Source organism: Eubalaena glacialis, chromosome 13 (genome assembly GCF_028564815.1).
Source record: "Eubalaena glacialis isolate mEubGla1 chromosome 13, mEubGla1.1.hap2.+ XY, whole genome shotgun sequence".
NCBI lineage: Eukaryota > Metazoa > Chordata > Mammalia > Artiodactyla > Balaenidae > Eubalaena > Eubalaena glacialis.
Window position 1 is genome coordinate 91012760 of NC_083728.1, and position 139082 is coordinate 91151841.

The following is a 139082-nucleotide window of genomic DNA, read 5'->3' on the forward strand; positions in this document are numbered from 1 at the left end:
CCCCATGTGGGACCAGCAGGTCTGTGTGGCCCAGCCTGAGGGAGGGTCTGGGCTGTGACAGGACACGTGTGGCTGCAGGGCCACAGAAGAGCTGGGGTCCAGGGCTGGGCTGTGACAGCGGCCCGGGGGAGGGGTGATGGGGCCCAGGTGAGGGGTGACAGCTGCCCAGGTGAGGGGTGCTGGGGTCCAGGTGAGGGGTGACAGCTGCTCAGGAGAAGGTGACAGGGGTGACAGGGTGAGGACGTAGAAGAGGCTATGGAGTGAAGTGGGCAAAGGCCAGAGCTACCGAGGAGGGGCGACCCAGAGGAGCTGGGGGAGGTGGGAGGACCCCCCAGCTTCTGGGGGGTCCAAGTGTGGTGGGAGGGGTCACTGTGCCTGAGAGGAAACCCAGAAGCCTGGGGGGAGATGATGATTCCATTGCGGGTCCCAGTTAAGGGCCTGGGTGCAGACACCTTGAGCTCTGGGGAGCATGAGGCGAGAGAGGTAGGAGTGGGGGGGGTGGGCAGGGGGCACAGCATTTAATGGGAGGAATGGGAGCCATCCCTGGGAGAGGAAGGCCGCTGCTGGGGGGCCACTCGGGCTTCCACAGCCTCCACCATGCGGCTGGGCAGCCGCCACCCATCCGCCCCTTGCTGGGGGGCTGGGAAGCACAGCTGGGGTTGCTATGGTGATGGGATAAGTGGCCAGCAGGTGTCAGCAGAGCCTGTAGAATCGGGAGAAGCAGGTGTGGGTGGGTGGTGGGGCACCCATGGCCTCTCCCAGGGGCCTCCTCTGACTGCGCCAGGAGGGACCCCTCCGGGCCCTGCCAGGCCCAGAGGGGCCCTCAGAGCCACCTCTGCGTGAGCTTGGGACAGCCGTCCTGCCACCACCACGGGGTTGCACAGCTGGGGACAGCAGGAAGCTGGGGTGGGGCGCTGAGGGGGCCCTGGGAGAAGTTTCTCCCCTCCACAGGCTGGTGGGCACCGAGGCTCCATCACAGTGGGATCCTGGGCAGGGCACCGCGCTCCAGTTTCCCCATCTGTAAAACTGCACCAAGGAGGGCGGTCGAGGGTTTGCCCGGGTCGAGGGCCCAGTAAGAGGGGCTGCCCTCGCTGCCCCTCGGGGCGTGGAGGCCCGTCTGGGTCAGAAGCCGCTTTGCCCCAGGAAGCGAGGTGCACGTGGTGCACACACAGGGCACACACCTGGCACACACCCTGTGCACACACGTGCGGACGGCCACGTGGGCATGGTCTGCAGTTCACTTGCAAGGTTCCCTGTTGTGCAGCAGCGTCACTGAGGGGGGCCGGGGAGGCGGGGGGCGGGGGGGCCGGCGGCCTGGCTTTGCTTCCGCCTGCTGCGCCCCTTTCTGAGCCACGGTTGGGTCTCTGGCCCCAGGGCTCTGTGGGAGGCCCCCCAGAAACCCCTTCGCGCCTTCCCCCAGCCGGGCCACAGGACCAAGGCCATGTGACTGCTCGATGGGGAAACTGAGGCCGGCGAGTGGCGGAGGGAGCAGCCATTCCACGCTTCCCGCTGTAATTGGACGGATCCGCGGGGCTCAGCCCACTCCCGCTCCTCTCTCTCCCCTCCCCCAGCCCTCCCAGGAACGCTGCCAACGCCCGGGAAGGGCTGAGGCCGCCTCTGTCCCAGACAAAGTCTCCGCTGCCTGCCTCCATTCGCTTACTTTCTGCAGAAGCGAGTTAAAGAGGCTGCGGAGGGAGTTGGGTGGGTGAGGGCTGCTCCCCCCAGTCCCTGCCCCTCCGGGGGTGGTGCGTCTGGCCTGCGGGCCTCTGTGTTCCCTGGGGCCCATCTGGGACCCATCTGGGGTGGGAGGCCCGGCTCTTGGCCGTGTGGACCAGCCTCTAGATCCCCAGCCAGAGTCCCGGAGGATGTCCTCCCCTCCCCGGCCACGGAGGAGGGCTGACCGCCTGGGGGGTCCCAGGCCTCCCGCTGTCACCTGCCTGGAGCACCATCCCCTACCCACCCACCCTGCGCGTGCCCCTCCAGGTCCTGCTTTCTTCCCAAGGCCTCCCGGCCCGGGCCGAGCCCTACCCTGCTCTGCGCCCAGACACAACACCCGCAGAGCTGTGAGCCGGTCACTCGGCCTGTGGGCCTCTCCAGGGCGCTGACCTCGTCTCCAAGACTGTATTTTTCTGATTATAACAGCGACTGCTTTCACTATAGAAATGTTGGAAAACACAGAAACATGTAAATAGGAAAGTGGACGCGGCTGGGTCCACCCCTGCCCCCGCTTAGGTGCTGCTTGCTGGGCTTGTGCTGTGAAGCCTGGGTGAGGGGGGAGGGCAGCCAGAGGCTTCCGGTGGGGTCTGCTCCCCGCTTTCCTGACTCCTTCAGCTGCCTGAGGCCCCTGCAGAGCACGTTGGAAGCAGCAGGGAGAAGGTTTCCCTTCCCCCTACCCTCAGCAGATTGAAACACATGGCGTTTGGAGGGAGGCCTCCCTGTAAAACTCCAGATCACGGCAGACGTGTCCCAGACAGGCTGCAAGGGAGACGGAAGACTCAGGGGGGCTCTCAGCCATCTCCTGCCAGCGAGGGGGCTCTGAGGTGGGTTTCTTAGGGCTCTATGGCTCCACCCACCTCTCTCTCCATCCCCCATCCACTCACCCACCCCTCTACCCATCCACCCACCCATCCACCCATTCACCATTCATCTTCCTCCCTCCCTTCCTTCCTTCCTCCCTTCCCTCTTTCCTTTCACCCATTCGCCCATCCAAGGTTGACTTCTACTGTTTTAGATCAGAGCCCAAGACAGGGAATTTTGTGCAAGGGCTCTAGCGAGGGAGGGCTCTCAGGGAAAGCCTTTAAGGCAATGCGGGAGACAGGAAAGGGCAGGGGGAGATGCCCAGCAAGAATGTCCGTCTTCGCTGGGGAGCTGTGGACCTTGAACGGCCTCATGCTCAGAGTTGTCACCACCTTGAGGCTGGAAGTCAGCCGTTTGAAACCCCATATTAGTCCATAATTGGCTGTAGGAGTTTCCTGGGGCTGCTGTAACAAGGGACCACAAGCCGGGTGACTTAAAACAACAGAAACTGGTCTCGCAGTTCTGGAGCTATAAGTCTGAAATCAAGGTGTTGGCAGCCCACGCTCCCTTTGTAACCTGTAGGGGAGAATTGTTCCTGCCTCTCCCAGCTTCCGGGGGTGGCCGGCCATCCTCAGCACTCCTTGGCTTGTGGACGCATCACCCCGGCTACTGTCTCCGTCACCACCTGTCCTTCTTCTTCGTATAAGGACACCAGTCATATGGCATTAGGCCACCCCAAAGACCTCATCATCATGTTCTGCAAAGACCCCCTAGTTCCAAATAAGGTCACATTCGCAGGTACTGGGGGTTGGTTCAACATATCTTTTTTTTGTGGGGAGACACAAGTAATCCCACAACATTGGCTACAGGCTGCCTCAGCTCGGGCCGGGGGGTGAGCAGGGCTGTGTAACTTCTCAGGAAAGCCAGGGCTCCTTGCTGGGCAGGCAGTGCAGGGCTGGTGCTCTTGAAAGGTGTTTTGGAGACTGCCAGGGAAATGGGGCTCCTGTGACCCATTCCCAGAGCACCTTCTGGGGGGGTGAGGGGTGCCTAGGGCAGCCCTGCATGCCCCGTCCGGCCAGGCCCTGCGAGGGGAGGCCCCGGGGAAACTGCCACCTTCCTTCTGTGCCCCCTGCCCCATCCCCCCATCTCAGAGCCCCCTGGGGGGCAGGAACCCACTTTCAGAGGCCGTCACCCCCATATTTATTAGAGGAAAATCAGAAAGGACAGATAATGCCAGAAAAAAGGGGAAAAACCTTCAACAGACCACAGAACATTCCTCCTCCCCTGACATGCTGCAACCTGAGCGTCTGGGCATTCTCTTCCCGACTCCTTCCTTGGGTGAGAAAAATGAAATTGAGTTCAAAAAACTGTTTATGGGAAACAGATTCTGTGCCCAGAGCTGGCTGAGCAGTGGGGAGCCCAGCCCCCAGGAAACCTCGGGCTGGGGTGGGAGGTGGCATTGAGACCTCTGCCCCCCACCCCCTGTGGGGTCAGCCTGGGCAGGCGGGGCACACGGGGCCCCTGGAGTTTCCTGGAGCTGTTGTAACACGTGACCACAAAGCGGGTGGCTTAAAACCACAAAAATGTGTTCTCTTGCACCGTGGAGGCCCAAAGTCCAAGATCCAGGTGTCGGCAGGGTCTGTTCCTTCTAGAGGCTCAAGGGAGAATCTGATCCAGGCCTCTTCCCAGCTTTGGTGGTGGCCGGCAGCCCTTGGCGTTCCTTGGCCTGTGGATGTATCAGTCCAGTCTCTGCCTCTGTCTTCACACACCCTGTGTGTGTGTGTGTGTGTGTGTGTACGTGTGTGTGTGTGTCTTTTCTGTCTTTTGTAAAGACACTTGTCGTTGAATTTATTTCATTTTTTAAATTAATTTTTATTGGAGTGTAGTTGATTTACAATGCTGTGTTAGTTTCTGCTGTATTGTCATTGAATTTAAAGCCAACCCTAAGCCAGGACAATCTCATCCTGGTATCCTCATCTTAATTATATCTGCAAAGACCCTCTTTCCAAATAAGGTCACATTCTGAGGTTCCAGGTGGGCATATCTTTTGGGGGGACACCACTCAACCTGCTATACTGCTTGGCTGTGGGCGGCAGGGTGACCGAGTGGCCCAGGATGAGAGGTTGCCTGGATGCAAGATGTTCAGAGATAAAAGTGGGGTATTCTTGGCAGACTGGACGGGTAGATCCCACTGGCCTTGAGTGGCGGCTGGGTCTTGGATTGGATATAATCAGTGGTGGCCAACGCTTCAGGTATAAAGGGCTGGGCTCTGGGTGGGAGGAGGGGCCCCCTGCGTGTCCAGCAGCCCCTCCAGGAGGGAAGCATTGTGGGTGCTCACCTGCTGGGGTCCAGGGCACCCCACGCCCTGCCTGTAGAACAGGCAGCCAGTGGGGACGTCGGGGATCAGAGATGGGGGACGGGAGCCCCAGGCACAGGACAGGCACAGTCCGTCGTTCCTGTGGGCACCACGGGAGATACCGGGACTTTTGGGAGCCTCCCCCTTGGGGCTTTAAATGGTCCCAATTAAAATGGGAAGCTGGCATCGCCTTAGGCCAGGAGCTGGCCTCTTCCTTGGCGAGTTGGATGCTTTTAAAGCCCCAGGAGAGATTAGGTCTCCAGGGACAACCTGGTTCCAGGGGGAAAAGAACCAAATTAAACTCCCCACACTGCCCTTTCCAGGCAGTCGGATTCCCGCAGGAGCTAAACCTGCCCCCTACATCTTAGCCCTGTGAGGCCAGACCAGGGGTGAGGGTCAGTCTGTGCTCCGGGGGCTCCTGGGGACAGAGACAGGGTGGTGGGGGCACAGCCGGCTTTATCTCCATCCCCTGGAGGCTGCCACAGTGCAGACATCGATGGGGTTGAGTGTGTTCAGGCCGCCAGCCATGGGTGCTGATGAGACTTTGCGTGGGGTAGGTATTATGGGATGCTGGTGGGGTGTGGGGAGGTAGCATCATTGAGGCCATCAGACAAAGTGCCCGTTGTGGACGTTGTCAGTGCCCACCCAGACTCTCCCCGCCTTTTTAAAATAATTAATTAATTAATTAATTAATTTTTGGCTGTGTTGGGTCTTCGTTGCGGTGCGCGGGCTTCTCATTGCGGTGGCTTCTCTTGTTGCGGAGCACGGGCTCTAGGCGCTCAGGCTTCAGTAGTTGTGGCACGTGGGCTCAGTAGTTGTGGCGCACGGGCCCAGTTGCTCCGCGACATGTGGGATCTTCCCTGACCAGGGCTCGGAACCGTGTCCCCTGCATTGGCAGGCGGATTCTTAACCACTGTGCCACCAGGGAAGTCCCTCTCCCTGCCTTTTTTTACATTTTAAAAAAACTGTGGGACTTCGCTGGTGGTCCAGTGGTTAAGACTCTGCGCTTCCACTGCAGGGGGCCCTGGTTTGATCCCTGGTAAGGGAAGTTCCACAAGCCGCGTGGTACGGCCAAAAAATAAATAAAAGTCGTAAAATATATGTAACATAAAACTTACCATTTTAACTATCATAAAGTGTCCAGTTCAGGGGCATGAAGCACATTCCCACCGTGGTGCAGCCATCACCACCATCACTTCCAGAACTTTCATCTTCCCAAACTGAAACTCTGTCCCCATTAAACCACAACTTCCCTTCTTCTCCCCGAAGCCCCAGGTGACCTCCATCCTACTTTCTGTCTCTGAGTTTAACCTGAGATCCCTATGACACCTGCATTTTTCTCGCAGGCCTGCCCTGGATTACTGCAGCTGCTTTGCCCATGGGCAGAGCCGGGTCCCTGAAAAGGTCCCCCCACCTCCGGGGCAGCCTGAGCCAATGACGGGCTGGGCTGGGACAGGGGGCGGCCCTCCCTGAGGGCGCAGACAAGGCAGGCTTTTGCCTGCAGCCTTGCCCTGGCTTGTCTTCTCCCTCTGTCCAGTGACTGGCCGGTGAGCCGAGGGCACCTGAGTGTACACAGGTCAGGGACTAGGGCTGCACGCCTGCCGGGTGGCCTCGCATGCACGGGCCTCTTTTGGGGAAAGGCCGGTTGGTCTGGACACTCTACGTCTCAGGGCCTTGACCGGTGCCTCCCTCTCATCAAGCTGGGCCTGCTCACTTCCTGGGCAGTGGTGGCCTCCTCGAGGCCTGGGGGTGGTGGTGGGGTGGTCAGGCCTCTGCAGACACACCTGCCCCGTGACCATTAGTGTCCCGTGGCTCTTCCCTGCCAACCACGGTCCCTTGGGCGAGGGATGTTGGGGTCCTGCTCACTGCTGTGCACCCCCTCCCCGTCAGAATAGGAGCTGGACACACATTTGCTGAGGACCGGACTGACTGTGGGATTTCCTTTACTCCTGGGTGCTCCCACTTTACAGACGGGTACACTGAGGCCCAGAGATGTGGGGTGACCTGCAGGCGAATCAGTGAACCAGAGCTGTGCAGCCCTGGCCTGGGCACCACAAGCTCTGCAGGCAGCCAGAGCTTTAGGCCCCAGGGTGGAGCTGAGGTGGAATTTCAGGCACAGGGGCGGAAGCTGGAAGGCATTTTTAGAGGGGGAGGTGGAGGGGGAGGAGGAGAAGGGGAGGGGGAGGAGAGGGAGGAGGAGGAGAAGGGGAGGGGAAGGAGGGGGAGGAGGGGGAGGAGGGGGAGGAGGGGGAGGAGGGGGAGGAGGTACTGTGGTGCCCCCAAGGCAGCTGGACCCCCTACCTGCCCCAGCCCTGTCATCAGGCCTCTGGGACCCCTGTAACTTCAGCACAGCGCCCGGCTCCCCCTCCCTTGCCCTCTGCTCAGCAGGAGGCCTGTCTCCCAGGCTGAGGAAGGCCTTTGAATTCCCTGGTTTCAGATCTGGGAGGCTGTGTTTTAAGTCACAGGATTCTGGCCCTTTAATGAGCATGTTGGGGTCCCTGTCTCTGCTCCTGGGTGGAGGGGGAGCAGGGCTGAGGCCACACAGACCTGGGTCTGGCCCAGCCAAGCAAGGCGCTCCCCTCTGCCCGTCAGCCTCTGTCCCTCGTCTTAAAACTGACTGGCCTCTGGGCCTGGGGGGGCCTGGGGGGCCTTGGTAGGGGGAATCTGATGCGCTCCAAGGGCACACGCCCCGCCTGCCGGAGCCTGCATGCAGGAGGTGCTCAGTGCACGGCCGGCTCCTCCCTGGCTCCTGCCACCCTCTTAAATCCTCACTGCCCCCCAGTAAGCTCTCAGACAGGAGAGTGGGCAGGCGGGAGGGAAGAAAGACAGAAGCAACAAAGTTGTTACAAGCATGCATTTCATTCATTAATTCCAGCTGTTGCAGCCTCAGCTGACACCAGAGCGGAGGAGCGGACTGCAGGGGGCTGAGAGGGAAGGGAGGGCCAGCAGTGCCCCACTCCCCTGAATCCCCTTGTTTCAGCATCGTGTCCTGCACTCCAGGTACCGGACATCACCTCTGAAAGGTGGTATATTCAGCCCCATTTTACAGATGAGGAAACCTGGCCCCCGGGAAGCGGAGGCCCAGGGCTCCCTCCCTCCGCAGCCTGGCTGGCCTTCGCAGGGACAGCTTGGCAGATTGAATTGTCCGAAGGCAGCCGCCGCAATTCTTCAGGCCAGGGGCTGAGCCCCGACTGGATGGAGACGGTCATGAAATTCACCTGCTCTGACCAGCTGACCAGCGAGCCATGTAAGTGTAGTCACGTGACCCCCTTCTGGCAAATGGGACGTGAGGCAAAGTTGAGCAGGGGCGAGGGGGAGGTTTTCCTGCCCTGGTAAAAAGAGGGAGAAGCAGTGGAAGTAGTTTTGCTCCTTCCTTCCTGTCTTAGGACATTGTCTTAGCTTGGGTTCCCCAGAGGCAGACCCTGAGACAAGGGTTTGAGGGCAAGTGAGGGAACCCCTGTCGGGAAGTGGGAGGTGAAGCAGGAATAAAGAAGGGCCAATAAAAGGAGTGTTAGGGAGCAGGTGATCGCCGTGGGCAACCAGTGCCCAAGCCCCCTGGGAGACAGCGAAGAGTACACACCTCCGAGCCCTGCCACCCAGGGGCGAGGGAGCAGGACATTCATCTGATCTACTAACTCCCGTCCATCAAGGTGTTCATCCCCACCCAGTCAAGCTGTGGGTGCTGAGAAAGCCCTCAGATGTGCTGATGCTGGCAGTTGGAAGTTCAACTGGACCAACGTACACCGAAATGGTAAGGATAACGAGACGTGGGATAGAATGTCTGGAACTTCAGCAACCATCTTTTGATTGTGAGGCAGTGGCCAGAAGAATAGCATTGAAGTCGGAGGTGAATAAGCTGCTGATCTAACCTACCTCTGTTCCCCTGACCCAAGCTTCTTGTTTTGTGAGAGCATCAGTGCCTTTTTTGCTTAAGTTGTTGTTGTTGTTTTTTTTTTAAGTAACGTAGACTTTATTTATTTATTTAATTTTTTTTAACATCTCTATTGGAGTATAATTGCTTTACAATGGTGTGGTAGGCTTAAGTTGTTGTTAGTCGAGTTTTCTGTTACTTGTAGCTGAAAGCATCCCAAAGGATAAAGAGAGGCTCCGGAAGGGTAGAGGCCTGCCAGGAAGGTTCTCTTGCCCCAGATCTCGCGTAACCTTCTCACCCCTGGGGGCCCTTGGAGGACTTCCTTTCGTTGCCCAAATCTGATTCCCCACCATGGTCACCCCACAGGGGCTGGGGGCATGGAAGATGCCTTCCAGATGAGGACAAGCTTCTTTGGTCTCTGTGGCTTCCTTGTTTTCCTTAGCCGGCTGCCTACAGCTGCTCAGCATGGACATGACCTCCATGGGGTCACACCTGTGAGGCACCTGCCACGGGCCCCGAATGCCTGTTCTCACGCACACCCTGTTTTGACACAGGCTTGGGCCGCATCCTGAGGACCACTCCTCCCTGGCTGAGCCCAGCCCCCAGCTTGGGGCTGGCTTGTCTGGGTGAGGATCAGGGTGACATTCACAGTACTTACAGCCGGCAGAAGTCAGTCAGAGGAGACAGAGCCTGGGCTGGTGCCCCCGGGGCCCGTGCGGGGCCAGGTGTCCGTCCTTCAGCTACTGGGGAGTCCGGAGGTCCCGGGGAGGGCCAAGGTACTGGCAGGTCGAAGGGGCTCGGGCAGCAGCTCTCCACAACCTGGCTCGGGAGTATTTTAAAAATTTAACCATTGGTTTGCTTGGACCCCATGAGCTGCCTGTGGTTGAGGGCAGAGGCTGGGGTCATCTTGGGCAGGAGCAAGCTTGGTCCTTCCTGCGTGTGGCAGGTGCACCCACCTGTGTGCCTGAGAGCCTCCCCCTCCCCCCACAGGAGAACTTCTGGGTACCATGTGGCACCTGGAGGCCGAGCGGAATATGGCCATTCCTGCCCCAAGACACCCACAGTCGTCAGGCAGGGGACACAGGGGTCCAGGCTGGGACGGGGCAGTGAGGGGCCCTGGGAGGCCAGAGGAGGCACCCACAGAGGAGGGGGAGCCTGAACTCAGAACCATCCAAAGAATGCTTTTGTGGGTTGAATTATGTCTCCCCCAAAAAAGGTATGTTGAAGTCCTAATCCCCCCACCCCTGTTACCGGTGAGTGTGACCTTATTTGGGAGTAAGGTCTTTGCAGAGACCATGGAGTTAAGATGAGGTCATTAGGGTGGGCCCTGATTCAGTGTGACTGGTGTCCTTGGAGGAAGAGGAAGAGGCAGAAACACGGGAAGACCATGTGATGGGAGAGGCCGAGGTTGGAGTGATGCAGGCGTAAGCCCAGGAGCACCAAGGGGTGTCGGGCATGCCCAGAAGTGGGGAGAGAGGCAGGAAAGGGCCCCCTGCAGGTTTCAGAGGGAGCAGGACCTGCTGACGCCTTGATTTCGGACTCCTGGCCTCCAGGCTGTGAGCGAGCGCACTTCTGTGGCTGGAAGCCCCCCAGCGCGTGGGACTAAGTTACGGCAGCCCCTGGACGCTGGCCCAGATGTGCAGGGCGGGCTGGGCAGAGGTGGGGGCTGCTCTGGAGTGACCTCCACTGGCTTCTCTGGGGAGCAGGTGTGTGAGCATGCACGTATGTGCACGTGGGTCTCGTGGGTCTCGGCTGTGCTCTGGGAAGGCTCAGGTTCTCCGCGTGATGTCTAAATACCAACATCAAAGCAGCCTGAGAGGAGCCAGGCAGTCAGGGCTGCAGACAAAATAAAGGCCTCGTGGCTGCTATTGAAGCCAGGCCCCTGGCCGACCTGTCCTGGCCCCAGCGCCCTGCGTGTGAGACGCTGTGGGCTGGGCAGGTCGTGGTGGGCGTGGCCATGGAGAGAGCCGCAGGTGGGGGCGTGTATCTGCCAGGAGCGCAGCCACTGGGGCCGGTGAGAGACCCCCGACCCCGAAGGTGTCAGCCTTATGGCTGGCTTTCTCTCCAGGATGCTGGCACATCAGACTGGCGTGCATTCGCCCAGCCAGGGAGTGGGTGGAAGGCACTTGGCCTGTCCTGGCCACCCTCCACCGATGTTCAGCATTAGCCCACACTGGGCCCAGTGGCTGTTCTGGTTACGATGGCTATGCTACCAATTGGTACAAGACATAGCAGCTCAGTACTGTTTTTTTTTTTTTTTTAATTTATTTTTTAAATTTTTGGCTGTGTTGGGTCTTCGTTGCCATGCGCGGGCTTCTCACTGCGCTGGCTTCTCTTGTTGTGGAGCACGGGCTCTAGGCGCGCAGGCTCAGTAGTTGCGGCTCATGGGCTCTAGGTACGCAGGCTCAGTAGTTGTGGCGCACGGGCTTAGTTGCTCCGCGGCATGTGGGATCTTCCCAGACCAGGGCTCGAACCCGTGTCCCCTACATTGGCAGGTGGATTCTTAACTATTGCGCCACCACGGAAGTCCCTCAGCACTGTCTTTATTTAGCTCAGGATTTTGCGAGTCAGGAAATCAGGAAGATGCTCAGCTGGGCAGCTCCTGGCCTGGGGTCTCTTGTGCGGTCACGAGGTGTGGGTCATCTCAGAGCTTGGCAGGCCTGGATCCAGGAAGCCCTGTGGTGCTGGCAGGTAATGCTGGTGGAGGCCTGTGACTGCTTTTGGTCAAAGCAGTCACAGGCCTGTCTTGGTTCAGAGTGGGGACTCACATTCCACCTTTTGATGGGGTCGTGTTTTAAAACTGACACTGGCCACAAAGAACTTCCCCACGTGGGGACGGCCGTTTGCATTGGCCCGCATTCTTGGGTTGGCTGGGTCCCTGCCTACCTTCCCGGCCACACTCCAAGCTCCTCTGGGTGTAGAGTCCGGTGAATGTGAGCTGGGAAGAGCAGGTTTCAGGAGGCTGGTCCAGCTGGAATTGTGCTGGACCAGTTTCCTGTGGCTGCCCGAACAAGTTATCACAAAGTGAGTGGCTTAAAACAGGAGACATTTATCCTCTCACAATCCTAGAGGCCAGAAGTCCTAAATCAAGAAGTCTGCAGGGGGACTTCCCTGGTGGTGCAGTGGATAAGAATCCGTGCTCCCAATGCAGGGAGCCGGGGTTCGATCCCTGGTCGGGGAACTAGATCCCACATGCATGTTGTAACCAAGAGTTCGCATGCCACAACTAAGGAGTCCGTGTGCCGCAACAAAGGAGCCTGCCTGCTGCAACTAAGACCCAGTGCAACCAAATAAATAAATAAATAAATAAACAAATAAATATTTTTAAAAAAAGAAGTCAGCAGGGCTGTGCTCCCTCTGAAGGTTCTCCCAGCTTCTGGTGGTGGCCGGAGCCCCTTGGCTGGTAGGTGCATCACAGTGGGGGGATGCCCCAGCAGGCGAATTCTTAACCACTGCGCCACCAGGGAAGTCCCATGGAGATCTTTCTTGTTCTTTCAGGTATTTGAGGTCTTCTGCTAGTGTTTAGTAGGTGTTCTGTGAGAATTGTTCCATTTGTAGATGTATTTTTTATTTATTTATTTATTTTTGGCTGCATTGGGTGTTCGTTGCTGCACGCAGGCTTTCTCTAGTTGCAGCGAGCGGGGGCTATTCTTCATTGTGGTGCGCGGGCTTCTCATTGCAGTGGCTTCTCTTGTTGCAGAGCATGGGTTCTAGGCACATGGGCTTCAGTAGTTGTGGCGCGTGGGCTCAGTAGTTGTGGCACACGGACTTAGTTGCTCCATGGCATGTGGGATCTTCCCGGACCAGGGCTCGAACCCGTGTCCCCTGCATTGGCAGGAGGATTCTTAAGCACTGCACCACCAGGGAAGTCCCTCCCATGACTTTAGGTATCTGTTTTCCCCTTCATGCCTGGGTGGGTTGAGTGGTATTTATTCAAACTCTCATTTTATTGGTGCTGTGTTGAAGGCATAGGAATCCTTCACGGAGAGTTTCAGAGCTCTTCTGGCAACAACTGCATCTTCATACACAAGGTACAAATTACGTGTCAGCTCAGTTCATCGTCAGTCGGGAGCTGCCCCCAAGCATCAAGCAATGGAGGCCCGGAATGTTCTGGAAGCCAAGTCTGGCTGGAGTCAGTGGAAGCCTGAAGGGTCATGGTCCCCAAAGGCACTGGGGACAGGGGACGTGGATGGGGTACAAAGGGGGGTGACGGGGGAACAAATCCCACCTCTGTGATCTTGGTCCGGATCAGTCTTCTCATCTGTAAAATGGACTCTGATGTGAGTGTTTGGCCCTGGGAACCATCCATATCGCTATCCACGGGTGTCGTCGCCCACTGCCTGGCTGAGCCTGGCATGCTGGGGGCCCTCTGTAGAGCTCCAAGGAAGGAGGCAGCAGTGCCAAAGGAAATGAGAAATGACAACGGAAGGGCCAGCCTCAGCTCCTCTGGCCTCCTGGGGGGTGGCGATGTGAGAACGTGGCCCTAAGATCCTTTGACACTCCTATTGGAAGGTGGGGTTCCCGTCTCCTCCCCTTGATGCTGTGGCCTCCTTGACTGCTTGACAGAATGCGACAGAATGGGCAGTGTTCCGGGTCTGGGCCAGGGCTTCAAAAGTTGGCAGCTTCCGTTCTTTGCGTCTTGGGGTGACACTCTTGGAACTCAGCCACCACCCTGTGAGGAAGCCCAAGCAGTCCCGAGGAGTGCCCATGTGGAAGGCGACCTCCGATCACCAGCCTGCATCCACATGAGCCACCTTGGAGGTGGGTGTCCAGCCCCAGTACATGTCCCAGCAGACACCACGTAGGGCAGGGGTGAGCTGACCCTGCCGAGAGCTGCCAAACTACAGATTCACAAGCGAAATAAATGATTGTCATTGTATTAAGCCACTAGTATTGGGATGGATTTTTACGTGGCAACAGATAACTAAAACGTGGGGTTCAAGCTGAAAAGAGTTTCTGAGGCTATGCTTCATAAACCCACAGGAGGCTTATACCCCAGGCCACCCACCTCCCAGACTCGCCCCGTGGGTACCACTGCAGTGGCTGGTAAGTGCTGGTAAATGTTCAGTGGTGGACGGTTCTCAGGGGTGGACAGGAGGGAAGCCCTGATCTGTAGCGTCTGCCAATCTCCGTGGTGTAAATACTCCCAACTCTGAGCTGCCACTGAACGCAGAAGTTGGGCAGAGATGAGCAGCGAGCCACGTTTATGTGGTGTATTTACAGATCCAGTAAATGGAAACAGCCTCAAAAGAGTAGAGAAGAGTAAACTGTGGGAAAATAATTAGGAAGTGATGAGTTTTGAGGCCTCACCATCTTTGTTTTCCATATAGTTTATTTAGTTGTAAGTTTTTATCACCTAACTTTTAGTCGTAGCTGTGTTTAACTACCAGTTTACAAGATTCCTACAAACTTCAGTGAGCCCTCCCAAGCTGGTAAGAGCCAGCTCAGGCAGAGGCCCGGAGGTGGGAGGGGTGCGGGAAGGGTGCTCAGCCACACGCAGGACAGACACAGCCCCCATCTTCTGAGGTCACAGCTTAGTGAGGCATCATGAGTTTCACTAAACTCATCTTGCCCTAGACAGAGGGTGGAGAGTGGCAGATGAAACTTGCCCTTGGTTCCATCCTCCCTGCCCCAGGCCCCCACTCTGTTCTAGGAAAGCCCCTTCCCCAAGGGCAGCCCCAAGGACCAGGCCTCCACAGCCCGCTGCACAGTGAGTTCAGTGGAGACCCAGTGGAACAGGAAAAGAGGAACCAGGAGGCTCCATCATGTCTGAAGTTTAGTTACTAAGAGCTGCGAGCTGGAATAACTGGAGGCCAGGGGGCTGGAACCATCTGAAGGTAGATGCTGACCATCAGCTGGGACCTCAGCCAGAGCTGTGGGCGGGAACACCTACGCAGCCTCTCCAGGTGGTGGGAGCTTCCCCACAACATGGAGGTCTCAGGAGTTCTGCCATGGTGGCTCAAGTTTCCAAAAGCAAGCGTCTCAGAGAACAAAGGTGTGTCACCTTTTCTGACAACCTAGCCTTGTGTTATGGGCTGAGTTCTGTCCTCAAAAATTCATATGTGGGCTTCCCTGGTGGCGCAGTGGTTGAGAATCTGCCTGCCAACGCAGGGGACACGGGTTCGAGCCCTGGTCTGGGAAGATCCCACATGCCGCGGAGCAACTAGGCCCGTGAGCCACAACTACTGAGCCTGCGCTCTAGAGCCTGCGAGCCACAACTACTGAGTCCCTGCACCCTAGAGCCCGTGCTCTGCAACTACTGAAGCCCGCGTGCTCTGGGGCCCGCGTACTGCAACTGCTGAAGCTTGCGCACTTAGAGCCTGTGCTCAGCAACAAGAGCAGCCACTGCAATGAGAAGCTCGTGCACCACAATGAAGAGTAGCCCCCGCTCGCTGCAACTAGAGAAAGCCCGCGTGCAGCAATGAAGACCCAATGCAGCCAAAAATAAATTAAAAAAATAAATAAAAGTAAAAACTAAAAAAATAAAATATTAAAAAGAAATTTTTAAAAAACCCCAAAATTTAAAAAAAAAAAGTCTTAAAAAATAAATAAATAAAATAAAATCATTGGAGCTGGGCTCCTGTGGGCCAAGGTGATAGGGCCCTGCTCCTCGTGGACAAGCCCAGCTCATGGGCAGGAGGTCAGCAGGGCCACAATGTGCATCCCAGGGCCACTGTCATCTGTGCTGACCCAGGACAGCCAGTTGCCTGGGATGGGAGGCCTTGCCTGACTCTCTCCCCTCCCACAGGCCCAGCATGCTATCTGTGAGCCAGGCAGACCCTGCTGGGGGCCCTCTAAACCTTAGCAAGGCTGTTCTTCCAGCTTGGAGTGCCTGTCTCTGCTTTCCCTGCCTAGTAAACTTCTATTCATCCTTGAAAACCCTACCAAAATGATGTCATTCCACTCATTCATTGAGTGGACATTGACTGAGGTCTACTGGGCTGGGCATGGGGGAGAGAGTGATAATAAAGCAAAGGACCCCTGGCATGGGCTGTATTATGGACTGAATGTCTGTGCCCCCAAAATTCATATGTTGAGCTCCTAACCCCCAAAAGTGATAGTATTAGGAGGTGGGGGCTTTAGGGAGGGGATTAAGTTATGATGGTGGAGCCCTCATGAATGGGGTTAGTGGTCTTGTAAGAGAGACCCCGGAGAGCCCTCTGTCCTTTCTCTCGTGTGGACACAGTGAAAAACAGCCATCTGTGAACCAGGAAGCGGGTCCTCACCAGACACCAAATCTGCTAGTGCCTTGATCTTGGACTTCCCAGCCTCCAGAACTGTGAGAAATAAATTTCTGTTGTTTAAGTCACCCAATCTATGGTATTTTTGTTACAGCAGCCCAAATGGACTAAGACAGGCTGAATTTTTCCCCCCATAATTCATATGTTGAAGTCCTAGCCCTGGTACCTCAGAATGTATTTGGAGAAGGGACCTTTAAAGAGGTAATTAAGTTAAAATGAGGACATTAGGGTGGGCCCTAATCCTATAGGACTGGTGTCCTTATGAGAACAGGAGATCAGGACACAAGCATGCACAGAGGGATGACCATGTGGGGACACAGGGAGAAGACGGCCGTCTACAAGCCAAGGAGAGAGGCCTCAGAGGAAACCAACCCTGCTGACACCTTGATCTTGGACGGCCAGCCTCCAGAACTGTGAGAAATATATTTTTGTGGTTTAAGCTGCCCTGTCTTTGTTGTGGCGGTGCAAGTGGGCTGATACAGCCTCAGGCTTGTAGGGATGACAAACACGTAGGAGATGATTGTAAGAGGGGTGATGGGGGCCTTTGGGAGGGAACAAGATGGTCAGAGATCTGTTTTTCACCTCCCTCCCAGGGGCACTGGTCCCATCCCGTTTCCTCTTTTTTTTTTTTTTCCCTTTCATCCTACCCAGTTATGTGGAGATCTTTCTTAATTTATTTATTTTTGGCTGCACTGGGTCTTCATTGCTGTGTGCGGGCTTTCTCTAGTTGTGGCGAGCAGGGGCTACTCCTTGTTGCGGTGTGCGGGCTTCTCATTGCGGTGGCTTCTCTTGTTGCGGAGCACGGGCTCTAGGTGCGTGGGCTTCAGTAGTTGTGGCACGTGGGCTCAGCAGTTGTGGCTCGCAGGCTCTAGAGCGCAGGCTCAGTAGTTGTGGCACACGGGCTTAGTTGCTCCGCGGCACGTGGGATCTTCCTGGACCAGGGCTCAAACCAGTGTCCCCTGCATTGGCAGGTGGATTCTTAACCACTGCGCCACCAGGGAAGTCCCGTGGAGATCTTTCTTGTCCTTTCAGGTATTTGAGGTCTTCTGCTAGTGTTTAGTAGGTGTTCTGTGAGAATTGTTCCATTTGAAGATGTATTTTTAAAAAAATTTATTTATTTTATTTATTCATTTTTGGCTGCGTTGGGTCTTCATTGCTGTGCACGGGTTTTCTCTAGTTGCGGCGAGTGGGGGCTACTCTTCGTTGCGGTACGTGGGCTTCTCATTGCAGTGGCTTCTCTTGTTGCGGAGCACGGGCTCTAGGCACGCGGGCTTCAGTAGTTGTGGCACGTGGGCTCAGCAGTTGTGGCTCACGGGCTCTAGAGCACAGGCTCAGTAGTTGTGGCGCATGGGCTTAGCTGCTCCACGGCATGTGGGATCTTCCCAGACCATGGCTCGAACCCGTGTCCCCTGCATTGGCAGGCGGATTCTTAACCACTGTGCCACCAGGGAAGCTCCTGTAGATGTATTTTTGATGCATTTGTGGGAGGAGGTGAGTTCCACGTCCTCCTACTCCACCATCTTGACAGGAGCTCCCGAGAGATCTGGGTTCAAATCCCTTCTCCATCACCATTCAGCCCAGTGACCTTGGCCGAGTCCCTTCCCCCACCTGGGCCTCTGCTGCCACATCGTAACAAGATCCCAAGACATAGCAGTGCTGTTGCCCACACCACACCTGAGCAGACCAGCAAAGGCTGTGCAGGAGGACCTCTGGGCCTGCCAGCTGCAGCCTGGGTGACCCAGGCAGAGGTGGCCTTTTCTGAGCCCCTGTTGGCCTCTCGGGGGTTGAGATGAGGTGGCTGGAGCAGGGTCAGCAGGAGGTGGCTGTAGGAGGGGCCCCTCAGAGGCAGATCCCTGCCATCACGATGTAAGTGCAGGTAGTTTACTTGGGGTGGGGGGGCAGCCCAAGGAAGGCAGGGGAGTGACATAGGCAAGGAAACGCAGCCAGAACAGGGTGTGTTATTGGGGTTTTTTTAAATCATTTTTTACAAATTGAAGTATAGTTGATTTACAATGTTGTGCCCATCTCTGCTGTACAGCAAAGTGACTCGGTTATACACATATAGACATTCTGATTTTAATATTCTCTTCCATTATGGTTTATCCCAGGAAATTGGATATAGTTCCCTGTGCTATATAGTAGGACCTTGTTGTTTACCCATTCTAAATGTAACAGTTTGCATCTATGAACCCCAAACTCCCAGTCTGTCCCTCTCTCTCCCCCTTCTCAGGGTGTGTTATTGGGCTCAGCCTGCCAGGGACCCCAGAGATGGTGTAGAACCCAGCAGGGGAAGTGGATGACCTCACTCTAGGGTCTGTCAAGGGTTGCTGGGTGGGCAGCTTCGCTTCCCGCTCCTCCCAGCCTGCCCTGCGTCTGACCAGGGGAAGCCCCCCAAGTCACTCAGGTTCTGATTGCAGGCCCTCCGATTAGGGAATGTGGGGACTGCCCCTACACCCCGAGACATCAGTCTCCCCTTCTGCATCATGGCTGGCTGGAGGACCCCAGTCCTTCTGCAGGAGGGGCTTTGAGTTGTGTCCTGGAGCTGGGATAAGGCAGAGGGGCAAGGGCCCAAGGTCAGTGTTGTAGGTGGAATTGTGTGTTGCACAAAGATAGGGTAAAGTCCTACCCTCTGGAACCTCAGTATGTGGCCTTATTTAGAAATAGGGTCATTGCTGATGTAATTAGTTAAGATGGGGTCACACCGGAGTAGGGTGGACACTTAATCCAATATGACTGGTGTCCTCACAAGAAGAGGAGAAGAAGCACAGAGACAGACCCACACAGAGAGGAGACGCCACATGAAGACACACACAGAGGGAAGACAGCCTTGTGACAACGGAGGCAGAGATTGGAGTGATGCAGCTTTAAGCCAAGAAATGCTAAGGATGCTGGCCGCCACCAGAAGCTGGGAGCGAGGCCTGGAGCAGACTCTCCATCACAGCCCCCGAGAAGGAACCAACTCTGCTGACACCTTGATTTTGAACTTCTGGTCTAAACTGTGAGAGAATACATTTCTGTTGTCTACAGCCACCTAGTTTATGGCCATTGTCATGGTGGCTCCAGACAAGCAATAGCGTTGGCTCCAGTCCTGTCCTGGTCAAGAAGTGCTAGGGCAGTGGCCTGGGGACAGGGCTGACCACAGTGCATGCAGTGCACTGGGAAACCATGCACTGGTTGGGAAACCATCCTTTCTTGAGCACCTGCTCGGTACCCAGCCCTCACTAGCAGGGGGAGTGAGGCGCTGGTCACCTGGGGCACGGGGCTTCCAGGCCCCCTTGGCTACCTGAGCGCCTGCTAGTGTTCAGAATGAACATGTCGGGGCCATCTGCATGGTCATTGTAGGCACACACACTCTCACTTGATCCCAGGAAAGGAGGTTCATTCAGCTCCACTTTACAGACAGGTAAACTGAGGCTCAGAGGGGAAATGGCTTGTGAATGTCACATACCAAGTGAATGGCAGAATCAGGACTTGAACCCAGGTGGGCTGACTCCTCAGTTCCCTCCTGTTTCCTCCCGTGGTCATTCAGTCACCACCCCCCAGCAAGGGCAGCCCGGCCAGGGACGGACAGAACTGAGTTCAAAGCCCAGCTTGGAAGGGGCAACATTGCGTCTCCTTTTCTGACCTTGCTTTGGAAGTCACAGTGTCACTTCATGTGTCTGGTTAGAGACACAAGGTTCTACCTCCACTGAGAGGAATGTCAAGGTCGCAGAGTAGAAGGGACACATTGTGTGGCCATCCTCATAGATACAGTGTGTCATGACAGCCACTTGGGAAGCCAGGCCCCATGCCCCACAGTGTGGCATTTAATCATCTGGAACTGGAATTGTGACCTGATGTGCCGGTGTGGGCAGGGTGTTGAGAGAGACAGAGAGACAACAAGAGAGAAGGAGGAGAAAGAGGAGGAGGGGGAGCGGAAGGTGGAGGGGCGATTGGAGAGGCTGCAAAGTTTGTGGTCAGTACAATCCCCTTGGTGAAATTCTGCCTCTCGGACAAGGCTGTGTGATAAATCTCATTCATCAGTCATTCCTCAGGTCTGATTAGATCTTGCCCTTAGAGAAGAGTGTGATGGGTAGACAGCTCATCTGCAGTCTGTTTTCTGTCCAGCATTACCATCTCTCCCGATAAACTCCTGGGGCATTGCCTCTTTCTTGCTGCAGATGTGAGGTTGGCCATATCCTACCACATAGAGAAAATGGATGTTTGTAGGAGAGAATGGGTCCAATGGAAAGGGAATTAAAATTGAGAGGGAGGGGGCAGTGTATGTCCTTGATCCATCCATACCTGAAGGTGTTATACTTCTGGGCTTCCTAGTTGTGGGACCCACTGAAAACATCTCTTTCTTGCTTTAGGTTGAGGCCCTGCATGGTCTGGCTCTTCCCACTGCTCCTGGCCCTTCTCCTTGGCAGTGCTCACCACCCTTAAGAGTTCTTTGTTAACCAACTGTCCCTCTCACTGGACTGTAAGCTCCATGAAGACAGGACTCTGGTCCACTGTGTTTACCAGTTTATCGTCAGGGCCTAGCACAGAGCCTGACCAGTATTTGTTAAACATAAGTGGATAAATATAAGGAATGATAAATGCTCTGGCAGTGAAAGTCCTTTGTGCAATGATCCTCTCTTCCCTGTGATGGCCTCACACGGAGGTGGTCAACTCAGGAAATTTAAGTGGCCTGGGGTGCTGAGTCACCACATGGAGTTCAGCTGCCCTGGAGGGTTGCCCAGGCTCAGAGCAGACAATGTGTCAGGGAGAATACATTGTATGTGTTGTGATAAGCCATTGAGATGGGGATTTTTGTCACTGCAGCATAACCTAGCGCATTCTGACTGATGCACCAGCTTCCCACGAACAACAGCAGATCTAGCCCCCTGGGGACTACCGTCTGGGATATGACCAGTAATCCCCTCTGGATGCTGTCCCACTTCTGCTTATCTGCGTTTCCTGCCTGACTCTTGTGGGCACCTAAATCTGGGATGGTATGGGAATTCCCTGGCAGTCCAGTGGCTAGGACTCTGTGCTTTCACTGCCGAGGGCGTGGGTTCGATCCCTGGTTGGGGAACCAAGATCCTGCAAGCCATGTGGCTCGGCCGAAAAAAGAAAAAAAAAAAAATTAGGACGGTGTATTAGTTTGCTAAGGCTGGTATAACAAAAGGTCACAGAATGGGTGGCTTAAACAACAGAAATGTATTCTCTCTCAGCTCTGCAGGTTGGAAGCCCACGATCAAGGTGTGGGCAGTGCTGGTTCCTTCTGAGGGCTGTGAGGGAGGATGTGCTCCAGGCCTCTGCCTCTGTCTGTCTCCTGTTTTTATAAGGACACAAGTCATATTGGATTGGGGCCCACCCTATTCCAGTATGACCTCATCACAACTACAGTTACAGAGACCCTATTTCCAAATAATATTACACTTTGAGGTACTGGGGGTCAGGACTTGAACATCTGAATTTTGGGGGGTATTCAACACACAACAGATGGCCTCCCAGAGGAAGGTCCGGGGAGCTGGGCCAGGTGAGCCGGGCTGGACAGGGGAGGGTGGGGGAGAACCCACATATTTCCAGCAGAAGGAACCATGTAAGCAGGCCTTTCTGGCAGGGTGGCTCTAGAAGGTTCTTAAGAGACTCCCTGTGGGCACAGAAAGTATGCGAGTGCATGTGTGCGCGTATAGTGGGGGGCCCACCTCCCGCTCCTTTCCAGGGTGGAGACAGCCGGAGACATGCAGAGAAAGTGGAGGGGCGCGGGAAGGGGGGCCTGTCGGGTTTGATCTTTTTGGGTTTGTTTTTGACTTTCTGCTGACTCTGGAAATGGACTGACATGGGGGTGGGGGTGAGGGAGAGAGGCAGGAAGGCAAGGGAAGCTTTCAAAGCTGCAGCCATGGGAAATAATTTTATTTTCTGTTTGAAAGAAAATGCCAAAGAAGGATTAAAAAAAAAAAAAAAAAGGAGGGAGGGGGGTGAAGAGATTAGCACGCGTGTCTGTGTGTGTGTGTCTGTGTGTATGTGTGAGAGAGAGAGAGAGAGAGAGAGAGAAATCCTGGGAGACTGTGGGGATGGGAGACTCCGGGGATGGGAGACTCCTGGGAGACCTGGGAAGAAGGGTTAGGCCCTGCTGCCCTGCTGTCCCCTCCCTGGAGATGCCACCACGGGCCACGGAGCACTGGCAGGGAGCACCGGAGGTGCAGAGCTGGGCTGAAACCTGGCTGGCTTGCTTGTTGCCACCCGGGCTCGGTGACTTTGGGAAGTCACCCCACTTCTGTGGCTCACATGGACCCTTTTGACGAGGGTGTCTCTAACAGGGGCACAGATGTGTGGGACAGAACGCATATGCAGGGAGCAGACACCCAGAGGAATGCCCAGAGACTGGGGGGGGGGGTGTGTGTGTGTGTGTCAGAAACCAGGAGACCCAGAGGGGGAGGGGAGATGGGATTCTCTGGGGGTGTGTCCTGAGCCCGAGCTCCGCCAGAACTGGGAGCCCTGGCCCCCTGAACTCCCGACCGCAGCCCCCTCCCAGATGGGAGTGCGGGCCAGGCTCCCTGGGTCAGCCTGACCTCGCCCTGCCCTTACTAGGCCCAGGCCAAATGGGCTCCCATTAACCTCTGACCTCTGTTGCCTCCCCCACAGGCGAGGGCAGGAGAGAGGCCCCAGGAGAAGGTGGAGAGGATGGACGGGGGAGGAAAGGGGATGGCAGGCTGGGTTAGTGTAGCTGGCCGTTTACCTTCTCTAAGCTAGTCTTGGTCAGGATGGGGGCTCCCAGGGATGCAGGGGCTCCACATCGTATCCCCAGCGCCCTGCCTGGCTTAGCTGAGGACGCCCGCCACATCTTAGCTGTGTGGGCCTGTTGCTTCTCTTTCTGAACCTCTGGTTTCTGGTCTGTTAAATGGGCGTGACAATACCCATGTCAGAGGGCTGTCCAAGCCTGCACGAAGCAGGGGTTTGCATCAGAAGGAATTTTCAGACCGAAAGAGAGGAAGCTGGAGGGTTCTGCTATGGAAGGGGGTGGGACGGGCTGGATTTGCAGGGGCCACGTGGGTCAGGCCAGTGGGAAGGGATGGAGGCGCCTCTGGGGGCCAGGCTGGCGGAGGAATTTGCTGCAGAGTCTCAGCATGCACGGGCCTGCCAAGCAGGGGTTCAGAGGCCCAAACAAAGCTGCGAACCAGCAGCAGGAGACGGGGACCTCGAGGAGGGGACCGGGTAGCCCCCTCCTCCCCCCCCAGGTACAGCGACGCCCCCCCGCCCCCCGGCAGGCACACCCCTCCCCAAACACACGTGCTGCCGGGCCCTCCATTAGTCACCCTGGTGCTGACATACATAAATCCCATTAGTCACACCCGCACAGACTGGCTGGGAACACACCCAGGCACACCCGGACAAAGAAGGCCCCCAAAGAGGCCTTTTCTGTCTCTCATGTCTCTTTCCCAGCGCCTAGAACAGGGCGGGGACCCTGGGCGCTCAGTGAACACGCGGTCAGCGTCCCCCAAAGCGACCATCTCCCACAATAACATCCCCACAAGCCGGCACTGCCGCCCCGTCCCCTCCGGGCACACCAGTACCACCTAAACCCCCATGAATGCCCTTGGCCAGTGCCTCTTCCGCTTCTCTCTGGAGGGGGCACGGCTGGCATGGTGTCCCTCTCCCCATGCCCGTCCTCTGACGGGTCTAGCAGGAAATCCATTCCCCAAGGTCAGCAGAGCTCCTCAGCAGGCGGCCCCAGTGCTGATTTATTGGTGGTTTATTTGGAGAAACACAATCGCTCTTGGATTCTGGGGGAAAAATGCTCACGGTGGACTTTAACCTTGGGCTGAAACCGCAGAGCTTTGTTTTCGGAGGCGCTTCCTGGGGCGCCGCGGGGCTGGGGCCCAGGGGGGAGGCGCGGCTGGAATGTGGCTCAGCCGCCTCTCCACTCCCAGGCTGCGTTCCACCGCCGCCGAGGCGAGTGCTCAAATTCTCCTGGGCTCGGCCACAGGGCCTCGGTCCCTCCAAATGTGCTTTTAGAAATTCTAGGAAGGAGCTCCCTGGGTGAGTGTTTCCCAGCAAGGTTTCCAAACCCTCCGCCTCCGGCATCTGCCACGTGCCAGTTTGCCGTCGTGTCACTGGCACAGTGAGGCTCTCGGGAGGCACCCAGGAGGGGTGAATGCCTCCCCCTTCCGCGGTTGTCCCCACCCGAAGTCCCGAGCAAGAGGTGGCTGTTCGGAGGTGGTTGTCCCCATCAATAGAGCAAACCGCCTGATGCAGGTCGCCAGCGCCAAGGCCTGTTCCCCGCCCCTCTGGTAAAGAGACAGACAAAGCTAGTGACATTAAGCGTTATTATTGCAAATACACCCTGTCTGGATCTGCACCCCTGTATCCCCCCCACCCCCTTCCCCCCACCCGGGGTAGAAAGACTGCCGCCCCTACCAGGCTGCTACCAGCGCTGGACCAATTCCTGCTTTCCCGATGGTTTGCCTATTTGTGCCAAAGCGGGTGGCCGACCAGGGTGCCGAACTGGGGCCAGACGGGGAAAAGCCGGAGGTATCCCCGGCAAGGAGGAGAAGATGGGCTGGCACCGGGTGGGGAACCAGATGAGCCCCTACCTACAGGCACAGCGCCTGCAGACACCCTGCTTGGTCCTCGATGCACACAGAAAAAGTCCCCCTCCCCGCATGGTGCGCCCTCAGAGGGCTCCAAGGGCAGAACAACGGCCCAGGATTAAAGCACGGTCTGCAGAGAGGGGTGGCAGGCTGAGTTCTGAGAAGCCACTGTGACCCTGATGTCGCCCCTCGATGGCACAGGTAGAGCCGGCGTTGGGCTCAGGTGGGTAGTCGCGCACCCATCCCAGCCTCACCTAGCCTTCCTAGGAGTAAGCAACCCGCCCGGGCGCCCCTACCCTAGGCAGCGATGCGGTGAGGCCCAGGCCACCTCAGGGTCCGGTGACCGCGGGGATGGAAGATGGTGGCACCAAGTGGACAGGGCCGTTCCCTCTCTCTGGTGAAAGGGGAAGCTTCTGGCTTGACTCCCTGCGCAGTCTCGGGGCCCCCAGGCCCTGACCTGGAGAGCAGGGCATCTGGTGCGGTAGGGACGCGGGGTCGACGACCGGGAGTACCCGTGCGTGCAGCGGGAAGGAGGGCCCCGCGCCGAGATTTATGGCTGCAGCCAGCCCCCTGCGCACGGAGAGTGTCTCCCTTAGAGCCAAACAGTAGAGTGGAAGACCCGACCCGGCCGGGGGAAGAGGCCAGGGCCGGAGGCGGAGCCGAGAGCCGCCGGGATCTGCCAGGGCCGGGCCTGGCTCTTCGGTCCAGGCTCTGCCCGCCGTGCCCCCTGGTCCCTGCGGCTTTCGTGGCTCTGGCGCCGCGTCCTTGGTCTTCCTGGCGGGTCGGGACCCATCTCGGCTGCGCTGGCCGAACCTCGGCTCGGCGCCGAGTCGTGACTGGGCCAGTCCCAGCAAGGGGATGGCGAGCCTAGCTTTCCCGGGCGGGGCCTCTCCGGGTTTTAGCGGCACCCGGGCCAGGAGCTCCCTGGTTGTCGGACCTGGAAACTGGCGCTTAAAAGACAGCGTCACGGCTTCCCGAGCGGGCAGCAGAGGCCGGCGAATGCCCGGGGCTCCCTTCACCGAGAGGCTGGTGGAGGCGCGGGGATTTCGGTCCCCACCGCGAAGGGCCGTTCGGGGCGACGGGTGGAGGTGGCTCGGGTGTCCTCGCCTAGGAAAGGATGCGGGTTTCTTTTCTGGGTAAGGGGGTGGGGGAGAACGCGTCCAAGCGGTCGGCCACACCAGGATTCCGGGGAGCGCCGTGTTCGGCCCTGAATAGGACAGGATTGACCGAGGCGCTGGGGACTGCGCCCGCTAGTGACAAAGGCGTAGCCAGGGAGAGCTGAATCCAAGGTTGGCCTGTCCTTGGGTTTTAAAACAAAGCGAAATAATTTTGTCAGTCAGGCCGCGTCCACGGAGCTGGAGGCCTAGGAATATACAAAAGGCCTCGTTTCTGGCGGCCCACGATGGCCGCGGACAAAAGTGCTGGCTTGGGCGGGTTCTCTGGGAACTGAGGTTTGGGGTTGCGAGGAGGTTCCCCCCTTCAGCCGATTTTCCGCCCAGCTAGTACAAAATACACACACACACACACACACACTGCGTCAACACACTTTTTGGCTACGGATCTTGCCGAGTAAACACATACGTGGGGGGAGGGAGTGGAAGATGGCGGCGGGACCCGGGAGGACTGCGGGCTGCGTGTTGTTACCCGCTCCGCGCAGGGCGCCCCGGCCTGGTTTTTACGTTTCTGTGGCCACCAAAGCGGGGAGGGTGTTTCTTTCCCCAGACCCTGAAGACCGGCCAGGGGTGTCCCCCATGCCCCCTACGAATGGCGAGGGTCTTGGAGGGAGCCTGGGCTGCGCCCACCACTCGGCTTGGGATCCGTCCCCCACCCTAAAGATGGCTCCCGGCCGCTGCTTACCCAGCGACTGCGGGCACCCGGGCAGCGGGGCGCGGGGCGCAGGCCGGGAGGGGGCAAAAATCGGGGCGCGCGTAGGTCGTCCGAGGCGGGTGGCTCCTCGGCGTGGCCGGCTCGCGCCCCCACTCGAGCTGCAGCTCAGAGAACCGGCACTGCCGGGCAGGGTCTGTCCGGGGAGCCCCGCTGCGCGGCCGGGAACCGGGAGCCGCCGCCGCCACCTACGCGTTTCCAGGCCCTGCACCCGGGCGAGCTCTGGCGGGAGGGCCGCGCAGCGGCTCGCGCGGGTGCGGGTATATGCAGGGAGGGGAGCGCAAGGGGGCTGCAGCCCACAAAGACCCGGGGTGTGGGTGGGGGAGGGGGCCTCGCCTGCCCCGAACCTCGGCCCTAATGAAATGCAGGCTTGGTTCGCCACTCCATCCAGGTGCACACTTGGAAAATGCAAACGCCATTGGCAAATCCAGGGCAAACAGGCAGAATTTTTATTAGCAACTAAATGATTTATGGCACACATACCCCGCCGTCAAAATTACGGCGTCTTGAGCATCCAGGAGTGAAAACATTAAACATTTATAAAAATAGGCTTTTGTTTTTTTCCACCCTGCAAGTCCTTTGTATTCCCCACCCCAACGCTCTCAACATACATATTTTTTCTTGAGCTATATTAAAACAAAGAAAAACATTCCAGATCCCGGGCGGGGGATAATGGAATGGAGGTTCAGTGTTTGGGGTCTGAATACTGAGCGATGGGGGCTCGGGAGTGGGAGGGTTTACTAGGAACCCACAGAGGCCTCTGGATAAGACTGGAGGACACTCGGCGCCCACCCGGGCTGCGACCCCACGCACGGCCCCTTCCCCTGTCTTGGCTTTCAGCAGCCTCGTGCAGCTCAACTGCATTTACTTTATTTTCTGCACCACCCCCCTCCCCCAAGGCACACAGACACAATACCTCCTTTCTCTAACCCCCCTCTCCTCTCCGTCTTTGCTCTGGCCGTCCCGGGGCTGCACCGGGAGCCTCCCGCCGCCCCGGCCGCCACTGAGACCTGCGTGCCCTGCTCCGCCGCTCGTTCCCCTCGGCTCCGGCTATTTTCGTGGCTTTCTTTCCTTCTCACTCCTCCCTCCCCCCCCCCCCCCCACGCAGAGCTTCAGCTTCCAAAAGAGGGCAGCCTAGAAACCAGCGCAGGAGGCTCCAGGAAGGGCAACTTGAAACTGCCCTCAAGAGGCTGAACTTTTTTCCTCAAATTTATACTGGAATTAAATTAGACACCCCCAGTTCGCTCTCCAAGCCTACCCCCCTTCTTTTTCTAAAAGTGGAGAAAAGAAAATAGAACGAATGGGCGCTAACTAGCTCATTCCCCCCCCCTCCAGAAAAGTTGCCTTAAAAATGGATTGGAAAAAAAAAAAAGAACAAACGATGCGAAAACGCTGAGTCCGCAGCGCAGGGCGAAAGAGCGGGCTTCTCTAGTTTTAATTAAAATCTAATCACCGCGGTTGCTCTCTGAGGCAGGATCGGCAAGGATTTCTGCCCCTCCAAGCTTCCTTTTGAGGGTACGTAATGCCTAGCCGGGCACGGGTCCCCGCGGGGCTGCGGAGGGTGCGGGCCCCTAGGACTGCCCCTCCGACCGCGTCCGCACTCCTCGTGTCCGCAGCCAAGTAGGTTGCCGCGGGCAGCTCCCGGCTACTCAACCCAGAAAGGATTTTGCTGAAAGCGCAAAATAAAAGTACAAAGTCTGGGGGATTGGGGCTCCCCTCCCCCTCCGGCTGCCGCGGCCAGCCAAGCACTTTTTGGGCTTGGCTGCTGCTTCCTCTGAGCTCAACAGATTTTTTTTCCCCCGGTCTCGCCCTCCCTGGAGGGGGCACGGCGGATGGAAGGCGAGAGAGGCCCCCAGCCAAGAGGTTTTTAATATTACACTTTAATAGGTTTCAGAAGGCCCCGTGGAGAAATGCTAATAGGCTGAGATGTCAGAATCGAGAGGGAGTCAGTTCGCGCTCAACCGATCTAATCCTTTTTTCTGCTCTGATTTTTTTTTGGGGGGGGAGAAAGGGAGGGGAGCGCCCACGCAAAGAGAGCCTTCGGGGAGGGGCGCGGTGCAAAGCGCCGCAGCCCCGGCCGGGGCCGAGCGGGGGGCGCGCCCTGGCCCGCGTTTCTATAGGAACCCCTTTTAGGAGATTAGAGACTCACCCGCTGCCCGCCGCCGCGGCCTCTCCAAAATATTAATCAGTAACCATCTGACACCGCGTTTCAGGGAGGAACCCGCAGACCGGGGCTAGGAAAACCGCCTTCTCGCCTGCCCATCCCACCCAACCGCGCAGTTCGGGGAGGGAATGAATCGCTGCTTTGTTTTAAAGTGGGGTGGGGGGAGGAGGGAAAAAGCAGCCCTTGTCCGTTTTGGCGTCTCCACCGCGCGTTGTAGAAGGCGCGCCCCAGGGGAGGTGGGGAGCCGGGGGCCCGGGCCCGGGGTGCAGCCCGCCGGGCCTCTGGCTCTTCCCGGCTCGCTCGGCTTGTCACCTCCTCCTGCGAGCAGGAAGCTGACAGGCGGCCCATTAAACCGCGCCTTGCAAAGCCCTGGATTGCGGCGACAACCATCTTCCTCTATTTTGATCACTCAGCCCAGACGCTGGGGGAGGGGGGAGGAAAAAGGAGGAGGAGGAAGGGGGGGTCCGAGCTGGTGGAGGGGGAGGGCTGCCTAGAAACGGCCCGGAAAAATTCTCACCACCAGTTTTGATCATTCAGCCCCACCGAGGGGAGCCTGGAAACTGCTGGAGCCCCTTCGTCCGTAATTGGTTTTATAGGGATGGCTGAGGGCCAAGGTGTTTACATGCGCGTGATTGGCGGCGCGCGCGGCCAATGGGTGGCGGCCGAGGGCAGGTCTGGGGGGAGGCGGGCACCCGGGAACAATGCGTGTTTCTTCGCCGGAGAGTGTTCCCCTCCCCCAGCCTCCCCTTTCCCGCCCCCCCGCGGGTTTTTTTTTTTTTTTTTTTTTTTAGATCCAGCGAGAGGAACTTGAAAGGGGGGTTGTGTAATGTACCTTTTCCAATCCCGGGCTGTATATGGAGATTTGGGATTCTTTAAACCGGCGCTACCTGGATTTTATTAAAAAGCGGGGAGCTCGGCGGGAGGAAAGCTGGCTTTTCCGGGGGCTGCGGGAGCCCGGCCGCGGGAGGGCGGAGGAGTTGGCGCGCCGAGCGCTCGGCCCGGGGAGCGGTTTTCTACCAAAAAAAGGAAAGGCGGGCAAAAAGTGTGAGGCGGCTGCGGGTGGCGAAGGGGAGCAGCGGCCGCGGGATGGCGGGCAGCACGGGCGCCTAGCCGCGCCGGGAGCCGGGGCCGCCACCGGAGTCGCCGTCGCCTGGAGCCGGGAGCCCTGCCGCGCCAGGTACGCCGCCGGGCCACCCGCCTGCCCCTGGCCGGGCGCGATGGTCTCCAAACTTCTCCAGATGGCCCCCCACCCCGCCTCCCCCCTCAGGGTGCGCCGGGGATACCCGCAGCTCTCCAGCTCCCGAGGACAGAATCGGGGGACCAGGGCCGGCGTGGTGGGGTGCCCCGGGAGGGGTGGGGACAAGTCCCTGCGCCCCGGGCGCCCACCTGAGCCCCCAGCCCTGCTCTAGCCCGCCCAAACGGGCCGAGGGGCGTCGGTTCCCTTCTCGGTTCCCGGCAGGCGGTGGGGGAGCCAGGGACGCCTAGACGTTTTCGATTATAGGCTGTTTTTAATTAAAAGCCGGAATTCAGCCATTTTAACTGCATTTAAGAGGGGGAGAAAAGTAGGGAGAACGCAGCAGAGCCCGCAGATGGCCGAGCCAGCTTCTCTACCAGAGCAAGGGTGTTCCGGGGGGCTTCACCCCGACTTCCCCAAAGTGGGGCGCTGGGGCATGACCCGAAGCGCTGGCTTTTAAAAGAAAGCTACACAAAGAATTTTTTTTTTTTTTAAATCACGGAAAGCTCATCGCCTGACATGTATCTTCGGATGTGGCGATCTTAGATTTTTCTAAAGTAAACGCGGATCTGGTAACCAGAGCCTGATGGGAAGCAGCGAGGGAGGGAGGGGGTGTTTGTAACCAAAACCGGGTTAAAATAAGCATCCTTAGCAAAGTTGGGGAGGGAGGCTGGAGGACGCCGGGGGGTTGCGGCTGAGAGGATCTGCAGCTCCGGGGCCTGGCCGCCGGTCGCGGGGCGCAGGGCGGGCACCCGGGAGCCGGTGGCTTTGGCTTGATCGGTGGCTCTAGGAGCGCCCGGGCCTCTTGGAATCAGGAATCCGAGCTGCTGAGGGCAGACGGAGAGCGAGGGCAGGGTTGGTTCCCAGACCCCCTCCCGCCCCCACGGGAATCGGCAAATCTTTTAAATAAACAGCTTTAAACTGGAACTACAGGGGGATTTGCCCAACGCTCGGGGAGGCGCCCCTCGGTCGGCCCGCGACGCGAAGGTTTTCTTTGTAGGTTATTTTTGGGGTTGGGGGCAAGCTAGGGTAGGAGCGACACCCTTGAGTCCCTCCCTTCCCCTCTGACGCCCCCCAAATCCCCCGCGCCAGGCCACGTCCTCGGGCCGCAGGATTCCCAGGCCAGGGCGTTGGAAAATGAAACCAAAGCTTGTTTTGAAGGATTCTTTCCAGTCCTCAGGCGAGAATGCCACGTCTCGGCTCTTCGGACTTAGGCTCTGCGACTCACAGTGGCCCGAGCGGGGTGGAGAGAGGGGGCGATGAGTCTCTTTAAAAATAATAAACCCGCTTAGCACCCTCTTTCATGAAAAAACTACTAATCTGCGGCTCGGGGCGAGCTCAGGGGAACCAAACTCAGAAAAGGGAGACAAGGGCTCCCAAAGGTTAAGTATTAAACTTTCCAGATCAGATAGTTACGTAGTGTTTAGGGAGACATTTCGAACTGCTCATGGAAAGGTTTCACTGTTTGAAACCCCGGAGCATGTGACGCCCAGGAATCCAACACACTTCGGAGGTTTGTATTGACGCGCTCGGGGCGCGGCCGAGGGGTCTTCTCCAGTTTCGGGAGCACCCGTGAGCTGCCGAGGCAGAGTCTGGGCTGGGGCGCAGCGCGCCACCGGCCACCTTTTGAGCCGTTGACCGTGAGCCCGGTGCCGCCGAAGGAAGGAGCATGGAATTTAACTTTTTATGGAAAAGGGGCTACTCCCGATTTCATTTCTGGCCACCACATCGGCAGCCCCCGACCCCGAACGGCAAGACGACTTTCTGAACCTGTTTCTTTTTTCCCCTTCTTTTTCTTTTTCCCCTTTCTGTTTCTTCTGCGGCCCGTCTCCTCTCCCCGCCAAGACGCCTTGTGCGCCGCCTCGCGCAGCTCCGCCTGGACGCCCGGAAGGGCCCCAACACCGGCCGTCTGTGCGCCTCGGGCCGCAGGCCCGCCGCCGAGCGCAAGCCCCGCTGGCCGCCGCCGCCATGCACGCCGCGGAGCCCCCGCCGCCCGAGGACTCTGGGACTACGTCGAGGCCGAACTTTTAGGTCCCACTGAACTAGGCCCGCGGGCCGGGTGGGGGGCTGGCCGCGGCACTCCCGCGGAGGATGGATGGCCGAGACTTCGGGCCCCCGCGGTCTGTGCACGGCCCCCCGCCGCCGCTGCTGTCCGGCCTGGCCATGGACAGTCACCGCGTGGGCGCCGCCACGGCCGGACGCCTGCCCGCTTCAGGCTTGCCCGGCGCGCTGCCGCCCGGGAAGTACATGGCCGGCCTCAACCTCCACCCGCACCCGGGTAAGTGCCTTGCGCGGTGCCCGCCCCCTGTTGTGTCCTCGGGATCCTGGGAGGGAGGCCCGGGGAAAGTGCTAGGTCCGTTCCCCCGGCGTTCGCAACGGGGGTTCGGCCCCTCCTTCTCCCTCGGCCGGTCCACTGGGTGCCCACGGGTTGCGGGCAGGCTCAGCTCCTGGGCCGGGGAGACCCCTGGGCCCGGGGCAGAGGCCAGTCTGGAGGCGCCGGTGGAGAGCGGCGCGCGACTCAGCTGCCTTCCCCGGCGCGTCGGGCCCTCCCAAGGCGCTCGAGTCTGCCGAAATCGGAGCCACCAGGGGCGATTCCAAACCCCGGACTCCTGCAGCTCGAGCCTGGGCTGGAGGTCTCAAAATCTGGGCGAGAAAAGAACAGACCAGCTCCATACCCTTTGAGACATCTGCTCCCAGAGCCAGAATAGTTTTCGTGGCAAATGTTCTTTCAGGCGCCGTGGGCCCGGGTTCGGTCCTTAGCTTCTCGACTCTCGTGCGGGGTCTCCAGCCAGCCCCGGCGCCTGAGGGTGCGAACGGATGAAGACCCCAGCCCTGGGAACGCAGCCTCCGGCGGGCGGGCGGCTGGCGGCTCTTGGGAGACCCCTCATCCCACCCCCACCCCACACCCCCGGGAGGAGGGCAGCAACCCCGGCCCCGGGGACCCCTTGTTCTCCTGCGGGAAGGCAGGGATGCAGACCCTGGGCAGTCGCCATCCCGAAGGTAGGGGAAGGAAGTGGCGCTGGAACGGATCCGCGGGGCACGATCGGCGGAGGGAACACCATGGGTCTGACATGGAAGCGCGGGAGGAGGTGGCCGAGAAGGCCCGGTGGCTTCTGCCATTTCCAGAGAGGGGCTGCCCAGGCTCGGTGGGGACCACACTGGAGAGGAAGAAGCTTGCCCCACGCGGGCCTCGGCCGCTCCAGTCCGGCGGGGTGGGAAGGGAGACGCGGGGACCTCCAGACTTGCCTTCGGCCGCCGCAGAAAACCCGGTTCCTCTTCCCCCGGCTGCCTCCAGCTTTGTGCCTGGCGTCCCACGCTTCAACTTTTAAAAAATCCACCTCTCCCACAACAAAGCGTAGTCTAGGATTCCTGTGATTTTTCGGGGAGCTCCCGACGCTCCCTTGGCTTTGGGGTCTTGGAGGGGACACCTCTGGGCCGCAGCAGCCGCCTTGGCCCTGCCGCACCGACCCAGCCCGCTCGGCAGCACTCGCTGTTTTTGCCTGTCTCTTTGATTTTTCTCTTGGAACTTTTCAGGAACCAGAGTCCCAGGGCTCGGCGGGACAAAGGGCCTTTGTGAGGCGCCAGGCGGGGGAGGGGCACGCACGGGGGGCGGGGGGGCCGGGAGCGCGAAGATCCCCGCCTGCGGGGGGGCCGAGGACCGGGTCGTGGCCTTGGGGTGCGCGTGTCCCCCAGGAGCTCTGCCCGGCCGGCCACGCTGAGGGCTAGGGTTTTCTCCCAAGTGGTGCGCTTCCGGTGAGGGAGGGGTGCCGGAGACCCTAGAGGAAGGGCTGGGGGGCGGCCCTGGGGTACAAAGGGCCGCTCGGGCTGTTCCCTTTTGCGCGCGCCCAGAGGCCGCGGTAATTTTTGTGTTTGCGCTCTTAAGGTCGCTTGGCCCGGCCCGGGGAGGTGGCAGGGTTCTGTGGCCTAGAAGTGAGACCCCAGTCATTCTGGCTGGCAGGGCCTTCACTCGCCTTCCGAGAGTCTGGGAGAGGGCGCCGCGGACTCCCGGTCTCCAGTCTGGCTGGGGCCTGGCCGCGGCCAAGTGTTCTAATGAGAAGCCGGGAAAACAGCCACCACTCAAGGGGGCCAGGGCCGCGCCGAGCCCAACCGCAGCAACCAGGCCACCTAATGCCCATTAGGTGGATGGGGAGGCTGAGGCACGGGGGGAAGGGACTCGGTGGAGGGGCAGGCAGGACGAGGAAGTCCAGCGGGAGGTGGCCGCAGAGGCCTGTGCCGGCACTTTGTGAGTTAGGACCTGCCTGAGTTCTGCGTGCTCGGCGGCTGAGGTCATGGAGGAAAGAGCAGCCGGGCGCGGGAAGCGCCGCCACTCAGGCCGGTGCTCGCTCACCCAGCAGGGAAGGGTGGGGGGCTGGCGCTGCCTCTTGCTCCCCGCCGGTCGAGTGGCCGCAGTGAGACCTGGGGACCCCCAGACCCTGGGCCAACGCCCAGACCAAGGCCGGTGCTAATCCCATTAGCCAGGCGGTGGGGAACTGCTCCCCTCACTGCTTGGGGCGGGGCGGGATTACAAATTTCTCAACGCAGCACCCGTCCCCGCCTTTCTTGCGGGGTGCAGGTGCTAAATTTTCCGCTTCCAACGCGCATCACCTTCTTGGCTGTCAGCTCCCTAAGTCTCGCCAACGTTATCAGCCGCCTCTTTATTTGTTTATGTTTGTACTGGGAAGCCTGGAGAAGCTGAGCTATTTGCCTCAGGTCACACAACCAGAGAGGCCGAGTTACCTCTGGACTCCAGCGTGGGCGGGAACTCCGGGCGAATCCAGCTTTCCAGGGCAGAGGGAGCTGCCCCGGGAGGGCTCACAGCTGGAAGGGACCCTGGCTGGGGTGTGGTGGCTGGGACCCTATTCAAGCAGGTATTGACAGGGGGGTTGGGAGACAGCTTTCTGCATCGTGGATCTGGGTGGAGAGGGATGGTTCCTTCCTCTGCAGAAGACGAGGTGAAATCAAGAATAAATGGGGTTTGGGATAGAGGGTCCCGGTTCCCTTTCCAGTAATCTTGAGTATTGATAGGTATGTGAGCCCTAAAATGTTCACAGCAGTCGGTGAAATGGGCAAGTAAGTGACAAACACCTGGTCGACCTGCTCCTCTGCTCTGGGGTTGGGAGGCCTGGACTCAGTTGTCCTCACCATTGCAATTAAAGAGCTATTAGCAGGATTTTGTGCTTGGATGTTTATTCTCCCTGACCCCACACCCTGGGCTGGCCCCTGGAGGATATGTGAATGGGGGGTGGGAACCCAGGATCAGGATGGGGAGGCCGCGCACTTTGGACCGGCCAGTGGACAATAGCGGGCTGTGGGCCTTCTCCAGGGTCTGATCAGCTCTATCTCTGGAATCCAGTCAGCCTACTGAGATTGATTTAAGAAGATGAATCAGTGGGACTGGCTGGTGGAGGGATGTGATCCCCAAGATAAGGGAGATTTGCTGGGTGCATCCTTGTCTGGGCAGAGGCATAGGGGAGGCCTGGGGAATGTTCTAGAATCTGGAAGGGCCTCCACAGCCCCCTGGCTCTCTGAGCCTCCTGGTTCTTTAGCTCTCAGCCTCAGCGCTGTCTTCTTTCCTCACTTATTCATTTACTCAGCAAAGGATTTCCAAGTGCCTCCTGTGTGCCAGGCACTGCTCCGGCCCTGGGAATCGGCGGCGACCAAACACAGAAATCTTTGCCGTCATTGGAGCTCCCATCTTAGTGTGTGGGGGCCAGGCAGTAAACATAAGTCAGCGAAGGAAGTCATTTTAAAGAGAGAGATAGACTGTGAAAGAAAGAAAATACCGAGGGACTTTTTTGGCCGGAGTGGTGAGGGGCTGTGAGCCCTGAGAATGGCCAGAGCTGGGGGGAGGGGGGTAGGGGTGTGGGGGGGGGAGTGTGGGACCCTGCAGGTCCCTGAAGGCCAGTAATGAGGTCTTGGAATTTCAAACTCTGAGGAATGAGAAGTCAGGGTTTTAAATGGAGGGAGTGACTCAAATTGAGGGACATTTTACAGAACTAGTCTGGACTCTTAAAAAATGTCAAAGGCATGCAAGACGAAGGCTGAGAACTGTTCCTGGTTGAAGGAGACGAAAAAACGGACAGCAAAAGGCCATATATAGCCCTCGATTGGATCTTGGATCAGGAAAGAAATTGCTCTAAAGAACATCACTGGGGCAATTGACAGAATTGGAATATGGACTGTAGATTAGCCGATAGCATCAAGTGAATATCAGGTTTCACGAAGTTGATCACTGTACTGTGATGATGTAGGAGACGGTCCTTGCTCTTCGGAAGTAAGAACACTGAAATGTTTAGGGGCAGGGGACTTGATGAACGCAACTACTCAGGAATGGCTCAGGAAAAGAAAAAACAATATCTAAAATTTTTAGACGTGGGAGACAACGATAAATCAAATGACTTCAAATAAATCAACTTCTCACCCTTTCACACGTAGGGTGAGAAAGCAGTTCACAATTGCCAAACCTGGGGAAGGTCATATGGCAGTTGGACTATTTGCTAGTTGTACTGTTTCAGACTTTGAGTTTGAAATGATTTCCAAATGGGCATTTAACAAAATTAGTCTGGATTGCTGGAGATCGGTAGACGGGAGAGAAGAAGGGAACTTGTCCGTGGTGAGGAGGCTGTCAGGGAGGTAATAGTGACCAGGGAGGGAGGCTGGAGGTGGCCAGGGTTTCGTGTCCTGTGGAGGTGGGGCTGCTGAGATCGACGTGGAGGGGCAGATGAGGAGGACAGCAAATGGATTCTTGGTCAGTGCTACTCCTGGAGGAATGGGGAGGAAGAGGTTTGAAGAGAAGGTGGTGACTGAGCATTCTTGATTTGGATGTGGCCAGGTCGGGGTGCTCTTGGCTCCTGGCGTGGACCAGTCTGCAGTCTGATCTCACGTAACTGCCACCAGGTCACTTGGAGCCCTGTCTTTGGTCATGTGGGGTCCTGTCTTTCACCCAGAATCTACCCCCATCATGAACCTCACCTGTCCTTTACTTCCCAGCCCAGCTTTTGAGGGCACCTGTGGGAGCTGCTCAGGACAGGTCTTGGGCCTCCCCAGGGGCAGTGGGGACCCCTGGCCAGTGGCCAGTCTTGGCCCCCAGGGCTAGGGTCCTTGCCACACCAGCTGCCCCTCGAGGCCTGGCATCTGACTTTGGAGGAAGTCAAGGCCATTTGATCAGAATCACAAAAACAAACCATCTTTGCAGGCCGTGAATGCATTCGCCATCTGCATCCCAGGTTCTTTGATGAGCTAATGAAAGTGATGGACCCTCAGCCCAGAATAAAACCTGCTTCACACACTCTCAGTAATAATTTTGCATGATCTGGACCTTAGGCACCAGCTTAGGTTCATCTTGCAATCTCCAGATAACTGCTGGGGGCAGGAGGGCCTCGGGGCTGAGGTCGGATTTCTGGAGTTTAGATCTTGCTCCTGCACTTACTGGGTGATGACTCTAAGCCTAGATTTTCTTATCTATGAAATGGGTCCATTAGTGGTACTGAAGTGCCTAGCACACGAATAGCCCTGTGCAAAAGTTACAGTAAAAGTGATTGCTGTAATTAAAATTGTCCGTAACCAGTGACTCACGAATCCCTGGCTCTAGTCTGGTCCTCTCTGAGGACCTCTGAAATTGTGTACGTAGCCCCTTTGTATGGTCCACAGGCTCCCTAGACTCCAGGGTGCCAACTGGAACCCATTATTTTTATTATTCTCCTTTTTTGGTGTAATGGATACTCTGTAAAACGCTTCAATCTTGAGTGGTCAGTACTTGCAGTTTTACAAAATGAACACACTGATGTCACCACCAGCCAGCTCAAGATCAGGACATTTCCCGCATCCAGAAGCTTCCCTCTGCTCTCTGCTGGTCACTATCCACCCCACACCCAACTTCATTCTTATTTCTGTTACCTTAGATTAGTTTTGCCTGTATTTGAACTTTCTGTAAATGGAATCATGCAGCATGTCCTTTTTGATTTTTAGCTGTTTTCACTCACACCAGTGTGTAAGATTCATCCGTATCTGAGGTGTGAAGCAGTTACTGATTTCTGGTTGCTGTATGGTATTCCACCCCGTGAATACAGCGCAGTTCACATCACTCTTGTCTGTTGATGGACATTTAGGTTGTTTCCAGTGTTTGCTATGAATAGTGTTGGTAGGATCATGCCCTTTTGGTGCACATAGGTACACATTTCTTTGGCCGTGTATATAGTATCTAGGACTGGAATTGGTGGGTCACAGAGTATGTGTAGATTCAGCTTTTGTAGCTGTGAGCTTTCCAATGGTTGCACCATTGTGCAATCCGTTCCCTGTCTTCCCAGCACGTGATATTGTCAGTTGCTTTAAATTCTATTCATTCTGGTGAGTAAGTAGTAGTACCTAGTACCTAATTGAGCGTGCATCCCCCGCCCCCCGCTCCGCAACGAGCGGCATACGGGATCTTAGTTCCCCAACCAGGGATTGAACCCGTGCCCCCTGCACTGGAAGCTCAGATTCTTAACCACTGGACTGCCAGGGAAGTCCCTGTGCCTGCATCTTAAACACTTTTTTCCCCTCATTTTTTTAAGCTTTATTGAGGAATACTTTGCATCCTGTAAAATTCACCTAGTGAAAGTATACACTTCTGTTTTATGCGGAGTATAAACTTTAAAGTTAGGTGTCGTTTAAAAAGTCAGATGGTGTTAGAAGGATTATAAAGAGAACCAGCAATCCCTTGCCTCCTGTCTCCCCATTCCTGATGCCCCCTTTAAATTCTCTTGGCTGTTTTTCTTTTTTGGCCTTTTCATCTGTATTTTTCTGTAATCCCCTGCTTCTACTGCTAGTTATTTTTTAGATTTTGAGATTCTTTATTGACTTCTATAGAAGTTGAGGATTTTGCATAGACTGTCCAAGTCTCTATCCTGACTCTCCCATTTATTAGTGTGAGACCGTAGGCAAGTTTCTTTACCTCTCCTACCTTGGTTTTCTCATCTGTAAAATGGGGATAATAATAGTATCTACTTCATGAGATTGTTATGAGGATTAAATCATTAATACATGTAAAGCATTTAGAACAGTATCTGGAAAATGATAAGCACTTAGTAAATGTTGATTGTCATTGTGGCCTCACGCCCTCCCCCGCCCCCATTCCTCCTTCCTCTCTCCTCCCAATATTTGTGAAATACAATTTTGTTTTGTTGTTGTTTTTGTTTTGTTTTTTGTTTTGGCTGTGCCACGCAGCCTGTGGGATCCTAGTTCCCCCACCAGGGATTGAACCTGGGCCCTCCTGGACCCTCGGCAGTGAAAGCACAGAGTCCCAGCCACTGGACCGCCAGGGAATTCCCGAAATACAATTTTGTTTAAATCAGTTTTATTATTATGGCTTTGGATTTGTAAATGTTTGTATTTGAGCCAAGTGATATAATAACATTCATTTCTTTATTTCCTTGAGTTATTAATTGCCTCTTTTTCCCCCCCCATTTGCAGGGATTTCTTAGAGTCTCTGTCTTCTTTTTTTTTTTTTTTTAAACGCATTGTTTACTTTGTTTTATTTATTTATTTATTTATTTTTGGCTGTGTTGGGTCTTCGTGTCTGTGCGAGGGCTTTCTCTAGTTGCGGCAAGCGGGGGCCACTCTTCGTCGTGGTGCGCGGGCCTCTCACTGTCGCGGCCTCTCTTGTTGCGGAGCACAGGCTCCAGACGCGCAGGCTCAGTAATTGTGGCTCACGGGCCCAGTTGCTCTGCGGCATGTGGGATCTTCCCAGACCAGGGCTCGAACCCGTGTACCCTGCATTGGCAGGCAGATTCTCAACCATTGCGCCACCAGGGAAGCCCAGAGTCTCTGTCTTCTCATCTCTTGGTATAGTTTTCATTTGGTTAAATCTGTTGGATGAGCTGCCTCTTTCTTTCCTTGGAGATGTCCTTCCTGCAGTTTTTCTTCTTCCTGCTCTAGTCTGGTTTGCCTGGTGCCTGGGCCTGTTCAGACTCACTGCCCCTCTGTGCTGTGTTGCATCTCCTGTTTCCTGATTCTCATTCCTTCCTCTTTCCTGCTTTCCTTGTTTTGGTGGAGCATATCTTGCAGTAGCATTCTGTGAAAAGATACACAGAAGGCAATTTTTTTGAGGCCTAGTATACCTGAAGATGCCTTTATTCTACCTTCACGCTTGTTGGGCATCTTGGAAATAATTTGAGGGAACTGCAACATCACCTTCTAAATTCCAGTGCAGCTTTTGAGGGTGTGATGTTATTTTGATTCTTGATCTTTGTACGTGAACTTTTTGTCTTCCCTTTTACAAACGCCTAAAATCTTTTAGAACCACGTAATAGTTATAGAGCATTGGCTCTGAAATTCTTACACGTGCTCTTCCACTTGCCACATGGCCTTGGACATGTTACCTAACTCTGTAAGCTTCAGTTTTTTCTTTTGTAAAACGAGCAATAGTGCTTACCTTTTACATTTTAAATGAAGACTTTTTGAATTACTATTGATTTTATTGGTATTTTATGATTTGCTTCTCACCATTTTTGCTATTCTTTCTAGTGCCTCTATTAGGTAGTGGAGCTCCTAGACTGATCACCTACTTTCTTCTACTTTCTTTGCTATTTTCCATCTCTTTGTTTTTTCTGCTTTCTAGATGGTCTCAATTGTGTCTTCTAACTGTGCAGTTTGATTTTTTAATTAAGTTGTCATTTTTAATGTCTAGGAGCTCGGTCTTATAATCTGGATGCTCCTCTTTTTTTTTTTTAATATTTGTTTATTTTTATTTTTGGCTGCATTGGGTCTTTGTTGCTGCCCGTGGGCTTTCTCTAGTTGTGGCGAGCGGGGCTACTCTTTGTTGCGGTGTGCAGGCTTCTTATTGCAGTGGCTTCTCTTGTTGCGGAGCACGGGCTCTAGGCACGCAGGCTTCAGTAGTTGTGGCTCGTGGGCTCTAGAGCACAGGCTCAGTAGTTGTGGCGCATGGGCTTAGTTGCACCGTGGCATGTGGGATCTTCCCGGACTAGGACCAGGGATTGGACCCGTGTTCCCTGCATTGGCAGGTGGATTATTAACCACTGTGCCACTAGGAAAGTCCTTTTATTTTTTCAATCGCATCCTGTTCTTGTTTCATGGATACATTAGTTCTCATCACTTGCAGGATAGTAATTATATTTTTTTCTGGAGTTTTCTTCTCTCAGGCATGGTCTCTGTTCCTCTGGGTCTTTTTTGTTCATTTGTCTTTCACATTGGAGACTCTGCAAGTGTCTGGTGGCTGGTTCTCTGGTGTCTCTTCATATTTAAGAAAGAGGCGCTAACAAGCTGACAGGACTGGGATCCAAGGGGGGGGCTTGTTGACCATTGTGGAAGTTTCTGACAGTGTCTGTAGGTCTTCCTTTCTGTCTTCCTCAGTCTCCCAGGCTGGAGTCCTGTTACAGCCTCCAGGGAGTTTAAACTTGGCCGCCCCTCTTCCAAGAGCTGAGTGTACCTTTTAAGAATGAGGATTTGTAGTACTCAGATCCCATTTTCACTTTGGTCCCCACACCAGCCCTGAGAATCCAGCCCAAGACCCTCAAGGGTTCCATTCATGCGCAGTAATGTTTCCTTTTAAAACCGTGTTACTGCCATTTTTGGGAGTGTTCTGGCATCTGGGGAAGGATTTTTTTTCTTTTCTTTCTTTTTTTGGCATGAGGGATCTTAGTTCCCCAACCAGGGATCGAACCAGTGCCCCCTGCAGTGGATGCGTGGAGTCTAAACCATTGGACCGCCAGGGAAGTCCTCTGGGAAAGGATTTGTCATGCTAGATCTCAGTGCCCTGGGATCCGGCCGCCTCTCCTCCCCTGGCCCGTGTGCCAGAGACACCTGGTTCCTCTCTGTCTCCGCCTTCCCCACTAGGACGCTGCCCTGTTTTTGGCCGATAGTTCCTAGAAGGCCCTCCCTCCATCCCTACCTCTACTTCCTCTAGGCCAGTACCTCCTTCAGGGGGAAGAGAAATCAATGGGGAAATCCTCTGTAATTGCTTTAGAATTGAGAAAGTCTGGAGCCCTGGGGCGAGGCCGGGGTGGATGCATTTGCATATCATTGGCAAGGCTGAGGCCTTGACCGCTCTGGGCTGCCTTGGGATCCCCTTTATTTAGATTTGAGCACCTACTCTGTGGGCTGGGTGTCTGGTGGGAGCAAGGCAAAGTCCTAGCCTACAGGGGGCCCAGATTCTGGGCTGGGGGAGGGGCTGGAGTTAAACCCAGATTGCCCTTCTCTTGCTGTGACCTCTGCTGGGGAGGAGCTGGGAGGTCTGGGCGGCTAAAAGGTGCCTGCTGGGATCCGACCGTCTTGGGGTGAGGGCTGGCTCCAGCGGGAGGGGAGGGAGGCTGGAGGTGACACTTAGCCTGGATGAGGGAGCTGGAGGAATAAAGGCCCTCGGGCCAGCCCTCGGGCCCAGCTGGACCCCACCCTTCCTGGGTGGGCGGGGCAGGTCAATCTGGCCTGGTGGCTTCTGAGCCTCTGCTTAGCTCAGGGGAAGAACCTCGGCAGCTCAAGATTCTCAGACACGTGTACTGCACGGATGGGAGCTTGGGGATGTTGGCAGTGGCCACAGGTCCTGTGGCCCAGTCACAGCACGAAGAATGTGCAAGGTAAGCCCCCCACCCTCTAGCTCTGTCCCTCAGCCTTGCTGGTCTGTCTTGTGTCACCTTCCTCGGGGAGAGGGGAGTGCCATGAAGCGGAGGACACAGGCACGGCCCCAGTCACAGTTTCTTTCCTTTCTTGCCTACCCTTCATTTTACTTTATTTTTAAAGGTGAGAGCTTTATTTTATTTTATTTTATTATTATTTTTTTTTGTTGGCCACACCGCGCAGCTTGTGGGATCTCAGTTCCCCCACCAGGGACTGAACCTGGGTCACGGCAGTGAAAGCCCGGAATCCTAACCACTAGACCACCAGGGAACTCCCGATTTTACTTTGGAGGAAAGTAAGGCTCAGAGAGGTTGTGTCATCTCCCCAAGGTCACACAGCCAGGAAGTGTGGGATCTAGGGGCCAGACCTGAGCTCTCTGGTGAGAAAGCCAGGGGCTGGGGAGAGATGGGGTATGAATAAGAATTTTTCTTTCTCTTTCCCTTTTCCTTTCTGGGCTCATTTTTATTTATTTACTTGTTTTTGTTTTTGCAAATTCTGTCAGTGTGAGAGTTCCATGAAAATTACTCATGCTTGTGTTCAGATTGGCCTCCCTCTGCACTCAGTTTTTTAAAGGATATTTTTTATTGGGGCTTAAAGGACACACAGAAATAAGCAGAGATCATAAATGTACAGTTTGGTTATTTTTTTCACAAACGGAATCAACCAGGTTAAGAAGGAAACCCAGGTGCCCTGTTCCGTCACCCTGTCCCAAGGTGACCCCTATCCTGGCTTAAACCACCTGCTCTGAATTGTCTGTTGGTGCCCTTCACGTTTGTGGAAGCGTATAGTGTGTTTTCTTGGGTGTGAGGTTGTGAGATTTATCCTGCCCTGGTAGCTGTAGTGCCTTTTCCTTGCTGAAGGGTTGCCTCCTGTGAGAATGTCACAATTTGTTTATCCAGCTCTTGTTGGACATTTGGGTTATTTTATTTTCCAGTTTTGGCGATTACTGGTGAGAAGATCTTTGAATTCCAATATGCGATCTTTCTACACAGACCTGCGAGGGCATTGCTGGGTCAGAAAGGTTTCTAGATTCTGCCAAACTCTTTGAGAATGGTTGTACTAATTTATGCTCCCTCTGGCCATGTATTAATATTGTCCATTTTTCCTTTTTGACACATTAACCCTTCTGGTGGGTGTGCAGAAGTTTTCATTTACATTTCCTCCATGGTTTATGAGGCTGAGTACCTTGTCATGGATTTACTGGACACTTGGACGTCCTTATTTGCCACTCTCCTGTCGAATCTTGCCCATTTTTACATTGTGGTGTCTGCCTTTTGCTTGTTGATTCTCAGGCGTTCTTTATATATTTTGGATACAAGCCCTTCAATGGGGCACAGATCTTTTTCCATGAGGTGGCTCACATTTTCATTCTCCTAATGGTGTCATGTGATGAATAGACATGACTAATTTTCATGTACTTCAGTATATCAGTCTTATCTTTATGGTCAGTGCTTTTTAATGTGGTCTTTAAGAAAGCTTTGGCTGCCCTTGTGTCGCGAAGGAATTTTCCAGTGTTTTCTCCTAGCAGCTTTTGCCTTTCCAGTGTTTTCTTCTAGAATCTTTTGCCTTTTGCTTTTCTGCAGTGCACCTGGAAGGGATTTTTATGTATGGTGTGAAGTAGGGGGTCAAGATTCATGGCTTTTCCCATATGGGTGTTCAAGCGGACCAGCAGTGTTTATTGAAAAGACCATCCTTTTTCTACCCTGTGCAATGGTGGGCCTGTTTCTGAACGGTCCTGTCCCCATAGGCCTTTTCATGTACCCATGTGCCGATATCACACCAGCTGCATTATTGGTATTTGATAGCCTAAGTCTTGCCACGTTATTCTTCATCTTGAAGGTTGCCCTGGCTATTCTTTTTTTTTTTTCTTTAAATTATTTATTTTATTTTACTTTTGGCTGCGTTGGGTCTTTGCCGCTGCACGTGGGCTTTCTCTAGTTGCTATGAGATGGGGCTACTCCTCGTTGCAGTGCGAGGGCCTCTCATTGCGGTGGCCTCTCCTGCTGGGGAGCACGGGCTCTAGGTGCTCGGGCTTCAGTAGTTGTGGCGTGTGGGCTCAGTAGTTGTGGCGCTTGGGCTCAGTAGTTGTGGCTCACGGGCTTAGTTGTTCTGCGGCATGTGGGATCTTCCCAGACCAGGGCTCGAACCCATGTCTCCTGCATTGGCAGGCGGATTCACAATCACTGCGCCACCAGGGAAGTCCGCCCTGGCTATTCTTGATTTTCTGTGTTTCTATATAACTTTTTCTTTTAACTAGTACAATACATATAAGTTTGCCATTGTAGCCATTTTTACATGTACAGTTCAGTGGCATTAAGTACATTCACATTGTCAGTCAAGTCATCACCATTAACAGTCACCACCATCATCTCCAGAACATTTCCATCCTCTGAACTGAAACTGTGTCCCCATTAAGCACTAACCTCCATCCCCCTCCCCCATCCCCTGGCCCCCACCCTCTACTTCCCGTCTCTATGAATCTGGCTCCTCCAGGGACCTCCTAGAAGTGCCATCGTAACAATATTTGACCTATGTCTGGCTTATTTTGCTTAGCATCCTGTCTTCAAGGTTCATCCATGTTGGGTCAGGGGTCAGAATGTTCTTTCTTTTTAAGGCTGAATGGTATTTCATAGTATAAAGATAGACCACATTTTGTTTATCCAATAGACCCTTGGGTTGCTTCCATCTTTTCGCTGTTGTGAATGGGAATAACGCTGCTATGAACATGGGTGTGCAAAAATCTCTTCAATTTTTCACCCGACTTTCAATTTCTATGTGACTTTTAGAGACAGTTTTTCAATTTTCACAGCCCCTCCCCCTCCCCCAACCTTTGCCCCTACTGGGGTTTGGATTGGGATTGCATTAAATCTCTAGATCAGTTTGGCTGCAGCGAGCATCCTGATAAGGACCTCTTTGCCCACAAAGGTGGTTTCCTTGAGGGGGACCCCCAGAAGTGGGTCTGGGCTTTGCTAGCCTGCTGATTTGCTTTCCAAAAGCTGGGGATGGGTTGGCCCTGTCCTCACCCTCCCTCTGCTGCTCTACACGCCCCCACCCTACCCCCGTCCCACAGTCAAACTAAAAATATGCTGATTTGATAGATGAAAATGATGTCATCCTGTTTCGATACTTGTTTGCGATACTAACTTTTTCCTGAATTCGGCCGTTATTTACTGTTCTTCATTTGTGAATTGCTTGGGATTCTTATTGAACGATAAGGCTCTTTCTTTATGAGACAGGGCATTAACCCCTGCTCTGGCTTAGATATTACAGAAATCTTGGGATGAATGGGAGTCTGAAGGTCATTTTATCCAGAGGGTCCTCGGACTATTTTCAGCGGCTGTCATAGAAACGGCTAAGTCACATGTCTGTGCTCTGGGCTAGAATGGGCTTTTTTTTGGGTGATAACCCTGATCTGATCATGCTGATGAGATGCTCTGATAGCCTTTGGTGACGTCTTAAGGGATGCAGTTCCTTTGCGAGGCCAAAACGTTTTAAAATAGGAAGGGAAAACACATTTGTTTCTTGTTTGGTTGGGGAGGGGGTCTTTGGGAGTGAAAAGATGAAAACAGGGTCTCGAGTCCGGGTGCTGTGGCTGAGTGGAAAAGTGTAGATTTTGGAGTCAGAGCCTCAGTTTCCTCATCTGTAAAATGGACAAGAATCTCTCCCTCCCAGAGTTGATGGTGGGGGTGGGTAGTTTGGGGGGAGGGTGGCATGGGGGTGGTTGGATTAGAGACAGAATGAAGTGAAGCCTTGAAGCCCTATGCTGGCTGTGAAGTAGGGCCCAGGAAAGGCTTCTCTTCGTCCTTCATCCAGTTCTAACTGATCGTGACCTTGCCCATCCCTCCCACCCGTAAATATTAATCGAGCACCTACTGTGTACAGTGTAGGTACACAGGGGGGCACTGGGGATGGCGTAAACCTACACTGTAATGCAGGGGTCTGCAAACTGCCTCTGAATCTGGCCCATCTCCTGTTTTTTGTAAATAAAGTTTCACTGGGACAAAGCCCAGTAGTTTTTAAGTATTGTCAGGCAGGCAGAATAGGCCTGCAACGCCCAAAGTATTTATTATCTGGCCCTTTCAAGAAAAAGCTTGCCTATTCCTGTTCCAGTGGGTGGAGAGGGACAATAAACAAGGAACTACAATAAAGAAGGAGCTAATGTGTATATGGTCTGATAAGTGGTGATAAGCACGGTGGAAAAAATAATTCAGGAAAGGTGGTGGGGGTGGGGCAGGTTGCAGTTTACGGGGGGCCCTGGTGACGGCAGGAAGGCCGCATTCGTCCCCCGTCACCTGGGCTGCAAGAGAAGGGAGTGAGGTATATACAGATGGGAGTATACAGATAACTTGCAGTATCTGGAGGGAGGAATGGATTCCAGGCTGAGGTGCAAAGGCCCTGGGGTGCAGCCCGTGGGGCTGTGCTGTCCCATATTCCCGCCCGAGCCTGTGATAAAGTCCTATGAGTCCTTCATTGTTTACCAGACCTTTGTACCCACCATGATCTCATCCAAGTCCCCCTCCCCGCTCCCACCAGCGAGGACTTCAGGTACCTATTATGTAGTCAGTTTCTAGAAGGAGCCCAGTGACTGCATCCATTACAGAGGCCAGGTTCCACTGACCGGCTAAGGTGGCCTCACCGTTGCCCTCTCTGGGGACCAGCAGCTGAGCGTAGCGCAGCGCCCTGTGGGGTTCATCCGGACGGGCCTCATTGCCCAGCCCCCAGCACCTGGGAGCCCTGCCTGAGCAGTGAGGGGAGGAAGGAAGGAAGCAAACACCTTTTCAGGATTCGAGTTCTGCCTCCTGGTGACTTTGGCCAGCCTTGGAGTTGGCAAAGCCCTGAAGCCCTTGCTGTGTTCTCAGTGTGGATGAAGGAGGTGGCGATGGCTGAGAACAGGCTGGCCTGCACCCCCAAACTCATGGCTCTCTGCCGTGTTCCCGAGATGCAGTGCGTGGGGTGGGAGGGGCTGGGATGTTGGCGGGTCCCAGCTCGGGAGGGCCTGTTAGCTCAGTCCTGGAGGGGGCACAGGCGGGGTGGGGGGGTGCCAAGGCGGGGTGGAGTGGGGGGCCCATGCCCAGCTCTCTGCTGCTTATATTCCCAGAGGGACCTGGACCTCTCCCCCGGGCAGTGGCAGGGGCACGGGCACGTTGCCCCATAGCCAGGCCTCGGGACCTCCTTTCTTGCCCCGGGGGCATCCTTCCTCTCTCACTGGGACCGGAGAAGGGGAAAACCATTTTCCAAGCACCTCCGAGGGCCAGGCCGTGTGTGAGGGGGTTCCCTCACTCAGGGTCCGAGGGACAGTGGCCGGTCTGGAGCCAAGGGCCTGGCGTGGTGGGATTCCTGAGCTGAGACCTTGGTGTGCAGTGTGCTTGTAGCACCAGCTGAGCGACTCGGTTGCCCCGGCCCAGTGATACCAGACAGTCTCTCTGAGCCTCAGTTTCTTAGTCTGTAAAATGGGGGTAACAAGATTCCTTCACTCCCAGGGCTGTGGGAGGGTGAGCCAGGATGGGAAGGTGCCAGCCCGGAAACCTCTGGGCCCTGGGGCGCCCTGGGCAGCGAGGTCAGGGAGATGCAGTGTTGGATTCAGAGGCAGAGAGAGGAGCTTACGTGTTTTTTTTTTTTAAATCGAGGTGAAATTCACATAATGCGCAATGAATTATTTGAAAGCATGCCTTTCCGTGGTAGGTAGTGTGCATTCATCATGGGCAACAACCAGCTCTCTCTAGTTTCAGAATTAAAGTTTTATTTTAAGGAAGGACAGATGGAATTGGGGTAGAGGTGATAGTCCCACTTGGACCCTGACCTGGAGCAGTTGCTGGGCTTCTTCAAACCCCAGGTTGTGTAGCTATAAATAACGAGGCACTTCACGAAAGCATTTTACAAACGTGAGTTCATTGAATCTGAGCGTCCACGTGGAGGGGAGAGATTCCTGTTATCCGGCTCCCCAGCCTGGGGAAGTGAAGTAACTCACTCAGAGTCACAGAGCCGTGGGCGCTGGGGCCAGGGTTTGTTTTCCACTGTCCCCTGGGGGCCCCCCCTCTGTTGCGCCTCTGTCCATGGTGGGGGCCTGGCCTGTCAGAGGTCCCATCCCTGCTCTGCTCCGGTTTCCAGCAGGGAGGAGCCTTCCATCCAGACTGTGGCTAAATTAAGTCTAAATTAATTAAAATTTAATAAAATTGAAGATGCGGTTCCTCAGTGTCACCAGCCACATGTTTCAAGTGCTCAGTAGCCACAAGTGGCCAGTGGCTCCTGGAGTGTCCAGCGAATATCTAGAACAGGTGTCATTGATTCACCAGGTTTTGGTCTGTCCAGGATGGCGGGCAGGCCAGTGGGAACGTTCTCCCACGGGGGATCCTGGTGGCCCTCGAGTGGCTACCCTGTAGGAGGGGTGTGGGCTGCACGGCTGGGCTCCGGGTCAGCCCTGGCTCTGCCCCTGGTCCAGGGCTGTGTGGCTTTGGGATTGTCCTCTGTGCCCCATGAAAGGCCTGTGGGAAGATTCCACGAGCGTCTCCATGTGAAGCCCGGTGTCTGTTGAAGTTGGGTTAGGTCCCCCTTTCTAATTATGAGTAATGGTACTTTATTGCGGGTTCACTATGTGTTCTAGGCTTGGACAGTCGTGGAGTGAGATACTCGCGTGGGTGGGCAGGTGGCACGGAGGCCTCTGGTCACCAGGGGGCGGCCTGGGACCAGGGAAGGGGGGCCAGGCCTTGACCTCAGTCTGTGATGATAGGGATGGAGACCCCTCCCACCCCAGGCTGTGCTGGAGGATTTCCAGCCAAGTCTAGGGAAAGGTGGTGAGCTCTGGCTTGACTGTCACTGCCCCCCCGAGCCCGGAGGCCTCCACCCTTCTCTGTGAACCCAGGAGGCCACCGCTGTGTCCCCAGGGGTGGGTGTGCGGAGCTGAGGATGTGTACCTAGACTCTGAGGAGAGCTCCAGGTACTCCGGGGGGAGGGATGTGGGGGTGTAGAGCTCAGAAGGCAGTCCGGAGATGCTGGTGGGCCGGGCTTGGGGGGTCAGCTGCTTCTCCTCCACCCTAGGGGGACCAGGCAGGACAGCCGGAGTGGCACATGCGTCCTCAGGTGTCAGGAGCTGTGTTTGCCTTCTCTCCTAATCCTAACATGTGTCCACCTGCTTTTGCCCTGAGAGGATCAGACACAGTGCAGTCACTTAGGCCAAGAGTTGATGCCTGCTGTGTGCCAGGTCCTGGGCACCTCGGGGGAGGCCGACTCCACTCCTGGGGGACACAGGTCTACATTTCCACGTCATCCTGGGCGGAGGGCTTCTCTGAGGCCCAGGGAAGGCCCCGAGGTGGGAATGAGCGGAGGGGCCAGGTGGAAGGGAGTCCAAGCAACCGGGGGTTTATCTCATGTATCTGAGCCCTGCCCCTCCGCTGCTTCAGGAGCATCATTAGGGGAGGGGGTGGGGACAGTGAAGTTGTGCAAATAAACGCCACTGTCCTAGACCTGGCGGTGAGGGGCGCTGGCGTGCCCATTTAACGGAGCTACACGCTGCTGCTCTCAGAGTGCCCAGGCCTGCCTGCCGGGCCCGGGGGAGGGAGTTCGGGCACCGTTGAGCCCCGTGGCAGGCAGGAGCTGTTGGTGGCATCCGGGCCTGGGGTGCTGCTGGGCGGGTTTCACAAGCCCGGGCAGGGGCAGGCCCAGGGCAGGAAGAGCCGGCGGCTGATGTAAGCCCTTGCGCAAACCCCTGGCTGCCAGCTTCCGGAGCCGGCCACCCGCCCGCCCGCAGAGGAGGAAGCCTGGGGCCTGGCGGCCCGGAGGCCCCGCTGCCCGGGCTGGGGCTGCATGGGCGGACTGACCGGCCACCATGGCCCTGGGTCCCGAGGGCTTGGCGCTGGAGTCCGGTGAGGGGGCTGGTGGGGGTGGGATGGGGGGCCCGGACGCGGGGTGGTGGTGATGCCACGTGGTGCCAGGTGTGCGCCCATCGCTCCGCCTGACGCCGGCCCGCTCTGGGCGACAGGGAGGAGGCCCTGCCCCTTGTGTGCGCCCTGAAGGGCCTGGGGGGACGTTTGGGCCTCCTGTGCCCCCGGGGAGGTGGTGAGGGCGGGTCTGTAGGCGCTGCGTGGAGGCCTGTGGGGACTCAGAGGGTGTGGGTGGGCATCTGCGAGCCCCCTGAGGGCCGGGCTGGGGCCCCCTGGGCACCCGAGTCACACATTGTCTGCGACCCCCTGCAGCCACTTCACTCTGGGCCGCTGCAAACAGTGCCCGCATCGCAGGGGCTTGGAGAGGTTCCCTGAGAGGCACTCGGGGAGCTCTTACGTCGGTGGCCAGAGCTGGTGCTTGGTACCTTTCAGTGAACGGGCGCTGCTGCTGTTTATTATTATTATTATTGTTAAATGCGTGCTTCTTCCTTCACTACAATTCTCAAGGGAGGCGTTATTATCCCCATTTTGCGGACGAGCAAACAGAGGCCAGGGAAGGGAAGCCCCCTGCCCAGGTCTCATAGGCCTCCCCCGGCCTGTGAGCTGGGGGCCTGCCAGCGTTTTGCCCTGAAGGACGGGCACGTGGAGCTTAGGGGCAGCACCCCTGGATGGCAGGAGGGAGGACGCACCCCTGCGGGTGGGGGCCTGGCCAAGTGGGGCGTGGCAGGGGTGGGTGTGGCTTCCACCCAGGCCCCAGCTGGTTGTCCTTCCTGGTGTCAGTCGGCCCCCACGCCCCCATTTGAGGGACCCCCAGTAGGAGGAGCTCTGCTCTCTGAAGGGACAGGCCTCCCTTGTCCACTGCTCTTATTCATTCCCTGATTCACTTGCTAATTCCCTGTAGTTCTGGGACAGGCTGCTGGGCTGCATTCAGAGCCCCTGGTCACAGGCTGTGGGATCAGGCACTTCCCATCTCTGAGCCTCAGCTTCCTCATCCGTTAAATGGGCACACGGTTCCTCCCGCACAGGGTTGGCTGAGGGGTTGGTCCGGGCCTGTCCAGGGATGCCTTGGGGTCCTTGGAGGCCATTCTCCCGCTCTCTGGTGTCCTCCGTGGTCCAGAAGCTCAGAACCTGAGCCCCCTTCCACCTCGTCACTCTATGGCCTCCGGAGGTCCCTGCCCCGCACTGAGCCTCAGCTTTCGGGTGCAGATGGGGAGAACCATACCCCCTCTGGCCTGGGGATGGTAACGCCCTTCTGCCAAGAGTGTCGGGTGCCCTGGAGGCACCTGGGGTCTCATTGGGCAGTTTTCTCAAGCCCTGAGTCTGGCTGAGTTGACCCAGGGTGGTCCTGAGTCCAAGGGGCTGGGGTGGGGCAGGGCGGAGGAGGTTTGTTTGGTCTCCCTGCCAGTGTCAGCTTCGAGAAGCAGGGAGAGGCGGGGATCTCGGGGCTGTGGGCTGGGCGGCGGTGGCCTGGTGGCTGCCTGACAGCCCCCCTTCTTTCTGCAGGCGAGGCCTTCTTGGGCAGCTTTGTGGCCAGCGGGATGGGGCCCTCGGCCTCATCCCATGGGAGCCCGGTGCCCCTGCCCTCTGACCTCTCCTTCCGCTCCCCCACCCCCAGCAACCTGCCCATGGTGCAGCTGTGGGCCGCCCATGCCCACGAAGGTAAGGAGCGAGCCAGGCGGGCGGGCCGAGGGCGCTGGGCCGCTATCCCCAGCACTTCTCAAGTCTGCCCCCTCCCCTCTGTCTCCACGGTCACTCCTCCATGCTGTGGCCCGTGGGGCCCAGCCCTGGTCATCCAGCCTCCTTGCTGTTCTTCAGATGCTCAGCGCTCCCTCGTGGTGCTGTCCCAGGGCCTTTACACGTGCTGTTCCCTCCGCTTGCAGCCCCGCACCCCAGCTCACTGGCTATCTCCTGTTCCTCCTCCAGGGCTTGGCGCAAACACACCCCCCACCCCACCCCGGTTCCACCTCCCACTCGTGATGACACATTCATCTGTGTGTTTTTTCGTGAGATACCTGTTTCCCCACCAGAGTGAGCTCTGAGGGCAGGGCCTAGTTTGCTGCTGCCCGCTGTCTCCCCAGTGTGCAGTCAGCTCGTCAGTAATTGTCATTGTGAGGGCAGTGGGACCAGGTGCCATTGGGCTCTCTTGTTGCTGTTCTACGGTGATGCCCCTAAATGTGGGGAGGCCTGCCGGCTTGGCTTCCTGCCGGCCCAGAGCAAATCCTGGGCCTCCGTGGAGCCTCAGTTTCCCCTCTGTCAGTGAAGGAATGGGCCTGGGGGACTCTTGAGTGCATCCTCCACCTTGGGCTCCGGTGGATTTTAGATGCTGGGTGCTAGCTCGCTCCTGCTGCCTCCTGGGTGTCCTGGGGTGCTCCCGGGTCGGGCGCCTGTTGCAGGTTCAGGCTTTCCTGGGCCTTTCGCCGCCCACTGTCTCCCCACTTCCTTCTCTGTGCCAGTTGTCACCAAGTGCTTCTGTCCTTGTCCTCACTTGTGTGTGCCCCGCACGGAGGGGGCGATCCTGCCTCTAGGACTGGGATGGTGGGCAGTCCTTCCGGGCTGGGGTCCCATCTGAGCCTCCCATTTCCACCAGCCCAGAGCGGGGGTGCTCGAGGGGCCTGAAGGGCAGAGGCTGCCTCTGGTGCCTGTGTGCCATCAGCCTGACTCCCTTTTCTCCTTTGCCAGCAAATACCGGTAATAATAGTAATGATAGCAAACAATGCAGTGTTCTTCCTATGCACAAAGAACTGCATACTTGAACTCACTTTATCCTCAGAACAAGCCGTGAGGAGGGACTATTATGCTCATTTTACAGATGAGAAAGCAGCGGGAACCAGTGCCTAGCTAGGAGTGTTGTTTCAGTGATGAAGTGAGATAACGTGTATCAGGTGTTCCTTATCGTTTTGTGATTGTTGTTAATGTCATTGTCAGGTGGGGCTGTGGGTGAAGATGTGCGCCCAGTGTGGCCAGGGACGGGTCCTGCATCTCTGGCCTCAGAGGGAGTGACTGGGGGGGCATGGGGGACCCAAGTCCCTCAGGGATCACCAGTGGGTCTGAGGTCCTGTAGGACCCACCGCCCAGGCGGAGAGGCGGGATCCTCCTCCACTGCCCCAGCACCTGCTCACCTGTCTGGCCTTCTGGGCCCTGCTGAATGGCTCTTGGGCCTCTATTCCTTGTGTACTCTTTTAGGTCTCTTGTTTCTTTCTCCGTGCCCTCCGTTTCCTGTCTTCTGCACTCTGTAAGGCCCTGGTTCTGGGGCATCACTGGTGGGGTGGAGGGGGTTGTGGGAGGTTAGGAGGACCCCTGGCAGGAGGAATTCTTTCCTAGCAGCACCTGCCTGGGAGACCCAGCAGCTGGAAATGCTGGGTAGGCTGAAGTTCAGAGAAGGCAAGCGACCTGCTTGGCGTCACACAGCAGAGAAGTTAAGCCAGTAAACCACTCAACTGGGTCCATGTTGGGCTGAGGTTAAGAGTTCTGGTGACCTCAGTTCAAAGCTAGGCTCCTCTGCTGGGGGACCTCGGGCAAGTGGGCCTCTCTGAGCCTCAGTTTTCTCATCTGTAAAATGGGGCTATTAAGAGTATTTGCCTCACAGGTTGTTTTCCTTTGAAATTTAAATGAGAATAACAAAGGCAAAGCAGTTGAGAGGGTTTGGTCTGTGATTAGAATTGCCATCTATCTTCATCATCCTCATTGCCCTGCACTGGGTCCAATTTGATTCTCTTCCTGGGGGATTCGAGAGCCCTAGCCCCTGGGGGCTGCCTGGGACTGGAGTGCCAGGATTGGGAGGGGGCAATCCTTGCTGTGGGAGCTGGTGGTAAACCTCAGGGCTCCCAGCACCAGGGGGCTGACAGCCAAGACACGTTATTTCCAAGAAGCAGAGAGGGTGGAAGGAAGCTCCCAGTGGGAGGTGTCCCAGCTGGCTTCTTTTCTCTTTTGCAGGCTTCTCCCACCTGCCCAGCGGGCTGTACCCATCCTACCTCCACCTGAACCACCTGGAGCCCCCCAGCAGCGGGAGCCCCCTCCTCAGCCAGCTGGGCCAGCCCAGCATTTTCGATACCCAGAAAGGTCAGAGGGCAGGAGTGGGGAGACTGGGGGAGCTGCGGAATGAGGTTGGGAGGGATCACTACCCAGTACTCCAGGCAGCATCCCAGCTGTGTTTCCCAAGACCCCAGCCCCCAAGGGCCCCCACAGGCTTTCTGGGCCCACCCATAGCCTTCTGGAGCCTTCTAGTTGTCCTGCCCTCATCTAATCCTGTTGGGCCCTCTGGGCAGCTCTTAATTCTGACCTCTCCCCCTTTCACAGATGAGAAAACTGAGGCTCAGAAAGGTTAGTAGGTGGCCAAGGTGGGGTTTCAGCTTGGTTTTATCCATTTCCAGAGCCTGCCCTCTCCTGGGCTGCGCTGTGCATGGCCCTCCTCCTTGCCCTGGGGTCTAGGGCACCCTTTGGGGCCTCCCTTCCCTCTCCCCCCCGGCAGAGGGGGCACTCGCTCACGGCTGCGCTCTTTCTTCCCTGCAGACGGCTTCTACCTGCCCGCCCCTGGAGCTCCGGGCGCCCTGCACTCTCATGCTCCCTCCTCCAGGACCCCAGGCGGCCACTCGTCGGGCGCCTCGACCAAAGGCTCTTCTCGGGAAGGTCCAGCCAAGGACCGGATGGGCCGCGGCGGGGAGCCGCCCCCACTGTTCGGCAAGAAGGACCCGCGGGCCCGCGAAGAGGCAGCCGGGCCCCGCGGCGTGGTGGACCTGACCCAAGAGGCGCGGGCGGAGGGCCGCCAGGACCGCGGGCCCCCGCGCCTCCCGGAGCGCCTGTCGCCCTTCCTGGCCGAGCCCGGGCCCCCGCGGGCATCGGGCACGGCCGCCACCGAGTCCAAGGGCAAGAACCCGCCGCCGCTGCCGCCACCGGCGCTGAGCCTCTGCAATGGCGCGGGGGACGCGGGCCTCCCCGCACTGGTGGCCGAGGCGGCCCGTGGCTCCAAGGAGACTGCGCGCCAGGACGAGAGCGCACGGCTGCGGCGCGCAGAGGCCCTGCTGCCGGGGCCTTGCCCCTGCCCCTCACCGCTCCCGCCGCCGCCCGCGACCAAGGGCCCGCCTGCGCCCCCCGCCGTCTCCGGGGCCTTCGCCGCGCCGCAGCCCGCCCCCGCCGGCGTCTACACCATCTTCCCAGTGGCGGCCGCGCGCGAGGCGGGCCGTGAGCACCGTGTGGTGGCGCCCACCTTCGTGCCTTCTGTGGAGGCCTTTGACGAGCGCCCGGGGCCCATCCAGATCGCGTCGCAGGCGCGTGACGCCCGGACCCGGGAGCGCGAGGCGGGCAGGCCTGGCGTCCTGCAGGCCCCGCCCGGGTCTCCGCGGCCGCCCCCGGACCGACCCGAGAGCCTCCGCGAGAAGAGCTCCGTGATCCGCTCTCTCAAGCGGCCGCCGCCCGCCGAGGCCCCACCGGCGCGGGCCGCGCGCTCCTCCCCGGACCCCCGGGCCTACCTCCCCGCCAAGGAGCTGCTCAAGCCCGAGGCCGAGCCCCGGCCGTGCGAGCGCGCCCCGCGGGGCCCCGTCGTCGCCTCCGCCTCCCAGCAGGCCGCCAAGCTTTTCGGCCTGGAGCCAGGGCGGCCGCCCCCTCCCGCCGGCCCTGAGCACAAATGGAAACCCTTTGAGCTGGGCAACTTCGCCACGACGCAGATGGCCGTGCTGGCCGCGCAGCACCACCACGCCAGCCGTGCCGAGGAGGAGGCCGCCGCTGCCGCCGCCTCCAAGAAGGCCTATCTGGACCCCGGGGGTGCGTTGCCCCGCGCCGGGGCCACCTGCGCCAGGCCGGGCGCCGACCTGCACGCCGCGGCCCATGGGCCGGGAGAGGCCTCGGCCATGCAGAGCCTCATCAAATACAGCGGCAGCTTCGCCCGCGAGGCTGTGGCCGTGCGCCCCGGCGGCTGCGGGAAGAAGAGCCCCTTCGGAGGCCTGGGCACCATGAAGCCTGAGCCCGCTCCCACGGCTGCCCCGCGCGCCCAGGCCCGCCTCCCGCACCCCGCGGGCCCTGCAGCGGCTGGGGGCCGGCAGCTGAAGCGGGACCCGGAGAGGCCCGAGAGCGCCAAGGCCTTCGGACGCGAGGGCTCCGGTGCCCAGGGTGAGGCGGAGGTGCGACACCCACCCGTGGGCATTGCGGTGGCCGTGGCCCGGCAGAAGGACAGTGGCAGTGGCCGGCTGGTGCCTGGGCTGGCGGACCAGGAGCGTTCCCTGTCTCTGAGCAACGTCAAAGGTGGGTCCCGGGTCCCACCGCTACCCCTCACCTTTTCTTCCCCCTTCACCTCCCCACCTTTGCTCTCTGCTTCTACCTCCTTTTTTTGTGCACCCCTCTCTCCCACCTTCCTGGCACTGTTTGTCTTTTATCCCACCTGTGGGCTGTGGCTGCTATTTAAAGTTTATTGCTTTTTCTGTTACACACATAGAAAAATGTGTAAAATGCAGGAGAGGAGAAAGAAGAAAAGGGACCATTAGAGTTTTTCCACCACCCTGAACACTTTGAGCTCTTTCCTCAGATTCATTTTCCCGTTTGATCTGCAGAGCCTTCAGTGCACTATGATCTTGGGCCTTGTGTTTTTCCCTTGTGGGTGGGCTCTTGCTTTTGCCAACTCATTTTTTTTTTTTTAATTTATTTATTTATGGCTGTGTTGGGTCTTCGTTTCTGTGCAAGGGCTTTCTCTAGTTGCGTCAAGTGGGGGCCACTCTTCATCGCGGTGCACGGGCCTCTCACTATCGCGGCCTCTCTTGTTGCGGAGCACAGGCTCCAGACGCGCAGGCTCAGTAATTGTGGCTCACGGGCCTAGTTGCTCCGCGGCATGTGGGATCTTCCCAGAGCAGGGCTCGAACCCGTGTCTCCTGCATTGGCAGGCAGATTTTCAACCACTGTGCCACCAGGGAAGCCCCGCCAACACATTTTGTAAGTATCATTTTTAATGGTCTGTAGTGTTCTGTCCAGAGCACACACCGTAGCTCAGTTAGCCGTTCCCTCGTGGCATTTTAGTTTTTTCTTCTCTGATGTTTTTGTGTTTAGGAAGTTACTTTGAATATTTTTGTGCATTGCGCCTCACTGATAACGTTGAGTCATTTTCTAAGAATAGATTCCTACGAATAAGTTAGCTTTAAGCTTTCAATTCCAAGTCCTTGAGGGAGGTAACCGTGCCTTACTTAACCTAGTTCAGTGTTCCCAATACCTAGCGTTGGGTCTGGCGCATAGTAGGTGTTTGATAAGTGAGTGAATGAGTGAGTGTGACAGATGGAAAGTAGGGCCCCGGCATTCCTGTGGTCTCGACATTGAATGCCTTTGTGACTTCTTAGGTAGTTAGAGAGTTTATATGCTTGTTTGCAGTCTGTTTTGTTTTAGACTGCTCGGAATTGTGTTTTAGTGTTAACTAAAAACCCCCCAAACAATCGTTGTTAAGTTCAGTAGGGAGGAATGATGTATTTCTTTTAAGTATTAGTAAAGTTGAATATCTTTCCAGAAGTCGGTTGATTGGTTACATTTCCGTTTGTCCCTTGCATATTTTGCCATTGGACTTCTTCCTGGGATTTTGGAGAGTTGCTATTTGCGGCATTTTGGTTGAAACTCTGGACTTGGGCCGCCCAGAGAGAGCCCAGTATTGAGCCAAGGGCCACACCTGTGGGTCAGGCACTGAGGCTGCCCCGCTGCTCCAGGCCGTGGTCAGTGTGTTGAGGTGTGGGGTGTTGGCAGGCTGGGGTAAGGGCCCCGGAAGGAAGGCTGTGTCCCGCTGCCCCTAGCTCATGTGACTTTTTAACAGTCGGTCTGGGTTTCCTCGCTGAGTCTCTGTCCCAGCCCCCAGTTCGCTCCCAGACTCGCCAGCTGCAAGCTCAGGCTTGGCTCACGTCGTGGCCCCCGTGCGACCCGCTTCCCTGCGCCTCCTAGATTTTCCAAGATACACAGGCATCTTGGGTGCACGTCCCCTGTGTCCCCGTCCCTCCCTGAGCCTGGCCCTCCTGTGCCCGCCCGCACTGACTCCTGCCTGGGCTTCAGCCTCTGTCCACAGTGAGCGGCCAGTGCTGTGTCCTGTCACAGCTGCTTCCTAGACCCGTAGCCCCAGCCCTGCTCTCCCAGAGGAGCCTGGTAAGGTTCAAGGCTGCCTTGGGTCTCGCCCGGTCACTGCCCATCTGAATGTACCACAGCTGCAGAGGGTCTTTATCCAGCCAGAAGGCTCAGAGCAAGTGATGTATTAGGGAATGTTTGTTGAACTGAGCCCATTGTTCTGTGTGGAGCCCCCCTGGAGCCAGGGAGGCCCGTCCTCTGACCCCAGGGGCTCACATGAGGCCCTGCCTTAGTCTGGGATTCAAAGTCTGGGCATTGGCCCTTGGCTTGGAGGTGGCCGGCTGGGTGGTGGAGAAGCCCGCTCACTAGGTGGGCAAAAGATCTTTTGGGGTCCTTTTTTTAGAAGAATGCTCGTGTGACATGATACGGCACCCCAGTTAGGACTCATGGTCCCCAGAACTCATCCTGGTGCCCAGAGTACATGGCCGTGCCCAAGGGACCTGTGTCCATGGGGTTGTGAGTGTGTGTGGGAGGATGTGTATGAGGGAGTGTGTGTGAGAGCGTGCAGGTGAGAATGTGTGTGTGTGTGTGTGAGCGTGTATGTGTGTGCAAGTGTCAGGGGCGGGAGGGGAGAGAGAGAGAGGATGGGATAGTTTGGGATGAGACCTTCAGGGATTATTGGGCTGAGACTGTCTTTCTGTTTGCTGGTGACCATTGGAAAGTGAATGGAGTCTTACTCCCCTTAAAAAAAAATGCCTGTAAGAAGTGGTGATTTTTCCCCAATCGGGATGACCTTGGGGGAGGGGAGGAGTTGGCGTTACCCCAGCTGAGTGGTGGTTGTCAGCCCGGGGCTCCTGGGTCTTCCCAACCTCCTGGCTCCTACTTTGTGGAGTGAGCCCTCTGCCTGTCAGTGAGTTCACATCCAGGCTCTGCCTTTTGCAGCTGCGTGACCTTGAACCTGAGGCCTAAGTCCTCTGGGCCCTGGTGTCCCCATTTACTACGTGGCGCTAGGGAGGGCCTCCTCGTTCCCTGATGCCAGGTGGGCTGAGGCGCTCATAGTAGGTGCTTCATAAACAGGCCTGCTTTTTTTCTGTTCACGTTCGGTGCTGAGCCTGAGATCCTTTTATGGGAAATGCCCTGAGGGCTCACCCAGGGTCTGGTCTGGCTACAGGGGTCTTGCACCCTGAGATGGATGAAGGACGGGCATCATGTACATCTGTGAGCCCCAGACAGCAGTGCCCACGCCCGAGAGGCCAGCAGACCAGCACCTTCCCTGCCGTTTAGCAGGGGGCCTTGTGCAGGCAGCCCCACGTAGTCCCGGCCACCAGCTCCTCCTGGTGGATCTGTTGTTATCCCAGCTTCACAGATGGGAGAGCAGGGCCTGTGGAGGTGAGGTGACTCGCTCTGGGTCGCCCGGCTAGAAGAGGCGGGCTGAACTTGAACCCTTAAGCCCAGACCTGTGCCTCCCATCTCTCTGTCTTGCCCGTTATCACCTCTATGGTGGAGTCGAATTGGGGACCAAATCTGGGGGGCTGTGATGGTGCCCCCACCCCGCCCTGCTGCCCGTCACACCGGGCAGAGCTGGGGTTGCATCGGGTGTGAGCGGTGGTATTGACCCCAGACTCTGGAAAGCACAGAATTGGCTGGAGTTGGTGGTCGCCATATCTGCAGAAATGCTCAGATGGAGTCCGGGAGGGAGTTGCCATGGGAACCGGGCCTTAGCCTGAGCCTCTGCCGTTAATGACCGGATTAGAGCATGTGACCCACGGAGGGGCTGTCAGTGCTGGGGACGTGGGCCCTGGGGCAGGGCTGCAGATAGGTGATGGCAGTAGTGCTGCTGTTTCACCAGTGCCCACCCTGTGCGGGCTCTGTGTGTGGAGGGGTGCGTGCACCCTGGTGGTCAGGAAGACCCGGTCAGACCGCGATGCTAGCCTGACGCCTCCTTGTCAGTCAGTGGTGTGACCTGGGTAGGTTACCTTCCTGTGCCTTAGTTTCCTTATCTGGGATGGGATGAGGGCTGGAACCGACCTCCTGGGTTGATGACCACTGAATGAGTGTGTGCATGGAGAGGGCCCAGGGCCCTGCTGGGCACAGAGGCGGCTTTGAAATGTTGGACGTCTCCAGAGCTCATGCCTCGAGGGCTGGGGTGAAGGGGTCCTGGGTGTGTGGGACCTCGGAGCAGCTGACCCTCTGCCCCACACACCTCCCTGCTAGAGGAGCTGGTCCCTTGCCATCCTGGAGCTCAGCACAGAGAGGCGATGGGTCCTCTGGTTCGCTTGTCCACAGGTGGCTGGAGGGAGGTTGGTTTTCAAAGCCTTAGTCAGATCATGTCTCATCCCTGCTCAGAGCTTCCTCTGGTTTCTCCTTTTACCTTGAACAGAATCTCAACCACATTCCCTTCCACGGCCTGTACCCCACTCTTCACCTGCACCCTCTCCCCTCTCTTCCTTATTACTCTCTTCAGCCACCGTGGCCCCCTTGATGTTCTTTGGCACGCTCCTGCCTCAGGGCCTTTGCGCCTGCCGTTCTCTCTGCATAGCTCACTGTTCCTCTAGCTATCCTCATGAATTCATTCATTCACTTCCCACGTATTTGCTGAGCAGCTTCCTCTGTGTCAGGCATTGTGCGGGAGAGAGGTAGACAGCCAGGAGTGTGACTGCTCAAACCAGAGCAATGCACAGTCTGAGGAGGAGACAGACAGTGAACAACCAACAAGCAAAACGGCTGTGTGTTGTGCTCAGTGCTGTGAGGGAGACAAATAAGGGAGCATGATAGAGGAGAGGTGGTCTGGGAGGGCTTCCTGGAGGAGGTAGCTTATGAACTGAGCTCTTACTGGGGAGGCTGAGTAGTACAGAGGAAGGGCACTCTGGGTGGAGGGAACAGCGTGTGTGGCCCTGAGTGTGACTGGAGGGCAGAGAGGCTGGGGGTACACTGGAGGGGACAGCTGGGCAGCATGAGTCAGGCCCAGGGGCTTGGTTCCATGGGGCTGGCCCTCCGTAGGAGGGACAGGTGTGAGCAGGGATTAGAGGGAGCAGGTTGGCGCAGGAGGACGAGGGTGGTGCCCCGGGGCGAGGCGGTGGAGGGCATGTCACATTTCTTTGAAGATCAACTGAATTTGGAGGGAGCAGTCTGGGGCTCTGGCCTGAGTGACCTTGGGGGTGGTGGGTGCTCCCAGGTGGGCGGGCCTGCATACAGGTTTCTGGTGCAGGTGGCACTTAGGGTGGGAAGCCCTTGAGGGCCTGCGTGGTGACAGCCGGGGCAGTGGAGAGGCATCAGGCATCAGGCATCAGGCCTGAGGTCTTGGGGGCAAGCCACACTGCAGGTGCCTGTCCCTTCTGGGGACACCAGGAGATCTGTGCCAAAGCCTGTCCGCCACCCCAGCGTGGCCAGTGGGCGGGAGGGTCTTTGGGGTTTCTGTGGGCCTGGGAAGCCATCCCTGCGGGAGAAGGAAGCTCAGACACATGTTCTGGTTTCCCAGTCCAGCTGAAGGACTCTGGATGGCCCTGCCTGAAAGCCCGGGGTGGGAGTGGGGCCCGCAAGCAGGGCCCCTTCCAGTCCTTCATGAAGGGGGTGGGCGGGCTCAGGGTCCCCTTGGATTTGGGAACCACGTTGACACTGGAGGCCGGGACACCCTCACTGGGTCTCACCCCGAGTTGGCACGGGCTTGTTCTCCCACCGCCCGCCTTTCCCCTCTGCTTCCTGCACCTCCTGCCATGCGCTGGGAACAGTCGTGGGGACCCGGCGTTGGCACAAGAAGAGTCAGCTCAGGGCCTGCATGGGCTGGCTTAGCGGGTGGCCTGGGACGCAGCTGTGTGACCCGTGGGGGCCAGGTCGGTAAGAAGACTCCTTCTCCCACCCTCACTCCTGCCCTGCCGGTGCCCCAACTCGCTGGCTTTTCTCTGCTTAGCCGCACACGCTGCTTCCTTGTTGCTCCAGTGGCTTCTGGAACTTGCAGACCCGCCCCCGGTGGCCCCTGGCCCATCTCCAGCTGCCTTTCGGGATGCGGCCCCTCCCTGATTCTAGGCTGCCTGCCCCCCACCCCGTGTGCGTGGTCCATCGGGCACGTGGGCTTGTGTGGCTGCCCCTCCCTGTGGGCTCCTCTTTTTTGTTCCGGGGCGGTGGGTTTCCACCTTCCTGAAGGGGAAGGAGAAGCCCCTGCGTCCCTGAGCCTCTCCTGGGGGCTCTGTTCTTCGGGAGCTCCTGGTGTTGGGGGTGCAGGAGGGGAGAAACGATTGGGAGATGCCCGACGGCCGCATTCCAAGTTGGGTCCCTGCCCACGAGGACCGTGAGTGTGGGGAGTGCTGGGGGGCCCCGGCGAGGTGGCCCCGGACACTTGTCTCCAGCAGAGTAATAACCGATAAGGTCCGGGGCCCTGGGGGTGGCTTCCTCCCCGGGTGTACCTCCCGAGACCTGGGTGGGAGGACACCAGTCCAGCATGACTGACCCTAGAGAAGGAGTTGGTCCAGCCTCGGCGGTTTCTCTTTCAGGAAGAGTCTCAGCTGCCAGCTGAGTGGCTTCTGCTGCTGGTGATAGCGCCCACCTCCTGGGCCCTAGCCGGCCCGGGGCGGCCACACGCGCACTGACCTCTGTTGTGTGGTGTAGAAAACGTCCAGGAAGAGTGTCTGGGGCAGGTGGGGCGAGGAGGGCTGGACGCTGGGTGCCCTCCACGAGCTCCTGCCCCTGCAGAACTGGCCGGGACTTGAGGACCTGCCTTCTCTGCTCTGGGGAAGGCGGGGAGCTCATGGAAGGTGCAGCTGGACCAGCCACGGGTCGGGGGACGTCCCCTGGGCACCAGGGCAAGGATGGGTGAGCCGGCTGGCAGCCTCCATATCCTCCACTCGCCCACACACACACATAGCGTTCTCTGGTTTCACTTTTCCGTCTTGATTTTGAAAAGATCAGCCACAGGTCTGCAGCAGACAGAACCATGACGGGGCCTCAGGGGGGAGGCTGATTTCCCGTGACCCAGGCCTCGCTGTGCTTCTGAATAGCGACCGCTTTTTTGGGTTGTGGTTTCCCCTCCATCCTGACCCACCTCCAGAACCTGCCTTTCCGGTGTTAAAGTAGTAAAACCGTGTCAGCGAATGCTACTCGGTTCATACCGTGTTGTTACTTGATCCGTGTTACGATGTTTTACTGCAATATCCTGGTTACCTGTGCGAGTTCCAGGTAGGCTCTTTGAGGGGCGATGGAGGGACGTTTCTGGGCACGGAGGGCGTCGGCCAGGGTGAGGGAACCGCTCAGATGCTGAGGGCTTGTTGGGGCCCTGAGTGGGCCTCACTTCCTGCCTGTCTCCCCGACCCAGGGCACAGCCGAGCCGACGAGGACTGTGGGGATGAACGGGCCAGGCACCGGGAGGAGCGGCTGCTTGGGGCACGGCTGGACCGGGACCAGGAGAAGCTGCTCAGGTGAGGGCCTGGGGCAGCCCGGGAGGGCCTGGGAGCCCCAGGGCAAGGGTGGATGGCCCTACATGGCTGCGGGGTGGTCCTTAGAGTGTGGGACACCCTCCCGAGGAAGGCCCCGGGGGCCCTTTGCCGAGCCCCAGCTGGCTCTTCTGTTCACCGGGTGCAGAGTTGGCCCAGCAGCAGCCTGGTGTCCCCCGGTGACTTGGGGCGACACCCCTTCTCTCCCACCCGTCCCTGGGGCTGTCCAGCCTGTCCCTGATGCCCCTGTTCGCTTCCAGAGAAAGTAAGGAGCTGGCTGACCTGGCCCGCCTGCACCCCACCAGCTGTGCTGCTAACGGCCTGAACCCCAACCTCATGGTGACCGGGGGCCCGGCGCTGGCAGGTTCCGGTCGCTGGTCCGCTGACCCTGCGGCCCACCTGGCCACGCACCCCTGGCTGCCCCGCTCGGGCAGCACGTCCATGTGGCTCGCTGGACACCCCTACGGTGAGCGGGAGGGCGGCGGTGGGCCGGGATGGGGAGGCCTGACGTGTTGCTTCTGGAGCACAGCGCCGGTGGCTGGTGCAGGGACAGCACCCCTCCTCTCTACCCCGTAGTTCAGCTCCCTCACTGCCCAGGCTGGGCCATTATTATTATTATTTTCTTTTTATAAATTTATGTATTTTATTTATTTATTTTTGGCTGTGTTGGGTCTTTGTTGCTGCATGCGGGCTTTCTCTAGTTGCGGCGAGCGGGGGCTACTCTTCGTTGCGGTGCACGGGCTTCTCATTGCGGTGGCTTCTCTTGGTGCGGAGCATGGGCTCTAGGCGCGCGGGCTTCAGTAGTTGCAGCACGTGGGCTCAGTAGTTGTGGCTCGCGGGCTCTAGAGCGCAGGCTCAGTAGTTGTGGCGCACGGGCTTAGTTGCTCCGCGGCATGTGGGATCTTCCCGGACCAGGGCTCGAACCCGTGTCCCCTGCCTTGGCAGGTAGATTCTTAACCACTGCGCCACCAGGGAAGCCCCTGGGCCATTACTAATGGCACCAGCATCGTGGGCCCTTGGCCAAGCCTGTTTGTGGACAGTGCCCAGAGCGGGCGGCTGGGCGCGTGTTCACAGCCCTTACTCTCGGCTTCCTGCTTGGAGGCCCAGGAAGTGGAGGATGGGGGAGTAGGCTGGGCCTGGGTCCCCAGCACTGACTCGGGCATGGGTCTCTCCTAGGCTTGGGCCCACCTTCTCTGCACCAGGGCATGGCGCCTGCCTTTCCACCCGGCCTGGGGGGCTCCCTGCCGTCGGCCTACCAGTTCGTCAGGGACCCCCAGTCGGGCCAGCTGGTGGTCATTCCCAGTGATCACTTGCCTCACTTTGGTAAGTGGCGGCCCCGTGGCTGGGGGCAAGAGCTGTGATGGCCTTCCACAGTGAGACTGTCCCAAACGCCATGGGAGGAGGACTGTCCTCCTATGGCAGGGGGTGTCCACCCAGCAAAATAGGGTGGGTGTGTCATAAAGCCACAGGGGTCCTTGTTTTGATGAGTTCCTACCCAGAAAGCCCACGTGGAGAACCAAAGCAGGGCTGCCCTGGTGGGAGGCCTGGACCCTCTGCCTTGGTGCCCCCATCCCTCAGGAATCCACTTTGCAGACCACTGGGTATAATAAGAGAAGGTGTGGAGTCCCCACGTTGGCCCCGGGCCTGGGATGTGGCTGCCCATGGCAAAGGGAGGAGGACAGGCTTCTCCGTCCCCAGGAAGCAACTGGAGGCCCAGCTGAGCCCAGCTCTGCCTCAGCTTCCCCATCTGTAAAATGGGGTGATGGGCACCAGGCGGTAGGTGCAGCCTCACTGTCTTCTTGCCCCCAGCGGAGCTGATGGAGCGGGCCGCGGTGCCACCCCTTTGGCCGGCCCTGTACCCACCAGGCCGCAGCTCCCTGCACCACGCCCAGCAGCTGCAGCTCTTCTCCCAGCAGCACTTCCTGCGGCAGCAGGAATTCCTGTACCTGCAGCAGCAGGCGGCCCAGGCCCTGGAACTGCAGAGGAGCGCCCAGCTGGTGGTGAGTTGGGGTGGGCGTGGTCACAGGAGGGCCATGGGGGCACTGGAGACCCTTGCCGGAGCTCCTCTGTTGTTGGCGAAGCAGAGGGGTCAACCAGCAGAAAGTCCAGTTCTGGACTGTGAGTCAGAAAAAATGAGAGAGGCTGGTGGTCGGGGGGGCCTCCTGGAGGAGGTGGCGTCTGCCCAGAGACCTGAAGAAGTTAGTTGTGGAGGAGCCCTCTGGGCAGAGGGGATGGTGTGAGCAAGGCTGAGAGGTGGACAGAGCCTGGCAGGGGGCGGGTGCAGGTAGCAATGGGGAAACCAAGGCGGGAGAGGTGGCCCTGTGGGCTGGAGATGTTTGTATGGGAACTGAAGGGATCCCTGTGGGCTCCCGCTGTTTCCTGAGCCCTGCCTAGCCCGGCTGGGCGCCTGATGGCCCTGGGCTCCCCTCTAGGGCCGGTGCTGGCCTCCACCCACGTTGCCTGATCCTGTAAGATGGGCGACACTTGGTGTCCCCACCGTGTGGGTGGACTCCATAAAGCCCACAGCCCTCCTGCCTCCTTGAAGGTGTTCCTGGACATTTGTCCTCTGCTTGGCCTTGCCCCTCCTTTCTTGTGCGGCAGCTGCTCTGGGGGAGTCAACCGAGGTGACACAGGCAGCAAATGGGGCCCTGGGTTTGAGCCTTAGTTCTGCCACGCCTGGCTGTGTGCCCTCCGGCAAGTGAATTCACCTCTCTGGGTTTCAAGTTTCCTCCTGTGGAAATGGAGTTGCTAGTAATTTCTGTGTCATCGGGTTGTTCAGTGAGATTTAACAGTCGTGACAGTGGCTGGGGCATGGAGCCTTTCCTCCCCGTGTGATTGTGCGCTGACCGCCTGGCCCCTGGTGAGCACGGGCTGTTCGTGAGCCAGCTCCCTGCCGTTTCCTCAAGCCATCAAAGACCGGGAAAGGCTCCCCCGCCCACCTTTTGAGGTGTTTTGAGATGTGATAAGGCAGGAGAGTGCCCTCAGGTAGTGAGTTCTCCGTGCAGGTAGCTATCCTAGTGTCATGAAAGAGCCTCACACCTCCACCGGCCCCCCTCGCCCTGACCGTGAGGGTCCCAGAGGGGCCTGGGTCTAGACCGGAGGGCCCCCCTAGCCCCGTCTGCTGGAATTCTACAAGGAATGCCGCGCTTGTTACGCGTACCGTGACGGAATGTCAATCTCAGGCTGGGGGTGTGGGCGGCCTGCAGCCCCAGACCCTGCCTGAGGTTCTCTGGGGGTCGCGGGGACCCCGGGGACAGGGCAGCTGGTGGGTGATGGGTCCTGCCGCGCTGACCCTGCCTGCCGGCCCCCTCCCCAGCAGGAGCGGCTAAAGGCCCAGGAGCAGCGGGCGGAGATGGAGGAGAAGGTGAGCAAACGGAGCCTGGACGCCGCGGGCAAGGGTGGCCTGGGCGCCTCGGGCCCCGGGCTGCTGCCTCGGAAGCCCCCCGGCCTGGCCGCCGGCCCTGCGGGCACCTACGGCAAGGCCGTGAGTCCACCGCCATCTCCCCGCGCTTCCCCTGTGGCTGCCCTGAAGGCCAAGGTCATCCAGAAGCTGGAGGATGTGTCCAAACCGTCCACCTACGCCTACCCCGCCACACCCAGCTCCCACCCCACCAGCCCGCCGCCTGCCTCCCCGCCACCCACCCCTGGCATCACCCGCAAGGAGGAGGCCCCCGAGAACGTCGTCGAGAAGAAAGACTTAGAATTGGAGAAGGGAGCCCCCAGCCCTTTCCAGGCCTTGTTCTCAGGTAGGAGCTGGTGAAACAGATCCCCATATGGCCATTCACCCATTCATTCCTTCAACCGGTCAATCCTCCTTTCTGTGTTGAGCACCTACCGGGTACCTGGCCCACCGCTGGGCTCTGGAATGAATGCCCGAGGACACAGCCGGCCGTCATCTCTCTCTAGCCTTCCCTCAGTGGTAGGGTCAGGGGAAATGGGTGTAATGTTAGAAGTAGGTTCTAAGTTCAGGAGGACCTGTCTGAGCATTAAACAAAGTAAGACCTGTAGGATATTTAGCACCATAGCTGGCCCAAAGTAGGCGCTATGTTGTCGCATTGACGATGAAACAGTGTATTCTGGGTAGTACTCCCACCCCACACATGCCCTCTTCCCGTGTCCTGTGTTGGTCGGGACATGCAGCAGGTGGCCTTGAAAGGGCCTGAGGCCTGTGTCCCTCTTCCCGTGGGAGGACTTGAGTTCGAATTCCGAAGTTCAGATTTCTGCCACTGGAACGCAGTGTGTGATCTTGGGCAGGTGGCTGCCCCTGTCTGGGGAGATTCAGTGTCTTGCTAGTCAAGCCAAGTGTGGAGCACGTGCCTGGCCCCGGTGCAGGGTGAGGGTGCTCTGTGCCTCTGTCTCCCTCGGTTTGGTTCATACTGAGCCCCTGCTGCTTGCCCTGCTCTGGGCTGGGCCGGGGACACTACAGACAGTCAGCTGCACACCATTCTGCTCTCAGGGAGATTACACTCAAGGGTGGGAGTTCAGAGTAGAAAAGTGAGAGAGGGGAGCCAGCACTGTATTGCTATTATTTTTTGAACAACTTGGATGCCCCAACTCTGCTTTAATGGCGTGGGGCGGGCGGGTTCTTGTGGGACGGAGGGCAGAGTCGGCACCGGCTGGGTGGGGACCATTTGGGGTCTTACTGAGCATGTGCTTCTGGCCCAGCCTTGTGCTGGGTGCTGAGGCCGGAGGGACCAGAGAAAGAGCCTTTGAGACCTGAAGACCCTCAGGGACAGGATGGTGGCCAGTTTTTCTCTCTGTGGCCCAGACATGCAGAAAGGCCCTGGGGTTCCTCAGATGCCGTCTGGAAGGGATCCCAGCCCCGCAGGCCGGCCCAGCAGAGAGGGTGGCTGGTGGGTGGGTGTTGATGGGGACACACGGGGGTGTCGGACATGGCAGGAGAAGGGGCCCCCGCTGACCCTTGGTGTCCTCGGCAGATATCCCACCCAGGTACCCGTTTCAAGCCCTGCCGCCACACTACGGGAGGCCCTACCCATTCCTGCTGCAGCCCACGGCGGCTGCCGATGCCGACGGCCTGGCCCCCGACGTGCCGCTCCCGGCCGATGGGCCCGAGCGCCTGGCGCTCTCGCCTGAGGACAAGCCCATCCGCCTGTCCCCGTCCAAGATCCCAGAGCCACTGCGGGAGGTCCCGGACGAAGAACCGCTGGCAGAGCGGGAGGTGAAGGCGGAGGTGGAGGACATGGACGAAGGCCCCGCAGAGCTGCCCTCCCTCGAGTCGCCGCTGACGCTTCCCCCCGAGGAAGCCCTGGCGGCCCCGAGCCCGGCGGGCGGCTGCACGGGTGGCCTGCTGGAGGCCCAGGCCCAGGCGCTGAGTGCCGGCGGCCAGGGGCCCGCAGAGCCCTCCGGGTGCCCGGACTTTGCCGAGGGGGCCGAGGCGCGGGTTGATTCACCGGGCCGGACAGAGTCCTGCGCGGCCGCCCCGGACCTGGGGGCGCGGCTGACGCCTGGGCCGCTGGTCAAGGCTAAGGAGGAGCCAGTGGAGGTGCCCGTGGACGTGCCCATGGCAGACGCAGTTCCCGAGGAAGATCTGGCCCAGGCGGCCCCGAGCGAGCCCCGGCCCAGCCTGGAACTGCCGGACTGTGACGTGCCCCCTGGGGAGGGACAGTGCCTGAGTCTGGAGGCCCCGGAGGCCGCGCCTGTGCCCGGCAGCGCCTGCTTCCTGGAGGAAGCGGGATCCGATCAGTTCCCGCCCAGCCTGGAGGACCCGCTGGCTGGCATGAATGCCCTAGCGGCCGCGGCAGAGCTGCCCCAGGCCAGGCCTCTGCCCTCCCCGGGCACTGGAGCCCCAGCCCTGGAGAGGCTGGAGGCGGTGCAGAGCCTTGTCCTGGAGCCGAGCTTCCTGCACGGCATCACCCTGCTGAGTGAGATCGCCGAGCTGGAGCTCGAGAAGAGGAGCCAGGAGGTGGCAGGTGAGTCATGCCGGGCGGTGGGCCTCTGTGGCTTGCTTTTTCCCTTTTTATTTATTCATTTTTAGGCCGCGTGGCTTGCGGGATCTCAGTTCCCCAACCAGGGATTGAACCTGGGCCACGGCAGTGAAAGCCTGGAATCCTAACCACTAGGCCGCCAGGGAACTCCTGCCTTTCCCCCTTTTAAGGAAAATTTTTTAAAGTAGGATTTAAAAAATTTCAAAATCTCCAGGATATGGTTTATTCGTGTGCACTTTAAAAAAACTGTGGTGAAATATACATATTGTAAACTTTTATCATCTTAACCGTTTTTAAGTGTGCAGGGCAGAGGTGTTATGTACACATTGTTGTGCAGCCAGTCTTTGGGTTTCTTAGTGGTGAAATTTCTGCTTGTTCTTTCAGTGGTGAGTTTTCTAGTAGCAGGATGCTTTGGGTTGTGAGGGACCAAGACTTTTGTTTTAACTGGTTAGAAAAAGTCAGGGGAAATTTATTGGCTTGTGGAACCGAAGTATGTCAGTAATTAGGTAATATTTCAGGTATGGCTGGATCCAGGTGCTTAAACCAAGGAGTTTCTTTTCCCTCTTCCCTGTCTCCCCCCACCCCCCTTGTTTCACTTCTTTCTGTTGGCTTCATTCAAGGTGGGCCCACTATCCTTCTGGTGGTCACTGATACTTTCTCCCAAGCCCATGGGCCTGCTCAGCTCAGCAGACACACAAAAGAGGCCACCTCTTTCCACGTAGCTCTGGCAAAGATGCTGTGATGCACTCTCAATGATTGGCTGACTGGGGTTCACGCTTTTTGCAGAAGCAAACCCTGTGGCCCAGGAGATGGGATGGACCAGGCTGATCATGCCCAGCCCTCGATGGGGGGGCAGCCACTTCCAGGGTGTAGGGAGGGGCGGTCCTCAGAGGGAATGGAGTGCCTTCAGCAGAAGGGGCCGTGAATTCTGGGCTGGCACAAAACCACTGACATTCGACATAGAAATTGAGGTGCTCCAAGACGTGTGTGAAGAGGCTGTGGGTCAGGCACAGCCTCGCGAGCCCACGCTCGGGCCAGAAGCGGCACGGAGGAGGGGCCCAGGCCCGGCTGTGAAGGAGATAATAGCACCGGACGTTTCGGTGTATTTCCTCTAGAATTTCTTCTACACAGACACACACTTCCAAAATCAAGGTCATTTTGTAAACAGTGCTCTGTAACCTGCCTTTTTCACTTAGTATATGCTTTATTAAACATTTTTCAAAGCTGTGTGTTCTTAAAAATTTTTTTTTAGGGATTACACAGTTTTCTGCCTCGTGGAGGCCCCAGCCTTCAATGACACAATCCTAGATTGTCAGGCATTTTCATTTGCCTTTTTTATTCCCGCCCTCCCTCCCCCTCCCTCCCTCCCTCCCTTCCTTCCCTCTTTCCTTCCTTCTTTTCTCCCTCCCTCCCTCCCTTCCTTCCTTCCGGTCCCCCTCCCTCCCCCTCCCTCCCTCCTTTCCTTCCTTTCTTAGCTGCTGTAAATGATGTGATGATTACTCTTGAAGAAAAATCCTTGTCCACACCTCTGTTTTCCCAGGGATTTGTTCCCAGGGGTGGAATTGCTGGGCCAGAACCAGGCCATATTTTCAAGGCTCTTTCATTGTCATGGTCAAATGCCCCATTCCAGGAAGCTTGGACGAGTGACACCCACCCCACCTCAGGCGTCTGTTGTTTTGTTGTTGTTGTTCTAAAGTTCATTGTTTCTTTTCTCTCATTTAAATAGTTTGGTACAAAAAAAAATTTTTTTTTTTCCCAGAAGAAAATGAAAACCCTCTTGATCCTACCAACTGGTGGGTTTTCAGTGGAGACCACAGAGGGCCAGGGGCATCTGGAAAGGGGGCTAAGGATGGGTCACCCGGTTTGGGGGTCTCTGCACACTCTTGCCCCTTTTCACACTCCTACCTCATCCACCTACTCATGCAGCTCCTGCTGTGTGCCTGGCACCGTTTTGGTGCTGGGGGCCAGCGGTGAGCCAGGCCATCTGCGTGCAGCCCTCAGCACTGGTGAGGTGGTCTGGTGGTAAAAGGCTGGGAAGGGGACAGTGCAGGGGTGGGAAGGGTGGTCTCCTACAGCGCATGGCCAGGGAAGCCCCTGTTGATAGGTGGGGGAGGAAGATTCTTCTAGGGAAAACCATGCCAGGCCTAAGGAACAGCAAGTGCAAAGGCCCTGAGGTGACTGTGTGTGTCATGTTAGAACAAAGGCAAGGAGGCCAGGGGCAGGAGCAGAGCCGGAAGGGGAGAGTGGTGGCGAGGAGGTCCGTGGGATAACTTGGGTGAGGGGTGATCCCGGGGAGGTCTTTCACTTGGAGTGAAATGAGAGGCCGTAGGAAGGTGGTTTTGAGTTGAGCTGATAGGATCAGACTTACGTGCGGTTCCTTTGTGGGCTGTGTGGAGAGCGGACGCAGGGGTGAGGGCGGAGGCGGGGAGACCCAGGCGGAGGCTCCCGTCTCCATCCAGGCCCAGGGTGGCGAGGGGCGCACGGGCGAGGAGCAGGTGGGTTCTGGGTGGAAGCTAAGGTGCGGCCAGCAGGCTTTGCTGGTGGACTGAGCGTGGGTGTGAAAGGACGATGCCAAGGGTTGTGGTCTGAGCCGCTGGAAGACGAGAATTCCAGTTTCTGAGCTGGGCAGGTGGGGCGGGGAGCATGTGTGGGGGAAGCCCAGCAGCTGGTGCGGACACAGATGTTTGAGGTGGATGTCTGGGATGCCCTCAGCGCTCTGCAGTGGCGTCTGCGGCCCCAGGGCTGGGGGCAGCGTCGGGGCTGGAGCGTGCCCTTGGAGGCACCGGTGTGCAGGGGTGTGTGCACCACAGGGGCGAGGGGGGCCCCGGTGGCCCTTTCCCTTCGACGGTCGCTGACGGACACTGAGCATCGGTCCCCTGCACGTTCTGTACAGAACTGGGCCATGAGTGGTCCCGGTTCGTACAGCAGGCCCAAGGCTTCTGGGCCCGTCAGCGTTTTTCCCACAGCCCGCGTCGCTTCCTGGAGCCACCGGCCCTCCCGCTTTGCCCCTCCTGCTGCACGCAGCTGCCCACAGTCAGCGAACCTGGTTGTCCCCGGGCGTGCTGGCCGTCCTTCCTGCCCTGCAGCGCCGTAGCCTCTGTGACTGACGCCTGGTCCCATGGGGGTTCCAGTGCGCGTCGGGCCCCTGTTCCAGGTCACCTCCACATTGGTAAAGCCACAAGGTTGGTGTATTAGTCAGCTGAGGCTGCTGTACCAAATACTACAGATGGGGTGGGGTGGGGTCGGGTGGGGGTCGGGGGGGTTCTTGAATGACAGAAGTGTGTGGTTTCATGGTTCTGGAGGCTGGAAGTTCTAGATCAAGGTGTCAGCAGGGTTGGGGTGGTTCCTTCTGAGGCCTCTCTCCTTGTTGGCTTGTGGGTGGCCGTCCTCTCCCTGTGTCCTCCCATGGTCTTCCTCTGCATGTCTCTGTATCCAAATGTCCCCATTTTATAAGGACACAGTCACATTGGGTTAGGGCCCACCCTAAAGACCTCACTTTAACTTGATTCCGTCTTTAAAGACGTTACATTCTGGGGTATCAGGGTTAGGATTTAAACACGTGGATTTGTTCAACCCACAGCTGCTGCCCTTGGGTCATCAGGCTGCCCTGGGCTGTCAGTCCTGGGGGGCCCCTGCAAAGCTGGTGTGTCGGAGGGTGAAGGAGGTGACGGAGTCGCTCTTTGGTCCCCTCTGTGATGGAGCAGGGCCCCCCCCCCCAGCAACTAAGAGATCTTACAGCTTGGAGGACCCTGAAGGGGTTCTCTGCTTTGTGGCCTCAATGTCCGTAAAGACAGAAAAGCAAAACCAGTGACTCTGAACTGGCCACCGGTGACACTTGGTTGTGACAGCTTGCGGGGAGTACTACTGACATCTAGTGGGTAAAGGTGAGGGACGCTGCTAACACCCTACAACGATGCCCAGGAGAGCCGCCCCCAGCAGAGAACAGTCATGGAAATGTGAATGGCCCCAGGGTTCAGAAGCCCTGATCTGGGCAGTGCAATTGTTAATTGCATTGTCGATTTCAGGGAACTGTGCAGTTGGTAGTAAGGAATACACTTTTTCCCTCCAGCACATGTAGGACCTTCACAAAAATGGATCATATGTTAGATCACAAAGAAAACATCCATTGAAAAATGAAAACTCATGTTACTTTAGTAGAAAGACTGTGGAGAAATAGGCTCTCAGGTACCATTGTTGAGATCCTGATCTGGTTCAATCTCCTTGAAGGGCATTTGGAATGTATATCAAAGATAAACACATATACCTTGATCATGTTAATTGCACAGGCAGCATATTTCCTAACACGGTGCCTACCCATTCACTACAAAAAAAATCAGGAGCCACCTAAATGCCATCAGTGGGGCATGGGGATCATTTAGATAAATTAAAACTCATCAATACAAGAGAATTCTAGCCTACTGTTGCTCCCTTTGGCCATATAAAATTGCTGATATTCTAGTGTTTTCGACTTACAGAAATGGCACTTTTTGTAAGGCTCAAACTATAATGTGAACACATGTTTGTATTTTTGTGCTAATGTGAAAAGACTTTAAGTAGAAAAAAGAGTGTGATATGGTATTGATTGATGCCATTTTTATATTTATAAAGGATGCCTGTGTGTTACATACGTTTGAATATGTATAAAAGTTTCTGGAACCACCTGCCAGACACAGGGAGGGACCTGTGTTTTGGGGAGGAGAAAGGCTTTTGTTTCGTCACACCTTCTGCTTGGTTTGTGGTTTTTATCATGTGCACATGTTACTTTTACAGTTTACAAAACTTATCGTGGGGCTCTTTTTTTTCTTTTTTCTTTTTTTTTCTCGCTGCGTTGGGTCTTCGTTGCTGCGCGCGGGCTTTTCTCTAGTTGTGGCAAGCGGGGGCTACTCTTCATTGTGGTGCGCCGGCTTCTCATTGCGGTGGCTTCTCTTGTTGCAGAGCACGGACTCTAGGCGCGCGGGCTTTAGTAGCTGCAGCATGCGGGCTTCAGTAGCTGCAGCATGCGGGCTTCAGTAGTTGTGGCACGTGGGCTCAGTAGTTGTGGCACACGGGCCTAGTCACTCCAAGGCATGTGGGGTCTTCCCGGACCAGGGCTCGAACCCTTGTCCCCTGCATTGGCAGGCGGATTCTTAACCACTGCGCCACCAGGAAAGTCCCGGGGCCCTTTTTTTCTGATCATGAAAACCATGCATATTCCTCATGGAAGATTTTAAAGGCCAGATAAGCAAAAAGAGAAGTGCAGTTCTAGAGAACAGCTCTGCCGGCCTTTGTTGACTCTCTGTGAGTCTGTGTACAAGTGTGTTGTGAAGAACGGGACGGCACCATGTGTCCCACACTCTTACCTTTCTCACTCGGCGCCCCTTTCCGGTGTCGGGGAAAGGCCGCGGGCCGTCAGCATCCCGGGGGCCTGTGCGGCCTCAGGCCGTCCGTGAGCCTGCTCTGGGCCGTGTCCTCTTCCCGGCTGGGGGCCTGAGGGTTGGGCTGTGGTGCCTGTGAGCCCGGCCCCCGGGGGCTCGGGCTCACGGCTCTCCTGCCGCAGGTGTGGAGCGGGGCCCCGCGGCGCGGCCCTCGCTGGAGAGCTTGCTGGCGGCCAGCAGCCACATGCTGAAGGAGGTGTTGGACGGCCCCTTCGCGGACCCGCTGAAGAACCTGCGGCTTCCACGGGAGCTGAACCCCAACAAGAAGTACAGCTGGATGCAGAAGAAGGACGAGCGGGTGAGGTGCCCCGGGCCAGGCCTGGGGGGCTGGGGGGGGGCGCGGGGTGCCCCCAGAGAGGCCACCTCGCCTGGGCCTTGGCCGGCTTTGCGTTCGGAAGGGCCTGTTCCGCACCCAGCTTCCGCCACCAGTTTGCTGGGTGGTCCCGGGCAAGTTGTCTCCTCTTGCCGGGTCTCGGTTTATCACGTAATCGCGTGTCAAGAGTGCCTCCCGTGGGTGACAGCTTGAGGGCTCAGGGAGAGCAGACCTGGCTGCGCCCCTGCTGCCCGTGGGCCTTGGGCAGGCGGCTTCGTCTCCCTGTGCCCGCGACAGATGATCCAACAGCCAGCTCTGCCTGAGCGGTCCTTACGGGCCAGTGCGGCCTGGACACAGCCCTGCGAAGTTGGCTTTTCGGTCCTTGGTGTGCAGAAGGGCAGTCCGTTTTGCTCAAGGCCACAGCTCGTGAGGGGTAGAAATTGGGTGTGACCCGGGCCCCTGGTCTCCGCTGTGAGGTCCCGCACCCCGGCCGAGGGCGGCGTCCTCACCCGCCCCTCCCCGCAGATGTACGCCATGAAGTCCTCCCTGGAGAGCATGGACGCCATGGAGCTGGACTTCCGGATGCGGCTGGCGGAGGTGCAGCGCCAATACAAGGAGAAGCAGCGCGAGCTGGTGAAGCTGCAGAGGCGCCGCGATTCCGAGTGAGTGTGCCCCGCCGGCCCGCGGCCTGGGCTCTGTAGGCGCCGCGCTCAGGAGGGCGGCCGAGGCAGGCCGCCAGGTGTGCGTGGCCCCGAGTGACGTGTGCGCACCGTGCGTCCCTTCTCCGCGCCCCGCCGCCCCCCGGGTGCACAGCCAAGCGTGTGATTCTCTTTAAGGGACAGGCGCGAGGAACCCCATAGAAGCTTGGCACGCAGAGGCCCTGGCAGGCCGCGGAAACGGACCCACGCCCTGAGCGCCCTGTCGCCCCCCCGCAAGAGAGGGAAGAGCCGCATCCGTAGCGGAAAGTAAGGCTGGCCCCTCGGTGGGTCGGGGACTGGCACAGAGCTCGGAGGGGAGGAGCCCGGGCCTGCGCGGGGCCTGTGTGGGCGCCGGGGACCTCGCGTCCCTCAGGCTCTGACCCACCTGGATGGGCGGCTCGTGGGCAGCATGGCACGCTGCCCCGGGCAGGCCAGGAGGGCGAGCGTGGAATGGACAGGCAGACCCACCCCAGCCAGCGTGTCGAGTGTCACCCAAGCATTGGGCCCGTCTTCCTGCCGCACCTGCTTCCTCCACGGCTAGGGGCTGATCCCCGAGCTGCTCTTTGCGGAGGGCCGCGCCGTGCTCTTGCTTGGTTCCCTCTGTGCCGGACAGCGTCACTCCCGCTCCCCTGGCTCGTTGTGCCCGAGCCCGCTCCCTGGGACCGGGGCCGCCGTCTCCGTGCACTCTGGGGACAGGCTCCCTGGGGAGCAGCAGGTGCCACGTGTGGCTGGAACGAGAGCGCCCCCTCCGGGCCGGGTGTGGAGGGCAATGGTGCTGCGGTCCTCCCAGGGCGTCTGGGGGTAGCACAAGCTGAACGGGCAGGGGCTGGAGGGCACCTCTGCCTGGGACAGCAGGGCAGGCGGACGCCAGGGCTTGGTTGAGGAAGCAGAGGGGGCCACAGGGTACCTTCAAAGGTATAGGAGAGGCAGTGGGGCGGCCACAGCTCTTCTCAGGAGAAGACAGCCCCAGGGGCCCCCAGGTCTTGCATTTAACCTTCTTGGATGTTCCTGACTGATGAGAGGATGGAGAGAGGGAGAAATACCCTGTCACCAGCCACACAGGGAGAGCAGGGGGGGAGAGCAGCTCCTGGGGAAGAGAGCAGAGGCTGGGGCTGCTAGCACGCAGAGCCGCTGGTTACGAGTGTGGACCCCGGAAGCGGATGCACCTCCTGCTCAAGTCCCAGGTCTGCCTCTTATTGTCATCTTGGGCCAGGTGTTAGCTTTTATAGACGAGTTCCTTCATCTATAAAAAGCAGTATATAGAACAAAGCATTGTTTTGTGGTTAAAGTATAAAACACAGACATGGAACAAGACACGTAGTACCAAGTAAAAATTATTATTACTTGTGAGGGTTTAGCTTAAAGCAGGCAAGAGGCCTTCGGACCAGGACCATGGCCCGACCGCTTACGCTCCTAGGGGTACAGGAGACCAGCCAGCGGCTCTTCCTTCATAGAAGCTCTTGATCTTAATCCCCCTCCCATCCTGGTGGATTTCCGTGGCATTCCTGATCCTTGGTCTTGGCATGTTTTGGTACAGAGGTATCTGACGGTGTAAAGATATGTGTATGAGTGTGTATGTGAAGGAGCACGAGAGAGAAAGAGGCCAGCAGAGGATACACTGCTTTCGAGAAGTTCTTCTTTTTTCCCCACTAAACTCTCATTCCGCCTCCTTCACAAGTATCCCAGAATCCCGGCACCATAGTGCTAGATGCTCCGTCTTCCCAGACTCGTCACTCTGTCATCACGGTCTGTGCGTCGACATCCAGAGCCCACCCTTCAGGGCCACGAGGGCGGACCCCCAGCCCGTGAGTGCTGCCTGGCCGGGGCGCTGACCGGTGGTGCATCTGGGTTTCAGGCTGAGCGGCAAGCCCCTGCTGACCTCGGATGACTATGAGCTGGGAGCAGGGATGAGGAAGAGACCCAAGGGGCCTGAGGAAGACCACGATGCCCTTGGCGGGACCGGAAAAGCCAGGGGGAGGAGCCAGCCTTGGGATGAGCACGAAGCCTCTTCAGACTTCATGAGTCAGGTCAGTGGCCCCGCCCCGTCTTCCAGGTGTGCTGCTGGCTTGGGGCGGAAGGTCTGGAGGGGGTGCCGGAGTTCACGCTCCCTTTGCAGGCCTGCTGGCCCTGCTGCTGCACGGAAACTGTGGAGGTGGTTGCCTTAGTGCCAGAGCGACTCTCCTCCAATGTTCCTCATTGTGCAGAGGGGGAAAGTGAGGCTCAGGGGAGGTCAGAGACCACCAAAGTAACACAGCCTCAGGTGGACCTCTTTGTGTGCCACGTCCTGTGTGTGTGCTCCGTGACCCGGTGCTGAAGCCGAGAAGAGAGACTGCAAGTTCTTAACCAAGTAATGCAATTACTCTGCTGTTTCACAGTGTAAGAGTTTAATGAGCAGCTTCACCACTCTGTAGTTCGAGGAAACAAGGGCTTGATGCCATTGTAATTTCCTCTGTGAGCTGTCCTGAGGTAAGGGGGTGAGAGCCAACACCTTGATTTTTCTTCTTTCTGCAGAGCATTGAAATCATCCACTTAAGGCCCTCATTGCTAAATGCTTACGCACCTTGTCATCCCTCCCAGTAAAAGCCCTGTGGGAGGGGGCTGTTTTGGCTGACTTGGCGGTCAGAGGGAAGGACCCACATAGGGGAGACTGGGTCCAGGCGGAGGGGAGAGAGCCAGTTTGTACGTCAGGATCCTCTGTACTCTCGAATTGTGAAGGACACTTTCGTGGTTTAATTGACACTATCCCAACTTTTCTCTCCTTATGAATTGTTACCTGATTAAAGAAAATAGCGATAAAGTGTTCAAATGAGGGCCATTGAAACGGCAGGTTTCAACAACAAAGGACTACAGCCGACGAGAGACGCGCAAGCAGGAATTTATCTGTGAAATCTCTAATCGTTCTTTCTGCTTCAGGCGTCCAGGGCACACTCAAGGCATTTTCTCGGCAGCTTTAGCCCATTTAGCTGGATGGGCTGATTCAGGCTATGCTGTGCAGCCGTCTTCATCACCTGCTTTAGGCGATTGAGATAAGCAGATCAGCTGTGCTGTGATCTGGGTTTTTCCATCTTGGGTTCATCCCTCCTCCCTTAATCCAGCCGCCTTCTCCCACTCTGCGGCAGCAGTGCTTGCTTCGAGCGCTTCCCCTAGGAGGCACCAGGTAGCGCCGTGGAGAGCCAGTGGCAATGCCAGTGTCACTGATAACTGTAACCACAGTGACGGCTATTTAATAAGTGTTTCATGTGCCTTTTCTCAGTTCGTCTTCAGAACAACCCACTGATGCCTGTGCGTAATTACCCCCGTGTTACAGAGTAGAGAAACTGAGGCTAAGAGGAGTTAAGCGACTTGCCAGAAGCCACAGAGGCAGGGAGAAGGAGCTGGGGTTCGTCAGAGCTCGTGCATGGAGACCCAGTGTTTGGTCAACCGTCTTAACCTGTGACTTCCCAACTTCCCTTTCCAGCTAAAGATTAAGAAGAAGAAGATGGCCAGCGACCAGGAGCAGTTGGCAAGCAAGCTGGACAAAGCCCTCTCCCTCACAAAGCAGGACAAGTTGAAGTCGCCCTTCAAGTTCTCGGACACTTCTGGGGGGAAATCAAAGACGAGTGGGGTCTGCGGCAGGTACTTGACGCCTTACGACAGCCTGCTGGGCAAGGACAGGAAGGCGCTGGCCAAAGGCCTCAGCCTGTCTCTGAAAGCCTCCCGAGAAGGTAAACACAAAAGGGCCGCCAAAGCCAGGAAGATGGAGGTGGGGTTCAAGGCCAGAGGCCAGCCCAAGTCGGCCCACTCCCCGTTCGCCTCAGAAGTGAGCAGCTACTCCTACAGTAAGTAGCGGGCCGCGCCGCCTCAGGGCCGATCTTATTCTCCTTCCTCCTCCTCTTTCAGCCTCGAAAGCTCTAAAGGTCTGTCTCCCGCCTCTCTCGGCCTCGAAAGCGCGAATGTCTCTTTTCCGCCTCTGTGCGGGCCCCGCCCAGGCCAGAAGCGGAAGTGCCTGTGATTGGCGGGCGCCGCGCTGGGCAGCCACCTATGATTGGTGGGTGCTCGTGATTGGCGGGCGGGTGGGAGCGGAAGCCCCCCCCCGCCCTTTCGGTGCCCGAAAGCCGTCGGTGTGGAGGCCGTGCACCACAGAGTTGACGGCTTCTCGGTCTAGAGCGGCCGGTCGTGAGAACCGTAGAGATGACCCGGACTCCGCGGCCCGCAGGCGGCTGTCTATCCTCGGTCCCGGTGTCAGTGAGAACAGCGTCTATGGAGCGCACGCCAGGGCTGTTTGGGCGGTATTTCCCTTTGTCTTTGCGACAGTCCTCCAAGTGGTTAAACCGTGTTGTTCCCGAGGATAGATCCTGAGGTCGGGCCGGGGTCAGGCCCAGGCTGTCCGCCTCAACTGTGCAAGACGTCCTGCCATCATGGGCGCGGCCTGTGCGCTGCCCGCACAGCAGCCGCCGACCCCAGGCGGCTTTCGGGCCCCTGAAACGTAACAGCTTGGTGGGACTGAGGGACTGAGCTTTAACTGGAGCCTGTGGCATTGGAGCTGCTTCTCTGGGAACTCCGGGAGCGTGGTTTTCCGGAGCCGGGCAGCCTTGCCCCCCACACGAACTCCGACGCCCCGCCGGCTCTCTGTGGCCTCTGGTGGCCCAAAGCCCACCGTCTAGCATGTAATAGGTGCTCAGTAAGTATTTGTGGGCGGAACGCGCAGTGCCCAGGATGGGTGGGTATCGGTACCGTGCCCGCTGCAGCAAGGCCGGGGAGGGGCTTCTTGCCTCCTGGCCCCTGTCAGCGGGGTTGGTTCTGAGGCGAGCCCAGGCCGTGAGGGGGTGGCAGGCTTTTTCATTGTTGATTGCGTGGACCTGTGTGACTGGGCCTTTGGCTGGCTCTCCCGAGTTCACGGGGTTGGGGGTGTTGAACGTGAAATGTAAAAAAGGATCCCTTTAAGGTTACAGTGAAGAAAGTCTTTATGGATTTGGAGTTAAGATACAGAGGGCTGTCGGCAGCCCTAGGTGAGCTCACGTGGGAGAAGAGCTGGACCTGGCACCTGGCATGAGTTTAAGCTGCTGCTAGGGGTTTTTTTGGTTTATTTTTAAGGTTCGTGGCTTTGATTGCCCCGGGTCTCCAGGGTTGATGCTCAGATAGGCGTTGGGGCAAGCAGCTCCTTTTGTGCCTTAGGTACTGAGGACGTGTTCGATTGCCGAAGCTTCCCGGCCCTCGGGTTCGGATGGGTGTGAGCCAAGCAGCATGGCCCAGGCGCCTGGCCACTGTGGACCAATTTTAGGGACTTGCAGCCCTGAAGGAGGAGGGAAGGGCTTTCCTCTGTTCATTTTGGAATATTGAAGAGAGAGTGGGGGAGGATTGCTGCTCCTTGGATCTTTCAGGGGACGGTGGTCGATGGATGTGGCCCGGCGGGTTGCTGGAAGAATCCTCCACTCCTCCCCACTCGCAGGTGGATGTGGCGGGGTACAGGCTAGAGGCCAGAGAGAAGCTGAGGTCTCCGAGCTGCTGAGTCTACTGCAACAGATGTGCGCATGCGTGCAAGGCAGCGGTCCACGTGCTGGTCTACCTGTTAGGCCTTTATCTAAAACTGCGCTGTCCCCGTGAGAGAAATGGGTTATCATTGCCACAGGGAGGTCGGAAGGCCTGTCTCCAGTTAGCTGACGGCCATGATATGCAGCTGGCTGTGGAGAGAGCGTGTCTCTCTTTTTTACTCTGGCTTTTTTGCTGTTTGCGGTCGCTGAGAGTGCACACACGGTCGTGAAGAGGTCGGGGTGTTTCCAGCAGAGAGGTGCTGCGCCTGCAGGAGGTGGGAAGAGAGCACGTTGCTCTCTTGCTTTTCCACGTTGGGTTGTAGGGGTTGGGTGGCATGCTTGGCGGGTTGGGGAGAAGCCAAGCTGGTCGTCCTCACGCTCGGACCCCTCCAGCCTGGGGTGTGGCCTCAGGAAGGACGGGATGGAGTGCACGGGCGGGAGAGCTGTGGCCAGGGGACGGGCGGAGGCTCGTCTGTGTCCTCCCCAGAGTCGTCAGGCCATCCTGCAGTTGGGGTTTTAGAGTGGAAAGCATGGACGTTAGAGGAGGCAGCCAGAGGACCCCTGTCCCCCAACACGCACACACCCACACACACACACACCACACACCACACTCACACACACGCACACACCACACACGCGCACACACACACCACACTCACGCACACACCACACACACATCACACACACACCACACACACATCACACACACACCACACACACACCACACACACAGCACAGACACACACACCACACACACCACACTCATGCACACACCACACACACGCACACACCCACACCACACTCACGCACACACCACACACACATCACACACACCCCACACACACAGCACAGACACACACACCACACACACACCACACTCATGCACACACCACACACACGCACACACGCACACACCCACACCACACTCACGCACACACACGCACACACCACACACACGCACACACCACACTCGCGCACACACCACACACGCACCACACACCACACTCACGCACATGCACCACACTCACGCACACACGCACACACCACACTCGCGCACACCCCACACACACCCCACACACCACACACGCACACACCACACACATCACACACACCACAGACACACCCCCCACCACACCCACGCACAGCACGCACACCACACACACCACACACACACCACACTCATGCACACACCCCACACCACACCCACGCACACCACACACACACCCACGCACCACACAAACCACACACACACCACACATGCACACACACACACCACAAACACACCACACACACCACACCCACACACACCACACCCACACCACACACGCACACACACCACACTCACGCACACACCATACACACGCACACACACCACAGACACACACACCCAACACCACAGACACACACACCCCACACCCCCCACACACACACCATACTCACACACACCACACACACACCCCCCCTCACACACCCCCACACCACACCCACGCACACCACACAGACACACCACGCACACACACCACACTCACGCACACACCACACACCACACACACGCACACACACCACAGTCACGCACACCACACACACACATCCTCCACACACACCACACACAAAAACAATGCACACAGCGCACAGCTACCACACACACACACCCACGCACACCTCACACACACAGTTTTTCTTGGACTTGGAGAGAGCTGGTGTGCCAGAGCTGTAGCTGCGTCCATTAATGTTGCCCATGTTTGGGGTGGATTTTACCAGATCAAGGGACCACAGTCTTTGACTGCAGAGCCTTTCCATCCGACGAAATCTTGCTTAACAGCTTCACATGTAAAACGGATCCAAGTGGTATATGTCCGGGGTGGGATTGGTAGGGGCCAGAGCTGTGCCCGTTTGACAGCCCCCTTCCCCAGAGCTGGGTGATCTCTCTCAGGAAAGCCTCACCCGTATAGTAAGGTTGGAGACTTGTGGGAAGCCGGCGGCAGTGTACTGGTAACCTGGCTCTCTGATAGGGAGAGGGTGGGGGGACAGCAGCCCGGATATCATTGCAATATCATTTGCCTGTTTCTTTGGCGTAACTGTTCAAGCCGCCGTCCTGACATTGCTGAACAGGGGGCTGGGAACGGGCGTGCGCGATCGCCATCGTGAGCCTGCGCCCGCTGGCCCTGCACACCACTGGGAGCTGGTGTTTTAGGAAAGAATGCCTCTGAGCCCTTCCCCTCCTAGGCCTCATCCCTCCCCACAAGGGGCCTCTGGGCCGGCTGCAGTCCCATGGGGTAGACAGGACTTGGCGGTGATCTCTGTGCCCGGGGCAGAGACCTTCCTGAGAGTGGCCGTGTGGTGGGGGATGCTGGCCGCAGCCGGCCTAGAAGGAGCGTGGGTCCAAACCCACAGAAGACGCCTGCAGCTCAGAGGCCTCGCGGGTGAGAGGCGAGGCCCAGGTCGGGAGGAGAGCTCCAGGCGGCGGAACTCAGCTGGTTCCACGGCCGGTAGGCATCTGGACCTCTCTTGTCTGGCGAGTAGGAGATTGTTCTCAAAAGCGCTGAGAATAATGGAAGAAAGACACCAGCCCCCTCCCTCCCCCGGCGCTCTGTGACTTATCTTTATTAAAAACTACTTTGACTGCAGATACGGACTCAGAGGAAGAGGAGGAATTCCTGAAGGACGAGTGGGCTGCCCAAGGCCCCTCCAGCTCCAAACTGACATCTTCCATCCTGTGCGGCATGGTGGTGAAGAACAGCAAGCCGGCCAGCGGCCCCAAGCTGACCAAGAGGGGCCTGGCGGCCGCCCGGACTCTGAAGCCCAAGCCGGCCGCCGGCAGGAAGCAGCCGTTTTGTTTGCTGCTTCAAGAGGTCGAGGCCCGTTCCTCCTTCAGCGATTCCTCGGAGGACTCGTTTGACCAAGGTTACTAGCTCCAAACACACAATACCTCCCGTGTTTCCTAGCGAGAGAGTGAGTGCGAGAGCGAGCGCGAGCGAGGCGGGGAGGGCGGCCGCGGCGCCGCCGGGATGGCCGGCCAGGGCGGCTGTCTGGTTCTTGGCAGCGTAGCCTGCTTTATCAGCCCGAGTCTTTTTATTTTTGTTTTTATTTGTACCTGTATCATTGTGATAAGACCATTGGCTGGCTCTTTTTGAGCTTTTATACGGACTGTTTTTAGTCTTTCTCTCTTGTCCCCTCCCCTCGCCTCCCCTGCCCCCTGGACCGCAGGCCTGGGTGGGTCCTCCCGGAGGGGCCCGTGGAGGCCTCCCTCCCCGGGGACATTTTGTAAACGGAATTCTGTCGTGTGGGCGTGTGACTTGATGTTTGTACCTCGATTTTGGTAATACCAAGCTTTATTAAACATATCGAGTTCATTTTTAACTAAACCCGTGTGCCTTGTCTCTCTTGCTGTGTCCTGACTAGACCATTAGGTTGCCGCTTCCCTCATTTTGTTCCTCCTGCCCCCCTCACCCCCTTCCCCACCCCTACCCCGAAGGGGTAAATGGAATAATGCAGTCTGCGCTCTCTCTATTATTCAAATATCCCTGGTAGCTATTGGCATGCCTTTCATTTTTCAGGTTTAAAGTCAACTGCTTTCACCTCCAGCTTCATCCTTTTTTTTTTTTAAGCTGCTCGTTTGTCTTTTGTTTTCTTAAAGCTCTATTCTTACGCAACAGTGGTTAAAAAATATTTGCAAACACTCATTTTCTAACGCATGTTTCTGTTTCGAAGGGCATGTAGGCAGTGCAGGGTCAAGACCACTTGCTGTCCCTGAGTTTTGTTGTGAAATTCAAAAGGCTTCATTGCCGTGTTCGGGGGCAAAGCTCACTGCGAGTCCCAGGCTCGTCTGCTCTCAAACTCACTTACGAAGAGGGGGTTGGCCTCAGGGACCTCTGTGAGCGCCCTGGCTCTCATTTCCCTAACGTCAGAATTCAACTTCTGGGGTTAGAAGTGTCTCAGCCTTCCAGGACCTCCAGTCACAAATGTCCTGGGGCGGGGGGCGCGAGACAGTCAGCCGATCCTTAAGTGATTCTCGCCCTGCTTTTGGATTTGCTTCAGGGTGGACCCCCTTTAGGGATCCCAGAGCCTGGGTAGCAGCACCTGGGGGGCAGAGCCTAGACCCTGACGCTCTGGCTGGGATACATTCTGGGTGACCTGGAGATGACGTGGACGGGGGCCGGGTGCTCCCGGGGCTCTCGTTCTCCGGTCAGGGGGCGAGGGGAGGGGGTCCCCACTGCACCCAGACCGCTGGTCAGGTCTTGAAAGGGATATTTGGGTAATAGGGCCTTACTGACATCTGGTACTAAAACACCTAATTGGCTTGGCTTTTCTAGTGTGTCTGCTTTCTCCCCCAGCAGCTTGACCATACCTTCACCCTTGACCCCTACCCATGATGCTTTGAATGTCTGTTTTGGTCTCTTGCATTTGCTCTCACGCTGCACTCTGGACGCAAAGCGAAGGCTGGGAGTAGGGCAGACGGCGCAGCGGGTCACTGAGCTTGGGTCCGAGCCTGGCTCGTTGCTCCGTAGGTAGGCAAAACCCTTTTCTTTGTGTCCCCTCTGCTCCCCCCCTCCTCGGGGTTTGCCCCCATCGGCTATGGCAGCAGCGGATCGCTTTGGCATTTATGGATCGGGTTTTGGAAAACCAAACCGAGTGACAACAGCCAACCCCACGTACTGAGCCAAGAGTTTTTTCTATGAAAAAAAGTTTTTCTGCATTTCCGCGGGTTTCTTTGTTGGGACTTTTTCTCGCCCCCCCCCTGCCCTTGGCAAACTCTGTCGCCTTAGGTGTGGACACCTCCAGAAAGGCTTTCCTGGTCCTGAGACCCCCTCCGCTGCCCCTAGCCCTCGGACCCTGGCCTGAGCAGACCAGCCACCGTCGGAGGCGGCCCTGGCGGGCTGTCAGGCTCTCGGGAGCAGGGGGCGGGGAGGGCCTCAGGAGACCACGATCACCTGCATCAGCATTTCGTGGAAAGCACACCTTTTTTTGGCCTTCTGCTTTCCAACCATTCTTCGATCTCAGGGTGCTGGGTTGGGGGCCGCTGCTGGTTTTCTCGGATCCGATGTGGACATTCCAGACATCCAGAAACCCAGAGCCAGCCCAACCCCGCCGATAGAGAATGCTGGGCAGGAGAGAGTTCTGGAGTCTCCACACCTGAGCAGCCCCGGGAAGGCCACCTCTAGAAGGGAAAGCTGGCCCCATGTCCAACCCCGTGCCCCACCCCAGCCAGCCCCCCGCCCACACCCCTGCTCAGCTCGGCCAGCCCCGGGGGGGGCCTGCCTGAGGTGGGGGACCCGGGCGCTGCCTACAGTCTGCCTACACTTAGCCTGCTTTGCCGCTGTGGCCCACTGGGCGGAGACAGAGCCATGTGACGTCCGCAATGTGAATGGATCGCAAGTGTGCACTGCCTGCCTGCCGCCTGCCCGCCCCGCTGGCCTCCATCCCGCTGCATCCATCGCTCTGGGAGCCGGGTCTCCGTCTTCTCACTCCTCTTAACAAACCTCCTCTCTCTCTGCCTCCTTCCTCTCTCGACTCCCTTCGGGCATTCCTTGAGCTCTTGTCTGCTTCCTTCGCTGAGGGCTCCCTCGGATGAATGGGCAGACCGAACCCTGTCCTCACAGGCACCGCTGGGGCCACCGCTCTCGGCCGCTAGCTGCACCCCAGCAGCCAGGTGTCTTGGGGCGTTGGCAGGAGAATGTGGAGTTGGCCATCGTCCAGGGCCTGTCCACCTCTGGGCCCAGACTCCCTGCCCCCAGACGATACGGAGAGATGACGGCTCATTTTCCTCCAGCCTCTTCTTGCTGGAGAGTTGTTTCCAGCCTGGCCTGGCCCTGCCCTTGGCCAGCGGCCCCAGAGCCACCTTCACACTCCCAGCGCCCTGGGCAGACAGGCACCCCCTGGCAGGTGTCCCTCGGCGGCTCCTTGACAGAGGTACTGGGCGCCCTCCCACCCGCCGCCCTTGTGGGGTTAGCTGGGCTGTGTCCCTGGAAAGGCAGGAAGCAAGCCTGTACCTCCAGAAGGTCTCTCTTTTTGGTGAGGGCTTAGTTCACACGCAGGGAGCGCCATCCTCCCTGCTGTGGCTGCCGGGCCCACAGCTCTCCCCTCCTTTGTCCCGATGGCCCGAGCTGGGCTCAGGGCTGCAGGTCCTCGGGCGGTAGGGCCAGTTTCTGGGGAGAAGCTTGTCTCTCTTCAACCGGGGAGACAGGCTGGGGCTTCCTTAGTTTCTTTCCACTAGACTGTGGGTGATGAGCCAGCCCGCCCCGGGTTCGAATCCTGCTCTGCTGCCTGAGCCCCTGACCGCGGAGCCTCGGCCTCCTGGAGCCGAGTGGACCCGCCCCCTGCCCCCTTCCTGCTCCCGTGGGTCAAGAGGCGTAGCCCGCTTGTGGCTCCCTGGGTTGCCATGAGATGAGATTTTCACAGATAAGAAACTAGCGGCTCAGAGAGGGCCGGGGATTTGCCCCAGGCTTCCCAGTGCGGGCGTGTTGCTGGGAGTCAACTTTGGATCCCAGAGCCTGCTCAGGGTTTCCACCATGGGAGCCCCCTACCCCCGCAAGAGGAGACCAAACTCCACTTTCTCCTGCTGCCAGCCGCCAGGCGCCTGTGTCCAGAGCCTCAGCCCGAGCCCCCAGGGCCCCCCCTCCCCTCTCTGCCCCGCCTTCGCCTCTTTCCTCCTCTCCCCCCCTGCCCCCTTCCCCAGCCTTCATGTTGTGCGTCGGGGCGTGTGTGTGCGCGTGCGTGCGCGTGAGACCGTGGAGAGCGCTGTCTCCAGTCCTTGTCCGTGTGTCCGTCCCCCCCCCCGCAGCACAGGTGCATGTCGGTGCTCCCCTTGCAGAAACACACTCGACTCCCAAAGCCGATGCCCACCTCTGGGCTGTCCAGGATGCCCAGGTCTTGGGCTCGCTTTGATGGGGGCACCGGGCCATCGGGGGGACTTGTGGGCTGGCGAGGAGTGAGGAGCTGGGCTGGACCCAAGGCCCCCCTCGCTGGCGCCCCAGCTGAGGGGGGGCGGTGGGGGGTGGCGCAGGCTCAGGCCAGGGCTCTGACTCGCTCCCTGTTTTCTGCACGCCAGATGAGAGCTCCGAGGAGGAGGAGGACGACGACGAGGATGAGCTGGACGAGGAGGAGGACGAGGCCGCCGGAGGCTTCAGGCTGGGGGCCCGGGAGCGGGCCCTGTCGCCAGGCCTGGAGGAGAGCGGGCTGGGCCTGCTGGCCCGCTTCGCCGCCAGCGCCCTCCCCAGCCCCACCGTGGGCCCGTCCCTGTCAGTGGTGCAGCTGGAGGCCAAGCAGAAGGCCCGCAAGAAGGAGGAGCGGCAGAGCCTGATGGGTGAGTGCCAGCGGATGGGCTGCAGGGAGCTGGGCACCGCTGCCCCGTCCTACAGGTGAGGCATCCGAGGCTCAGATAAGCTGGGAGCCCTGCCTCCTGGGCCAGCCGTGTCCTCAGCAGAGGGCGCTGGCTATGGCGGCTGTGGCCTGCCACTCCCTGTGAGGGGTCTCCGAAACTGTGCAGTGACCTTCACTGTTGATGCTGCCAACAGACAGCACCTGATCCCCCCACTTCAGGTGCCCGATGTCAGGCAGCTCCGGGAAGCAGAGGCCTCAGATCTGCAGCCCGCGGGGCTGTGGGAGCCCACGGGAGGCCCCTGATCCAGCCTGGGGGGTCAGGGAGGCCACTTCAGGTTGGCGACACTCTGGTTGAGCTGCGACAGATAAGTGGGAGGTGGCTAAGCATACATAGAGGAAATCAAGGGGCAGGTGGAAGGAACAGGCCATGCAGCCTTTTGGAAGAAGGGGAAGCTCTTTACACTTGGGGCAGTAGAGGGGTTTCATTCAGTGAGATGCACTGGCCCAGACAGGGAGGGACTCATGGGGCCTGGGGTTGCAGCCTGGAGGAGGTCACTAGTGGGGGTGGCCAGGTGCTGGGTCGCTGTGAGCCAGGCTTACCATCCCACTGCCTGGATGGGCAGACAGAGGCAGCCGGCACTAACACTCGGGCAGGAGGCTCAGCCTTGTCCTGGCCCCGCTTCCTCTTTCTGCATCTCCAATCATATCCTTGCCTTCTTGGGACAGACAGACGTCTTGGGACCCTCTCCTGGGCCCACTCCCATTCTCACGGGGCCAACTCTCCCAACATGGACCCAGCCCACCTTCACCTGGGGTTGGTGTTTGCGACTGAGATGGTCCTGCATGTGTTCAGGCTGTGAGCTCGCCTGGCCTCAGTAGGGGCAGGTCCTTGGCCTGGCTGCTCCGGCCTCCTTGCCTTTTTCTGAGCCTCAGTGGTATACGTGAGGCCCTCCTGGCAGGGGCTGGGGCCAGGAAAGTGGGCACTGGGTGCTACCCTGCTGCCCCCCCAGGCCTCCCCCAGCTGCCCTGGCTTCATGCACTCCACAGGCTCCAGGACCAAAGCCCATTCCCAGTGGCCTGCACCACCTCCCGAGACCCCATCTCTGGGGTGATCTCACTGTCTCCCCGGAGTCCACACCAGGCTCCAGGCCCTGCCCTGCCTCCTTCCTCTCCCTTCTCTCTCTCTTACCCCCATGTTCTGCCATTGTCCCCTGGGGGCTTCGGGCCTGGCTCCATCCAGGCCTACCCCTCTTGGGTGTTCTCTACACAGAAGCAGCTGCAGGGCTTTTCCTCAAAGCTCACACTTGACCAGGCCACTTCTCTGTGTAGGACCTCTGACTGGCTCCCATTGCCCTCTGGACAGATTGCACCTGTCTGACCCTCCACCCTCAGACTGGCTGCTCAGAAAGCATCATCCTGTCCACAGCCTCCACCCCACCCCTGTTTGCACCAGCCATCCCAGAGCCTTCAGGCCTCTGCACTTGCCCCAAACATCCGTTTCATCCAGATTGTCAAGCGTATTGGCAGAGAGTTCAGAATTTCCCCTTTTAATACTTTCAGTGTCCTAAGGGTCTGTGGTGATGTTTCCTTTTTCATTGCTGATACAGATAATTTGTTTCTCCTCTCTATTTCTTGATCAGCGTGGCTAGAAGTTACTGATTTCAGCTCTTTGTTATTTCCTTCCTTACTTCCTTTTTCTTTGGGTATAATTTTCAACCACTTCCCATTTCTTCTATTTATTTATTTATTTTTAAAATTTATTTTTGGCTGTGTTGGGTCTTCATTGCTGCGCTCGGGCTTTCTCTATTCGCGGCGAGCGGGGGCTACTCTTCGTTGCGGTGCATGGGCTTCTCATTGCGGTGGCTTCTTGTTGCGGAGCTCGGGCTCTAGGCGTGCGGGCTTCAGTAGTTGCATCATGCGGGCTCCATACTTGCGGCACACAGGCCCTAGAGCGTGCGGGCTTCAGTAGTTGCAGCATGTGGGCTCAGTAGTTGCTGCGCACAGGCTCTAGGGCGCGTGGGCTTCAGTAGTTGTGGTGCACGGACTTAGTTGCTCCGTGGCATGTGGGATCTTCCCGGCCCAGGGATCAAACCCGTGTCCCCTGCATTGGCAGGTGGATTCTTAACCACTGTGCCACCAGGGAAGTCCCTGTTTCACTTTCTTGATAGTGTTGTTTAAAACAAAAAATTTTAATTTTGATGAAATCCAATTTATCTATTTCTTCTGATGTCACTTGTACTTCTGGTGTTATATGTCAGAAAGTATTGCCTGATTCAAGGTCACAAAGATTTAGTCCTGTTTTCTCCTAAGAGTTTTATAGTTTGAGAGTTACATTTAGTCTGTGATCCATTTTGAGTTATTTTTGTGTGCGAGTGATGTAGGGGTTTTTTGCATGTGGAGATCCATTTGCCTCAGTATCATGTGTTGAAAAGTCTGTTCTTTCCTCATCAAATGCTCCTGGCGCCCCTGTCAAAAATCAGTTGAACAGTTGAAAATAAATATGAAGGATTATTTCTGGACATTCAGTTCTATTCCATTGATCTATATGTCCTTATGCAAGTACCACATTATCTTGATTACTGTGGGAATTATTGTAGGAAGCTTTGAAACTGGGAAGTATGAGTCCTCCATCTTTGTTGTTCTTTTTCAAGATTGGTGCTTCAGAGTCCCTTGCATTTCCATATGGATTTTAGGATCAGTTTATCCATTTCTGCAAAAAAGCCATCTGGGATTCTGATAAGAATTGTGTTGAATTAGTAGATAATACTAGGAAGTATTGACTTCTCAACAATATAAGATTTTCAGTCCATGAACATGGAATGTCTTTCCATTTATTTGGGTCTTTAATTTCTTTCAGCAATGTTTTGTAGTTTTCATTGTATGAGTTTTGCATTTCTCTTGTTAAATTTATTTCTAAGTATTCCTTTTGATGCTATTATAAATGGAATCCTTTTCATTTTTGGAGTATTCATTGCTAATGTATAGAAATATAATTGATTTTTGTAAATTAATCTTGTGTCTTGCAACTTTGCTAACCTCATTTATTCTAAAAGCTTTTTAGTAGATTCCTTAGGATTTTCTATATACAACAGGGGTCCCCAACCCTCAGGCGGTGGACCGATACTGGTCCGCAACCTGTTAGGAACTGGGCCGCACTGCAGGAGGTGAGTGGCGGGCGAGTGAGTGAGCGAAGCTTCATCTGCCGCTCCCCATCTCTCCCCGTGGCTCGCATTACCGGCTGAATCATCCCCACCTCCAATCCGTGGAAAAATTGTCTTCCATGAAACCAGTCCCTGGTGCCAAAAAGGTTGGGGACCGCTGATATACAAGATCATGTCATCTACAAATAGAGATAGTTTTAATGTCTTCCTTTCCAGTGTGTATTCCTTTTATTTTTCTTGCCTAATTGCTCTGGCTAGAATCTCCCACGCAATATTGAATAGAAGTGGTGAGAATAGATATCTTTGTCTTGTTTGGTTTTTTTTCCTGCTCTCTAGATATCTTAGGGAGAAAGCACTCATTCTTTTACCATTAAGTATGATGTTAGTGGTGGATTTTTTCATAGATGTCCTTTGTCAGGTTGAGGAAGTTTCCTTCTATTTCTCATTTGTTGAGTGATTTTATCATGAAAGGGTGTTAGATTTTGTCCGTTACTTTTTCTGTGTCTGTTGTTGTGTTCATGTGGTTTTTATCCTTTATCCTATTAATATGGTGTATTACATTGATTTTTTTTTTTAGAGAATGTCAAACCAACCTTGCATTCCTGGGATATATCCCACTTGGTCATGGTGTATAATCCTTTTTATATGTTTCTGGATTATGTTCACATTTGTTTATGTCCTCTTGATGGATTGACTATTTTATCATTTTAAAATGTCCTTCTTTGTCTCTAGATTTTTATCTTAAAATCTGTTTTGTCCCATAAAAGTACAGACATACCTCAGAGATAATTGTGGGTTTAGACCAACACAATAAAGCCAACATCACAATAAAGCGAGTCACACAAATGTTTTAGTTTCCCAGTACGTATCAAAGTTACGTTTACACTATACTGTAGTCTTAAGGGTGCAGTAGCATTATGTTTAAAAAAAAGGTACATGCCTTAATTTAAAAATACTTTATTGCTAAAAATTGCTAACCATCATCTGAGCCTTCAGTGAGTCTTAGTAGTGACACCAAAGGTAACTGATGACAGATATAACATAACAAATATAATAATATAATGTAATAATAATAATGAAAAAGTTTGAAATATTGTGAGAATTACCAAAATGTGACACGGAGATATGAAGTGAACAAACACTGTTGGAAAAATGGCGCCGATAGACTTGCCCGATGCAGAGTTGCCACAAATCTTGAATTTGTAAAAAGATGCAGTATCTGCAAAGCGCAATAAAGTGAGGTATGTCTGTATAGCCCCTACAGCTCTTCCTTGGTTTCTATTCATATCATATGTCTTTTTTTATCCTTTGACTTTGCATCTGTTTGTGTCTTTACTCTTTTCTTCATTATTTTTTGTCTATTTTTTTTGGTCTGTTTTTTTGTTCCTTTGTTCCTCCTTTACTGCCTGTTTTTTTTGGGAGGAGGCATTTGCACAGGACGCTGGTTGGGAGTCAAGGACGCGGGTTCTACTCCCTGCTCCGTCCTGTCCTGCAGCGAGGCCACAGTAGATCCTCCCCTCTCTCCGGGCCTCATGCTTGTCACCACCGCAGGACCCTGACACAGCCCGCTTCCTCTGTGCCAGGCACCGTTCGTGCTGCCCCATGGGTCTCATAAATATTTATTTCTGACGTGATCTTACCCTTGAGGCTCCACCCTCCCCTCTTCCACGCGAGTGTCCACTCCTGGTCACTGCTCTGTGCACTGTCCTGTACTGGCTTCCTCTGCAGGTACCTGCAGTATTCTGTGTGCATCTAGGTGTTCTGCAGGGGGCTGTCGTCAGGTGGGGTCTCATTCTGTCATACCCAAAAGCAGGACTGGCAAAGCCGGTGGTGTTTTGTGGCCTGCACCCTAATTAGCCACGAAAGCCCCCAGCTGCCTCCCCCCGCAGCTCTGTTAACAAAAGATTAATTAACAGGATCATTAAGCTTTGCAAGTGCACCCTCCTCCCGGCCCCACCCTTGAAACTGCGGCTGCATCTGTTGGGGTGATGGGGCTGGGCGTCCCGCAGGAGCCTTTGTGGCCAGGCTGCTGGCTGCTGAAGGCTCCGAAGGCCTGGGGTCCAGCCCTGGCTTCCCAGCTCATTGCTCTGGGACCCAGGGCAAGTCCTTCGCTGGGGTGGTCAGCCCAGGGCTGTCACGGACATCTCATCCCTGGGGTCTGCCTGGAGGAGGCAGGCCCTCCTCATTCTCCCCACGGGGAGAAGCACCATTAACTCCCCCGTTTAGAGTCTTTCCCTGGCCACCAGCTCTGGGCCAGGCTCTGAGCTGTACAGCGTTGGGGGCTCCAGGAGAACTCGGGGATCTATTTCTGGGGGCAGAGCAGGACGAGATAGACAAACACAGACGGGACCTCTGCAGTGTGCTGTGTGCCTGTGGTGATGGAGGGATGGCCAGAGGACTCCCCAGGGCGCAGAGTGGGTCTTCTCAGAAAGGAGGCTGCAGCTGTCCAGGTAGAGGTCAGGGGAGAGATGGTGCTCTGGGCAGAGGGCCAGCAGGAGCAAAGACCTGGGGGTTTAAAAGGACAGAGGACAGCGGATCCCGGTGAGAGGTTGTGCATTCAAGGAGCCCAGGAGCTGGGCCCTAGGCTCAGGGCTGCCCTGCAGCAGAGGGAAGTGGGCGCCCCGGCTGTGGGAAGGGGCGGCTTCGGGGGTGAGGGGAGGGGCTGGGCCCCAGGGCTGTGTGGGTTCTGGGGAAGCCTGTCCTCTAGAAAGGGGAGTGTGTGCCAGGGACCTCCCAGCTCTGAGAAGTGGCACCAGGAAGCCGAGTGGAGGCCCCTCTGGGCTCGGGGATTGTGTGCGGACTTTCCCACCTTCCTCCCTTAGAGCTGCTGCCCCTACAGGTGTGGGCCCTCCCCGGCTCACAGGCCCTGGCTTCTGGGACTCCTGTGGAGGCACAGGAGGAGCGGGGGAGCTCACACGTGCCCAGGCAGGAATCTTCACGTTCCCAGACGATGCTCTTGGGGTGAGGGGTCTGGAGCAGAGTCTGGGTAGCCAGGGCGGGTTTGGGACGGGAGGGGCCAGCAGGGTCTGCCGCTCACAAGCATGCGGCCGGAAGCCCTCCTCCTCTGGGCCTCAGGTTCCTTCCCCGAGACGGGTTGAAGCCTCCCACGGTGACGCGGTCCCCTGCAGGAGGGCTGGGCTGTGGCCTTCCTCCTGGTGGCCAGGGCGGCTGGGTGGGTGGGTGGGAAGTGGGGGCCCGGGAGTCCCTGTCCACAGCCCCTCCCTCACCCACGTGCAGGCACGGAGTTCGAGTACACCGACTCGGAGAGCGAGGTCAAGGTGCGGAAGCGGTCGCCTGCCGGGCTGCTGCGGCCCAAGAAGGGGCTGGGGGAGCCAGGTCCTGCCCTGGCTGTGCCTGGCACCCGGGGCCCCGGCAGCCCCGACAAGGCCAAGCTGGCGGCCGAGAAGGGGCGCAAGGCCCGCAAGCCGCGGGGCCCCAAGGAGCCTGGCCTGGAGGCGGGGCCCGAGGCCAGCGATGACGACCTGTGGACGCGGCGGCGCAGCGAGCGCATCTTCTTGCACGACGCCTCGGCCGTGCCCGCGCCCAGCAGCATTGCGCCCGCTGCCACCAAGCCCGGCCGCTGCGGCAAGGCCGGCCCGCCCAGCCCGCGCAAGGACGCCGGCCGCGCGAAGGACAGGAAGGACCCCAGGAAGGTAGGGCCCGGCGGGGGGCGGGGGCCCTTGGACCTCCTGTCTCGGAGCAGAGTTCTCAGACCTGGGCGAGGCGCAGAGACCCCAAAGGGCAGTGGTGACCCTGAAACGCAGTCACCCACCTACCGAAGACCTCTGTGCTGGGCACTCCTCCGGGTGCCCCTTGATGAGCGTCTTTGATAAGGACACCTGGCAGCCGGGCTAGCAAGTGCCGTCCTGTGAACTGATGAGCTCAGATGATATTTCAAGGTCTCTGCCGTAACTATCATGCGCTACATGACAGTGGTTGCTTTTGGTGACAGAGTCTTAGCTCTCACACCCAAAGGAAAACCTCATTTCTTGAGAGGTTAGGGAAAATAGAGATGGGATTTCTTTTTCCCCATCCAAGGTTCAGAGGTCCCTGAATTCTCTCCACAGACACCGCAGGTTGAGAACACCTGCTTTTCAAGAACTCAGTGATGATTAGACCTGTTACCCTTCTTTTTGTTTTTAGACCTGTTACTCTTCTCGCAGTGGCTGCTGGGAAGCTCACGGCCAGTAGTTCGCTCTTTAGGTGGTCGCATTCAGACCTAATGGCCAGCTCGCGACAGTGGTCTCTGACTCAGGCCTCTCTACTCCACATCCCTGATGGAAGGCAAACCCTCAAATAACAGTGTCATTCTAGACAAAGCCACAAAAAGGGACCAGACTCCGCATCAATTTCCTGATAATGGGTGGTAGTGAGGAAGGGGCTGCATTTCAGTGTCATCCACAGAGATCTCTTGTTCTTGTTTTCTCACGGCTGAAGCCATCTCAGGTTTTTCTGATCCCTGGAGAGAAGGCGCTCCAATAATACATAACGATGATGATTTTACGGGGTGACCCATGGTAGGGGCCAGGCGTGTTCTAACCACTTTGCCACGTATACTTAATGTGTTGGTAAAGGGAAACGCGTTGCCTCTGCTCACAACACATCTGACACTAACTCCCTGGGGTTGGTGCAGACCCCACAGTGAAGGGCTCAGTCCCACAGGACTGCCCCCACCCCATCCCCACTCCAGATGCCAGTCGCAAGTCCCAGGTTGTCACCTGTGCTTTTTGACCAACCAGCTATAAATCAAGGATTTTCATGACCCCTCTCCTCTGGTCGATAATTCACCAGAATGACAGAACTTGGGAAAACACTTTACTTACTGTTACGGTTTATTGTAAAGGATGCAACTCAGGAACAGCCAGATGGAGGAGATGCACAGAGCAAGGTGGGTGGGAAGGGGTGCAGAGCTCCCATGACCTCTCCGGGCACACCGCCCTCCTCGGCGTGTTCACCAACCCTTGAGCTCTCTGAACCCCGTCGTTGAGGGGTTTTTATGGAGGCTTTATCACAGAGGCATGATCGATTAGTAACTCAACCTCCAGCCCCTCTCCCCTCCCCGGAGGATGCAGGTGGGGCTGAAAGTTTCAAGCTTTTAGTTGTGGCTGGTTTTTCTGGTGACCAGGCCCCATCCTGAAGCCATATAGGGGCTCACCTTATTAGAACAAAACATCCTGAAGCCATATAGGGAGTCACCTTATTAGAACAAAAGGCGCTCGCTCCTATGACCCAGGAAATTCCAAGGGATTTAGGAGCTCTGTGTCAGGAACAGGGGCAGGGACCAAATATATATTTCTTTTGACGTCACAGATGACTACTTACAAAGCCATATGAGGTAGGTTACTTACTCGTATTAACTGCACCTTACAGGTGGTCCTGGAACCTGCCCAGTTAGCCCAGCAGCTAATGATCATCAGAGCTGAGCTTTCAACTCTGGGGGTCTAGCGCCAGAGCCTGGGCCTTAACCACAGGGCCACCAGCCTCTTTGGGCCTTTCCCAAGATGGCATCTTCTGTTGGGGAGAGGGACCAGGGGCTCGCTCACCTGATCCCAGCCTTCTGATGACACAGTCAGAGACTGGAACAGAACAGATTAATTGTCAACCAAAGGAGAAGTCAGACACCAAGGAAATCACTCCAGGAACAACCAGTGTTCATAGTTTTGTGAGATACACTTTTGTATCCTGCTTTTTACACTTGGCGTTAGATCTTGTGCATTCCCATATGGCATGAGCTTTTATTTTACTTTTTTTTAAATCACTGTCTCTAAATGGCTGAATAACATTCCACCATCTTGCTATCCTGTGGTTTTCAACATCTCCCGCCATCAACCATGCTAGCCATTGGTGATTTGGTTGATGATGGTATTTTGCCATCGTAATTACCACAGCAATGAACATCTCTGTTCTGTGTACAGAACTTGTCAGTTTTGGAATTTTTTTATTAAAAAAAAAAAAATCTTCCCAGAAATGGGCTTTCTGGTCAATGGGAAAGAAAAAGTTATCAGTTTTATCTGATTGTAACAGTAATTTGCATGATAAAGAAAAGGAAGAAAATTAAATTCCATACAGAGATAACTTTTTTTTTTTTTTGCTGTCAATTTCCCCTGCCCCACTATGTGTACAGCTGCAAAGATGTGCCCCATAAGACAAGCTGTCTATTTAATAACAGAAGTCAGGGGAAGAGGAGACATAACCACATGACAAACAGTCCTTCAACTCCCAAGATGCCTTCTGATTTCAGAAATGTGCACAGGATTAAAACATGCACCAGAAACAAGAAAATATAATGTGTGTGTGTGTATATAAAAAATACATGTTTCTCCCCCCAAATAGAGATTAAAATGAATACCTTTTATCGCTCTAACATTTCCCACTTTTTTCCTTTTAATGCTGTTGGGTTTGGATTTCACTCGTCTGATGTGGAAGCTGTGACTTCTGCTGTTGTCTTGGTAACATTCGCCCAGTCTTCCTTTTTTCTGTGTCTTAATTTTCCATCTCCCCTGGCCCCATGACTTGGTCGTTGGTCGTTAGGCACGTCGCTTTTAAAAAGGCATAAAGTGACCCCTGCCCCCACCACCCGTCACCTTTGTAGCCTGAACCTGCTTCTTATACAAAGTATCATCACTTCCATTTCCTGTGCTGTCACCTCTTCCTCAGAACAGGACCCTCAGCTGGTGTGATAAAAGCTTGTAACTGTATCTATGGACGCACCAGGTTGCTGGATATCTAGGTTGTTTCCACTCTTTTGCTCTGATAAGTGGAGCCATGCACAGTTCCCATACGCTGGCCCAGTTTCCGCTCCCACAGCGTGGAGAGCGTCCCTGAACCACCCTGGGGGCTTTGACCTGGTGTGGATGTGGCATCCCACACTTCTGGGGCAAGAGGAAAGTAACACAGGCCTCCGGAAGCAGTCGGGCAGTGGGTGTACGGTTCTAAATGCTCCTTCCAGGAATATACCTGTAGAACTAATCGGTAGTGTCGTTTTTCGTGGCACCATCCAGCAGAGGAAAAAACAGAGGTGGGTGGTCGGATGAATCTCGGGTCCCCCCATCAAGGCACCTTGGGCAGCTGTTCAGAATAAAAAGTGAGGCCACCACCTCTGTGTCTACCAGACGTACTAGGGGGGAAAAGTTGCAAAGCAGAATTTTTGGTAAATTCCCATCTGTGTTTAAAAAAAAAAGTACTGTGTATGCACAGATGTGTCTGCATAGCCCGCATGTTTACACGGTTATGTGTGCTTGCGGAAAGTTCTGGAAGGACACACCATGCTGTTATTAGTCCCTCTAGTTACCTCTGTGGTTGGTGGGATCGTTGGAGAGGAACTCATGTATATACACTTCGGTGTTGTCTTTTTTTTTTTTTTTTTACAACAAGTAATATATAGTAGTAATAAAACAAGATTGAAACCAGAAATACTTGCCAGGAGAGGGAGGGTGCTTTGTCCTCTCTCTGGACGGTGAGCGGCGGGGCCTGGGCCCTCTCTGCCCTCTGACGGCCACTCTGTCGCTTCATCCCCAGAAGAAGAAGGGGAAGGAGGCCGGATCAGGAGCCTCGCTGCCCCCTCCCCGTGTTCCCGCCCTGCCCCCCGAGGCCCGGGCCCCTCACACCAGCTCTCCGGCCGCCGCCAAGAGGAACAAGGCCAAAGCCAAAGGGAAGGAGGTGAAGAAGGAGGTGAGGTTTCCCATGGGGCCCCAGGCTTGGGTGAATTGCTTTGCTTGGTTGACAGACGGAGGCGTCCCTGGGTGTGCCCCACCCCCATGCCCCCAGATCCCTCGTGTGGCTGGAGGCGCTGCCTCAGCCCATTTCGTCCTCCCTCTGGCCTGGGGGGTGAGCCCAGCTGGGACCCCAGTCCCCCCACATGGCAGACTCCACCGCGGCCTGACTGTGACCCCGGCTTTCCAGGGAGGGTCCTAGCCGGGCAGGATTGGGATGCCATGTCCTAAGCCGTTGGTCTTTCTTGCTCTGTCCCCAGAACCGGGGGAAGGGGGGAGCCGTGAGCAAGCTGATGGAGAGCATGGCTGCCGAGGAGGACTTTGAGCCCAACCAGGACTCGAGCTTCTCTGAGGATGAGCACCTGCCACGAGGCGGGGCTGTGGAGAGGCCACTAACTCCCGGTGAGTGCCCACGATGCTGTGTTGGCTTGGGCCTGGAATATGGGGGTGCAGGAGGTTCTCCTGGGGCAGTTACTAGGGCCTGAGCTAGCATGGGGAGGGGCAGGGAATGGGCAGCTGGGAGGGAGATGGGGTGGGTTTGAGTGCGTTAGGAGGGAGAGTACGTGGGCTGTGTGAGCAGATGAGGGGAAGAGAAGGGGTGTGGATGGGTATTGGCAGGTGGGGGGGGAGAAGCTGTCATCGAGACGGGTCTCAGAGGGGAGCAACTGGGCTTTGCTGGCTGGAGTCTGGGATGCTCGGAGGACATCCCAGGGAGGTGACATCCAGTAGGCACTTGGACCTGGGGGTCTGGAGCTTGAGGTTGAGGACATGAATTAGGTGGGGGTGGGGATGGATTGAGAGGAGGAGCAGGGCCAGCCCTGAGGAGCTTTGTCACCTGCTTGGGAGTGTATCTGTCAGCTATTGCTGTGTAACAACCAAGCGCTCAGACTCAATGGAGGGTGGCAATAAGTTGTCAGCAGGACAGCAGAGTGACCTTAGCTGGGCTTGCTCCCATGATAACGGGATGGCTAGGCGTCCACTGATGCAGAGACAGCTCTGCCCCACCTGGACCGCTGGGCTGGTCAGGGTGTGTTCTTCTCATGGCCGTGCTGCCAGAGGCTCGAGAGGGAGAGTGGGAACCAGTGAGGCCTCCCGAGACCTCGCTAGGTTCAGATTCAAGCACTCCTACCCTCGTCCATTGGCCAAAACAGGTCACGTGGCCACGCCCAAGGTCAAGCGGTGGGAAGTCCACTCCACCCATGGTGAAGCCATGGCAGGGGTGTGGGTGCAGGCGGGGACCAAGAAGTGGGCCCGTCATTCCGTCCACCCCAGCGAGCCATCTGGGTTTCTCTGTGTGAGGTAATGGCAGGGAGGGCCCAGGTTCAAGGTCCTATAGAGAAGAAGAGCAGGCCCAGGAGGCTGAAGCAGCGTGGTCGGGCCCGGAGGGGGAGAACTGAGGAGAGTCTGGGGTGGGGGTCCCAGGAGGGGACGTGGCCCGGGGCGGTGATGGGGAGTGGCAGCCTCGGGTGGAGGCCTGGTCGGGGGCGGGGAGCGCTGACAGCCCAGCTGTGAGGGATTGTGTCCACCAGAAGAGACAGCATTCCAGGTGGAGGAGGAGCCGATGGAAGAGTCCCAGGGCTGTGGCTCAGGGGGCAGGGATGGGGTCTGATGACGCATCGCCTCATGCTGGGGCTCGGAGAGGGGTGGGCTTCACATGAGGGTGGGGCAGCACCTGCGGGGTGTCACCCCGGTTCCTACCTGCCTGGGATCTTTGCAGACGCGCTGGGAGGGGAGGGGCTGTGCACACCTGGCACGCATGCACGGCCCCGCACGAGGCCCATCTGCAGGCACACAGCTGCGCACACAGATGCACGTGTGCCCGCAGGCACCCTGGGCCTTCCGCTCTGAGAGGGGTGACAGGGCGACAGGTGGGCCTGGGGGGCAGGGCACAGGGGACGGAGGGTCTCAAGGCTGACCCCCCCTGCCCCCAACCCCGCTCCAACCCCGCCTCACCCGAGCCCACTCCCGCAGCCCCTCGCTCCTGCATCATCGACAAGGACGAGCTGAAGGATGGCCTGCGCGTGCTTATCCCCATGGACGACAAGCTGCTGTACGCGGGGCACGTGCAGACGGTGCACTCGCCGGACATGTGAGTGGGGGGCGCCAGGCGGGGCAGCTCCGCTCAGAGCCTGAGAGCCTCGCCCAGTCCTGCCTCCAGAGCCTTGCTGGGCCTCTGTGGGCGCGTTGCTTCGCCCCTCTGAGCTGTGGCTTCCCCGCGTAGGACCAGGGGGGCGTGGGCGGGCCCCCAGGTGGGGCTCAGCGGGAAGGAGCAGGAGAGGGCACGCTGGGCTCTCCTGGATCTGTGACCCCTGGTTGTGCAGACGAGGAAACGGGGGCCCGGAGGGGACAGACCTGCCCCGAGTTTATGCCGCAGGTCAGCAGACCCTCAGGCTCCGACATCACGTCCCCGTGGTGCGGGAGGTAGAGCTGGCGCGGGTGGGGCTGGGAGTCTGGGGCGTGGCACTTCCCCTGGGGACCTCACACCTCGCCCGCCCTGGCCTCGCAGATACCGTGTGGTGGTGGAGGGCGAACGCGGGAACCGGCCCCACATCTACTGTCTGGAACAGCTGCTGCAGGAGGCGGTGAGGGCGGGCAGCGGGGCTGGGGAGGGCGGGCGCGGGGCTGCTCCTGCTCACCGCCCGCGCTTAGCCCTTCGCCTTCCCAGATCATCGATGTGAGGCCAGCCTCCACTCGCTTCTTGCCGCAAGGGACCAGGATCGCAGCCTACTGGAGCCAGCAGTACCGCTGCCTCTACCCGGGCACCGTGGTCCGAGGTGAGACCCTCCCCCGAGACCCTCCCCGGCACCCCTGTTTCCCGCCGTGTCGGCATGGATCCATTTGGTTCCTGAAACCCAAGTCAGACGGGCTTAAGCACAGAGTTTTATCGGCTCGTCTGAGTGAAGACTTACAGGGCTTTGGGCGTGGTTGGACCCAGTCACTGTTCCACAGCGTCATCGGGACTCAGGCTCCCAGTGTCCGTCAGCCATGCTCTCGGCTGTGCTGTCTTCACACCCCGCTCCTGGGGACTCTCTCTCACTTTCTGAACAAATCCTGTCATCAGAGAATCTCCCCCTTTTCCCATCTGGGTCCTAGGATGGAGTCCCACTGAACTGGCTTGGGTCACATGGATTTCACGTGGGTCACGGGTCTTGGGCTCGTCCTTGCTAACGAGTGAGGCAGCTTCCTGATTTTTGCCTGTGGACTGAGAAGGGAAGGCCGCTTCGCCAGGAAAGTTGACGTTGTTAGCAGAATAAGAGATTGGAAGCTGGGCAGACAAAATAACAGGTAGCCCAGAAGACGTGGGTGTGGATGCCAGACAGACAAAGCCGGCAGGTAGTCAACAGTGCACACTTAGCTACTGCAGAACCAACACATCTGGGAGCCGGGGATCTGGGTGTGTGTTACAGCCCAAAGCCAAAACCAGAGGCCAAAGATAGTCCACCTCTTGGCCGCCTAACGTCATCCATACATGCCCAGGAGATGGGAACGGGGATGCTGGGCAGGAAGTTCTCTTACAAGGGGAAAAGTTCATCTCCGTTTAGCTCTCCTGGGGCTCTCTGGCCCCCTGAGCCTTGTGGGCTGATGGCTTTCTAGGCCTGCCTCACGGGTGTCACTCTTGGGATTTCCCCTTGCCATCATTCTGAGAATTCCATTTCTCTCTCTCCTGTGCTGCATCCCATGTCTTTCTCTTCCTTGTCTCTTTCCCTCCTTGTGGCAGAGGACCTTTCCGTAGCTTTCTGAGAAAAAGGGTTCATGGGAGGTAAATTCCTCAAGTACACGTGTGCCCAAGGTCTCCTTATCCTATCCTGTTCTTTAGAGATAGTTGAGCTGGGTATAAATTCTACATTGGAAATAATCTTCCTTCACCTTTTTGAAGTCACTGGTACATCCACATTCTGATGTCAGAGGCGTTCAACACCACGGTTATTCCCAAATCTTCATAGGAGACCCACTTTTCTCTCTCTGGAAACTCAGAATCTTCTCATTATTCCTAGATCAGGAATTTCATGTGGCCTCTCTCTCTCTCTCTCTGTGTGGGTGTGTGTTGCTGGGTATTTGGGGGAAGGGGGCTTTGATTCGGAAGCAGATTTCCTTTGTTCCTAGAAATTTTTCTCATATTACTTCTTGGAGAGTTTCCTTCCCTCATTTACCCTCTTTTTCCTGGAACTCACACTCATCTGGTGGCCCTCAAGACTAGGATCTTTTTTCCCATTTTTGTCCATTTTTTTAATCTTTTTGTTGTTCTTTCTGGAAGATTTCCTCACCTCTGCCTTCTGGCCCTTCTATTCTATTGAATTTTTGATATTTCTGCTGTCGTTTATAGTATTCCTAAGAGTTCTTTCTTATTGTCTAAATATTCTTTTTTTTTTTTTAATTAAATAACCTCTTTTTGTTTTCATGGATTCCTTTTTTTTCCGGGGACATATTGTTTCCATTTTAGGTTTCTTCAGCTCCCTTTCCTTCTGCCTTTCCCTTCCTCTCCCTGTGGGCTCTGTGTCTGTACCTGTCTGTTCTGTGCTGTCCTTTGTTGGAGGCTGTTCTTTCGTCACTGGTGATCCTCAGCAAGCAGATTGGAAGCTGTGTGTGGGCAGGGCCTCCTGATGGTTGGGGGAGGGATGTTTTGTTTAGGGACACCGAGTACCAGCACCTGTGGCTCTTCACCCGTCAGATAGCCCACGGCTCCAGCCTCGGGGCTCTGGGCTCAGTGTCCAGCGCTTGGGAATGGGGCTGGGGTGACCCCAGCCCCATCCTTCATTGATCTGGGGAGGGTCTCGGGATGAGTGGACACGGCCGCGTGCTCGGCCGGACTGGGAGCCTGTGCTCCCGGGACCGCCTGGCTCTGAAGCCCACGTCCTGCCCGCTGCGTACCCGCCCTCGTGCATCCTGCTCCGGGGCTGCTTCCCGGCTGGTTTCTGGCCCCCTTCGGCCTCCTGACCCCGCCCCTCCTCCCACAGGCTTGCTGGGCCTCGAGGACGACGGGGACCTGATCACCGTGGAGTTCGATGACGGAGACACCGGCAGGATCCCCCTCTCGCACATCCGCCTCCTGCCCCCCGACTACAAGATCCAGTGTGAGTGGTGGTCCTGCCGCCCAGCGGGGGCCCACCCCCTCCAGGCTGCCTCTGGGCTCTGTCTGCTCTTTGGACCATTTGCACCCACAGGGGGTGGAAATGGCAGAAAGTGTGGGTGGGGGCTCCCAGAATGGTCTCAGGAGGGGGGATCCCAGGCCTCCCCAGATCTGCATCCCGAGACTCGTGAGACCAGCTCCAGGCCGGGCAGTCCAGGCCAGGGAGGGATCGGTGACTGTCATGGACAGTTCCACGCTCTGTGTCCGTGATAGCCTTCAGTTCTTGTCGAGTCCTGTGTGTCTGGAAATACCGTCCCCTTTGGCCAATACGAACCTCGGGTTTAAGAGGTGAAACGACTTATCCAGTGTCCCTCAACTGGTCAGAGGCAGAGCCGGGACTCGGACCCAGGACTGCCTGACTTCCAGGGGTCCAGTGCTTTCGTGAACCCTCCAAATGGATCATTAAAGCCACAGGGTCAGCTCCACCCTGGTCATTTATTCACGGAGCCCCCATCGCGTGCATGTGCAGACACCCCAGCTGCGTCCCTGCAGATGGGCCTCCCACCCGACCGCGCAGCCTAGGTGGGCAGGCTGAGTGGGGTCGGCCACGCAGTGTCATCTGGTTCCTCCCCTCGCCTCCTCCCCATGACAGATGGCACTCCTGTGGCCGGGAGAGCAGAGACCCGGGCCTGAGCCACTGTCTGTCCTGCCCCACAGGTGCTGAGCCATCCCCCGCCCTCCTGGTGCCGAGCGCCAAGCGCCGCAGCCGGAAGACCAGCAAAGACACCGGGGAGAGCAAAGACGGGGCCGCGCCAGGGTCCGAGGAGCCCGGCGCCAAGGCCCGGGGGCGCGGGCGGAAACCCAGCACCAAAGCCAAGAGCGGTACGTTGGCCGTGCCCGAGCCGCCGAGACCTGGGGCTGCTGTTCACACAGGGTCTCTGCACAGACACGACTCCCCACCTGCGCGGGGACTTGGCGCTTCAGGGCTATTTGGACCCTGTGACAGATTAGGAAACTGAGGCTCAGGGAGGCGCGCTGACCTGTCCGAGGCAGAGCTGAGATCCAGCCAGCTGTGTTCCCTCCAGAGTCCAGAGCCAAGTGCTTTGGGCTAAGAGCCCAGGCTCCCGAGGGCCACTCTGGGGCCACCACATGTGGACAACTAAGGCGTGAGAGCTGCTCGTCCCGAGGCCACGAGAGGCTGCCACCCCAGCCCCGCTCAGGACCCGGCAGAGCTGGGACGGGGACGGGCTCGCTGGCTCGCGAAGTCCTGGCCTCACTGGGCTTTTTCCTTCTCTCTTCTAGACAGAGCTGCCGTCCTGGAGGAGGGGGGCTCGACGGATGAGGTCCCCAGTACCCCGTTGGCCCTGGAGCCCATCAGCGCCCCAGGTTCCAAGAAGAGCCCCCCAGAATCCGTGGACAAGCGGGCCAAGGCCCCCAAGGGTCGCCCAGCTCCCCGACAGCCCAGCCCAGCGCCGTCCGCCTTCACCAGCTGCCCGGCACCCGAGCCCTTTGGGGAGCTGCCGGCCCCCGCCGCGGCCCTGGCCCCCACCGCCCTCGTCGCCATGCCCATCACCATGCCCGCCACCCGCCCCAAGCCCAAGAAAGCCCGGGCTGCCGAGGAGTCGGCCACCAAGGGCGCCCGGAGGCCCGGGGAAGAGGCCGAGCTGCTCGTCAAGCTGGACCGTGAGGGCGTGACGTCGCCCAAAAGCAAGAAGGCCAAAGAGGCCCTGCTTCTGCGGGAGGACCCTGGGGCGGGGGGCTGGCAGGAGCCCAAGGGCCTGCTGGGCCTGGGCAGCTACCCCCCGGGGGCCGGCGGCAGCGAGCCCAAGGCGGCCCGGCCCAAGGCCGGCGATGGCGACCTGGCCCAGGAGCCTGGGGCCGCGCTCACGTTCGAGGACTCGGGGAGCCCCAAGAGCCCGGACAAGGGCCAGGCCGAGCAGGACGGGGCCGAGGAGTCGGAGAGCGGCGGCGGCAGCAGCGGCAGCGGCAGCAGCGACAGCGGCAGCAGCGGCAGCAGTTCTGAGACGGAGGGAGAGGAGGACGGCCAGGGCGGCGGCGGCCGGAACTGCAGCGCCTCCAGCTCGAGGGCCTCCTCGTCGTCCTCGTCCTCGTCCTCGTCCTCCTCGTCCTCGTCGTCGTCCTCGTCCTCCTCTTCTTCCTCGTCCTCGTCCTCGTCGTCCTCCTCCTCCTCGTCGTCCTCGTCCTCGTCGTCCTCGTCTTCGTCCTCCTCGTCGTCGTCCTCCTCCTCCTCCTCCTCCTCCTCCTCCTCCTCCACCACGGACGATTCTTCCTGCAGCTCAGACGACGAGGCCGCCCCTGCCCCGGCAGCCGGGCCCTCCGCCCCGCCGGCCCTCGCCAGCAAGGCGCCCAAGCAGGCGGGCAAGGCCCGCTCCTCGGCCCACTCTCCAGGCAAGAAGGCGCCGGCGCCCGCGCCCCAGGCCCCCCCGCCGCAGCCCCCGCAGCCTGTGCAGCCCAAGGCCCAGGCCGGGGCCAAGAGCCGGCCCAAGAAGAGGGAGGGCGTCCACCTCCCCACCACCAAGGAGCTGGCCAAGCGGCAGCGCCTGCCGTCTGTGGAGAACCGGCCCAAGATCGCCGCCTTCCTGCCCGCCCGGCAGCTCTGGAAGTGGTTCGGCAAGCCCACCCAGGTAGCTGGGGGCGGGGTCGTCCCCACGTGTCTTTCTCTGGCCTCCCAGCAGCCCCACGGCGGAGAGTCGGGGTGACGGGTGTGGAGTCCGTCTGACTCCACCGGGGTCCTGCCCCTCACACAGCAGCACTGCCCTCTGGTCCCCGGGACCCAGACCCACCCTCTGCGGGACCCAGGTACCGTGCAGGCCTTTAGTTGCCATGCCGCAGGGTCTCTCAGAACCGCGTGGCCACGCAGCCTGCTTTTCTTTGTCTTTGCTTCATTTTTCGCTGAAAACGAATGGCTCAAGGCTTCTGGCTGGCTAATTAGCAGTCGCAGCAAAAGGTACTTCTTTTCCTGTCTTGGCCGGGCTGGGTCACTGCCTGCCCCTGAGCTAATCAGTGCGGCCCGCAAGGCAGAACGTTCTGGTTGACTGGGTCTGAGTCATGTGGCCACCCCTGTAGTAGGTGGGTATTTGTTCTCCAGAAGGAGCCCTCCCGGCAACCCCGTGCCTTGGGCACACGCAGACGCACGTGTACACACACACACACACAAATGCATGCACGTACACGTGCACGCAGCTGCATATACACGCACACACGAGAAGCTTCTGTGTGCAGAAGGGGAGCAGCCTGGAGGCCACGAGTCCATCCCGTGCCCCTGGGCAGGAAGAGCCAGGCTCCTTGTCCACGGGTGCAGCCCGCCGGGTTTCCCCACGGCATCTGCGGCCCTGGCCCAGGGTCCTCCGAGGCCACGCCAGAGCCGGGCCCGGAGGAGGCGCCCGGCTGGGTCTGGACCTTTTTAATGCCGGTGTCGCCAGGCAGGTTTTAGGGGTTGGGGGCTGACAGCGATGAGCTTGCGGGGCCTCTGGCAGTGTACCGCTTAAGAAGCTTCTGGCATGTTTGCATTGTGTCAGCACCCTGGCTGCGTCGGCAAGGCCGGAGAAGTTGGAGGACGTTCTGAATCAAGACTAGCTTGGGGGTTTCTGTCTTAGCAGCAGCCTTTTCAGGCTCCCCACTGTGCCACCCAGGGGCAGCTGGATCCCCGGGGGTGGGCGGGTGGACAGCGCCACCTGCCCCAGGCTGCACCCGCAACGGCTCCTTAGAGTAGGGTGGGGAACTCCTGCCTTGGTCAGGCAAGGGCTGCAGAGCGGGAAGTCGGGGAGGGTCCTCCCCCGACCCCCGCAGCTCCTGCTCTCCTTCTGGTTTCCCTGCCTTTGCGGCACCACCTTGAATCTGGGGCAGATGATCTGCTGCTCCGACCCTGCAAGGCGTGAGTTGTCGGACTTTACGCGCGTCCCCCACCCCCCGATTGCTGGCTCCAGGCTGAAAGAGCCTCTCTTAGCAAGGCCACCACTTGAGACAGCAAACTTGAGTGTGTAGATTCTTGTAGAATCTTTCCTGACGAGCCACACTCAGACGTTCCAGACCAGCCCCTCTGGAGCTCTGATCCCGGCAGGCACTTTATCTAGGGCCATATCAAGGAGTGATGGCTTCTGAGCCGAGGACAGGTATGTCCTCACTGTCCTGCCTCCACGGTGATTGGCCAGTTCCTTATCTTAGCATCTTCCATTTGCACGTTCCAGTGTCAGTGTTACTGGGGGCACTTGCTGCTGCAGAGGTCAGAGCACAGGGCCAAACTCACTTAATAGAAAAGTCTAGGGTGTCCGGCTTCAGGTACAGCTGGATCCAGGGGCCTGAGGGCTGTCTTCAGACCCACTCTCGGGCCCGTGCTCCAGGCTTGAGTTTCTCCTTCCTTCCTCTGTACTGGTCTTCTCCGGCAGCCCCTTTCCTGTTGGCAACAGGCAGCCCCAGCAGCTTTCAGCTGACCTTCTACCAGCTCAGAAGTGACAGTAGGAAGGAGGTGTCTTTTTTTTTTTAATTTTATTTATTTATTTATTTTTGGCTGTGTTGGGTCTTCGTTTCTGTGCGAGGGCTTTCTCTAGTTGTGGCAAGCAGGGGCCACTCTTCATCGCGGTGCGCGGGCCTCTCACTATCGCGGCCTCTCTTATTGCAGAGCACAGGCTCCAGACGCGCAGGCTCAGCAATTGTGGCTCACGGGCCTAGTCGCTCCGCGGCATGTGGGATCTTCCCAGACCAGGGCTCGAACCCGTGTTCCCTGCATTGGTAGGCAGACTCTCAACCACTGCACCACCAGGGAAGCCCAGAGGTGTCTTTTTTAGGGTTCAAGCTAAAGTTGGTGGCGCGTCTTTGGCTTAGGTCCCGAGTGCACCCTTGAGCCAATCACAATGGCCAGGAGAAGGATGGGATGTTTAGATTGGCCAGACCAACTCCTGTGCTGGCCACAGGGGCGGCATCAGCCCCACTGGAGACTCCGTGGACCAAGGGGGATCTGTGAGGAGAGTAGCCGTGGATGCCTAAAAACATACCTGCTGTCAAAAGATGCGTTGGTTTAGAGATCTTAGCCATCCCTGTCACCTTGAATCAGTTAGTACCATGCCTTGAGCTGAAAATAATTTGAGCAGTTTACAGAACACGTAAGAAACCTGGACATTAAAAAGTCTGTCACAGAATTCCCTGGCAGTCCAGTGGTTAGGACTCCATGCTTCCACTGCAGGGGGCACGGGTTCGATCCCTGGTCGGGGAACTAAGATCCCACTTGATGTGATGCGGCCAAAAAAAAAGTCTCACCAGGGATCCAGTGAATTAATAGTAGAAAAGGGACAGCTGGATAAGGTAGGAAAGTAGTATGTGGGTTTTTCTTGTTGAGTCAAAAAAAGAAAGACAAAAAACGCTTTGGCGCCGCCTAGTGGCCAGTCCGAGAAGGGAAACGAGTTTTACAAGTTAGTCGAGGAGAAGGCGCGCTGGCTCCACTGGAGGGCAGAGCAGAGCTTTGCGTAGGCCTGGCTTCTCCGTGTTCGCCTGGGGACAGTGACAGGTCCCAGAGCTGCCTGGCGGTGGGTTTTGGATTCTGATGGCTGGTCTCTTCCCTCCTTGGAGCCTGCCCATCTGTGTGTCCCAGTGCCAGCCCAGGCGGGGGCACTGAGGCGGCTTCAGGAAATGTTTGTTGAGTGAATTGAAAAAAGAAATCCAGCCACACTGTGGGTCTGGCAGACGTGGGCCCAGCGCTGGATCCCGCCGGGCTGGGCTCTGATCTCAGTTAGTGGCTTTCCTGGGGAAATGGGGGGGGGGGGCAATCGGCCGTGCCTGGGGGTTGACGCTGCCCACGCCCCACTCCCTCACCTCTGCTCGGCCGCTTGCGGGGCTGACTGGTACTGAGACCCCGCGCTGCTCGGGGTGGTGTAGACTGAGGCTGGGCCGTGAGCAAGCGGCTCTGTGATGCCGCGGGGTGTTGAGTGAACCTGCTTCGTTGTAGCCCCGACGTGCGGGGCAGCGTGGGGGGGGGAGCGATGTGCTCTGTCCGGAGACGCAGCCGTGTCCCCTCCCGGGACCTCCCGGTCCCTGTCTGGAAATTGGGGGCCAGCAGGGGCCGCTGTGCCTCGAGGGCTGGTGTCAGGACCCAGTGGGAGGAGCGGGGATCCTGCTGGGCGCCAGCAGTGGCTGTGGCGTCTGCCGCACGAACGCTCACGTGTGGGGCGTCCCTGGGGCCCCGCCGGCACCGTTGGCCGACACGGCTCAGCAACGGGGAGTTGGAAGTCGCTCCCAGCTGCAGGATCTTTAGTTCACGTGGAGTCCCTCTTGAAAACGCAGTCGGCCAAGGGGATGAGCGAGGGCTCCCCGATCAGAGCAAGCAGGGGGCTTCTCCCCTGGCGCCGCTGCTGCGGAACCCCGGGGGCGGGGCGGGGGCGGGGGTGGGGCGCGTGCCCTGACCCGACTCGCCCGCCCACAGCGCCGCGGCATGAAGGGCAAGGCCCGCAAGCTCTTCTACAAGGCCATCGTGCGCGGCAAGGAGATGATCCGCATCGGGGACTGCGCCGTCTTCCTGTCAGCCGGCCGCCCCAACCTGCCCTACATCGGCCGCATCCAGAGCATGTGGGAGTCGTGGGGCAGCAACATGGTGGTCCGCGTCAAGTGGTTCTACCACCCCGAGGAGACCAGCCCGGGCAAGCGCCTCCACGAGGGCCAGGTGGGCCGGGGCCTCGGCGTCGGGCCGTGCTGGGGGGGCGATAGCCGGGGCAGTCCCTACCCTGGGGTCGGGGTCGGGGGTCAGGCGAGGCGGGGCCCGGGCTCACCGCGGCCCCTGGTCTGCGCTCACAGCACTGGGACCAGAAGTCCGGCCGCAGCCTCCCCGCAGCCCTGCGAGCCTCCAGCCAGAGGAAGGACTTCATGGAGGTAGGAGAGCGCGCGGCGCTGGTGGGGCCTCCGATAACCCTCCCCACGCGGCCTCCCCGCCCCGTCTCTCTGACCCTGAGCTGCTGTTTCCTGGTCTCTCTCTCCCAGCCTCTGCCTCTGCGTCTGTCACCCTTGGTCTCTTACTCCGCAGGTCTCTGTGTCTCGGTCTGTGTCTGTTCCTGTGCTTCTTGATCTCCTGGTCTCTGGGTCTCTCCCTTGGTCTCTGTCCATCCTCGTCCTCAGCCCCACTGTGTCTCTCGAGTTCTCTCTGGGGCTGTCCCTCTGGTCCTTCGGGCCGGGGAGGGGTCTTCCCCCTGACGCCCGCCCGTGTGCCCGCAGCGCGCCCTGTACCAGTCCTCCCACGTGGACGAGAACGACGTGCAGACGGTGTCGCACAGGTGCCTGGTGGTGGGCCTGGAGCAGTACGAGCAGATGCTCAAGACCAAGAAGTACCAGGACAGCGAGGGCCTGTACTACCTGGCGGGCACCTACGAGCCCACCACGGGCATGATCTTCTCTACCGACGGCGTGCCTGTGCTCTGCTGAGCGCCCGGCCCGGCGGGGCCCTCGCCATCACTGCCACGGCTCGGCGGCCTCGTACGTGGGTTGTGTGCATGCAAGTGTGCCCACGGACAGCCTGGCGCGTAAGTGTGTACATGTGTGTGCCCGTATGCATGCACGTGTGTGCGCACATGTGCACACGTCCAGACCCCCCTGCCTGACCCCTCGGTGCCCCCACGAGAGGGCTCCTCGTGATCAGGGTAGGGCTCTGCCGGCCCCTCAGGGGTCCCAGCCCCCAGCACCTTGTAAGCGCTCGGCCAGGTCCCGGTGCCCTCAGGCCGGTGCCAACTGGGGATTCGGTGGGAGGGGGTTTCCGAGCAACCCACCTGATGCTCGCTTGGGGGTTCCCGCTGCTGGTGGGTCCTCCCAGTGCCTGGCCCCCTCGGCACGGAGCCCGCCCCGAGCCTCCCACCGTGGGATGGGGGCGCGCCCACGCCCCCCAGCCTCAGCGACCAGGCCGGGCCTGTTCTGGGGTGCCTGCCCGGGGCCCGGCCTCCACCCTCTCAGGACGGCCTGGACTTGGGGAACAGAGCCAGGTGCGTGGGGGGGGGGGGGTGGCCCAGGAGCACCGGCCAGGCGCCAGGGGGAGGGGGCTGTGTGCCCCGAGGCCCCGGGGAGGGCCCACCCCGCTGGTCCAGACCCTCACACTACAGACAACCCCATGGTGCTGAAATCCTCGTCCCGGCCACACCCGGAGGGAGGCGGCAGTTCTTAACCTGTACAGTTTTATTGTACCAAGAGACTCTCCCCTGTATCATACGCCTTCAAATGGAGTCAACTTTTTAATTATATATATAAAGATAAATATATATAAATATATATAAATATAAACTTTTTAAAACTGTGAAAAAAATAGCTATGAAATTATAAAAAAAAAAAAAGCGAACACATTCTGACGTGCAGAATATTATTTTTTATTTCCTGTTAGATGAGCGTGTGTAGCACCCAGCTTCACGGGCCCCCTGTCCCAACCTCACCCCACGCGCCCCCCCGGCCCAAGTGTACTGTACTCGCCCCCAGGATGGAGAAGGACTTAGGGAGAGCAGAGGCTGAGGGAGGGGAGAGGGAGCCGGCCGAGCTCGCAGCCCTGCTCAGCCCACGAAAGCACTTACCAGCCCCCGCGCCTTCCGGGGGACCGGAGGCCTCGTCCAGACAATCTTAAGGGAAGGAAAAGCCAGACTTCGGTTTTGTGTTTTGGGGGAATTATTGTTTTCCTTTTTTTTTTTTTTTTAAGTTTCTTTTGGAATTTTGTTTGTTGGCGAATTCTGTGTGATCTTTTTCATAAAAAAAGAAAAGAAAAAAAGCTATAATTGGAAAAGTACCGTTGTCTGGAGTGGTTCATTTCAGGGGCTGGGGTGGGCTTGGTGTCGGGATGCAGATCCTGGAGGGAGGAGCCACGTGTGGCTGTTTAAATACGAGCCAATTTGAATGAAAAGAAATGAAAAGTTTCTTGGCTGCACTGACGCTGTCTTTGGTGGTCAACAGTCAGACAAGGTTAGTGGGCTACTGTATTCGGCTGGCCTGTGTCCATCAGTGCAGAAAGTTCTCTCAGCCAGCCTGGAGCTGGAGATCGGCCAAGGTGGCAGAGTAGAAAGACCCTGAGCTCACCTCCTCTCACGAGCTCACCAAAATCACAGCTCTACAGAGCAGTCGTCAATGAAAGAGACCGAACGAACCAAAAAGATCTTCTACAACTAAAGACATGAAGAAGGAACCACAACGAGACAGTTAAGAGGGGTGGACTTGCCGTATAGTCGGGCCCACGTCCCCAGGTGGGTGACCCACAAACTGGAGAAAAACTAACATGGCAGAGGTTCTCCCACAGGAGGGAGAGTTCTGAGCCCCACATCAGGCCCCCCTGCTCAGGGGTCCTACCCTGGAAAATGCGCCCCCAGAGCATTTGGCTTTGAAGGCCGGTGGGGCTTAATTTCAGGAGTTCCACAGGACTGGGGGAAAGAAAGGCTTCCCTCTTAAAGGGCACACACAAAGTCTCCCACGCTCCGGGACCCGGGGCAAAAGCTGTAATTTCCTGGGATCTCGGGCCAGACCTACCTGCTGGTCTTCGAAAGTCTCCTGGAGAGGCGGGAAGCAGCTACGGCTCGCCCTGGGGACACAGACGCTGGCAGCAGCCATTCCTGGGCCTCCTGCACGTGTATGCTCGTGCTGGCAGGTGCAGTTGTGGGATCCTCCCTCTAGCTCCTCGGCGCCAAGACCGGGCCCCACCCAGCAGCCTGTAGGCACCGGTGCTGGGACCCCTCGGGCCGAACAACTGGCTTGGGACACAGCCCCACCCAGCAGCAGACAGGCTGCCTGGAGACCGCCTGAGGCCACAGCCGCACAGAGACACAACCCTGCCCACCAGACGGCCCAGGACTCAGCTCCATCCCCCAGTGAGCAGGCACCAGCCTCAGGCCCTGCCACCCCCACCAGGGGGCACACGCCAGATGCAAGAGAACCACAATCCCTCAGCCTGCCCACGGCACGCCAGACCTTGCCCCGGGACGAGCTGGGCCCGGGCCCTGGCCGCTAGCAGGCCAGCACACGCTTCAGGACACCCCGCACCCAACTGTGTTAGGAACAACCTGACCGCCCCCAGCCCAGTGATCTTACACCAGCTCTGGGACCTCTGGGTCCTGCAACCAGGCTTAGGACCCGGCTCTGCCTGCCAGTAGTCTGGCACCGCAGGACCCACCAGTGGGCAAGCAACCGCCCTGGAGTCTCCTGGACCCTGACTCCACCACCAGTGAGCCAGCACTAGCCCTGGGGCCCCCTGGGGCTCTGCAGTCAGCCACCTTGTGACCTGGCCCTGCCAAGCAGCAGCCAGCAGCCTCCACGCGAGGCAGGGCCTGGCAACCAACCGGGCGAGGGCCAAGCGAGCCTGCCCACATAGCCCGCCGCAACAGAAAGTCCCACACAGCCTTCACAGGGGAAACCCTAGAGCATATAGCTTGGGTGACGAGGGGAGTGCACTGCTGGGATGTATGGGACATCTCCTACGAAAGGCCACTTCCCCAAGGTCGGGAAACATAAGCAACCTACCAGATATATAAAAATACAAACAGCAGCTTAGGCAAAATGAGGCGACAGAGGCACATGTTCCAGGTGAAGGAACAAGATAAAAGCCCAGAAGAACTAAGTGAAGTGGAGATACGCAATCTACCCAAGAAGGAGTTCAGGGTAGTGACTGTAACGATCAAAACACTCAGGAGAAGAATGGATGCACAGTGCGAGAAATTAGAAGTTTTTAACAGAAAATATAAAGAACCACCAGAGATGAAGGATAACTGAAATGAAAAATATACTAGAAGGAATCAACAGTAGACTAAATGATACAGAGGAACAGATCAACGAGCTGGAAGACAAGAGTAGTGGAAACCACTGATGCTGAGAGAAAAAACAATGAAAAGAAATGAGGACAGTTTAAGAGACCTCTGGGACAACATCAAGCGTGTTAATATTCGCAGTACAGGGGTCCCAGAAGGAGAAGGGAGAGAAAGGGGTTGAGAACATATCTGAATACATAATAGCTGAAAATTTCCCTAACCTGGAAAAGGAAACAGTCATCCAAGTCCAGAAAGCACAGAGAGTCCAAGACAGGATTAACCCAAAGAGGAACACACCAAGACACGTTGTAATTAAAACAGCAAAAATTAAAGATAGATTATTAAAAGCAGCAAGGGAAAAACAACAACATACAAGGGCACTCCCATAAGGCTATCAGCTGACTTTTCAGCCGAACCCCTACAGGCCAGAAGGGAGTGGCACGATATATTTACAGTGAACGAGAAAAACCTACAGCCAAGAAGACTCTACCTAGCAAGGCTCTTGTTCAGACTGGATGGAGAAACAAAGCTTTACAGATAAGCAAAAGCTAAAAGAGTTCAGCACCACCAAACAAGCTTTATAACAAATGTTAAAGAAACCTCTAAGTGAACAAGAAAAGGCCACAACTAGAAATGTGAAAATTATGAAAGGAAAAAACTCATCAGTAAAGGCAAACATACAGTAAAGGTAGGAAATCATTCACGCACCAAACTAGTAGGAAGGTTAAAAGACAGAAGTAGTAAGGCCACCTATACCCACAATAAGTAGTTAAGGGATACACAAAATAATTAGATGTAAAATGTGATATCAAAAACAGTAATCGGGGACTTTCCTGGTGGTGCAGTGGTTAAGAATCTGCCTGCCAATGCATGGGACATGGGTTCGAGCCCTGGTCCAGGAAGACCCCACATGCCGCGGAACAACGAAGCCCATGCGCCACAACCACTGAGCCAGCGCACTAGAGCCCGCGTGCCACAACTACTGAAGCCCGTGCGCCTAGAGCCTGTGCTCCGCAACAAGAGAAGCCACCGCAACAAGAAGCCTGTGCACCGCAATTAAGAGTAGCCCCTGCTCACTGCAACTAGAGAAAGCCTGTGCGCAGCAATGAAGATCCAACGCAGCCAAAACAAAATAGATAATATAAATAAAAATAACTTTATAAAAAAAAATCAGTAATCATGAGGGGAGAAGGGTACAAATGTAGGGTATTTAAAATGCATTTAAAGTTAAGAGGTTGGCAACTTAAAACAATTACGTATATATATAGACTGCTACATAAAAACCTCATGGTAACCACAAACCAAAAATCTCAGAGGCATAACCCTCTCAGACTTCAGAAAATACTACAAAGCTACAGTAATCAAAACAGTGTGGTATTGGCACAAAAACAGACATATGCATCAATGGAACAGAATAGAGAGCCCAGAAATAAACCCACACATTTATGGTCAATTAATCTTTGACAAAGGAGGCAAGAATATACAATGGAAAAAGATAGTCTCTTCAGCAAGTGGTGAAAAGACTGTCACCATACACAAAAATAAACTCACCATACACAAAAATAAACTCAAAATGGCTTAAAGACTTAAATATAAGACATGACACCATACAACTTCTAGAAGAGATCATAAGCAAAACATTCTCTGACATAAATTGTACCAATGTTTCCTTAAGTCAGTCTCCCAAGGCAATAGAAATAAAACCAAAAATAAACAAATGGGACCTTATCAAACTTACAAGCTTTTGCACAGCGAAGGAAACCATAAAAAAAAAAAAAAAAAAAAAGACAACCTACAGAACGGGAGTAAATATTTGCAAACTATGTAACCAACATGGGCTTAATTTCCAAAATATACACACAGCTCATACAACTCAACAATAAAAAAATCCAATCGAAAAATGGGCAGAAGACCTAAATAGACATTTCTCCAAAGAAGACATTCAGATGGCCAATAGTCACATGAAAAGGTGCTCTATATTGCTAATTATTAGAGAAATGCAAATCAAAACTACAATGAGGTACCACCTCAAACCGGTCAGAATGGCCATCATTAAAGTCTACAAGTAACAAACGCTGGAGAGGATGTGGAGAAAAGGGAATCCTCCTAACACTGTTGGTGGGAATGTAAGTTGGTGCAGCCATTGTGGAAAACAGTATGGACGTTTCTCAGAAAACTAAAAATAGAATTACCATATGATCCAGCAATTCCACTCCTGGGCATATATCCAGACAAAACTATGATTCAAAAAGATACGTACACCCCTATGTTCGTAGCAGCACTATTCACAATAGCCAAGACATGGAAACAACCTAAATGTCCAATCAACAGATAAATGGATAAAGAAGATGTGGTATACGTATACAACAGAATACTACTCAGCTATGAAAAAGAATGAAATAATGCCATTTGCAGCAACATGGATGCAACTAGAGATTAGCATACTAAGTGAAGTCAGACAAAGACAAATACCATGATATCACTTATATATGAAATCTAAAATACGACACAAATGAACCTATCTATGAAACAGAATCACAGACATAGAGAACAGACTGGTGGTTGCCAAGGGGGAGGGGGTTAGGGGAGGGATGGAGTGGGAGGCTGGGGTTAGCAGATCTAAGCTTTTATATATATAGAATGGATAAACAACAAGGTCTTACTGTATAGCACAGAGAACTATATTCAATATCCTATGATAAACTATAATGGAAAAGAATATTTAAAAAATGTATATATGTGTAAAACCGAGTCACTTTGCTGTACAGCAGAAATTAACACAACACTGCAAATCAACTATATTTCAGTAAAAATATTAAAACAAAAAAACACATAAAAATCTATGATACACATACAAAAAGAAAAAGGAATACAATCAACACTAAAGACAGTCATCAAATCACGAGAACAAAAGAAGGAAAAAAAGACCTACAAACACAACCCCCAAACAATTAGCAATATAGCAATAAAAACATACATATCAATAATTACCTTAAATGTAAATAAATGGACTGAATGCTCCAATCAAAAGACAGAGAGTGGCTGAATTGATTAAAAAAAAAGACCTGCATATATGTTGCCTATGAGAGACTCACTTCAGATTTAGAGACACATAACAGACTGAAAGTGAGGGGATGGAAAAAGATATTCCATGCAAATGGAAATCAAAACTAAGCTGGAGTAGCAATACTTTTCAGACAAAATAGACTTCAGGATTTTTTTTTTTTTTTTTTTTTTTTTGGCCACACCATGCAGCTTGTGGGATCTTAGTTCCTTCCCTGACCAGGGATCAAACCTGGGCCTCCTGCAGTGAAAGCGTTAAGTCCTAACCACTGGACCGCCAGGGAATTCCCCAAAATAGAGTTTAAATAAAGACTGTTGTTACAAGAGACAAAGAAAGACACTACAAAGAAGGATCAAGGGATCAATCCAAGAAGAAAATATAACAATTGTAAATATATATGCAAACAACACAGGAGTACATAACATACATAAGGAAAACATTAACAGACATAAAGAAAGAAATTGACAGTAACATAATAATAGTAAGGGACTTTAACACCCCACTTACATCAATGGACAGATCATCCATTGATAGAAAATACACCCCACTTACATCAATGGGCAGATCATCCATTGATAGAAAATCAGTAAGGAAACAATGGCCTTAAATGACACATTAGACCAGATGGACTTAATTGATATACATAGAACATTCCATCTGAAAGCAGCAGAATACAAATTCAAGTGCACATAGAACATTCCATCTGAAAGCAGCAAAATACAAATTCAAGTGCACATAGAACATTCTCCAGGATAGATCACATGCTGGGCCACAAAACAAGCTTCAGTAAACTTAAGAAAATTAAAATTATATGAAGTATCTTTTCCGACCACAATGCTATGAAACTAGAAATCAACTATAAAGAAAAAGCTGCAAAAAACACAAACGTGGAGGCTAAACAATATGTTACTGAACAACCAATGGATCACTGAAGAAATCAAAGAGGGAATAAAGAAATACCTAGAGACAAGTGGAAACGAAAAAAATGATGATCCAAAATCTATGGGACACAGCAAAGGCAGTTCTAAGAGGGAAGTTTATAGTGATACAAGCTTACCTCAGGAAACAAGAAAAATCTCAAACAATCTAACCTTACACCTGAAGGAACTATAAAAAGAAGAACAAACAAAACCCAAAGTTAGTAGAAGGAAAGACGTCATAAAGATCAGAACAGAAATAAATGAAATAGAGACAAAAAAAAGAAAGAAAAGAAAAAGAAAAAGATCTAAAAGCTGAAACTAAAAGTTGGTTCTTAGAAAAGATAAACAGATTTGATAAACCTTTAGCCAGACTTACCAAGAAAAAAAAAAAAAAAAAAAGGGGAGCAGGCCCAAATCAATAAAATCAGAAATGAAAAAGAAGTACAACTGACACCACAGAAATACAAAAGATCTTAAGAGACTACTACAAGCAACTATATGCCAATAAAATGGACAACCTAGAAGAAATGGTCAAATTCTTAGAAATATACAATCCCCGAAGACTGAACCAGGAAGAAATAGAAAATATGAACAGACCAATTACCAGTAATGAAACTGAATCAGTAATTTAGAAACTCCCAACAAACAAAAGTCCAGGACCAGATGGCTTCACTGGTGAATACTATCAAACATTTAGAAAAGAGTTAACACCTATCCTCCTCCAACTATTCCAAAAAATTGCAGAGGAAGGAACACTTCCAAGTACATTCTATGAGGCAAGCATCACCCTGATACCAAAACCAGACAAAGATACCTCAAAAAACAAAATTATAGGCCAATATCACTGATGACACAGATGCAAAAATCCTCAAAAATATTAGCAAACCAAATCCAACAGTACATTAAAAGGATCGTACACCATGATCAAGTGGGACATCCCAGGAATGTAAGGATTTTTTTCAATATCTGCAAATCAATCAATGTGATACACCAAATTACAAATTGAAGAATAAAAACCGTATGATCATCTCAATAAATGCAGAAAAAGCTTTTGACAAAATTCCACATCCACTATGATAAAAAAACTCTCCATAAAGTGGGCATAGAAGGAACATACCTCAACATAATAAAGGCCATATATGACAAACCCACAGCTAAAATCATTCTCAATGGTGAAAAACTGAAAGCATTCCCTCTAAGATTAGGGACAAGAATGCCCACTCTCGCCACTTTTATTCAACATAGTAGTGGAAGTCCTAGCCACAGCAATTAGGCAAGAAAAAGAAAAAGGAATCCAAACTGGAAAGGAAGAAGTAAAACTATCACTGTTTGCAAATAACATGATACTATACATAGAAAATCTTAAAGATACCACCAGAAAACTACTAGACCTCATCAGTGAATTTGGTAAAATTGGAGGATACAAAATTAATATACAAAAATTAGCTGCATCTCTAATCACTAACAATGAACTATCAGAAAGAGAAATCAAGGAACAATCCTATTTACCATCACATCAAAAATAATAAAATACCTAGGGGAAAAAACTTGTACTCTGAAAACTGTAAGACATTAATGAAAGAAACTGAAGACAACACAAACAGATGGAAATATACACTGTCTTCTTGGACTGCAAGAATTGATATTGTTAAAATGCCCATACTATCCAAGGTAATCTACAGATTCAGTGCAATCCCAATCAAAATACCAATGGCATTTTTCACAGAAACAGAACAAATAATTTTAAAATTTGTATGGAAACACAAAATAGACAAAACAGTCTCAAAAAAGAAGAACAGAGCTGAAGGAATCATGCTCCCTGACTTCAGACTATACTACAAAGCTACAATAATCAAAACACTAAGGTACTGACACAAAAACATACAAATAGATCAACAGAACAGAACAGAGAGCCCACAAATAAACTTGTGCACTTATGGCCAATTAATCTATAACAAAGTAGACAAGACTATACAGTGGAGAAGACAGTCTCTTCAACAAGTGGTGCTAGGAAAACTGGACAGCTACATGTAAAAGAATGAAATTGGAACACTCTCTAACACCATATACAAAAATAAACTCAAAATGGATTAAAGACCTAAATGTTAAGACCGGAAACCATAAAAATCCTAGAAGAAAACATAGGCAGAACACTCTTTGACATAAATCGTAGCAGTATTTTTTTGGATCTGTTTCCTAAAGCAAAGAAAATAAAAGCAAAAACAAACAAATGGGACCTAATTAAACTTAAAAGCTTTTTGCACAGCAAAGGAAATCATCAACAAAACGAAAAGACATCCTACTGAATGGGAGCAAATATTTGCTAACGATATGACCAATGAGGGGTTAATATCCAGAATATCAATATATAGTTCATACAACTCAACATAAAAAAAAAAAACCCTGATTAAAAAACGGGCAGAAGACCTGAATAGACATTTTTCCAAAGAGGACATACAGATAGCCAACAGGCACATGAAAAGACGCTCAACATCACCAATCATCAGGGAAATGCACATCGAAACCACAATGAGATATCACCTCATACCTGTCAGAATGGCTATCATCAAAAAAAAACATAAATAATACTGGCGAGGATGTAGAGAAAAGGGAACCCTTGTACACTGTCCGAATGTAAACTGGTGCAGCCACTGTGGAAAACAGTATGGAGGTTTCTCAAAAAACTAAAAATTGAACTACCATATGACCCAGCAATTCCACTCCTGGGTATATATACAAAAAAACCCCCAAAACACTAATTCAAAAAGATACATGCAACCCACCGTTCACTGCAGCATTATTTACAACTGCCAAGATGTGGAAGCAATCTAAGTGTCCAACAACAGATGAATGGATAAAGAAGGTGTGGAACATATATACAATGGATACTACTCAGCCATAAAAAAGAACAAAATGTTGCCATATGCAACAACATGGATGGACTTGGAGGGCATTATGCTAAGTAAAATAAGTCAGACAGAGAAAGACAAATACTGTGATATCACCTATATGTGGAATCTAAAAAATACAACAAACTAGTGAATATAACGTAAAAAAAACAGACTCACAGATAGAACAAACTAGTGGTGACCAGTGGGGAGAGGAAAAGGAGGAAGGGAAAGATAGGGGTAGGGGAGTAAGAAGTACAAGCTATTACGTGTAAAATTAGCTACAAGGATATATTGTACAACATGGGGAATATAGCCAATATTTTATAATAACTATAAATGAAGTTCAATCCTTGAAAACTGTGAATCACTATACTATACACCTGTAACTCATATAATACTGTACATCAATCACACTTCAAAAAAAAAGGAGGAGAGTGCAGGAGGCTACAACTGGGATTGCTGTTAAGAAGAGCAAGGCAGTAACAGAACAAAAACACATGGAGCGGAGCCCTCCCAGCCTCACCCACACTGGAAGAAACGACAGCAGTGCTGCCGGTCTGAGTGGCCCTGAGCCAGTGTGCAATGGAGGGGCGGCAGCCCTGCCGGGACTGAGGAGGCTGGGCCCAGGTCCTGGCGTTGCCACCCGCCCCCTACCCAGCGCAGCTCGGGCCGGACCCCACGGGCACCTGCCCAGCAACCCAGCGCACTGGGCGTGGATGGGACACGGATGGCCATCCGGGTTTGCTATTTGAGGGCGGTGTGCGGAGGGAACGGTGAGGCCGTGACGAAGGCAGTCAGCGCAGTGTGCCTGGGGAAGGGTTCAGACGGTCCTCCCGTTTCAGAGAAACTGAGTCACGAGGCAGTGCGTGCCCCGCCCCCCCATAGCCGGAGTCTCGGAAGGAGCGGCGCGTTGGCGCCAAGCGGCCCCTGTGGCGGCCCCCGCGTGGTCTTGACCCACGTGGCTGCAGGGGGCGGTGCCTGTCTGGAGGTGGGTGGGTGGGTCCCCAAGGTTGCGGGCCCGCCTGGAGCACAGGCCACCCTCAGGCAGCCAGCCCCCTCCTCTCCAACCCTCTTCCAAGGAACCCACGTCAAAGAGCGGAGCAACCCCTGTCTTGGGGAAACTGAAACACAGGATAGTGGAGGAATGTGTCCAAACCACACACGTCAGCAACAGAGCCGGGACGGGACCGCAGAACGCTCAGCCTCCGGTCCTGGCTCTGATCCCTCAGGGCAGGGGGCAAGCTGTCTCCCCTCCTTTTCTCCCCCTTCAAGTGGGCGCGATGCAGCCACTGCCTCTGACTGTTCTGAGGGCCAAAGGGGCACCAAGGTGCCCTTCAAACCCCAAATGCTTCCTCTCCCGACCCCGACCGTCTGCCCCTCCACACAAATCTGTCCTGGGCCTACCAGGTGTCTGGAGGGAAGACTGGGTTCCCAGTCGTGGGCCGTGAGCCGCCAGGACCCCTCCTCCCACCCCAGGGGCTGAGATGGCGGCACAGACGCAACTTGGAGGCGGCGGTGGGGCAGTCGCTCTGCCTTCATCTTTAATGGCCAGTGCGGTACAGTTAGTGGACAGACAGGTGGACACCGGACGCAGAGGGGCAGGGTGGTCACAGCGGTGCCGTGGGTACCTGTCCTCCCCATGGAGAAGCCCGTCTTTGGCAGGATGCTCTGGGAACGCCCCCAGCTCGGGGCACCGAGCTAGCCTGGACCTCTGGGGGGACCCCACCCCTTCCTACTTGCCAGGGACTCCGGCACGTCTGTCCCTCCTTGGGCCTCCCTGGACAGGGCTCAAGGCCTAGGTCACAGGTTGACTTTAGCCAGGGTGTGGGCCCTGCTCTGCGGCCCCCAAACTGTCCCCCTCCTGTATCACAGGTGGAGGATCGGGAGAAGTCATCGGGGGTCCCCAGGCAGGCACAGACCCCCAGGCCTGCGGCATCAGGTGGGTACCAGGGTGCACAGGGGGTGCTGGCGTGGGGTGGGTGCACCCAGGCCAGCACCAAAGCTGGGGCTGCAGAAAGGCCAGCGCAGACCATGGTCTGAAACCATTCAGACCCAGAGCTACAGCTCCTTCACGGCAAACGCATTTTGCTGGGGAGACCCAGCGTTTAAGAACGGGGACGGGGGAGGCCTGGGGGCGAGGGGTCCCCAGTGAAGGAGGTGCTGAGGATGGTGTGGTTGGGGCCATGGGACCCTCAAAGCAGAGCCAGGTGAGGGTCACCAGAAGGGGAAACCAGCGGGTGGTCTGTCACTGTCCTGGCTGGCGCTGGGACCACCGGACACACGCAGATGGCAAAGGGCGGCGTGAGACGGAACGCGGGGCACAGTGCTGGCGGGACCCTGTGGCAGCCACACGTCCAGGCCTCCAAGAAATTGGCAGAACCTTGGGGCCGGAGTGAGGGCAGGTGGGCCCAGAGACGGTGGCGGTTTTGGCACGGGGAGGAGGCCGGGGCCCCGCAGGCACTGCAGGCAGGGGTGGGGAAGGGCCCCGGCAGCCCTCCCTGAGCAGGGCTGGGGGCCCAGGCCTGGCTCAGAGGCCAGCGGGGAAGGAGGCGTTGGCGGCGGAGCGGTCGGGGCAGCTGCCGTGGGCGTCCCGCGTGAGGCTGTAGGTGCAGTAGGCCACGGCCGAGCCCAGCGTCAGCCCCGTCATGTAGGACACGGTCATGGTGTTCCCTGCGGACAGGACCGGACCTCAGCTGGCGGGAGGGGCCCTGGGGGGAGGGGGGCCACAGCGAGGGCTGGAGCCGAAGCCCTAGCTTCTCAGGTGTGAAGCAGTGACCACGGCCAGCTCCCGCCTGAGCGGTGGCCGCCCCAGGACTGTTCCACCCTGACTGAAAGTGCCGGGCGCTCCAGGCCTCGCCTGCTTCTCTTTCTGTCCAGCCTCCTACCTCCAACTGCTTCCTCGTCATGGACCGCTTAGGATGTCTACTGGGCTACCTGAACCTACTGTGTCCAGAACCCCCCTCCAGTGCCCCTTCCCACACGGCCCCCTCCCCATCTCGACGGCAATCCAACCTTCTTGCCCTGAGCAGCAGGCCCGCCTTGGGAGTCCTTCTTGACCTCCCCCCTCGCCCCACCCCCCATCCTTTTCTCACACTCCATCTCCCAGTCCATCAGCTGGCCCCGTGGGCCCTGCAGTCAAAACGGATCCAGAATCCAGCACTTTCTTCCAGGCCCCTCCCACCTGTTTACTACTCCACTGCCGCCCCCTGCCCCAGGGCCTTTGCACGTGCTATCCCCGCCACTCCGAACACTCTTCCCTTGCATTGTCACGTGGCCCCTCACTACTTCCTCCAGGTCTCTGCTCAAGTCACCTCCTCAGTGAAGCCTTCCCAGACTGCTCTGCTTCCATTGTGAACCCCCTACCGCGACTCCCTCGTCCCATTACTCTGTTTTACGTTCCTCAACCACGCTCATCACCATCCAACACATTACATCTTTTTGTTGTCTCTTTGTCACCTCTGGACTGTCAACCCCACAAACATAGGGATCACTGTTTTGTCACCACTGTGTCCCCAGAACGTAGAACAGTGCCAGGCGCACGGTAGGGGCTCACCAAGTAGCTGTGAGATGAATGAGGGGGTAAGTGGTTGGCGAACGTCCCCAAGCTACGAGCTCTGAGGCTGACTTGACCCTGGGACCCAAAGGTAGCTTCTCGCTGTGTGGTCTTGACTTCTACGGGCCTGGGTTTCCCTGCCTGGCAGTGGACAGTCCTGCAGACAAGCCGGGCGCGGGCCGAGCAGGGCCTTACCTGCTAGCTCCCGCTGCTTGGGGCTCACTTTGCCCGCCGCCAGGATCATGGGCACGCTGCCGAAGTAGCCGTTGCTGATGCCCATGAGTAGGGAGAGGACGCAGGGCCAGGCCGGGTGGCGGAGGGCGGGCGTGCTGCTGGGGTAGACGCACAGGATGAAGAGGGGGATGAAGACCACACGGAGGCAGGAGCAGGCCAGCAGGTGGGTGCCCCGCCATTCCATGGGCAGCGCCGCCAGGATCTGTGGGGAGACAGACGTGTGGGCCCCTGCCACTCCCCGAGCCCTCTCCCCAAGCCCACTCCTCTCGCGTCTTCCCGGCAGCCTCCAGACACACCCCTATCCCTGGACACTCCCGGCTCAGGCTGTGTCTCCGTCCTTTCCCACCTTTGTCCACGAAACCCCACCAAACCCCTCATATGGCAACACGTAGTCCTTGCTGTGTGCCTGGCACCCAGCGAAATACGACACACGTGCCCCTGTTCAGCCTGCACAGCACCCTCGCTGGGTGGGGCTCTTGACGTTATTTGAGAAACGAGGATACAGAGGCCCAGAGGGTCAGGCCCACCTGCATCAACACGTACGAAGTGGCAACAACTGAACCCATTAAGCTTTCCTCCTTCGGGAAGCACAGACTCGAGTTTCTCAGACCTCCCAGCTGTGTGACCCCAAGCAGATGGCTTTCCCTCTCTGAGCCTTGTGTTCTTCTACAGAAGACCAACGACAGGCCGGCCATTTCTGGGTGCCCTCCTTCGTGTGCCCACACCTGTGCTCAACTAGTGAGTGTGGGGCAAGCGCCGCCTCCCCCCACTCCTCCCAGTTGCGGTCTGGACCATGGCTCAGCTCCCGCCCTCCCCACCAGGAGCCACATGCATCCTCAGCTTGGGGCCTGCGCCTCCCCGGGGACCCTCCCCGCGGCTCCCGCAGTGACCCTGGCGTCTGCTGCCCCCACCCACGGCGTCCTCCCCCAGGGCCGGGAGGGTTGGCGGGAGCGCCCACCTTGCCCACGAAGTCAGAGAGGTTGAACACGGCCATGATGAGAATGGGCAGCCACTCGCCCAGGATGCAGTGGCGGATCTCGGACTCGAGACCCGGAAACAGGCACAGCGTGATGAAGTAGGTCACGGCGATGGAGAGCATGTCCGCCCAGATGACGCGGGCCACCACGTAGCGGTGCAGCAGCAGGGCTGTGGGCGGCCGGCGGGGTCAGGGGGCGGCACCCCTAAGGGGCCCCAGCCCGCCGGAACACCCCCTGCCCTCCGCGCGCAGACGAGACACGGGACGCCGGGGCCCAGCCCGCCCCACCTCGGAAGGAGGGCCAGCTGCGCCTGATTCTCGGCCGAGGCACATCAAAGCGCGTGTAGGCTCCCCCGCCGCCGGTCACCTCGTGGGCTGGGCTGTCCTTCGGGGACCCGCCGTTGGCCAGGCCTGGGCCCTGGTGCTCCTGGAGGGGGAACAGGGTGGGACGCGTTTGGGTGAGGGCCCCGCGCAGGCTCCTGCCGGCCTCTTCCTCGCTGTCCCGCAAACACGCCAAGCTCCTCCCACGCCTCGGAGCCTCTGCGCGTGCGCTTCCCTCTGCCCCACCCCACGCCTTTCGTGTGGGTCCTCACACCGCTCCACACGGCTCAGGTCTCAGGCCAGAGCCGCTCGCGGACCCTCCGTGACCATTAAGGGGGCCCCGGTTTCTGACGTGGGCCTTGTCACAGCCGGCCTCCCTTTGCCCGGTCTCTGGCTCCGCGCAGTGTCCCCAGCCGCGGGCCCAGCGAGGGTGACTCGCTGGAACAACGTCTTCGAGAACATTCTAGCTCCCCCTGCCCTGCCCTCCTCGTGGCCCGGCTCCCCGGCGTCTCAGCCTCCACACCTGCGCTATGTGGTCCTGCCGCCACCAGAGGGTGCCCCAGCTCCCCAGGATGGCTCTGGGCGGGCCTGCGGGGGAGGCCACAGGTGTGGGCCATCACAACGGGGGTGGGGAGGTTAAGGCCTCAGGTGTGGGCTGTCACAGCCAGGGGGCCTCAGGCCTCAGGTGTGGTGCCACCAAGGGATGAAACCTTGGTCCACAGAACGAAGGAGGGCCCGTGGGTAGGAGCCTCGGGCCACAGGAGGAGCTGGAGCCTGAGGCGACAGCGACAGCGGGGCGCGGCTGGAGGAGCTCGGCTGGGACGGGGCGGCGGCCGTGCCGGGCCTCCCGGCTCCCTCCGCCGACTTCGCGACTTACAAAGTGCACGTCTTCGGCGGCCACGTCGTGGTGCACGCGGTAGCCGGCCCTGCGGCCGGGGCGGGGCCGCGCCGTGTGGTAGAGCACGAAGCGGCTGCCCCGCACCAGCAGGTGCAGCAGGAAGCAGAGCAGCTCCAGGCCCGCGGAGACCAGGAAGAAGATGAGCGTGCCGGCCCGCTCGTCGGGCAGCAGCAGCTTCGTGAGGATGCGGCTCAGGGAGACCATCACGCCCGCCGTGCCTGCGGGGGGAGGGGCCGTGACGCGGGCGACCCCGCCCACTCGACCCCGCCCCGCCCCGCCCCGCCCGGCCACCCAGCAGCCCTGGGACACGGACACGCCGTGGCTGCCCACAGGATGCGCCTGCGCAGACCGCTCCTCTCTGGCCCCTGCGCCGGCTCACACACACACACCCCCAGAAGCACTGATCGCGTGCCTGCTGTGTGCCCGGCACCGTCCGCCCTGAGGACCCAGTGGTGACGACGCACGCGGGCCCTTCCTTCTGGGGCTCGTTGGGGAGAGGCCCCAAACAGATCGCAGAAAAACACCAACGATAGTGCAGGATTTGGGGGGACAGGCAGAGACGAGGGGGCGAGCATCCATTGGCAGGGGGCGGGCATGAGCTCTACGTGTTTGTGTTTGCGGAGCTGAAAGGAAGTGGTGGGCTTGGAACCAGGTGGGTGGGGTCCTAAGGTCACAGGGGAAGGTGGTGGGGGTCACGGCAAGCGGGGTACCTTCCTGGAACCAAACTCCACAGACTCGAGGTTTGGAGCCCTGGGGGCACCTGGTGGGCCTCACCGTGTGTAGAGGGTACAGAGTACCCCAAAGGGGAGAAATGGGGCCCAGAGTCCACAAGAGTCCTGCCCCACGGCACGGCTGAGCCTGGCCCATCCAGGCCCGGAAGGAAGACTGAGGACATCTGGACAAGATGCTCCGAAGTGCTTGCGGCTGGGCTGAGGGTGGGGCGGCCCCTGTGCTGGAGGGCAGCAAGACAAGAGGGGGAGTCGGCTGCTCGGACCGGGGCTGGGGCGCAGGGATCACCCCGGAGGGCAGGTCCACACGACCTGCAGGGTCTTGGAGCACTGGGTGTCGGGTAGGTCTCAGGTTTGAGCAAGGGGGTGCCCTTCACTGAGCAGGGGCCGGTGGGATGACGTGTTGGGCTTAGGAAAGGGAGTCTGAGTTGCCAAGTGGGGTGGGGCTCTGAGGAGAGCTTGATGCCGAGGGCCGGCACTTGGCGTGATCACGGGTGTAGATGAGCTGCCCCTGCACACACGTGCACACACGAAACGCACGCCTTGCACACACGCTGTGAGACGCTCGAGACCCATGCTCAGTGTGGCACGTCCTCCTCACATCACAAAGGGCTCTGCACCCAAAGAGACCACGCCTATCACAGCCCCATCCCTCCTGTCTGGGAGTCCGGCCCCCCACCAGCCAGGCGATCCCCAGCCCCGCATACCCAGGGCTCCTGAGCCCCGCCTCGGTCCCAGGAAGAGGGTCCCAGAGCCCAGGCAGCCCGGCGCCCCGCTCCTGGGGTCTGCAGATACTCACTCTCCCCCGTCATCACCCCCTGCGTGTACCTCTTGGGCAGCATCCCCGTGTACCCGTAGAAGCTGGATTGCTGCACTTGAGAGAGAGAGAGAGAAGTAACCATGAGACACCACTTATCACCTGTTTGCTTGGAACAGAATTCAGAAGTTTGAGAACACTGTTGGCAAGGGTTGCTGGGAAAAGACATTAACACCACTGGGGGCAGAGGGACCTTGTCCAGTCCCCTCGCGGGGTGTGGTGGAAACAGCACCGCCCCCTGCATAGCACAGTCCTGCCTTCCACGTCCCCGCCCCGGGGCTGGCCAGGCTCCCCGACCTCCTCTGGTCATTGACACCCAAGCAGAAATGACACGCGTCACTCCTGGACCAGGGAGGAAAAGCCCACATGGTCTTCCGGTCTGTCTTTCCCCAGGGGCGGCCACAGAAGAGGCCACGTGTTACAGACGGGGAGCCACCGTCAGTCCAAGTGAGTGTGGAAATAACCCCACCGACACGCTGGATGTGCAGCAAGAGCCAGAAATAAGGCTGGTTCTGAGAAGCCACTGAGATCTCTGGGCTCGTTTGTTACCACAGCATAATGTCTCATCCTGACCAACAAGACAGAAGTGCAGCAGTATCTGGGGAAAATGAAAACGTACTGGCTCAAGCCCTACGGTCTAGTAACTCCACACCTAGAAGTAAACCCTGGAGCAGGGCTGACAAACTAGGATCTCCTAGTGGTTACCAGCATTTTTTTTTTTTTTAACGAAATAGAACAGAGCAGACCTGAGTACAAAGCCTGGATTGAGAATATTATTTCACGAAGCCTTGATTTCATTTATAAACACACACACACACATACACACGCACACATGTGTGCTGGGTCTTAATGTGAAATGTATCTCTTTCTGGAAGTCACGATCAACAGAACAATTGGCCTGGACCTTTGCAAACATCATTGCCACAAAAGACAGAGAAAGGCTGAGGACCATTCGGATTAAAGGAGACTAAAGGTGTGACTAGTGATGCAACGTGTGATCCTGGGCTGGGTCCTGGGTCAGAAAAACCAAACGCTGTACAGGACATTACCGCGACAAACAGTGATATGATTATGGATTGTACATCCGATAATAGTATTGTATCAATGTTAAATGTCCCGATTTTGGCAATTGTAAATGTGGTTCTAGAAGAGATGTCTTAGGTTTAGCTGTTAAACACCCTGAACTGTTACCATTTAGGCAAAGAAGCATGATGATGTCTGCAAGTAATTCCCAAATGGTTTAAGGACAAAACATACATTTTCTATTTATATATATTTAAGGGAAATTTTATATATATACATATACTTTAGAAGGTGGAGGAGGGGGACTTCCCTGGTGGTCCAGTGGTTAAGACTCCACGCTCCCAGTGCAGGGGGCCCGGCTTCGATCCCTGTTCAGGGAACTAGATCCCGCATGCCGCAACTAAAGATCCCACACTCGGCAACGAAGATCCTGCATGCCGCAACTAAGACCCAGCGCAGCCAAATAAATAAATACATATTTTTTTTAAAAAGATTCTTATTAAAAAAAAAAAAAAAGAAGGTGGCGGCAGGGAGGGGGAACAGAGAAAGCCAGCGAAGGAAAGAAAGCACATGTGGCAAAATGTTAATAATTGGTGAATCTAGGTGAAAGGTATATGGGAACTCATTATATTATTCTTAACTTTCCATGGGTTTGAAATAGTTTCAAAATAAAAAGTTAAAAAAAAATTTTTTGAAAGCTACCATCCAAGAGAAACATAGTGACACGGTGACATGGGCAGGAGAGGTTGTGAAGTCCAGTTTATACCTGAGAAAACTAGGGAACTGCCTCGATGTCCATATGGCATGCGGGCATGTGGACATGTGTGTGGAGTGTGTGCTCTGACACTGGGTGTGACCAGCGCACGCAGCTCTTTGGGTGTGCAGTGTGTGTGCACGTGTGAAAGTAGACACGCCATGTGCACATGGACATGTACCGGCACTGAGCCTGGCTCACCCTGCATTAACATGCCCCCAGCACACGAACAGGGCCGGTGGGACGGCCCGCAGTGGGCACCCAAGGGCTCAGCCCACCCCGGCCCCTGGCCCTACCTGTGCAGCCGAAGGCCACGGTGCCCACTGCAGCCAGGTTGATGGCATAAGCCTGGTCACGAGAGAAGAGCTGCAGCCACACGTCGCAGATGCTGATGAAGAGGAGGGGGCCCAAGGCTAAGAGGTAGCCTGTGTGGGGAGAGGTCAGAGAGGCAGCAATCGGTGGTGGGCTGGGGGAGCCCTCTCATCCCCTCAACATAGAGCCAGGTCTGAGGTGCCCTCTCTCTGCCTTTTTCCCCTTAATACTGGGAGGGCGGGGACATCTTAGAGTTCTAGGAGGGGCACCCAGAAGGCTTCCTGGAGGAGGCGCCTCTTGAGCTGGGTTTTGAAGCTGAATGTTACCATGGAGACAAAGGGGAGAGGAAGAGCAGGGAAGAGCAAGGGCCCTGGGACACATGTGGGGCGCACAGCAGCCTCGCCAGGTGCAGGCATCATGCCAGCATGTGTTACACGCGCATGGGCCTGACACTGTTTTCATAGTTGAACCCCATGACATTCCTAGGAGATGCACCCATCTCACAGACAAGGAGAGTGAGGCGCACGCAGGGAATGGAGGGGCATGTGACGGACAGGTGTGAGGGCTGGGAGCCGGGTGGGCAGCGGGCAGCGTACCCGCGGTGATCCTCGTGTGCAGGCTCAGTCTCTCCACCAGCGCGTTGTTCAGGAGCACAGCCACCAGCGCCACCAGGATGTAGGTGAGGCTCATGTCAAACACAATCGAGGTCCCTGGGGGGGGGAGGGTAACAGGGGTTCAGGGGAGCCCCACCCTCTGCACCTGCCCCCCCCGGGCACTGCTTCCTCCCTCTGCCCCAAAGGGGCTGACAGCCCAGAGAGGGTGAGTGGCTGCCCTCAGGGTCACACAGGAATTCACAGCCGAGCTAGGGTTTGCATAAAATGGGCTCCCCGAGTGGGGTCCTGCCTGAGGGGTTTCTGGAAGGTGGCAGGCCTGAGCCAAGTGTGCAGGGCGGCACGCGATGGCAGGATGCGGCTGCGGGGGAGCCACCTGGGTACTTGTGGTGCAGGAGGGTGGCAGGCCTGAGCCAAGTGTGCAGGGCGGCACGCGATGGCAGGACGCGGCTGCGGGGGACCCACCTGGGTATTTGTGGTGCAGGTAGTCTACGTCGGTGATGAAGCTGTTGTACGGCAGCAGGAAGCCCACACCAGCCAGGAGCATTGCAAAGTAGATGGCGTGGTAGCGGTCATCAGGCACCGGCTCCTCTGCCAGTAAACCCAGACACCAGGTGAGACGTGGACAAGCCCATTCACGGCCACGACCACCACATCAGGGCTGCAGTCCACCACCGTGGCCACAGCCCACCACGGCACCCCCCCCTCATGACCACCGTAGCCACAGTCACGCTGGCTGCCACCCGAACCACAGACACGGCATCCCACCATTCATCTGTCACTGCCACCAGAAGCACTGCCACCTTAGCCACCATCACCATGGCCACTCTCACCATATCGAAGCCACCAAAGCCATCATGACCGTGGCTACTCTCCATCACTATGGCCACAGCTGCCCACGCCACCACCATCATGGCCATTATCAAAAGTCACCAAACACCATGGCCACTGTCACCATCGTACCCACCATCGTGACCACCATCACCATACCCACGGTCCATCATCACTGTGGCCACTGCCACTGTATCCACCAGCATCACGGCTGCTGTCACCCTGGCCACCATCCATCCCCATAGCCATGGTGGCCAAAGCCGCTGCATCACAGCTGTTATCATTACCTTACAGCCACTATAACCATGGTCACTGTCACTGTGGCCGCTCTCCACCTTCATGGCCCCAGCTGCCCCAGTCATCACAGTCATGGCTGCTAGACATACAGCCACCAATACCATGGCCAGTGCAGCCATCACCACAGCCACTGTCCGTTACCAAGAGGCTGCTGCCACCGTGACTCTCACCATCATGGCCACTGAAGCAGCTGGCTGGAGAGAACAGTGAAATGGCCTTTTGGAGACTCAGCTCCGGGACCAGCTGGGTGGCCAGACCTGGTGGGGCTGAGGCAGTGTCCTCTGGAAGGCTACCTATGCTCTAAACCAGCGTCCAATATACAGGGCTGATTCTCCTATAGTTAGCATTCACATATCCAGGAACCACGGGCGGAAGTGGGAGTGGGACCACTCACTATGACCCTTAGAGATCCACCAGCAAAATGTTTGCTTCCCACCCCCATGACTTGAGGCTCCGCTGGTCCAGAGGGCTTCGCTCCAAAGGGAGGAATGGTTCCACCCCGAGACACAGTGATCCTGCAGAGAACAGGGTTGCTGCACTGGCCGCGGGGACTGATCCTGACCATCACGGGGAAATCAGGTTGCTCCCACGTGTGGGAATAAGAGAGCAGGTCTGCAAGACAGGAGATTCCTTATGGCCTCTCTCAGAACGTCCAATCCCTGTGATACAGTCAATGGAAAACGATACCAACCCAAGTCCAGCAGGACTGCTAGTGATCCAGAGCCTTCAAGAATGAAGGTTGGGGGAATTCCCTGGCGGTCCGGTGGTTATGAGTTGGCACTCTCACTGCTGGGGCCCCAGGTTTGATCCCTGGTCGGGGAACTAAAATCCCATAAGCCACATAGCGCGGCCAAGAAAAAAAAAAAAGAACGAAGCTTGGGTCACCCACCGGGCAAAGAACCATGACCAGTTAAGATGCTTGTGGTGGGCAAATGGAATATGGGATGGGTGGTGGGAGAAGGTTGTTATAAATACCAGCTACAATCATGTGACTAGTCACAGACATGAGGACTAATATTGTTATGAGTATTGCTTCCTTTTTTGGATATGAATATGTGTGTGTATGTATTAATCAAATGCTTTTATTTTATTCACTTTCTCACCCCTGTATCATCTAACGTAGGATGTGTTCGTAACAGTTAACCCTGTATCTCAGTATTGAAGTTCGGGGGATCAAAGGAGAAGTGTGAACATCAACACACAAGGACTTTGCATCCTTTGGGGAAAGGGTTAGTGTGTTTTTGTTCGTATGGGGGTCAGTTATGTCCTGGTAGGTGGGGGGTTGACTGTTAGTGTCTTTATCTGGAGACTAAGTATGGTTTAGGGAGCTGTGTATAGGAGGCAAGCTGGTAAGGGGTGGACTTTAATGGTCAGTTTGTAGGTCAACTTGGAGGCTGAACCACAGTCCTCAGTTGTTCAATCAAACACTGACCAAGGTGCTGCTGTGAAAAGATTTTTCTTTCACAGAAAAATCACACAAAGCCCCTCCTTAGTTACTTTAAGTTTGATCAAAAGGGAATTTACCCTGGGTGGGCCTGACCTAATCAGGTAAGACCTTGAGGCCTTCCCAGAACTCAGGGACCCCAAACGGCTCGTGCCCCTGGGATTCCAGCCTGCTTGTGATCTTCCGTCCTGACCACCTGCCTGATGGACTTCAGACTGGCTTAGCCAGCCTCCTCTTTAGTCAGGCAATGTCCTGTAATAAATCCATATGGATATCTATACATCTATATCTGTATTGCATCTTTAACTCTCTTTCTAGCTCTATCTCCTACTGGCTCTGGTAGAACCTTGACTGATGCAGCCACCGTCACCATAGCCATTACAGCTAAAATCACCACTGCCCTGGTCACCATGGCCACCATCCACTTCTATGGCCACAGCATCGTGGCATCCACTACCTGGCCAGGAGAAGCCTGGGGATGGGCCCTGAGCTGGCTCTGTCCATACACACGGGTGCAGGGAGATTATCCCAACCCAACATGGGTCTCAGCCAGCAGAATCTCCACTCCCCATCTGCAAAGAGAGGGGATGGAAGCTGAGAGTAAGTCTCCATGTCAGAGCCTGAAGTGGTCCTAGTATAACCTGTAGCCAGCCCCCAAACGAGCTATCACTTACAGGGGGCCTCCTGAGTGCCGGGAAACATCTTAAGCCACGTTTTGTGGATCCAGTTGTAAGCACATTAGGGTGGCCCCAGGATCATTCCCCTTTTCCAGATGAAGAAACTGAGGCCCAGAGAACAGTGACTTACCCAAGGTCCCTGAGTGGACAGAGACAGGAGCTGGGGCTGAACCCAAATCTGCCCGACTCCAGACCTGCACACTGCCCACTCTGCAAGTCTGATCTCACAGGCAACTGGCCTATTTTCTCCATGTAGGGAACCTGAGGCTCCGAGAGGTTGAGGCACTTGCCCTAGGACACACAGCCAGGTAGAAAACCGGGTATTTGTTTCTTGGGGTTTTTTTTTGGGGGGGCCGTGCTGTGCAGCTTGTGGGATCTTAGTTCCCTGACCAGGGATTGAACCTGGACCCTCGGCAGTGAAAGTGCGGAGTCCTAACCACTGGACCGCCAAGGAAGTCCCCAAAACTGGGGTGTTTGAACCTCACATCAATCCTCTTTTCGGACACTTTCCCATCTCCACTGAAGTGAGGCATGGCTTGCTCTGACCCAAGAATGCAGCCAACACAACATGCGTCAGTCGTAGACAGAAGTTTACATACAGGTCAGTGCATGATTCGCCGTGTGCCCTCCCACCTCCTCAGTGGTCGTGGAAACCCACGTTAAGATGGAGCCTTCCCTGGGCACACGGCATTAGTGAAGGCACTGGGCCGGTGGGCTCGTTTGTTACTGCAGCAGATCTAATCCATCCTAACCGACGCTGCCTCCCAGGTTCAATGACCCCCCAAGGTTCCCCATCCCGGGAAAGCTCCTGAGGGCTCCCACAGCCGTCCCTGCTTTGGGGCAGAGGCGTACCCTGGCCACACCCTCACTCACCAGAGTCCGTGGAAATCGGGATGCCCCTGGCCCTACTGCCCTGGGCCTGGGCCACCCCTGCCACCACCTCCTCCAGCTGGCCGCTGTCGAAGCTGAAGCTCATCACCACGCTCCTGTGCGGCGTGCTCGCCACGCTGGGCTCCTGGAGTTGCTGGCTGCCCACCGAGCCCATGGCAGCCCTGCTGCGGGGAAAGCAGATGACGCAGGCTGGGGAGGTCAGGAGGGGATCCCCGCCCCACTGCCACTCGGCCAAGCCTGCACCCCCGGGGGATCACCACCCTCTCTATCCATCCCACCCACTTTGAAACAGCGCGCAGGAGCACGCAAACCTAAGTGGACGAGTGATGTCACGTGACTTGTGTCTTAAGATGCTCCCTGGCTGCAGCGGAGAGCAAGGCTGGAGGCCTGCGTGAGGGCGGCGGCAGTGGGCACAGCGGAGAGAAAGAGACGGGGGGAGAAATATTCTGAACACTTGGTGTGCCAGCACCGTGCTCGAGTGTCCCACGAACCATTTCCCTCTGAGAGGGGGTTCCAACATTCACTCATTTGACAGCCGATGTTAGAGCGTGAACGTCCCCCAGGCCCACCACCCCGATCTCACAGGCAGTAAGGGGTGGGGTGTCGGGGGGGTCTAGTTTTTTCCCTGAAACATTGATCAGTTTGTTTTTCTGACAACCTTTATTAATTTATCTGATTGCCAAAAGGATACAAATTCGCTGTAGAGAATCTGAGACAAAGATGGGACGCGGAAGCACGGGGTACTGAGCGTAGCACTTCTGCTTCCTGGGCCGCCCCCAGCACGTATGGGGGAACCCACGGAAGAAGCCGGGAGACAGACCGCTTCCCGAGGGATCCCACGTGCCCGGCGCTACTCCGAGTCTCTCTGAGGATGGCGCCGGCCACGCCCAGCTCCCCCACCTCTGCTTGTCCCATCTAACGTCCTTCCTGCCTCAGTTTACCTGCTCCCCTGCCTCCAGATGGGTGTGCTGACCAGTTACGGAGTGCCTCCCCTGGGCTTCCCCCCTTCCTCGCTCCCCATAGAGTTTTAGTGGGGGTCTGAGATCCTGGAACCATCCCTGCTTCCAGGTGGGCCCTGGGGACTGGGTAAATTCCGGATTTGCCAGCTGGGGGCTGACCCGGCTGGTGGGCACCCAGGAGCAGCGGAGAAGAGGGTTGCAGGCTTCTCCTTCTGGGGCCTGGGAAGCCAGGCGTGAACCCCTCTGGTCTCGGTGCTCCTCCTGTTGCCCCCAGCCCCGGGCCTCCTGCCACATCTGGAGCTGGGGGGCCGGATAAGACACAGGACAGAGCTTGGCCTGGGTTTGAATGACTGTGGCCTTAGGCAGGATCCTGCACTGGAGGCTTGGACACCCTGCGTCCCCAGCCACCCAGCGTCCTGGGTGGGGCCGGGGATGGGGCCAGCGGCAGAGCAGCGGTCTACAACAACGGACACTCCTCCCTCCAGCCCTGGAGGATGTGCACCCCCGACCCCCTGGCCCGTGTTCCCCACAGAGACGCGGCGCCCCAAACCTGCCGGGCCTCCCCGCTGAGGTCTCCGCCCCGCCCAGGGGCCACGCCCCCCGGGAAGGCGGACGTGTTCCGCATCAAGCCAGGAGGCCGCCCAACTGCTCCCTCCCGCTCAGCGGTGAGGCGGGCAGCTGCCACCCACACGGCCCCCCTCAGCCACTGTCCCCACGTGCTCCTCCAGTCCGCCTCCCGGGAGGTGCTCTGGCTCCCCCTGCGGCGGCCCCATGACCCCTGATACGACCTTCCATGGTGGCAGGGCAGGGGGTGCCCCGAGGCTGCCCCCACCTCTCCTGGGCTGCAGGCCTCAACCCGCCCCTCCAGAACACCCCCTCCAACTCCACACCCGCAGCCCAGAGCCCCAGCTCTTCCCCCAATCCGCTCCTCCTCCTGCCGGGTCCCCCTTTAATGAAAATTTAAGGACAGACAGGTCAGGGATCTTCTCCTGACCCCAGCAGTCCTGAAGGCCCGGCTCATGCCCCCACTTTGCAGAAAGAGAAACTGAGGCACAGAGAGCCAGGTCCAGGGGTCCAGCTTCTATCGGGAGCCCCGCCAGGCCGACCACCTTTGGCTCCCCCCATTTCAGAGGCAACTGAGTGGACAAGCGTTCTAACTGTGCCCCCAGGGCATTGTGAAGACGCTGGGTGTCTGAACCCCAAGGCCAGCATGATCCCTCTCAGGGG

The 139082-nt window shown here is 56.7% G+C and overlaps 2 protein-coding genes and 1 long non-coding RNA gene across 9 annotated transcripts in view; 1 reads left to right on the forward strand and 2 right to left on the reverse strand.

The window, feature by feature from the left end:
* Positions 1-7843: 7843 nt before the first annotated feature.
* On the reverse strand, positions 7844-28628 carry LOC133103120 (uncharacterized). The gene is made up of 3 exons (XR_009703191.1): positions 28580-28628; positions 9403-9567; positions 7844-8202 (listed from the first exon to the last, which is right to left on the reverse strand). It is a non-coding gene; the product is annotated as an uncharacterized LOC133103120 (long non-coding RNA).
* TNRC18 (trinucleotide repeat containing 18) lies at positions 8231-112407 on the forward strand. 7 transcript variants are annotated; one of them, XM_061208389.1, is made up of 31 exons: positions 29401-29771; positions 31674-32106; positions 51818-51973; positions 54248-54373; positions 54824-56548; positions 63636-63738; positions 64014-64219; positions 64930-65076; positions 65563-65753; positions 67070-67117; positions 67286-67499; positions 68691-69683; positions 75235-75410; positions 75951-76087; positions 76262-76390; positions 77979-78150; positions 79581-79941; positions 84262-84537; positions 88682-88936; positions 95352-95767; positions 99633-99785; positions 100087-100228; positions 101798-101915; positions 102333-102408; positions 102492-102600; positions 104782-104898; positions 105612-105776; positions 106197-107539; positions 111328-111564; positions 111696-111770; positions 112110-112407. In XM_061208389.1, the coding sequence occupies exons 2-31, from the start codon at positions 31920-31922 to the stop codon at positions 112314-112316; spliced, it is 8760 nt and encodes a 2919-aa protein (XP_061064372.1). In that variant the 5' UTR covers positions 29401-29771; positions 31674-31919; the 3' UTR covers positions 112317-112407. The 7 variants fall into 7 exon arrangements, with proteins under 7 accessions (XP_061064368.1, XP_061064367.1, XP_061064372.1 ...); XM_061208385.1 differs by lacking the exon at positions 29401-29771 and adding an exon at positions 8231-8624 and having other exon boundaries at positions 67070-67499; XM_061208384.1 differs by lacking the exon at positions 29401-29771 and adding an exon at positions 27878-27945 and having other exon boundaries at positions 67070-67499.
* Positions 112408-124775: 12368 nt separating this feature from the next.
* The window catches only part of SLC29A4 (solute carrier family 29 member 4), a 15940-nt gene continuing 1633 nt past the window's right edge, over positions 124776-139082 (reverse strand). Inside the window, exons 2-12 of the mRNA XM_061208906.1 lie at positions 136879-137057; positions 135610-135617; positions 133222-133345; positions 132742-132855; positions 132130-132258; positions 130039-130113; positions 128491-128729; positions 127581-127719; positions 127275-127462; positions 126278-126518; positions 124776-125199 (exon numbers count right to left, since the gene is read on the reverse strand). Of these exons, the coding sequence (XP_061064889.1) occupies positions 125057-125199; positions 126278-126518; positions 127275-127462; positions 127581-127719; positions 128491-128729; positions 130039-130113; positions 132130-132258; positions 132742-132855; positions 133222-133345; positions 135610-135617; positions 136879-137050 (1572 nt within the window). The 5' untranslated portion in view covers positions 137051-137057 and the 3' untranslated portion in view covers positions 124776-125056. The remainder of the gene's footprint in view (positions 125200-126277; positions 126519-127274; positions 127463-127580; positions 127720-128490; positions 128730-130038; positions 130114-132129; positions 132259-132741; positions 132856-133221; positions 133346-135609; positions 135618-136878; positions 137058-139082) is intronic.

Bases quoted from the DNA above. Each gene is read 5' to 3' on its own strand.
- TNRC18 (XM_061208385.1), top strand. From the start codon at position 31,920: ATGGATGGCCGAGACTTCGGGCCCCCGCGGTCTGTGCACGGCCCCCCG. The intron at 78,151-79,580 runs GTCAGTGGCCCC...TTCCCTTTCCAG, and splicing joins CTTCAGACTTCATGAGTCAG to CTAAAGATTAAGAAGAAGAA. The intron at 95,768-99,632 runs GTAGGGCCCGGC...CTTCATCCCCAG, and splicing joins ACAGGAAGGACCCCAGGAAG to AAGAAGAAGGGGAAGGAGGC.